At 42.3% G+C, this 144,179-nt stretch overlaps 2 protein-coding genes, 1 non-coding gene and 1 pseudogene across 8 annotated transcripts; 2 read left to right on the top strand and 2 right to left on the bottom strand.

Moving 5' to 3' along the window:
• Positions 1-14,651: 14,651 nt before the first annotated feature.
• Positions 14,652-14,753, bottom strand: LOC129483639 (U6 spliceosomal RNA). Its single transcript, XR_008658152.1, has one exon. It is a non-coding gene; the product is annotated as a U6 spliceosomal RNA (small nuclear RNA).
• A 27,787-nt stretch (positions 14,754-42,540) lies between these two features.
• Positions 42,541-115,810, bottom strand: MTHFS (methenyltetrahydrofolate synthetase). 6 transcript variants are annotated; one of them, XM_063638648.1, is made up of 4 exons: positions 95,106-95,150; positions 93,833-93,961; positions 87,549-87,810; positions 42,541-42,943 (listed from the first exon to the last, which is right to left on the bottom strand). In XM_063638648.1, exons 2-4 carry the CDS (start codon positions 93,839-93,841, stop codon positions 42,711-42,713), a joined length of 504 nt encoding a protein of 167 aa, XP_063494718.1. In that variant the 5' UTR covers positions 93,842-93,961; positions 95,106-95,150; the 3' UTR covers positions 42,541-42,710. The 6 variants fall into 6 exon arrangements, with proteins under 6 accessions (XP_063494718.1, XP_063494720.1, XP_055133482.2 ...); XM_063638650.1 differs by lacking the exons at positions 93,833-93,961; positions 95,106-95,150 and adding an exon at positions 115,710-115,810; XM_055277507.2 differs by lacking the exons at positions 93,833-93,961; positions 95,106-95,150 and adding an exon at positions 95,312-95,568.
• LOC129482169 (putative uncharacterized protein ST20-AS1) lies at positions 115,483-118,018 on the top strand. The gene has a single exon (XM_055277515.2). It carries the CDS (start codon positions 115,486-115,488, stop codon positions 116,041-116,043), a length of 558 nt encoding a protein of 185 aa, XP_055133490.1. The 5' UTR covers positions 115,483-115,485; the 3' UTR covers positions 116,044-118,018.
• Positions 118,019-135,864: 17,846 nt separating this feature from the next.
• LOC129482166 (farnesyl pyrophosphate synthase-like) lies at positions 135,865-136,975 on the top strand (annotated as a pseudogene).
• Positions 136,976-144,179: the final 7,204 nt, after the last annotated feature.

The following is a 144,179-nucleotide window of genomic DNA, read 5'->3' as shown; positions in this document are numbered from 1 at the left end:
GTTCCCCGTGATGTGTCCATGGATTCTCATCGATCGGCTCCCACTCATAAGTGAGAACATGCAGCGTTTGATTTTCTGTTCCTGTGTTAGTTTGCTGATAACAGCTTCCAGCTCTAACCATGTCCCTGCAAAGGACATGATTTTGTTCCTTTCTATGGCTGCACAGTATTCCACGGTGTATGTGGTACAGAGCAGGATTTCTAACCCACAAGAAGGGATTGAAAGAGGCTTTCTCTTTTCTGAGTTGAAGACCACAGGCCTCTCATATTGGGATTAATCTTTGGAGCTTGACTCCAAACTCCCAGACTCTCCATCTCTTCAACCTTTTTCCCCTCCTGCCCTGCCACACTCTACCCACTGCAATAAGAAAAGCTGAGCCCACACACAAAGAACCTGAGCTTTGGAAATACAGTTCATTAATGGCAGGTGTGTGGAAACCTACGCGGAGAAAGTGGAGGAGACACAGTCCCTGCTATCTTATGCAGCAAACTAGGATTTCTGATGCAAGACATGCAGTAAGGTAACGAGTGAATAGTCCTACATAGCCCCGGTTTGGAGTCAGGGAAGAACACTACATGCGTCCGACTGTACAAAGAGATTCCCACGCTCAGTTCCCTAGGCTGCTAGACATGAATTGTCTCTGTGCAGCTGCTGAGAAGATGGAAGAATAGGTGTCCTCTTTGGCCAACTGATGCTGCCATGAGTGCACAGCCCACTGGAGTCATTAAGGCCATCTAAAACTAAGTGGCCATATAAAAGTCATTAAGGCCATATGAAACTATACTCCTTGTTCACAATCCCACCAGATACAGAAAGACGGGAAGAGGAGTCTAGTCCTTTCTACTCGTTCCCAAGTCCTCTTCCACCAAGGCAGGTTATCACAGAAATATTCCAGGATCTGGAATGAGACACTTGGATTTGAGTCCCAGTTCTTCCACTCACAGACCATGTGACTTTGATTGACTTTGATTGGCCCTTTTGACCTTTTTTTTTTTCTTTGAGACGGAGTCTCGCTCTGTCGCCAAGCTGTGCAGTGGTGCGATCTTGGCTCATGGCAACCTCTGCCTCCTGGGTTCAAGTGATTCTCCTGCCTCAGCCTCCCAACCCCTGGGATTACAGGCCCCCGCCATGGCGCCCAGCTAATTTTTGTGTTTTTTAGTAGAGACAGGGTTTCACCATCTTGGCTAGTCTCAAACTTCTGACTGCATAATCCACCCACCTCAGCCTCCCAAAGTGCTAGGATTACAGGCGTGAGCCACTGTGCCCGACCTCTTTTTACTTTTCTAAGTCTTGGTCTCTCCATGTGTAAAATGGGGGTCCCCTGAACTACCAACCTCACAAGGTCTTGCTGAGAATCAAATGAGATAATGGATGGAAAACTCCTTTGAACCAAAATGTACCATGTATGTTGTGATTTTTCTACGTTCCTCACTAGTTTGAGCTAATAAGCACGTAACTGTGGCCACCAGAAAAAAAAAAAAAAGGTCACTGCAAGTAGCAGTTTTCTCTCCCGGTGAGGACAGTTCAGTAAAGGCAATATCTTACTGTAAGGTACAGGTAAAGCTGAACTCTAGATCTAAATATGAGCGTATCTGTGCCACCAACACCCTTTTACAGAAAGAACAAGGCCAACATTTTATTCTCCCTATTGCAAGGCTGTTGACTGTCCCAGACACCGAAGGGGAGACTGTGACATGGCGGCCATGAGCATTCATCTCACAGATCTCCAACTACAAGGAGAACAACTGACCAAGGACTCTGGCTGCCTTTGAAATATATTATCATGTTTGAGCCCAGGTAAACCTTCCCAAAGCCACTTCCAGCCACTGACTAAGCGCAGCAGGGCTACTAAGGTGAGCCCTCCAATGGCTAATTGTAGCTCTAGGACTCCGCAACAGCTTTGCCAAATTTTTCTTAGACTGCGTAGCAGTCTAGAAGGCTTCTACCTATCTTTTCTTTCCACAGTCCTTCACTCAGTACAGACATTCTTCATGCAAAGAAAGAGGCCTGTTCATAGTGCACACAGGGGGCCAACTTCATATGAATCACGTGGTGTGAATGGTATGGACTGAGGCCCCTTGACAACCACATGTTCTGTAGCTCTGTGTTTCTATTGCCAAAGGAGGCATTGGTCAAGAAAAGGCAAAAGGGAGAAAATAAGGAGGAAAAGACTTTTTAGTTTTAAGGAATAACTATTTTTGAAAAACAGAGCTTGACAGAAACATTAGTTGAGGAGTAATCCTAAGACAGCATTGACTGTCATAGGAAGCAGGGAGGCCCCTGTTCCTGAAAGTGCTGAGTCAGAGGATTGAGGCTATTTTGCAGGGATTTCATGATATGATATGCAGGGGGTCCTGAACTTGATCAATCTGTAAGGTCTGTGACTCTAGAAGTCATTCAATTCAATACAAACATGGGTCTGGATAATTCCAGTACTTTAGAGTTGAAATGATCCTGAGTTCCTGCCTCTAAATGACAAATGTACGTATATGAAAGTGACCAGTGGACATCAACTCTTACTTGCTTCTGTTCTAGACCTTGAAAGAAACTCCAGGTGGCCAGCTAGACCCCAGTGCCACCCTTCCCAGGATATTAGCACCCTCGGTGGGTGTGGGATCCGACACCAGCCTCCTTGATGAGAAACACTGCGCACTGGGCTGCCTCCAGAGCCCTTGACTGCTCACGCCCCACGAGTACCACCTGTACTTGAGGACAAGGCCGTCACTTGCTAGCAATCAGCAGAGGGTTGTCACAAAGCCAGGAGCAGGAATACACCAGGGCAGTACGGCGACCCCAGGTACACACAACCACAAAAGGCTGGTATCCCATCTCCACTGGGAATTGAGAAGATTCACCAGGTTCCTGGGGCTGTGCTTGAGGGGAAATGGTAGGTAAGGACGAGATCCCTGCTCACAGTGAAAACTTGTGTCCATAGGAGAAGAGTAAACTTTGTCCTGGGTGGCTTGTTCTTGGCCACCTGCCATTCTAGGAAGATTCATCCACACTCCTCCAATTTCCCACCGCTCTGCCCTCGGCCTGCTGTGGGTCAGCTCCAGCCTCCAACACTCCATGACTTTGTTCTCATCAAGATCACCAGTGACCTCCAGATTGCCAGATCCAAAGCCCACTTTTCCAGGCCTCATCATACTTGCCCTCCTGGCAGCATCCAGCAGTGTTGGCCACTCCCATCTGCCTCCTTACTGGTTTTCTCTCAAGCCTTCTTTTGTCTTTAATCCCTGCACGTCACTCCTTCAACAAATATTTATTGAGCATTTACCATGGGCTAGCTACTGACCTAGGCACTGGGAACACAGCGGTAAGAAAAAGCAGACATGATTCCAATCCTTATGGAATCTACACTCTAGCAGAAAAGTCGTATGCTCTTCAAATAACACACACACAAATGCCGAATGGCAATCAGACTCTGTGAAATAGGTAAAACACTAAATATTCCACAGAGAATTGAGCAGGTACAAGAAGAGGGAAAAAAAAGTTAGGATTTTTAGCTTTTAAAAAAATCACTACATATAGATATAGAAGGTACAATAAATTTTATGCCTGTTCATGGTAATCTATGTACTGAGATACATAGCTTTAACAACTCAAGCTCACTCACAATTCAGTCTGACTTTCACAAACTAATTTCATATCACTGTATATATAGAACAAGGCAAATATACCAATCCTTTATTGAACAACTGTGCTAAGCTTTGCATATGTTATTTAAGTAGTGCTAGATTTTATAAAAATCGGCTTTTCTAATCCTTTCAACAACCCATAGGAAAGTATAATTATCTCCATTTTACAGGTGAGAAAACTGAAATTCAGAGAGTTTACCAAGCTGGCACATGGTAGGCTCTGAAAATAGACCCAGAACTTCCTTTTGACCAAAAAAAAAAGAAATTTACAACCAAAATATCCAATCTTGCATACGCAAATGAAGCTTGCTCCATTCAAATATGTGCTCTAGAGACCACAAAATAGTTTTCCCTAGAAACAGCTTTGCGAACCTGAAGCACAATCTTCTGAATGTTCTCATTGCAGTCAAGGCTTTGTCCTCGAAGAATGGAGTTGATTTTCAATAGTCATTTGGAGCATAGGCTGGTTGTACTGGGAGGGGGAGGTCAGTGGGTCATAGAGAACACCTGTCCTCTCATCTGGCCAGCCACTCTCTGTCTGTGATGGAATGGGCTCTCCCCAGCCCAAACACAAGTACCTCTTCTGACTCCTGAGTTCAAGGTGGCCACTCATGCTACCTCATGCTTCTGTCCAGTGTGTCTGGCCCCAAAAGTGGATATATGATCCAAGTAAGGCAAATCAGAAAACCTCTGTTAGATTTAGCACATCAATGTTGGAAAAAAGGTCTCTCTTCTTTTTGGGTTGTATATCAATTTCCCATTGCTGCTATGACAAATTCCAACAAACTTCATGGCTTGAAATAACTTGAATTTATTCTATTATAGTTCCGAAGGCCAGAAATCTGAAATCAGTTTCAGCAGGCTAAATTCAAGGTGTCAGCAGGGCTGGTTCCTTCTAAAGGCTCTGGAGGAGGATCTTTTTCCTCGCTTTTTCTAGCTTCTAGAGGCTTCCCACATTCTTTGGCTTGTGGCCCGTTACTCCGTCTTCAAAGGGCATTACTCCAAGTTCTGCTTCATTGTTCCCTCTCCTTCTTCCACCTTCAACTTTCTTTTTTCTTTTTTTTTTTTTAATTGAGACAAAGTCTTGCTCTGTCACCCAGGCTGGAGTGCAATGGCATGATCTCAGCTCACTGCAACCTCTGCCTCCCAGGTTTAAGCAATTCTTCTGTCTCTGCCTCCCAAGTAGCTGGGACTACAGGTGCACACCACCACGCCCAGATATTTTCTTTTGTATTTTAGTAGAGACGGGGTTTCATTGTGTTGCCCAGGCTGGTCTTGAACTCCTGAGCTCAGGCAATCCACCCACCTCAGCCTCCCAAAGTGCTAGGATTTCAGTCGTGAGCCATCGCACACAGCCAACTTTCTTACCCACCTCTTATAAGGACGACATTGGACCCACCCCGCTGATAATCCAGGATAATATTTCCATCTCAAGATTCTTAATCACATCTGCAAAGTTTCTTTTGCCAGGTAATGGAACATAGTCACAGGTTCCAGAGATTAGGACATGGACATCTTTTGGAGGCCATTATTCTGGCTAACATAGACTGCAGGTTTTGGGGCTGCCAGTGACTATGACAGCCATGTTAAGAAGGCTTGACTGTAGGGTATGGGGTGACTAGAAAGAAAAAAAAGTAAGAGAGAGGGAGAGAGCAAGAGAGAGAGAGATGACAGCACCTTTGAACTTCTAGATTCCAGTTGTCCCTGAGAGAACGACAGAGCGGGAATTCTGGGCTGCAACATGGAGAAAGCATGGCTAAGAGATGGAGAGAGATGTGTTTATGGCCTTTAACCCAGTTTTGCCCACAGCCAACTGCACTCTCAGATATCCAGTTGCGTTTTGTCACAAGGAATTAAAAGTGAAAAACTACCACGCTTTAGTCAAGAGGGAAGTGTGACTACTAAGAATAGATACTGATTTTCTTTTAGTGAAAAGTAACTGACCCTAAAGCTGCTCCTCAAAGAAAAGTACTAGGGTGAGGAATAAAATAAGTACATAGGTTTTGGGAAAGGCAACTGGCATCTCCGGGTAACTGTAAGAAAACAGTACTCATTTGGAAAGCTATATATACTTGTAATGTTTCAAATAATTTAATATTTTATAGAACAGATACTCATTGTTTCTTCTCCTACCCTTTAATTCATCCTTAGAAAATGCATCCATGATTTACTCTCAAAGAACCACACAATAAGATCACTGTTGATTGGGTCAGGGGCTGATACCCAACCTAACCTGAACCGGTTAAATTCTCTCTAGACATTTGAAATTGGAACTCAGAGATACTAGTTATAATTAAATGGTGCTTAACCAGAGATTCAGAGAAAGCTGGCCTATACAGAAAGGAACCATGTGAATACACAGAGAAACAAAGGTGGGAGGCCAGGGAGAGAGAAAGAGAAAGCAAGCAAATATTAAAAAAATAATAATAATAACATTTGGGAAATCTGGGTGAAGTGTATCTTGGAATTCTTGGTATTATTCATGCAACTTTTCTCTAAGTCTGAAATTACATTTAATTTATTTATTTATTTATTTATTTATTTATTTATTTATTTTTTTGAGACAGAGTCTCACTCTGTTGCCCAGGCTGGAGTGCAGTGGTACAATCTCAGCTCATTGCAACCTCCACCTTTCGGTTTCAAGTGATTCTCCTGCCTCAGCCTCCTGAGTAGCTGGGATTACAGGAGCATGCCACCACGCCTAGCTAATTTTTGTATTTTTAGTATAGACAGGGTTTCACCATGTTGGCCAGGCTAGTCTTGAACTCCTGACCTCAAGTGATCTGCCTGCCTCTTGGCCTCCCAAAGTGCTGGAATTATAGGCGTGAGCCACCACACCCAGGCTAAAATTTTTAAAGTTTCAATAAATAATGTAAACAATATAAACAAGTAAAAGACATTGTTAAGAAAATTAAAAGATGGGTGCAGACTAGAAAATATTTTCAAATTCATGTATCTGTTAAAGAACTTACATCCAAAATATATAAAGAATTCATCTAAATAATAAAGAGATTAACCCCAACTTTAAAAGTGGACAATTTGAATAGTTGCTTCACCAACGAAAATAAACAAAAAAAGATGCTCAATATCTTTACTCATTAGAAACATGTAGATTAAAACCACCTTAAGATACACTTACATGCTCACTAGAAAGGCTAAAATTAAAGACTGATGATACCAAGAGTTGTCAAGGATGTGGGACAACTGAAACTGTCATACATGATGGTGGGAATGCAAAATGGTACAGCCACTTTGTAAAAGTTTCATAGTTTCTTATAAAATGAGACATGCACTTACTCTACAGCCCAGAAATTCTACTTATAGGTATTTACCCATGAGATAAGGAAACCTAAGTTCACACAAAGGCATGTACTTTATTCAGAAATGAAACCCAAATATGTATCAACTGCTGAACAGATAAACAAATTGTGGTGTACTTATAGAACAGAATACTATTCAGCAATAAAAAGGAAGAACTACTGATACATGTGAGAGCATGAACAGCTCTCAAAAGTATTATGCAAAATGAAAGAAGTCAGACACCAACAGACACTGTAGAGTCCATTTCTATGAAATCTTCACAAAGCAAAACAGTGACAGAAAGCAGATCAGTGATACCAGCGGCCCAGGTGTTGGGAGAGGACTGGCTGCAAAGGGGCTCATGGGGGTGATGAAATGTTCTCTTTCATGATTGTGGTGGTGGTTACATCTTTGTCAAAGCACATCAAATTACAGTTTTTGAATTGATACATTTTAGAGTATGAAACTGATATTTAAAGTTGACTTTTAAAAATTCTCTTCTCCCTCAAAGCGAAGACCACATCAGGCCTCCAAAATAAGGAGCTAGTCTTTTGCCAGCCTTTTGAGAGAAGGAAGGAGAAAACACCTAATTTCTCTACCAGGTCATCCTGCCTCACTTATAAAGCATCTCCCTTTACTTTAATAAGTACATTGATTTCTCTTACTTGCAACCAAAAGATCCCTAAGATATTTCTGATGGAAAGAAAATTAAGTTTCTTAACTAACTCAGGGAGTCCAAACTACCTACAAACATAATGTCATAAAATCTTCTAATGTTGTATGCAGATGGCTTTATCCCTTCTGGAATGCTAATTTTCAGCTTGCTGTCTTGCCAACATCACTCCAGGCATGTTCAGTGCAGTTCACCACCCGACTTGTACGACATCTATTCCAGGACTAAACTCATCATCCTGGCAGAATGGTCTCAATGTTCATTATTCTTAGGGATGGAACAATTTAAAGTTCAATTATCTGCAATTGCTCTGTTGAAGGAATAATCTCCATATAGATGAAGGCAGCCCAGTGCCACTCTTGCTTGGACTGTAGCATTCTCAAAGCTCTGTGTTTCCAGCAAAGAGTGAAATGACAGAGCCCCAGGTCCCATCTAACTCCCAAGGATTCCTGAGCCAGTAGCTCCTGCCTCCTAGTCCTTGGGCCCCTGTGACAGCTCCATGGAAAATATAACCTCTTTGTGATTATGAGCCCTTGTTGTACATGCTGAGAACAACAGCACTGCCAGGCAGCAAGTGTCGCACAGGGACTACCTTGGCCACAGCATAATGGCTCGTCATGGCGTTACAATTCCATCTGATGCTGGGAGTTTCATCCAAGACCAGCAGCCAAACGTTTAAGGGTTTGTATCATGACAAACATAATTACGAGACAGAGCCTATTAGTTCTACTATGTAATTTTAAATCTCAAACTGCCAAAAAAAAATACACACACACACACACAAAAAAAAAACCCTCTTCATCTTCTCATTTGAGAAGGCTGTCATTATTCCAGGGTCCCTACCTAACAGCTCACTCAATGGCTGGTTAAGTGCCGCTTCTTAGCTGACAAGACCTCATTCCATGTTGGTTCAGGTTAGATGCAGGAGGCTGGGCCAGATGACCTGAGGAAGCCCTTGGATTCCGTAAGCTCGAGTGTGGAATGCTGGATAGAACAGGCCTTCCTTGTTTGTTTTTAATAAGGAAATTGAAATTGCCACTAACAGGTTTCTGCACATGTGGGTCCAAGTGTGCACACACTGGCATTTGTGTGAATGCGTGAGTCTCCAGGGACATGTGTGTGGCCGTCCATGACCGATCATCCAAATGCTCTTCTCTAAGTGTAGATTGTCTCAGGGCATGAGGACACCCTTCACAGCCTGGGCCTCCCTGCCAGCTCTGTCTCCACACTCTTATCCACTCGGTGCCATATATGCACAGCCTTATGGGTCCTGGTGATGGAAAGGAAAGTGCCCTGGGTAGCAGGCCAGGCCTCCAGCTGATTCACTGGTCAGCGCTAGGCAAATTGATTTACCTCTCTGATGTATCCCTATTTTCCTCTCTGCAAAATAAAGACAAGAATATCTAATCCATAGGGTTCATGGGAGGATTTGATGAGCAAACATGTGCAGAAGCATGTTGTCAGCGTGCTTATTGTGTAGTCATAATAATAATGGAATAGTAGAGTATGATGCAGCAACAGTGCTTGTCTTAGTTTGCATTCTTCCACAAGTAGACTCCGTAATAAAGATTCAAGGTCAAGCAGTTTGTTTGGGGTGGGGAGTCGGAAGAAGACAGAGAAGAGAAGTCAGCCAGTAAAGGGTGTCTTGTCAAACCAGCCACCATTATGGGCGACAGGAGCTTACCCCACAAGAACACTGTGGACAGTGGTGTGGAATACACTCCTCTATGTTACCCCTGCCTGAGGGAAATGATGGAGTTGCTGTCATCTGCCCTGGCCAGGATCTGGTGGGTGGTTAGTTTCTCAGCACTTGCAGTCTGCTGTACACAAGCGCTGAGAGCTGCAGACCCTAGTATTTGGAATGTGGCCAGTTCCTGCTGAACCCAAGACCCGAGGGCCAGGAGCACGGGCTTGGCAGCAGCTGCTTCAAATTGGATCATTAACACTGCAGAGCCACGTTTCACAAGCAAGGAACTAAACACGGGGCAGACTTGGATTCCAAAACAAGAAGTGCAAAAAGGGCAATTTCAGGAGGAAGATGAGCCAAAAAGGGAGATCTTTCAGGCCTCAGGGCATTTGCGCCTCTCTTCACAAAAATAATTATTTTTCTGCTCTATGTAAACCTTGTACTAAGTGCTGCAGATACAGTGCTGACCAAGACAGAATCTGCCCTGCCCTCCTGGAGTTCCAGTGCGGATGCCTGCCTTAAACCATCACAAAAGCAAATAAGCAATTACAAATAATAATGAGATAAGTACATGTGAGTGTAAGTTGAACTGTGAATGAAGGTGAAGGGATGTCAGGGAAGACATCTCTGAGTGACATTTGAGCTCAGACCTGAAGGATGAGTAGGGGTGGTGAGGTGAAGGGGAAGGAAATTCCGAGCAGTTGGCTTAGCATGTGCAAGGGCCCGAGGCAAGAATGAGCTTGGCACTCTCCCTGCACTGGCGAAGGGAGCTGGAGCCTGGTGAAAGGGAGGCAGGGGAAATGAGGCTGGAGAAGTAGGGAGGCGTCAAACCAGACAGTCTGGAGGCATGAGAAAGACAGTGGATTTTATCCTAATGCTGAGGGGGCCAATGAAGCATTTAAAGCAAGGGAGTGACCTGATCAAACCCAAATTCGGGACAGCGCCTTTGTGGAAACAGCATCCCTGGAGCAGCTCTGATCATCAAATGCTCTCTGAGCCCAGCTTCATGTGGAGTGTTGGGGGTGACCACACTCTGGGAGTTCTGATGGGCATAGCACATGGTAGACATGCTGAATTCTGTAAGAGAGGTCCAAAGAAAAAGGCTCAGAGGAGGTGAGGAGGGGGATCCAAAGAGCCCTGCAGGGGGAAATGGCATCTGAGCCAGGCCAAGAGTGTGGGTGATGCTGGACCTGAGTGTTGGTGTGGAGAGGGTATTCCAGGCAGAGGCGCCAGAGTGAGTAAAGGTGAAGCCCACCAGGCAGTTGTCCTCTCTGCTCCCCAGGCGGTGGGGTCCAGGCAGGAGGTAGCCTGAAGGGGCACAGCTCCTCTACTCACTTGGCCACCATGTTCAGCTTCTTGGCTGCCAGTGCAGGTCCCAGTGATGGCTTAAGCACCTGGACTGGCTGCTCTGATCCCTGTGGGGGCAATATGGTCACTCAGGCTGGGTTGGAGATCCAAGATACCTGAGAGTCAGCAGGAAGCCACCAAGGGCATAGTTGGACATTGGCTGGGGAGGCTGAGTGGTGGGGTCATTTACCTTCTAAGTCAAACTCACCCTGGCCCCAGTCAAACCCAATGCAACAAGCAAAAAAACAATGACAACTAGTTTTCTGTTGGAGAATTTCAGCAAACCTCTGAGTGTGTGTGTGTGTGTGTGTGTGCGTGTGCATGTATGCACATATGTGTGTCATTGTGACTGTCCATCTGGAGGGGTTTGTGAATGTGCTCCCATGTCAACGCGCATGTAAATGACAACAGCTCATGTTCACTGAGCTTGCCACGTGCTCCATGTTCTCACCTGAATCCTTCTATTTAATCTCCACCTTATTAGAAGAGAATATTGTCGTCCCCATTTACAGATGAAGAAACTGTATGTTAGATTAGTTTCCACAGTGGGATGTGAGCTAGACTCCTATGTGCAGAATGACTTTTTGCTCCTAGAATTCTAAATCATGCAGGATTTAGACTAACTCTTAGCAGGAAAGAGATTTTCTAATTCTAACTCTTAGCAGGAAAGAGATTTTCACCTTTCCTCAAGGTCATGTGGCAGAGATAAGAACCCATTTCTTTCCTGTAAAATCCTTCAAAACATTGGCTCTGAAATAAAAGTGTAACATTTTCCAATGCAGTCTATTATCAGACAACTGCCACAAATATTAGGAAGATGCATGCAGTCCACTCCAGAGAAAGAAAAGTACTCTGGCGCTGCACAGCATTAAATGGCGCGTCTCGTGACTCCTCTGCTTTCTAATAAAGGAAGCAATGACTCTGATCTCTGAAGATACCTGTTCTAACCCCACCATGTGACTTACCTCTTTAAAAAACAAACAAATAACATTTAATTTGCTTGTAAAGAATATCGTTTTTAGGTTTCCAATGTATTAACAAATTGTAGGTAAAAGGCGTTCAAATCATCTTGGCTTTCCAATCTCTTAAATCATTTCGGCTTTATGTCCGGCATTTGACAACCCAAACTGACTTATAAAGTGCTCATGTTAATTAGCATGGAGGAATTGTGTATCTGTGTGTGTGTGTGTGTGAGAGTGTTTGTATGTGTGTCTGTGTGTGTGTGTGTGTGTGTGTGTGTGTGTGTGAAGTTGCTAGTATTCCCTTTGTGCTGACTCCAAATAAAGCCCTGAAAGGCTTTGGAAGTGTTCCCTGCCCCTTACCCTTTTCCTTTCTTTCCCGAGAATTCTTGAAGCCTTCAGAGCAGGGCCCAGCACACAGCAAGCACCAGGAAGTGTCAGCTAATGGTCTAATGACGGTGATGGTTGGCACCATCACCACCACGCCCTTTCCTCCTGTTTCTACTAGGAAACCTGCATCCCCTCAGCCTGCAATAGGAAAGAGCCTCCCATGGCCCTGCACACCCTGTATCTTATCCTAGAAGCCAGCAGAGTCCCTTCTCACCATGGCCCCCGGATCTCTCCACTTTCACCGCCTTGGCCTTCCCTGACTCCCTCAAATTTGCTTCTCCCTCAAATGATAGACCCTGCACCCTCTGTTCCCAGCCTGCACACCCTTCCTCCTCTCTTCTCCCAGTTAACTCCCGCTCATCCTTCAGATGGCTGCATCGGCATCATCTCCCCAGGAAGCCTGCTTCCATCTCCCTGACTTAGTCCACTCCCCCTATAATGACCTTCATCACACCATGTCCTGCTCCTTCAGAGTGCGTGTCACAGGGAATGTTCACACTTGTCTGGTGATGGCCTCCGCCTCTCTAGAGCATCGCTCCTGTTAGACTGAAATTCCAACAAGGCAGAGCCATGGAACCCCAGAGCCAAGCACAGCTGATCTGGAACATAATTGGCACTCAGTAACGTCAGTTGCATGATTTTACAGAAAGGGGTTTGAAGTAAGTGTCAGAAGGAAAGGACTAAAAGAAGAGTGACAGTGATGGGAGAGAGAACAAGGCCAGATGCTCACACTGGCTCTCCTTCATCCACCCTCTAGGCCTCTCCACCCCTCAGCCTGCCTCCTTCCCCAGCCGGGAGACGCAGATCGGTGCTGGGAGCTTCAGAGGCCATCTGGCTGCAGCACGGTCACTCTGCTTTGAGCTCTGAGGATGCACCTGGTACATCTCCAGCGACAAAGTGATTCCAAATAATACCCAGGCCCTGTGTCCAACCCTCCTTTCTCTGCTCCCTGCCCTGAAAGGGAGTCTTATCACATTCCAGCGCCATCTGCTTGGGCACAGCATGCCAGGCCCTGGCTGAGGGCCCCTGCTGGCAGCAAGGGTTCCTGGGCCACCATGGAACCAGCACCCACAGGAGGCAGGCAGCGTCCAGACACATGATCTGGGTCAGGGACACAGTGCCAGCCGCTGAGTCTCATGGAGGACAAGGGAGGTGAGATGGAAGTGTCTGTGGGTGGCACAATGGTAGAACAGCCAGCTCTAGGTGAATCTGCCTTAAATTCAAAACTGTCACACAGCAACAAAGGATGGTATCCTGCTGGCAAAGGTGTGCCCTGATTCCAAAGGGTCAAATTAAGGAAGGAATCCAGGCATGGCAAGGTGGGGAGTCTGGCTGAGCATCCTAAGGCCCAGCCTGGCTGGAGAAAAGTGGCCTTATAGTGGGTCCTCATGTAGCCACTGGGGACAGGCTCGCAGGTTCCACTAGCACAAGGGGACACAGGGGACATCATTCAGACAAGGAGAGTGGCCACCAACAACAAATCCAGAGTGTGCGAGTCCATGGCACTGCCCACTGCAGCAAGGTCCTTGGTGCTAGGACGAGGCTGCTGCCATCTGTGTGCTCCAGGCTCACTGGCGGCCACTCCCTGGGTGCAGGAGTTGAGCTGGAATTCGCACCTCCCAGATGTGGGTGCGAATTCCAGCTCAACCCTTACCAGTAAGCTTTACTATGTGACCTCAGGTCAGTCAATGAACTCCTCTGAGCCTCCACATTCATAAAATGGGAACTGTAAATCAGCCTCAGGGGGTAGAGAGGAAGAGTTGTTTAGTCAAAGCCTACTATGTGCCCGGTGGTGAGGAAGGCTCTGGAGATATCACTGTAAGCAACACCAGGCATGGCGCCTGCACTGGTTGGGCATACAGCCTAATGACAAAGATGGACGTTAAGCAACTCATCCTGTAAATAAACATTTCATCACAAACCACAATAAACTGTAAGAATAAAAAGCACCAAATATTGGAAAGTGTTTAACAGGAGGCCTTGACCTAGTATAGGAAGAAGAGGTGCCAGCAGTCTTCCTGGAGGAAGTGACAAGTGAGCAGAATTCTGATACAGGGAGGGGGGCACCCACTGTGTCTGAGGGCAAAGGGCCCGGGGAGCATTCTGGGAGAGCAAGGGACACATGCAGCAGCTTCTGGATGGACTGAGATGAGAGAAGGCCACAGAATGCAGCCAGCAAGGCAGAAAGCAGCAGGCAGGGGTGGGGTCCCAGAGGGCACTGCCAACCTGACAGGAGGTGGTGATGAGCATCCCAGGGCTGGCTTAGCAGCCACCAGAATGAGAGCACCCAGCATTACCCACAAAACAGCATCCTAGCTAGAGGCCAGGCCCAGCAACTGACCCTTCCCGGGATGCTTTCTAGGTTATTTAGATGTTCCTTTGCGAGCATAGAGCAGCCTTAGTTCCAAAATCTTGATCCCTTTGCCCCCAAATCAGGCCTTCGTCCCAGGAGGCCTCTCTAGTATTTCTCCCAGGAAGCCCAACACATGATTCTCAGGAAAATGGGGTCCTGGGGAGCTTGTGTTAAGATGCCAGGATTCTGAGTAAGTGTGCAGTGAAGGGAGGCTCCTGGTCCACCTGCCCACTCGAAGGGATAAGCACAATATTCATATGTAGAAATCTCTTTGTCAAAAGACCAGCAGAGATCTTTTTTTTCTTTTTTCATGGAATGCTTCACAGATTTGCATGTCATCTAGCAAAGGGGCCATGCTCATCTCTGTATCGGTCCAATTTTGGTATCTGTGCTGCTGAGCAAGCATGGGACTCTATTATTCAATCCTTAAGTTCCTCCTCCAAGACCCCTTTTTTTGAGCCACTGCCCATGAACTCCACAGCTACAGCTTCATAAAAAGGTAAATGCAACACAGCAGTTTCCCATCTCTCACCTACTCTAAACCTCTGCATCTGCAGTCTCTCCCTCTGTCTGTGTTGCCTCTTTTAGAGTGTATAATCAAGCCAAGAGAGCCTGGAAAACCCCTTCTAATCAATAATTCAACATGTTGGTCTCCTGTGACTTTCTTTCATTACAATTCTCCAGGTCAGGCATTCGTGAATTCTACAGGATAGAGTTCCCTGCTGGGACACCAAAGTAGAATTAATGTAGTTTGGGGGTAATTATGTGTTTTTTAATTATCCATCTTTTTCTTTTCCTAAACAGCCAGAAAGAATTGTTTATAAATAAAGAAAAATGTTATGCTCTCATGAGTTAGGCATTTGTAAAGAAGCAGATTCAAATGAGGGTACAAATTAGAGTAACAGGAAACATTCTGGGTATTTGCTGAGTCAAGAAAGACCGATTTAGAAAGAGGTGAAAATAGTTCAAGTACCGTTTAAAAACTGCTGACATGGCATTTCAGCTTTATAATGAGCACCACTGAGGCATCAGTGGCCTTGCTCTTTTTATTTCCCTTTTTTTTTTTTTTTTTTTGAGACAGAGTTTCCCTCTGTCCCCCAGGCTGGAGTGCAGTGGCAAGATCTCGGCTCACTGCAAGCGCCACCTCCTGGGTTCATGTCATTCTTTTGCTTCAGCCTCCCGAGTAGCAGGGACCACAGGCCCCTGCCACCACACCCAGCTAATTTTTTTTTTTTTTTGTATTTTTAGTAGAGATGGGGTTTCACCCTGTTAGCTGGGATGGTCTCAATCTCCTGACCTCGTGATCTGCCTGCCTCGGCCTCCCAAAGTGCTGGGATTACAGGCCTGAGCTACTGCTCTGGGCCTTTTTTTTTTTTTTTCTTCTTTTTTTTGAGACAGAGTCTTGCTCTGTCGCCCAGGCTGGAGTGCAGTGGTGCAATCTCGGCTCACTGCAAGCTCCGCCTCCCGGGTTCACGCCATTCTCCTGCCTCAGCCTCTCTGAGTAGCTGGGACTACAGGCGCCCACCACCACGCCCGGCTAATTTTTTGTATTTTTAGTAGAGACGGGGTTTCACCGTGGTCTCCATCTCCTGACCTCGTGATCCGCCCAGCTCGGCCTCCCAAAGTGCTGGGATTACAGGCCTGAGCCACTGCTCTGGGCCTTTTTTTTTTTTTTTAAGTTGGAATCTCATTCTGTAGCCCAGGCTGGAGTGCAGTGGTGCGATCTCCGCCTCCCAGGTTCAAGCAATTCTCCTGCTCAACCTTGCAAGTAGCTGGGACTACAGGTGTGTGTCACCACGCCCAGCTAATTTTTTTATTTTTAGTAGAAATAGGTTTTCATAATGTTGGCCAGGCTGGTCTCAAACTCCTGACCTCAGGTGATCCACCCGCCTCAGCCTCCCAAAGTGCTGGGATTACAGGCATGAGCCACCGCGATTCTCACGCTCTGCGTCCTCCTCTCCCGAACCCCCAACCCATCACTCTTTCTTCCTAGCTGCGGTAGACACTGCTGCTAGTGGCTTAGCTAATACCCATTCTCTCCTTCTCTCCATACTCTAGTCCAACAATAGGACTCTGATTTTGTTCAGCATGGCAATATGTCCAATTAAAAATACCTCTCCAGTTCCACTACAGCTAGACTAGGTGAACCCGTCCAGCCAATGAGATGCAAACAGAAGTCTACTGTGTGAGAACTTAGGAAAACAAAACTGATTCAGCTGGCATGGTCTGTGCCTTTGCCTTTCTATCTTCTTCCTGCCTGGAATGTGAAAGTGAGGGCTGGAAGAAGAGCAGCCATTTTGCAGGGATAAAACTCACACATTAAGAATGGCAAAGCAGAGAGCCAAAAGAAACCTGGACAATTGGACTTTTGGTTTATCCTTCAAGGAACTGAACCAGTCCTGGACAGGCTTCTTTAGGATTCTTGTTACATGTGAAAAACTAACTCTTGTGTGATTACACCACAGTTAGATGAGTTTCCTGTCATATGCAACCAATGCAAGCCCTAAATGACATACATTTCTATATATCAGGACACTCACAGAGCCAACTATATCATCCCAATTTGCATAAGCACCCCTCTTTTGGACCCAACAATTTTGCTGACTCTCCATTCCAGAAAGAGGCTTTAGCAAGGCCTAATATGGAACCTCGTGGAAAAGCTGTCCTCCACCCACTTAAAACAGGAAAGGACGATGGGCACTTCTGCAGGTTCCACCAACCTGCAGACAGGGAATGCAGAATTGAATGATACAGTTTTTGAAAGCAGTAACCTCAGTGGCTACAATGAAAACCGTCCAAGATAGTTCAAGCTCACCTCACACTTGCTGGAGCCCCAGTTCCTCAAATCCCTTCTGCATCAGCACAGCATCTAGATGACCCAAGCTACCTGAATTCACTTGGCCTCGTAGCTCCCCTGACACAGGTGGCCACTCCATCCTACTCGAAGTAGCTTCCTCTCTGGGCTTCTACAGGACCACTCTCTCGCTTCCCATACTGCACTGGCTTTTCCACTCTGGGCAGTTATCACTTCTCCCTCTCCTCCTCAACCTCTAATTGGTTGATTTCCACAGGACCCAGTCTGGGTGCTCTCCTTTAACTCTCTCAGTGGCCTCCTCCATGCCCTGCACAATCACTTATGTGCCGGTGACACAAACATTAACCTCTAACCCTACCTTTCTTTAGAACTCCAGCCTCTGACATCCAACTGTCTGCCTGACACCTCCACTGGGATGTCTCACAAGAATCTCAACCCAGCATGTCAAAACTTAAATTTGTATTTCATGCAAATCAAAACCTTAATAAGGTACCATTTCACACCCATTAAAACGGCTATTACTAAAAAATAAAAAATAAATGTTGACAAGGGTATAAAAAATTGCAACACTTGTGCACTGTTGCTGGGAATGTAAATGGTATAGTTGCTATGGAAACAATATGGTTTCTCAAAACCTTAAACACAGAATTCTCCTGTAGTCCAGCAATTCCACTTCTGAAAAATGAAAGCAGGGACTTGAGCCCCTATTTGTACATCAATGTTTACAGCAGCACTATTCACAATAGTCAATAAGTGGAAGCAACCCAAGTGTTCATTGAGAGATGAGTGGATAAACAAAATGTGGTATATCCACACAATGGAATATTACTCAGCCTTGAAAAGGAAGGAAATTCTGGCACATGCTATAACATGGAAGAACCCTGAAGATATAATGCTAAGTAAAGTAAGTCAATCACAAAAAGATAAATACTGTATGATTCCACTTATACAAGGTCCTAGAGTAGTCAAATTCATAGAAACAGAAAATGGCATAGTGGTTGCCTAGGGCAGGAGGGGGGTCAGAGAATGAAGAGTTACTGATTAATGGTCACATGGTTTCAGAGTGAGAAGATGGAAAAATTCTGGAGATGGGTGATGGTGATGACTGTACAATAATGTGAATGTATTTAATGTCACTGAACTGTACACTTTAAAATGATTAGGATGATAAATTTTATGTTATATATATTTTACTACAAAAAAAATCATTTCGCCCTTTTTCTGCCAATCTTCTCTAGTACATATATAGCAGAAGCACCCACCTGCCTAAAATCTGAGAGTCATCCTTGATTTCTCCTTTTTCATTTTCCTCTACAATCAAACCATCAGCAAGCACTAGCAATACTACCTTCAAAATAGATCTTCAGTATCCACCCACTTATTTTCACAACCACCACTTGACCCAAGGTGCCCTCATGTCTTACTGGGATGACTGGAAGGGCCTCTTGCCTTATCTCCTCACATCCTCTCCTGCCCTCCTACCAATCACTCTCCACCAGCAACCAAAGCAGCCACTTCTCTGCTTAACACCTTTTCATGGCTGCCCAATGTATCCAATGCATAAAATCCTAATGGTTTGGCCCTGCAGCCTTGCATAATCCATCCCGTGACTCTCTCTCCAAGTTTATGCCACATTTTCCATGGCTTACTCTTCTCCATCCAAACTGGAAAAAACCACGGCCTTTATCAAGCTGTTCCCTGCCTGGGATGCTTTTCCCACTGGTCCTGGCATAAATCTACTGTTCTTATTTTTCAGGTCTCATCTTGAAAGTCATTTTCTGAGAGGCTTTCTATGGCCCCCTAACTAAAGTAGGTCCCCTCTGTTATTTTCTATCATATCATCCATTTGTAACTCTGTGTCTGTTGATTTGTGTAATGTCTATCTCCCTTGCTAGACTGGGAACTCCGGAAAGGGAGCAACCATCTTTGTCTTGGTGACCATTGCATTCCAGCCAGTGCTGGGCATCACAGTAGGTACTTAATAAGTGTTTGCTAACTGAATAAAAATATGGAGACTGCTAAATTCTACTATTTCCATCAGGAGCCAGCAGCTTCTAACCAGGGACAAAGTGGCTCCTGTCTTTGGCTCCTATTATTCTTAGATATCTACTAACAAAAGTTACGCGTTTCATCCCAGTGACATTAAGCTCTGTGCCTAGAGGTCTCACAACTACAGAGAAGAATGCTTCCACCAGAGGACACACCAGTGGTTCCACTGACCTAGATGCTGAGTCTGCCACCCAGCCACTCTGAGCCCCTCTTGTCATTGAGTCATCAGGCAACAGGGGTCACTGCACTGGCAAGAATGATTGATCCTGACTCTCACGGGTAAAATGGGTTGGTCCTACATAATAGGGTAAGGAGGAGCATGTCTGGGATTCAGGAAATACTCTGGGGTGCCTTTTAATACTCCCTTGTTCTATGAATAAAGTTAACGTAAAACTACAATACAACCCAATTCAGGCAGGACTGCTCGTGGCCATGGCCAGTGATCAGCCCACAGGCCAAATCCAGCTTGGTAAATCCTGTTTTTGTAAATAGTTATTGTTGTAACACAGCTATTCCCAGTTGAGTAGTTGTGACAGAGACTGAATGGTCCTCAAAGCCTACATTTTAATATATGACCCTTTAAAAAAAAAGTTTTCTGATTCCTGGCCTAGACCTACAACCTGCCGTTCTTGCTGAAGGCAAAAGAAATGTTGAATGAATAATGAATAAAGGTGGTTGTAAATACCAGCTATGACCATGTGACCAGTTGCAGAAATAAGGATTATATTTGTGAGTATGTCTTTCTAATTTTGATATACATGTTCATATATATGAACCACGTATGTGTTTCCACCTCTGCCATTCCTTTATCTACACAGATGGGGTTAGTAGCAACTGCACATGTATCTCAGGATTTAAGTTACATGTATCAAAGGGAGAGTGTGAAGCAGCTAAGAGTAGACGTTACTCCAAGACAAAAAGGGGTTTTCTATCCTCTTCTGGGGAAAGGGTGAGCATGTGTTTGGCTATATGTGCATTGGTTGTGTCATGTTGTGCAGAAGCATGACTTTGCTCTTGTCTTTATTTGGAGAGTATGGTTGAAGGTGATCCATGTGAGTGTCAAGTTGACAGAAGTGGACCACAGTGAGCTTCTACTGTGACAACTTGGTTAAGATGAACTACATTTCCCAGAACTCCCTCTCCCTGTAGGTTTCCCATTAGGGAAGGGCCCAAGGGAGATCCTTATGGGAGATTTGGAGAGAAGAGAAGCAGCAGCCTTTTGCTCCCGCATGCTGCCACTGATGTCACTCACAGCCGGGCCTGCAACTGCTCCATCTTACCCTGCATCCTGCTTCAGCTTCTCCAACTCCCAGGCCAGGAACATATGCTTGGCTACAGGATGAGGGGCCCTGGCTTTTGTGGAACACCTATACCATCAAGGTCAGAGGCAAAAGAAGCAACCCGGGGCCCAGTCCATCCCATGGTCTCCAACTTGTGCTTGGGGGTTCCAGCATGCTCTCGCTCTCCTCTGCTTCACATCCATCTTCTCTACCCAACAACCTGGTATTTGGACTTCAAGCTCTAGCACAAGATGCAAAAGCCAAATTCCTCTAACAAATCCTATAACAAAACCTAATATATATTAATGCACGCAGGACCTCCTGGTGGTTCTGCTTCTCTGATTGAACCCTGATTGATACACCAAGTAGCTACTAAATGCAAGGTACACTTGAAGTGGTGGCAAAGAGGAACAGACATAAAACCATAAGCTCACATTATGATGGAAGGAAAATTGGCTCAAATTGCTCAAATAAAATGGAACAAAAGGATAAAGCCTACAATGCATAAACAATGTGTTCCAGGGGCAAGAAAGAAGCAAACACTTTAGAGATAGCCAGACCTGAATTATAATCCTGGCACCACCCACCACCAGCTGCGTGACCTTGGTAAATGTCACCTAGGAGTTGTCTGCTCCTTCCACTTTCCTCTCTCTGAAAGGGAACGTCTGGGAAATAGAGATTGTTTTTGACAGGGGGGAACACGTCAGGAAAGGTTTTATATTAAAGGCTGTCGCGTTTCACCTTGCAGGAGCGTGGTTCGGCACAGCATTTTTCCCATCTTGTGCAGAAGGAGTTAATGCATTTTGGTGGGTTAGTGTGGGAAAAGGTCATCCTGCAAATATTCAAAAGCAATTTCATGAAACAGTGGGCTCTCATCCATCTGCTGTAACAAACTGACTGGGCGCTGTGGAGCCTTAAGCACTATACATTCAGCGAAATTATGACTCCCACTGGGGATATATCATATTTTTTTCAAGGCTGAAATGAAAAGATATGCAGTGTACTGTATACACAGGCCTATTATGCTGGGGAAATATCAGAACTAGTTTTTGCTGTTTATGGAAGATCAATGATAAATCAACCTGTATAATCTGCAACTGACTCATTTGTTCTTTAATGTTCCACTGATCTTTTGGAAATGAAGGAACTTCACATAAAACATGTAGTTTGATGAACTTTAATCTTACCCATAATTGGATAATAAAATTGGGTACGTGCAGTAATTAAAAGGATTGTGATAAAAGAGTCGATCTGCAGTTTCACATTGAGCTTCTTCCATAAACCAAGGTGTTCAGTTCAGGGCATATTAGGAATCAAAAAACAGCCCCGTGGCCTACAAAGCTACATTTTTATTGTTGTTGTTAGAGGGAAAGGTATTTATGGAGAAGATAGACCATGTCAGTGAGGGCTAATATTACCACCTAGGGAGCTCTGAGATAAGGACATCAGTTTTAAAGATTAGGCTTCGACCTGCTAGTGAGTAGGAAGTAAACTGCTCGATTTTTCCTTAAGTGAGTTCATTTTTCCAGACTATCTTTAGATTGGTCCATCTATTACACATTTTCCATTGCTGTCTGTTTTACAGAAATGCAGACTTGCAATTTGCACGTAAGCCTGCATGTGCCAAATCCTTGTTTCTGGGCTCTCCAGTGGTGCCTGTCATGCCTGCTCACAGCCTTAAAAACGTCTCTCCTTTGCCCAGCTAAGCCCTGCTGGGCTGGCTCCCCACTCCTTTCTTGAGGCCTCCAAGTCCTGGTATCTGACCCCCAGGACCCTGAGCTGAACCTCCAGCAAAGCTACCACGCATAGAGCATCCCCTCAACCTGGAGCAGTTCTCTCAATCACTGTTTTCTGGCTTTTTCAACATTTCTCCTAGGCCTGTTCCAGTACCGGCCTTGATCTGCTCCCAATCTCCCCATCCTCAACTACTAACTGACCCCAAACCCAGCCTTGTGGATCATCTGCCCTCCAGACCAGCTGTAACTCAGCCACTGCACCAGGTCATTAGGCAGGCTACTCTAGTTCCTTCAAATGCTTAACCTCCAATAACCCTTAAGAAGCTTTTCTTTGTATCACAGTACATGAAAATAAGGTTAGTTTCTCCACTGGAGAGGAGCCATCAGGGGTGATAAAGGGTTCCAGAGATGAGGGTCAGAACTGCACTCTAGTCCTACCACTGGTAGCTGGAAAAAGAACCTAATTTGGAGATACCCAATTATCAAGTGATAGTAAAATAGCCAACAGCCCACAAAGTTCTGATCCACAAGGCACAGATGTGAAATCAAAGTAAAACAATGGTTAGCAAAGGGACTGGTAAAGCACTGAACAGACATGAATGCTGCTACATGGGGCCAGATCTACTTTATAGATGAGGAAACTGCCCATCAAAAGAGCCAAGGTGACCCATCCAAAGCCTCACAGAGAACAAGAGGCAAATTCAGGACTAGAATGCAGGCCAGTCTTCTTACATGCTAGGAATCTGAATTTTTGTTTTCTTCTTCTCTTTTTTAATAGTCATATTACTTAGATTTTTGTGTATGATAAAACACACAAGACAGACATGGTAACATTTTGCATCCATTGATCTTTTTTCTATGCTGGTTCCTCCCCACCAAAATGCAATTATTGTGACACACTGCTTTTATTTTATTTTTTTAAAAAAGAGCTTGGACATTCCTCCTCTTTAAATATTTGTGTATGATGTTTTTAATGACAACAGAGTGTACAACTGGCATGAATGTAACAACCCCTTATTATTGTATGGTTGTATTTCACTGGGTAGCAGCAGTCATCACTATTACAATAAAACAGCCTCGTGCTGAATATACTTGTATATAACTTTTGCAAATCACATACATTATTTCACTGGGATGAATTCCTGAAAGTAGAATGACAGGGTCAAAAGTCATAGAAAATTATAAGATTTTTGTTATATTCTGCCAATTTTCTCTCCAGAAAGACTAAAACATACACTCTCCAGCAGTATGAGTGTCCATTTCCCTGCATCATAGCCCAAATTTAACTTGTTTGATTTTTACTACTCACATGGTTTCAGCTTGCATTTCTTTGATGAAATGTGAAATTAAATATTTCTTATATTTGTGGCTATCTGTGACTCCTCTTGTGTGAATTACCTGTTTATGTCCTTTGCCCCTTTATCACTGGGCACACTTCATTGTTTTCCTACTGATTTGAGTAGCACTTACTGGGCAGCGACGGACTAGGACAATCATAGACCTCCAAAGTGGGAAGCATCCTCACATGAGCCAGAGAGAACCACAGGAACTGGTCTTGCTAGACAGCCCTGAGAAAAGGAATTGGACCATTTTGCCCTCCTGCATGAGCTCCGCTTCTGCTGACAGCTGGTCCTGGAGAAGGCTGAAGCAGTTGAGGGAGGGTCCACAACAGGACACTACTGCCTCTGTTCTGATTCTGGAACGGGGGAAAGAAGATTGGGGTGGAGATGAGGAGAAGAGAAGGGAAGGACAAGAGAAGAAAAGGAGGTGGGTGAGAGACGAAGGGGAGGGAGTTGGTGCAGGACAGTGGGGAATCCCCTGGAGAGGAGCCAGCAGGGGTGAGAAAGGGTTCCAGAGACGAGGGTCAGAACTGCGCTGTAGTCCTACCACTGGTAGCCGGAAAAGAACCTAATTTGAAGATACCCTCAAGCAGGCAAAGGAAACTTACATTAGTGGAGGGAGGAAGGGAAGGGGCAAGTGACTACTACAATTCCCAAGCCAAGTACTCTGGGCTTATACCCGATCCCCAGAATCCAAGTCCCTTTCCACAACATCCCTCTGCCTTCTGCATGAAAGCCATTGCAAATTAATGTACCTCTAAGAGGCAAATAACTTCCTCTTAGATTGAACTGCTAGCAAAAGACCAGTCATTTTTCATCTCTGATTAAAATGTCCATGGAAAAAATTAGAAATAATTCAGCAAAGAGAGCTACCACTCTCTCTTTGGAGAGAGTTACAGAATGCAAAATAAAGTCGAAGGTGGTAGTAAAGGCAGCATGCTGCCCCTCTGCATATCAGAATAACCAGGCTCTTTCCTGCCTCTATATATACAGGGTTCACTGGGTGGGTGGGGTCACTAGGGTCACCAGAATATGCAACCAGAGCAAGAAGGACTCTAAAGAGCCACTTATTCCGTGCTTCTCAAGTGTGCCTTTGTTAGAAGCACTTGCTAGCACAACAAATCAGTCTTTTTTTTCTGGAAATTCGGGTTCAGTACATCTAGGATAGGACCAGAAAAATCAACATTTTTAAACAACAGCCTAAGGTGGTTCTTATGATGTGGCAAGGAGTTGATTTTGTCCAGTGCATCTTACATTCAAATCATCTGAAGAGATTAAAAACCATTATCAGGGAATTCCATTGCTGTCTTTGATAGGCTAATATATTCAGATCAACTCTACTACCAAGAACAAATAGAAATGCCCTGTTTGAACGCATCAGAGAGCTATCAAATGTGGTGAGGTCTTAAGGCACCAAGATCTCAGAGAGAAAGCACAGAACTGAACCTGATATTTGGCACAGCTTTTTGCCTCAAAGCATTTGTTGCTTCTTAAGAAAAACTTAAAAGCTGAGAAGTTGTGCTTTGTAGAAACTGATCAGTGAAGAAGCCAAGAGGAGAAATGAAGTAGAAACTGGCATCCAGGAAGCTACAAAGCTAAGCAGAGCTTTGCTGCCCCACCATCCTGGGGAAACAAAAATAGTGCAGCCATTACCAAAAAGGAGCGGCCCTGGTATGCAACCCAAGCTTTCAGAAGGAACTCCTGAAGCCTGGGAATAAGGACTAACCCAAATAAGCCAGTATGCACAAAGACTAAAACCTGGCTTCAAATCTGCTCAATCCCAGATTGGATTATAACAATCTGCCCCTATCCTAACTTCCAAAAGCAGAAGTAAATGCTCTAAGGGGAAAATAGCATCATCCAGAGGCTCAAATTCTCTCTTTAATTTTTCATACACAAAGCCTGACATTCAATAAAAAGTTACAAAAACAAGACCAGGTATGGTGGCTCTCATGTCTGTAATCCCAGCACTTTGGGAGGCTGAGGTGGGCAGATCACGAGGTCAGGAGATCAAGACCATCCTGGATAACATGGTGAAACCCCATCTCTACTAAAAATACAAAAAAAAAAAAAAATTAGCCACGCATGGTGGCATGTGCCTGTAGGCCCAGATACTTGGGAGGCTGAGGCAGGAAAATCACTTGAACCCAGGAGGTGGAGGTTGCAGTGAGCTGAGAGATTGCGCCACTGCACTCCAACCTGGGCAACAGAGTGAGACTCCATCTCAAAAAAAAAAAAAAAAACTTTTTTAAATAAATGAATTATAAAGCATATTGGGAGATGTGAAAGGCCAGAAACCAAGAGAAAAAATAGATGTAGAAAGAAAAAGCTCTAAGGAGACTCTGATGTTGGAATGATCACACAAAGACTTTCAAAATAACTGATTAATATGCCCAAGAAAATTAATTTTAGCAAACAGTTAAAATCTATTTTAAAAAATCAAATGAAAATTCTAGAACTGAAAAATACAATAATTAAAACTAAGAACTCAATAGATGGGTTTAATAGCAAACTAGACACAGCTGATAAAACTAGACACAGAGATAGGTCAATAGAAAATATCCACACTGAAAGAATGAGAGGAAAAAATGAATGGAAAATACAGGTGGTAGTAGAGGGGTGTGTATGGGACATAATGGGACATGGCAAGTAGGTCCAACATACATGTAATTGGAGTCCCAGAGAGGAAAACAATAAACGAGTCAGAAACAATTTTTACAGAAATGATGACTGAGAATTTTCCAATACTGGCAAAAGATATCAAATCACAGATTCTAGAAGTGTTATGAACCCTAGAGGAGTTCAAAGAAAACCACATTTAGGCACATGTAGTAAAACTGCTAAAAAACAAAAACAAACAGGAAAATCTTAAAAACAACCAAAGTTAAAAAGTAAATCAATTTTTAATTTATTAGCCCATTATTTACTTTCATTATGTATTAATGGTCAATTATACCAGAATCTCTGAGAGTTAGGCCAGGGCATGGGGCAAGTGGAGAGGGCTTTTTACAAATATACATTCTAGAGCACCATTAGAGATTGTGATTGAGCCAACTTGGGGCAAGGCCCATGAATCAACGTTTTCAGCCATCAACAATGGAGTTGATTCTGATGTAGAAGTTCATAAACTACACTTCCTCAAACCTAGCTCTGTCCTTATCCCTTTATAACTAAGGAAACAGAGGCCCAGCCAGCTAAGACTGAGGTCAGCTCAAGGTTATAGTGTGAGTCAATGGCAGGGCCACAGATAGCACATTGTACAGTCACATGGCAATTCCAAGAAGCAGCTCTTCTAACCTGGTACCTACAGGCATCCTAGTCCACAGCAGGGAAGGCAGGGGCCCAAGTGCCTGTAAGGATTCTTAGCCACAGGAAAGATATCAGGAAGGGATTTAAAATACTTGCTCACCTCTACAGGACAGACATGTGGGAGGCACTTTTACAAATTTCTTTTGACTCCAAAAGTGGGCCCAACTCTATACCATTTATCCAACTTACTATACTGTATTAAATGCTTGATCCATTATCTCTTTTAACCTTTACCACAAACTTATGAGGTAGATATTATTATCATTCCTCATTTTATAGAGGCACAGAGAAGTTAAGTGACATATACGAGGTCACACAGATAAGTGGGGAAGTCAGGAAATGAACCTATTTAGAGTATACATTACTCCTCCATTCTACTGCCCAAACCTGACTCCCCTATCGCCACCCACCCACCAATTCTCACACACTTACCCTGCAGGTCAAAGGGTGGTTTCTTTAACATCTCCAGCTCTAGACTGTTTTTGGTGATGGGATAAGCCCAATGAAGCAAAAGGAGCACAGGAACTGGAACTGGACCCCTAGGTAATCACCCTAGCACTGCCACTCCACTCTGTGGATTCACCAAAGTTCCTTCCCTCCTGTAGTGGTCAATTTCTTCATTTGGAAAAGAGGGGTTTTCATTCCTATCTCATGATTGTGGTGAGATTAAATACCTTTGAAAGCCTTTAACTACTCCAAACATGAGTGCCAGAGTGTGACTGACATGGAAGGGGATAAGTGTGGGCTCCACTGTTCTTGGAAAGACCTGGGCACCGTGTCCCATGGTGGCTGGCTGCACCGTGGACGGCTCTCGAGAAGCTGGGAGGCTGTCTGCAGAGTGCTGCTGTGCTGCCGGCCCGCAGTGTGCCGCAGTGTTCATTTCCGTGACAGCCTATGCCTTCCCGAGGTAAGCTCATGCTCTGTCCACTATCTGCACAGCTGACAATTCCCACGTTATTAAATGGCTCGCCTGGCTGCACTTGTTTTATAAAATAGCATGAGCAGCCATGCAGTTATCTATGTTTTTCAATAAACGTGGAAATCTGATCATCTCAGTCTCTGAAATTTCCCTTCTGGTGGCTCATGTTGATGAGATTTTTTTTCCCACTTTTATCTAGGCTTTAATAAAAGGCTGATAGATGAAATGGTATGAAAAAAATGCTTTTACAAGTGATAATAATACAGACAGGGGTAATTCTGGGCAAAACTGTCAAGAGAATAAAATGAGGTATGGAACTCTCCCTTCTCCTTTTGTTACCTTTCATCTCTGTGGGGGTTGGGGGAGACCCTCCTTCACCCCTGCTGCAGCTGCCCTGAGCTCAGCGTCCTCGGGTGATTTTCTATGATACTTGGAAATCCTTTATAGCCCCTTTGCCCCTAGAAGAAAACTCCTATTGTGCTGCCTTCTAGCAAATAACATGTTGGAGATTTAGTAATCACGTGACAAAGATCTTTCCTTTGCAGACAGGCCTATCTCCCTGGGGTTCAAGGGGAAGGATTAGAGAGGAAGAGAGGGGAAGGTCGAGACGAAGGTCAGGGCTGAGCAATAAGAAGAGAGGAGGAAGAAGAGACAGAAGGATAAAGGAAGAGAGGAAGACGAAGATGGGTATGGAGGAGGAGAAGGGGGATGTGTAGTGGTTGGAACATCTACAGAGACTGAAAAAACAAGAAATGTAACAACTTGGTGAAGACACAAAGGCTTGTAAGGAAATCAAGAGAAAAGCCAGGTTTGGGGAAAATGTCAGAGTCCAACAGAATAGACTGGCCAGCTGGGGCTGGGTTGAGTCTTGGGGCTTCATAACCAGAGAGAATTAAGCCTAAAGGGCATGCCTAAGCTAATAGAGAACCCGTTGGGCCCAGCCCTTCCTTGGAAGGAGCTGATTACTGCAGACCTGACCTGAAGGGCTGAGCTAAAGCAGCTGCTCTTGCCCTGGCCCAGGGTGTCCTGGTGGGAGGCAAGGTGAGGCCTTTGTGGCAGCCTCTTTGGCCATGTGAGGACAGCCTGGTCTAGCAAGCGGGTGTAGGTCCTGCAGGGGAGACCAAAGCTAAGCACCACAGGAAAGGAGCCCTATTCCCAGCCTTCCTGGTACGGGCCCAGTGACTGCCCCTTCAAATCTGTCACATTCCCATAGAAGCATTGTGGACTCAGGTACATGAGGTAACTCAAGCAACCAGGCCCAAAGTGAGCTGGAAGCTTCAGGACCCCTGTGAGGGCTGGAGAAGAGAGCCAGGTGTCCTCCCCTTCCCCTGCACTCCAAATGAGGAGCAGGTAAAGGGCACTGAAAAGAACATGGGCTTTCAGATCAGAGGATACTTAGTTCCTTGGTTCAAATCCCAAGCCAGCACTTCCTTGGAAGATGGACTTGGCCTCAGCTTCCTGTTCTATAAAATGGGGACAGTGATACTTCATAGTGTTGTGAAACTAGATATGCTAATATATGTAAATATATGGAAAGTAGTTGTTCCACACTTCCACTTCCCCAGCTCCATGTGAGCACATGGAAGGACTTTGGCCAGAGCAACACACCTGTCCTTTCACTCCTCCTCCCCTCACTCCTCCTCACTCTGGGTGGTGAGTTTTATAGAAGGAGCAGAGCATGTTGGATTCAGCCTCATCTGGTTTCTTTATTTTGGATCTGACTCCCCCACAGGAAGAGTGCTCTTTCTTCAACACCACCTGTATTTTCCATTCATTTTTTCCTCTCATTCTTTCAGTGTGGATATGACATGCGCTGAGCTCCTGTCCTAATGAGAAAGCCTACGGTGTCTGGCCAGTTCTTCTTGTGATTGGTTGGAGAATCAATGTGTCTGATGCAGGAGTCTAGTACTCGGAAGCTGTATACTCAGGCTACATCCACCAATCCATTATCAATCAAGCTGATCTTCTGACCTAGCCCCATATGACCCCTGTGTCTGTCTGTCAGGTGGTTCTGAACTCAGGGGAGGAAGAGTGATATTTGGTGGCTTTCTGATACATAGAAAGTACTCATTAGTACCGTCTACATATGCATCCCCAGAGGCAGGGTCCTTCCACTAAATCTTCTCGTGACTCTCAGTCCACCTGAAGGGACACTTATCCCCCTATATAAAGTAACCCCAAATGAGCAAGAATTGGTCAGCAAGCCATAGTCTTCCATTTCAGTTGTATGATGGACCTTGGGAAAAACATCAAGAGTTTTATTTCTAACTTGCCTCTGTCCCAGAATCTTGACACCACTCTGCTCTTTGTCAATGTGTGATCTTAAATGAGCCACCACATCCTCTGCCTAGAGCTCCCATCCTCAACCCACATATTTATTTGACTTCCTCCAAAAAAAACTGCAGATACCATGGTCTGGAAGACACAGGTTGCTTCTCTTTCCTCTCCACTACCCCAGGTAGTTCTGATCACAGAGCCCTGATTCCCAACCCAAACAAGGCCAATCAGAGGCTCCCTTCCAGGGATTTAAATATTGAGCAGAGATACCCTGGTGGTACCCTAAGAGGTTTACAAGTTTCTACCACTAAGATCTCTGGGGCTCCCCTGCTTTGTGTCCTTCCTGCTGCCTATGTTTAGTTTGATTTTGCAAACTCCCCAGTATCATTCTGTTGTAGTTCAAGTTCCCCAGGAAATAGACTGAGCTGGTGATTTGTGTGCAGAAAGATTACTGGAAAGTGCTCGCAGCAACAACACCTGTGAGGGAGGAAAGGAAGCAGGATTGAGCAGAGACTAGGACCTGAAATGAAATTGTGCACTGCACACAGGCCTCAGCCAATTCTTGGGGAGCTGGAGCTAGGACGGCCCTTCAGAGGTGTCCTGCCTTGAAGCAACAGAGGCTTTGCACCTCCAAAATGACCAGGTATTGGGTGTAGGCTGCCACCAAGAAGGGGCTGTAATCTTGGGCAAGGTGGCCCTCTTTAGCCAAGGACAATTGCAGGGGAGGTTTCCGCTCAGAGCTACCTGCCGCCAACATCCTGGGAGCTGGAGGAGAGCATACCTCGTCCTAATGAGGAATCAGGAGGCATGCCACAGCATCTAGTCCTCTGTCCAATAGCTCTCTTTTTTCTTACTTTAGTCTTTGCTTGAAGCAAAGAACCATAACTGATATATACAAAGTAATCTTAGACTATAGACTCCAATATTACCTCCTGCTCTTAGAGACCCTCTTCAACATCTAAATCAAGGTTTATCTGTCCACCTCACATTACCCCCCATTCAAAAACTAGAACAAGAACAAGAACTCACATCAACAGGAATGCTGTGCGAGCTCTTAAGCAGTGTGGGGTTCTGCTTGGCAATCAATGACTGTCAGCTCTTCATTTCCAGTAACGATGTGCAGAAGGATGTTAGATGGGACTTCTCCTTTGGTCTAGAGTTTTCCACAAAGCAAGGACAATAAATGACAAGTATCCTCATATTCTAAAGAGAGGTAATGAACATGTTGTTTTAGACTGGGTCCCCAAAAAAGCAGTGCCTGGGACAAGGAATTGCATGCAGAAAGTATATTTTGGGAAATGATCCCCAAAAAACAGAAGTGGGGACTGGGAAGACGGAAACAGAAGGAAGGCCAATTTGAGGGTGAATTATCCACCTGGTTGCCACCACGGGCACAGAAGTTCGCTGCTACTAGCCTGACAATCCTCTGAGGAATGATGGAGAATACACCTCGGAATTGTCTGCCAAAGGGTTGGGAGAGAAGATAATTTATCCACTGGCTTCTAATCCACACTGGCCAAGCATTCATTACCCCTTGAGGTGTTAACTACCACACACTTCCAGGTTTGTACATGCACCAGAATGACTGAGAAGGTCCTTGCAAGGGTCTCACTCAGATGTGACATTCCAGGGTTGAAAATCATGCAGGTGAGAACTGCTGTCTGGCTTCACCTGTACGCAGCCAGTCTGCTGTACCCAATGGCTGGCGGGAAAAAAGTGGTCTGAAAGGATGTAGGTGCACGACAAGGGATGTCCAACATATACATCCATGCAGGATTTACCAACAGAGAGCCAGAATAGCTCTTTAGTCGCCGCCACCATCCTTCTCCAGGCTGTATTAGAAAACAAGAGATTAAGCAGAGTCTTTGAAGAAAGAGGACTTGTAAGTGTAAGGTGCTGTGACATTTTCCTTCCCCTCCCCACGATTCCCTGCCATCACTCCAAGCCAAGTAAAGGCTGCTTCAGAGCATGGAAGTGTTTGCCAAAAGAGGAATCTACCTCCTGGCAGAATCAGACACCCTGGTGCTACTGTTAGCTCTGGGAGGAGAGCAGCAGCAGTTCCTGGGAGAATGTGACATGTGACTTCCAGCACTTGGGGAAGTAGCAGAACTCTGACAGTTGTGGACTTTCTGGAGCAGCCCTCAAGAGTAGCATGGGAGCAGGTGACACTTCCAGTCTGGTGGGGCAAGCATGCAGCCAATTACCTATTTAGTCAAATAGTCACCTCAAGTGGAACTATTAAGACTCAAGTCATCCTGAAAGGACTTGGTCAAGAAGGCTGCCAGCTGGGCTAGGGAACTTCAGGAGTGTGCTTCTGTAGGGCAGGATCTGAGCAGAGACTGTCAGAAGTAAGCTAGAGAATGGTGCAATACACACAGTGCCAGTAGAGGTTCTCCACAAAAACCACAAAGGAACTCTAAGAAAATCAGCTGGGCATTCGGCATGCAGAAGGCACTGATGGCCAGGTTATACTAGCACTGATTCAAGTTGGCTTTGCCTTTCTCCTTGACTGTCAGAACCTTCAAAGTCAGAAGAAAGGGTGTGGAGCAAGGAAAATGAAATTCTACACCAAGACCACATCTGAGCTGGGAGAGGAGGCGGACATAGAAGAAAGAAACAAGCATAAAGCTGGATAAGAAAATAAAATTTTGATTGAAGATTGGGCTGAAGTTTTTGATCCCTGAAAATGGAACTTCTTTTTATATCTGAAATGTGACAAAAAAATGAAAAGATTTTCCCTAGATATGTTCCTGGGCAGGAAAGGCAGATCCGATCGATCTGAAAAAGAATAAGTTGATTGTACCTTCCAGGATTGGGAGTCATCCTTGAAGCCAGATGCAGGCTGTGGTCCTCACCAGATGTTAGCACTTGGAGGACCAGAAGGCATATGAGACCAGAGAACACAGCTGGGACCAGCCACACACCTGCAGAACGCCACTGGCTTGAGGGCTATACTTCCTCCACCCTATGTAGAGCATTTTTTTTTTTTTTTTTTGAGATGGGGTCTCGCTCTGATGCCCAGGCTGGAGTGCAGTGATACAATCTCGGTTCACTGCAGCCTCGACCTCCCAGGTTCAAGCAATACTCCCACCTCAGCATCCTGAGTAGCTGGGACTATAGGCACGTGCCACCATGCCCAACTAATTTTTTTAATTTGTAGAGACAAGATCTCACTATGTTGCCCAGGTTGCCTATGTAGCTTTGGTGTCAGAAGTCATCTCTGCCAGACAAAACCTGCTGCACCTATAGACAACTGGATATGATTCTCATGGCTGGCAAGAGGGTATTCCAATTTAAGCTGAGCTGCCCCATGTCTGCCTGTGATATTTGCCTATTCTCACATTAAATTTACCTCTGGACAGCAGATTTTAGATCCCCTATAGAAGTGTTCCTCTAATTTTAACATGCATAAGGCAACCTGGGGTGTTTATGTAAAATGCAAATTTCCAACTCCTGTCCCCAGAGATTCTGATTTAAGAGGTAGTCTGTAGAAAACAGTTTGAAAAATAGTGCTGTAGAAAACAGTGCTGTCCAACAGAACTTTCTGCGATGATGGAAATAGAGCACTATTCAATATGGTAGGCACTAGCCAAATGAGCCTAGGTAGCAGTTAAGATGTGGCTACCATCTTAACTGCTTGCCAAGGAAGTTTTAAATTTTATTTAATTTTAATCAATTTAAGTTTAAATTGCCCCATGTGACTAGGGCTTCCACATTGGACAGTGCACCCTAGAATCTTGTTACTCAAAGTGGGCAGCAAACAACAAGCAGCAGCAGCAGCAGCACCCAGGATTTGTGAGAAATGCAGAATTTCAGGCCCCACCCTAGACACCTCAGACCTACTGAATCAGGATCTGCATTGTATCAAGATCCCCAGGTGATCCACGTGCCAATAAAGGTGAATACTCACTTTCTAGAATATTTTGGTGGTTCACTGACTCTTCCATTCCCGAACCACCCACTATCTGTTAACACACTTTTCTAGTTATAGACTAATTATCATATTCAATTGTATAAATCTAATTCTTACCCCACATTGTTGGTACCTAGCATTATTGGTCTGAAGGGTATAAAAAGTGTGTGTGTGTGTGGGTGTGTTTGTGTGCGCGTGCGCACGCATTGAGGAGGGTGGGGAGAAATGGGGATAGGGGGAGAGGGAGAGAGAGAGAGAACGTAAGGTTGTAGCCAGGCTGGAAAGGGCCCTATCTGCAAGCTAAGGGTTTGGGCTTTATTCCTTGGGCAATAGAGAACCATCAAAAGCTGTTAAGCAGGTAGGTGGCTTGGGCAGAGTTATGTTTTATGAAGATAATCATGGAAGTATGGAGGATGGCCTGGAGGAGATGGCCACACAGATAACTAATCTCTACCGTCCTCTGGTTCTTACATTAAGTATACCAACAGGGAGTAGGACTTGCTATCTTATTTTACCCCTAGATTTGAGGAACAGCAAGTACTCAGGACTTACAGCAATGTATCCATTCTACATGGTCAACATCTACAGTATCCCAACCCAGACCTTCAGAATAATATAGTATTCTTTATCTCTAAGCTTGGGAGAAAATAACAAACACTTTTTGCATTTCAATCCTGAAGAGATTATTTCTCGGTGATAAACCAAATGTTTGCCATTTATAGTAGTGAACTCTTTGGGATCTGACTCACCATTGCAACAACAATTTGCTTTGAAAGTGTACTTTTTAAACATACTGTTTTAAGACTAAAAGGATAAATAAGACATTCATGGGACACATAATAATCAAAGCAATAAAATACAACAGGTTTTCCTTCATATATCTTTTTCATTGGCAATGATGTGGTCTGTTGTCATCATAAGCCTCAATATTAAAATGAAAAACAGGCCAGGTACGGTGGTTCACGCCTGTAATCCCAGTACTTTGGGAGGCTGAGGCGGGCAGATCACCTGAGGTCAGGAGCTCGAGACCAGCCTGACCAACATGAAGAAACCCTCTCTACTAAAAATACAAAATTAGCCTGGCATGGTGGTGCATGCCTGTAATCCCAGCTACTCAGGAAGCTGAGGCAGGAGAATCACTTGAACCCAGGAGGCAGAGGTTGTGGTGAGCTGAGATCACGCCACTGCACTCCAGCCTGGGCAAGAAGAGCGAAACTCTGTCTCAAAAATAAATAAATAAAATAAAATTAAAAAAAACAGTTGCAACTGGTGATGGGAAGAGGCAGAAAATGGGAAGGGGAAGAGTAGGGAACTTAAAAAGTATTTCTAGTTTTTAATCTAGTCTTGGAAATCCTTTGATATACTCAGAGATAGATCCTGGCAGCCAGGGGAAGTCTGCAAGGGAAAGACCCAAAAGAAAGGGATCTGTTGTTTCCTAGGTGACAGGGGTCTTAAAGGCAATCTGTTCTTAAAAGAATAACTTAAAGAAGTTATTCCACCCAAATACTGTGGGCAAAATAACAGCCCCAACCAGAGCACTCAGACAGAAGACAAAGAGGCTTGTATTGGGACACAGGGGGACCTGAAAGATGAAGAAATCCTGGGGAGGCCAGTACCAGCAAGAGGCTACACACAGACACAGTCAGCACACACAACAGAGGAGGGATTGATGGAGTTCATGACCCTGTAGCTCAAGCAGAGCTGCTAAGTGGAGTGACCATGAAGTGACCAGTGAACCTGACCCACTGGGGTTTGGGAGGAAGACATTAGAACCCCTATTAATATTTACTTTTCATCTTTAAAAGACAAGAAATTGCATTTTGCTAAAAGTTAAAATTTAGACTGACATCAGCCCCTCCCTCCACTTGCAAATCAGAAGGTCCTGTGTCAGGTACAGTATACAAGCTGTGGTGGGAGGTGGCAGGGGTGTAAGAGTTAGATAATGTGGGAGGGCTGTTTAGTTGATTTCAGCATACTGAGATGTACTGCAGTTCCTAGGTATGTGCCCAGACACAGGGGCTTACCTATTAGGTAGTTTTTACTAAACCGAGCCACTGGACAAGTAGCTTAAAAAGATTCTTGTGGCCGGGCACTTTGGGAGGCCGAGGTGGGCGGATCATGAGGTCAGGAGATCAAGACCATCCTGGCTAACATGGTGAAACCCCATCTCTACTAAAAAAAAAAAAAATACAAAAAAAATTAGCCAGGTGTGGTGGTGCACACCTGTAGTCCCAGCTACTTGGGAGGCTGAGGCAGGAGAATGGCGTGAACCCAGGAGGCAGAGCTTACAGTGAACTGAGATCACGCCACTGCACTCCAGCCTGGGTGACAGAGCGAGACTCCATCTCAAAAACAAAAACGAAGATTCTTGCAAAGAAACAGCAGACAAGGATAATTGTAATACAGGTTGAACATCCCAAATTGAAAAGCCAAAATCTGAAATGCTCCAAAATCCGAAACTTTTTGAGTGCCAACATAAGGCCCAAAGGAAATGTCCATGGGAGCATTTCAGATTTCAGACTTTCAGTTAGGGATGCTTACCCAGTAAGTATATAATGCAAATACTCCAAAATCCAAAAAAATCCAAAATCCAAAACACTTCTGGTCCCAAGATTTCAGAGAGGAGATATTCAGCCTGTAATGCAAGCAAAAATGACAACACTAGCTGATACTTCTGTTCCCAGTGCAAGCTGTTCATCAGCCAGGAAAAAACACTAAGTTTTACCAAGAAGTCAGCCAAAAAATTTATTATCACAAAGATTTTTTAAAGTAGGTATCTGTGTTCACCATGGTTAATGATGAACCTCACTCTTCAGATACACACAATGAAAAGTGTGAAGCCATCACAATTAGCAGAAGCTACAGATCCGGAAGATGAGACAAACTTCCACAATGTGTTCAGCAATACTTAACATCATGAGATACTAACTCCAATACTTGTTAAAGAATGCTCACTAAATATAGTCATAAATGTTTATAAACCTTTCAAAAGTTTTCTCACTTAATAGCAAAAGACAAAAAGTAACATACCATTTAAAAAATACTTGTTCTTCATGCCACGGAAATATGGATGAAATACTGGTGAAACAATTTAGGGGAAAAAAGCCCTGATGTATCTTTTTGTCAGGAAGTACTATTGGATGACAAGTAGAAAACACTGCTGACAATCTGAAGAAATAAGTACAGGAATGAATTTTTCATGGCGTGAGGCTGACTAGAAAGAGAGATGTTTCCAACACGTCTCCTCTTACAGTACCACTGCAGGAAGAAAGACATTAAGGTAGCGATGAAGTGGTGAGGATATATTTCTCAAAATTAATCTACCTTAAAAAAAAAAAAAAAAGTTTGTTTTATGAGCAAACTAAGTCTAATCCCTGATGGAATGGCAACTTTGACTGAAATGTTTTTTTAAAGGTGAGATGGGGCTGGGCACAGCGGCTCACGCTTGTAATCCCAGCACTCTGGAAGGCCGAGGTGGGCAGATCACTTGAGGCCAGGAGCTCAAGACCAGCCTGAGAAACATGGCAAAACCCCATCTCCACTAAAAATACAAAAATTAGCTGGGTGTGGTGGCACACTCCTGTAATCCCAGCTACTTGGGTGGCTGAGGAGGCAGGAGAATCGCTTGAACCCAGGAGGCGGAGGTTGCAGGGAGTCAAGATCGCACGACTGCACTCCAGCCTGGGCAACAGACAGAGGCTCTGTCTCTAAATATATATATAAAATATAATATATAAATATATATAATATATAAAATATGTAAATATATATATAAATATATATATATGTATATGTGAGATGGTGGATTCCACATTAAGAATTAAGCAATAGCATTACTAAATAATTCACAGGCAAGACATTCATGTGCTAACAGTATCACTGATGTGAATTTTATAAAATTAAGACCTTTAACATGTAGTAGAATATTTACAACTCTTTGGGATGCAATAGGAGGTACCCATGAACAATACTTTGATTCACTTAAATTTCTCTGATCGTCTCAAGGTAAAATACTTTTAAAAGAGCTGTAAACTGGCCAGGCGTGGTGGCTCACACCTATAATCCCAGCACTCTGGGAGGCCGAGGCAGGCAGATCACGAGGTCAGGAGTTCAAGACCAGCCTGGCCAACATAGTGAATCCCCGTCTCTACTAAAAGTACAAAAATTAGCTGGGCATGGTGGCGGGCACCTGTAGTCCCAGCTACTTGGGAGGCTGAGGCAGGAGAATCGCTTGAACCCGGGAGGTGATGGTTGCAGTGAGCCGAGATCACGCCACTGCACTCCAGCTGGGGTTGGGGGGGTGGGGGGGCGGGTGGACACAGAAAGACTCTTGTCTCAAAAAAAAAAAAAAACAAGCTGTAAACTTAAATGTGAATTTTATGTGTATTTTTTGCACAAAGAGCAAGTATTCCACATTTTCTGACCTTTCTGAGATTGTAAATGGCCACTAGTAAACTTCAAAGAAATAAATACATCTCATTTGAATTTTCAGAGTGAAAGTTATAGTTCATCACTGAGACAGAAAGGAACTACTTTCAGAGACTTATAGTATGAAGAGTGCATATAAAAATGGTTATTTGCAAATATTTTCATCATTATATGACTATGTTGCCAAAAACTATTAATAGTGTGACACCTACAAACACTTTCACATCTACACAACTAAAAAACTTGTAAGCAGAATTTTTCTAACTTGATTTAAAATCTTTGAAAGAATTTCAATAAGCTTCGAACCTATTTGTTTTTTATGTGTTTTTGTTGTTGCTGTTAGAGACGGGGTCTTGCTCTGTCACCCAGGCTGGAGTTCAGTGCCACAATCATAGCTCACTGTAACCTTGAACTCCAGCCCCTACTTATTAACAAAGTAAATGTGTAGCACCTTCTGATTAACATGCAAAAATGACAGATTCACATCAAGAAAATGGATATTTACCAGCTAGATTTAAATAAAAAAAATATCTTTGCAAAATTGGTAAATAGGATTGAAAATTTTAGTAGGTATAGTTTTCTTCCCATCTGAATCTGCTTCTCTAGAAGGTATCTTTTTCAGCTCTAACAGCCCTTAAGACCAAATATTGAAATAAACTGAAATTAGAACCAGAATTTTGAATCATTCAAAAGGTGTTAAAATAAGGTTTTCAAAAATAGTAAATGTCCAAAAAATTTCATTTAAAAAATATTGCTTTTTGAAAAAGTGCATTATAAATTATATATAACATATTCTACTTCAACATCATCTCATGCTGCTCTTGATCATATTGCTCTTTTTAAAAATGAGTATATTACACTTATATATGTATAAAATATATATAAACAAATATAAATTATATTTCATATATTCTATTTCAACATTATCTCATACTTCTTGTGTGTATATTTTATAATGTGTATGTTATTACTCAGAAAAATTTATTATTACTTTAAGCATATAAATAAACATATTTGGGGGTAGGTGCTTACAGGGATTGGAAACTACCATTAAAGGGCAGGAGGTCTACGACCATCCAGGAATAGGGAAGAAGACAACCATAAAAAGCAAACAAGAGAGCACTAAGAAGGAAAAGTAGCACAGACAATGTGACACACACACACATGGACTGCCCAACACAACGCAATGCAGTAATAGAAAACTTGTTCTGGGATAATCCAAGCCTGAGACAATGCTAAGGGGACAGAATCTCAGCAGCAAACAGCAACCAACATAAAAACAAGCAAGTGCACAGCACAGGCAGGGCAATATTCAAACTGGTTCATTCCTTCATCAAGAATTTATTGGCTCTTAGGCATTCCTGAAGAAGAATTAGGAAGGAGGCTTACCCTCATAGCCATCAAGACTTAAAACTATGAGAACTAAAGCAATGTGGGGCTGGTGCTAAGACAGAAAAACACAACAAAGGGACAACGAAGTAAGCCAGCAAACAGATTCACATATATTGGAGAACTTAATCTATAACAGACATAAAGTTAAATATTCAATAAATGTTGCTGGAATAATTTAAAAAAAAGAATTTCTTGGCTCTTTATTTTGTGTATCTGTGGTAGATACTGGAAAAAACCACGAACTTGGCAGAGAATTTGCCTTTGAGGAGATCGTAGGGCAGTGAAGAAATTAGGCATGTAAACATGACTAAAGAGCAGTGTGATCAACTGAATTTCAATGATCTCTGCAGGAAAAAAAAAAAAAATTGGGACCAGGAACTGTCTGCAGCAAGACACTCATCCCTAGACACATTTATCAATCTCCTAGTTAGTAAGACTTTGTGATTAAGTGTATAACGCTCTTGACTAGAACTTTATATAGTTTACTTTCTAATTAAATTAAGCACAGTTCTATAGTATATACAGCAAACACAGACCTATGTTGGGGCCCTGATATATTTCCAATTTCCCAATATTTGAAAGTGTTTTTGTTCAGATCTAGTTGCTATTTCTCTTCTACTCAGATGGTCCCCTCCTCTGAGACGCTCATCATTCTTGCTTCATGTTAGCCTGTACTGAACTGCTTGCCTCCTGAGTCTAAGGCCTTGTCTTCAGCCTCTGTGTATGCCCTAATCAGAGTTACAATGTTGTCACCACCTACATCATAGGGGCATTTTCTCCCTTCCGATATCCTCTGCACAAAGACTACTGTGCATTACTGATCATTAGGGAGTGCTTCTCTTTTCAGGCCAGAGACCCTGTGGCCCTCTGACTTTCCTGAATCTCAGCACCCTGCATTTTCTGGCCAGTTAACTCGGCATTCTGTCTGCACTTGAGGAGCTGGTAGAGTGGTTTTTAAATGCTCTCATTTAATAGAAGAATAACATAGACTAAGTTCAACAATGCCAAACTTTCTAGATCTGCAGCAGGTCAGGAATTTTACTGCTCTACCATTTCAGACCAACAGTCACGTCAGCTACATTAACATTCACTTTAACCTTATAGTCGAAATAATAACAATATTTTTAACCAGTACAATAATGTAACTTCATACCTTGTGAGAATTCGGTTTCCTTCCCTTTTCTCATCATACATATTATATTGTACAAATCCATATTCAGCCTGATATTTTTCAAATGTTTTTACTTTTCCACATAAAACATCAAATCTATGCTATTATCCAAAGAATAATGGATGAGTATTTTGAATGAAACACTTCCAATGTATTCAATTATTTCATTAAAAAATTATCTCTCACACACACACACTATATGTCTAGTTGTCTACTAAGCATAAGAAATATAAAGATCACTTCTCTTCTTTGGAGCTCACAGTATGGTGAAGGGGACAGATATGACAACAAATAATTTGATACGTAAGACAACATGATAAGCAGATCAACGGCCAAGGCCATTCAGACAAGGGAAGGAACACTCACTCTGCTTGGGAAAGTAGCAGAGGACTTCACAGAAGAGGTGATGCTGGGGCTGAGTCTTCAAGGGAAAACAGTCTTCTAGATGAACAAAAGAAAGAGCATTTCAGACAGAGAGAAATGCATGCTTACTATGTGCAAAGGGCAGAAGAAGCCTGCAGTGCTCAGTCAGTGTTACAGAAGGAGAATATAAGAGTTGGGAGAGAAGAGGCTAGAAAAAGTAGATGAGGACACCTCTCTTAAGGAGCTTGGTATACAACAGAAGCCATCTGTTTGCTACCCAGGAGGCTCTGAACAGCCACTGGAAGACCTTAGTCAGGGGTGCTGCATGATTAGATTCGTGTTTTCTAAGATCAGTTTGACTGCAGCTTGAGAAATAAACTGGAAGAGGCAAGATGGAAGCCAAGGGAAGCAGGTGTGACACTCTCGCCTAGTCCAGCTTAGAAATGCTAAAAGGCTGGACAAAAGGAGTGACAGGACAATTGAAAGGAGAGAATAGATTTAAGAGGCATTTCAGAGGCAAAATCAACAAGACCTGGTGACAGGATGGACATGGGGTGTGAGTAAGAAAGCCATGTCTATTAAGACTCCTGGGTTTCTGGAGATGACCAAATCCTCCCCACAACAAAATTATTGCTCCCTAGCTGTGTTGCCATCTGCCAACTTTCAACCCACAGCAAATTTCATTTCCAAAGCAGAAACCATGAGTAAACAGAAATAATTTCTAACTTATAAGATACCAGATCTTAAAACTCATTAGGGGCTGATACATGCAGTGATGGTAACCAATCAGTGGAGTGAAAATATTTAAATCATAAAAGGTTTCCCTCCACTAACCACCAAAAGCTACAAAGTGTCCAACATAAAATTCTAGAGTGGGTAAAGGAAGTCATGATGAAGTGAGATAATATTCTTAGGGAATTCTGTATCCAAAGCAAATACCAACAAATAAATTAACAGTCCCCAAGTCTCCATGAGCCTGCCAGGACCGACCAGGTCATGACAGGACATAATGAAATACAGTGTTCACTCCCAGCGAGTTTACCTTCCTCTCACACTCAGTCGGAGCACAGTTCCTCATAAATATTTAGCTTAAATTGCAAAGTAGACAGATCAACTTGTCATATTAACACCAGGAAGTTAAGCTGAAAATCACAGGCTGATAGCCTCCATTTTAATTAATATTCTACTATTCACACTTCTATTGGTTTTTAAAGATGGTTTTATATAAGGTATTTCATAATTACAATTTTAAAATGCAGTCTGTATTCACGTTAATGTACAATTTCAACTAATTTTTGACAAGGGAAAAATACACATACTTTGCTTTACTCTCATATAAAACACTGATTATTTGGTTGTAGTAATCCAGATTTAAGATGTTGACGAGTCTTCGTAAAGGACTTCATCTACCTTCATGTCGTTTTCATTCACTGGGACCTGGAGGCAAATCTGTTCTTTGAAAGCCAACGCCAGGGTGTAGGGCTTTACTTCCTGATGCTGCAAACAGCGCTTCAAATAGGCATCATAGTAGCCCTTGCCCCTCCCCAGTCGGTTGCCATGTTTGTCAAACCCAAGGCCTGGCATGAAGATGAGATCAAGTCCCCCTGCGGAAAAGAGGAACAAATTTAAGAGGATTAATTGTTTCTGAAAGATCATTTCAGGATGTGTTTTTTGTTTTGTAATGACATCTATTCTTTCTCTGATTTCTAAAAACAATGTGTGACCATTAATATCCAAAAAGCACAGAGTTGGACAAAAAAGGAAATAAAACTTACTCAGCAACTCAGTTAAGTCTCTTATTCATCCTCAACAGATCTTTTACATATATCTGTACAAAAGTGCCAGATTCCCAGGCCTCATTCATAACTAGTTAAATCAAGAGAATCTCCAGGGGGCCCTCTTTTTTCTAGCATCCTGGTGATTCTCCATACCTGTCAGGTTTGGAAATCAATGCCCCAGGATAATGACAGTTGGAGGGCAGGAGAGGGTCAAGGAGGAGCCATAAAGGACAGAGCTGTTTCTCAGGGTCAGTGAGCAGAAAGAGATTCCACTGCCAGGCATACCAAGCAGTTCAGACAGCCTACTCCCTCCTCATTTCCCCTCCCATTGAAGAGGCAAGGCCAGGCTGCCAGGCTTCCCCAGACTCATGTGAGAGCAGGCTTTGACCTACTCAGGGAAAGGTACAAGATGGGGACCCACAACTAGTCCTCTGGCTAGAACTCTCTCAAGTAACACGAAGACCAGAACTGGCTATGACATTATCAGGACAGAATGCTGGAGCTCAGGGTGGGAGGCAGGGTCCTGGAGGCTATAAAAACCCAACTGCAGTAAGGTTGTGTGGGGATTCCCATGAAGACGGCAATAAAGGTCACTAGGTGAAGGACCTCCATGAAGGAATGGTACTCCAGCCTCTGGCAAGAAACATGGGGTACCAGTGTCAGCATAAGAGCCACATTACATGTCAAACCCAGTGGTCCGCCCTGTGGCCTCCTTATACTGAGTCTTGGCCTCCTGACAGCTGTCCTAGGGGCTTCTGGGTGACCTATAGCTTAGTCGTGGACTAACCATTCATATAGCATTTGCTGGCAAGATATACCAGGGTTGGAAGCCATGAATTCTCCATAACAGCGTGTTCAGAGTAGAGAAGATCAGACTGCCAACATGGCTGGCCCCCGCTATCAGCAGATACTCTGACTACCTGCAGAACTGTGAGGTGAACTCAGCTTCTCTCTGGCTCCCAGCATATACCTGGTCACCCCTGCCTGCCAAAATCCAGCAAAGCATGCCTCAGATTACAGTAATGACCTTCCCCTGTAAACCTGCCTGTCTATTCCAATCCCAACTTGCTAAAAAGGTCCTGGTCACTGACCCTTGTCTTTCTTCCCTGTCCCTGTCCAGCTCATTTGTCCCTCTTGGGATTGACAGTGGACTGTGAATTTTGACTTTACTCCCCGTGTCCTCTTTCTGTTGCCAGAGCACCATCAGGCTTGAAGTTCAGTTCTGTCTTCTATACCTAGAACACACAATGCGCAAACGTTTCTAAGGATTCCTGCCTCTTTACAGTATGGCAAGGTGCTCTGTAAGGTCCTCTGGAGGACACACAGTCTCTTCCCTTCATGAGATGGCAGTTCAGTTAGTACAAAATATAACCGCATGTAATATCCACTCCAATGCACGGCAGCAGCCTCTGCCAAATGCCCCAAAAGCAACAGAGACAAATACTAGAGACCCCAGCAGGGTGAGAGCAAATGCTGGGTGGTCAGGGAAGAATTCACGGAAAACTCAACTCGACCTGGATTTTTAAGATGTGTCAGAGTTGGGTCTAAGTATCTTTCAGAAACCAAAAGAAGGGTAGCAAGAGCCAAGTGAGGGAGTAGGGAGTGGGGAGCAGTTTACTTGCTTGGACAGAAGGATTAAGCTGAGGAGTAGCAGAAGACATGAGTGTAGAGTTCACCAGGTACAGGCATGGAGATTTGGGGTCAAAGGCACAGAGACCCCCTAGAACACAATAGCAAAAAACCAAATAACCCAAATAAAAACTGGGCAAAAGACTTAAACAGGACGGGCACGGTGGCTCATGCTTGCAATCCCAGCACTTTGGGAGGCAGAGGTGGGTGGAGATAGAGATCATCCTGGCTAACACGGTGAAATCCCGTCTCTACTAAAAATACAAAATATTAGCCGGGCATGGTGGAGGGCACCTGTAGTCCCAGCTACTCCGGAGGCTGAGACAGGAGAATGGTATGAACCCAGGAGGTGGAGCTATTGCGCCACTGCACTCCAGCCTGGGTGACAGAGTGAGACTCCATCTCAAAAAAAAAAAAAAAAAAAAGACTTAAACAGACATTTGTCCAAACAAGACATACAAATGGCCAACAGGCATATGAAAATATACTCAACATTACTGATCATCAGGGAAATACAAATCAAAACTTCAATGAAATACCACCCCACATTCATGAGGATGTCCAATATCCAAAAAATAGAAAACCACAGATGTTGGCAAGGATGTGGAGAAATTAGAACCCTTGTACACTGCTGGTGGGGGGTGTAAAATAATGCAGCCATTAAAGAAAAGAGTATATGGGTTCCTCAACAAATTAAAAGTAGAACTACCATATGGCCCAGCAATCCCACTTCTGGGTATTTATCCAAAAGGATTGAAGTCAGGGTCTTAAAGAGATATTTGCACTCCCACATTCATTGCACCATTATTCCCAAGTGCCAAGATACGGAAACAAGTATGCATCGATGGATGAATGAACAAACCAAATGTGGTACATACATTTAATGAATATTATTCAGCCATATCAAAGAAGGAAATTCTGCAATATGCAACCCATGGATAAGCCTGGAGGATATTATGCCAAGTGAAATCAGTCAGTCACAAAAAGACAAATACTTCATGATGCCACTTACATGTGGTATCTAGAGTAGTCAAAATCTTAGAAACAGAAAGTAGAATGTTGGTTACCAGGCGCAGGAAAAAGGGGGAGACAGAGAGTTGCCATTCAGTGGATACAGAGTTTCATGCATGGAAGATGAGGAAGTTCTAGAGATCTGCTGTACAACTGTGCTTACAGTTAACAATACTTTCCCAGACACTTACAACTTTTAGGAGGGTAGATCTCACACTATATGTTATTTACCATAATAAAAAAATTAAAAAAGCAAAGAGACCAAAAGAGAAGCCAGGAGAATAGTCAGGATTCCCACCAGAGTCAATACACAAGAAAGAAAAGGCAGAATTTTGGAACATCCACATTTAGGCAGTTGGAGGAAAAGAAAGAAGAAATGAAACAGAAATAAGAAAACAACGTTCTCAAATCCCTTGAGTGAGAGTTAATCTGCTCCCTCTTTTCTTGTTACTCCCTGTACTTTGATCACAGCTCTCACTGAAGTCTACCTTGTACCACAGTTGATGGTACACGTCTCTGTCTCCCTCACCGGACAGAAAATTTCTTTTAGGGCCATAATTTTTCCAAGTCCTCTTTCATCCTTGGATTTTAATAGAATTTTAGGCCAAAGAAACCCTGAAAAATGAATATTTTGCCTACAGAATGGATCAATCCTAGCATGACATCCCCTATTTTAATAATTCCGAAGTACATAAATTTGGCTCAAAGAGGCAAAAAAATAAAATAAAATAATAAAAAATAACTTTGTATAGGCTGCTTTTTCAAAATGAGTTTTACATTTGAGAAGCAAGACGAGAATGGTTTTGGATTCCCAGGTAACTAAGGCTCGGAAAGAGCCCTTCCTAGGTGGAGGTCCTTACATCGTACATGTGGTGTTGTTATTGTAGCCCTGCCCACAGAACTGTTCCTGCTGCTCCCTTCAACCATGGGGATCACAGGTTGCTCCTGGCCTCAGGTCCTTAAGATATACTTTCTAGTCTGCTCCCACTTCTGCTACTTGTTAAATCCAAGTGTTTTCCCTGAAACACTTCGTGTATTCTTCGCTTATTTGTTGTCACCCTTGAAGCTCTTCCTGTGCCTTACCACCATCCCCACATGCATCACCCACCCCACACACACTCCTGGGGCTCCTCACACTTTGGGAACACTATGCTGGATGTTTTTCCTCCTCAAAGGTGACAACTCAGTGGGGCTTAAAAATCATGCAGAGGCTCAGGCCGGGCGCGGTGGCTCATGCTTGTAATCCCAGCACTTTGGGAGGCCGAGGCGGGCGGATCACGAGGTCAGGAGATCGAGACCACGGTGAAACCCCGTCTCTACTAAAAATACAAAAAAATTAGCCGGGCGTAGTGGCGGGCGCCTGTAGTCCCAGCTACTCGGAGAGGCTAAGGCAGGAGAATGGCGTGAACCCTGGAGGTGGAGCTTGCAGTGAGCCGAGATCGCGCCACTGCACTTCAGCCTGGGCGACAGAGTGAGACTCCGTCTCAAAAAAAAAAAAATCATGCAGAGGCTCAACAAGCTTCCCTCACACACACTGGTCCCACTAATAGAGGTAGACACGAGAGACACCTTCACACACTACAAGGTCAGAATTCAATAGGGGAGACAGAAGAAAAACCTTAGTCCGTGCACAGTTCTTCATATGCCTCTGGCATCGCCCTGTTTTCAAATCACCAAGGGCTTATTAATAGCATCCACTGACAGTGCAATGTGCAAGAGCCAACCTGCTCTGATTTTGTTTAATCCTGTGTGCACTTGCTTCACATTCTGTACTAGTGGGCACAGAGCTCTCTAGATGTCATAAGATTGTTCTGCAGAGTCATGGTTTGTTGAGTGTTTTTCTCCAGGCTTCGCTGGCTTTCCAATGTGATCTTGCATTCCAAAACTGCAAAGCTAACCTTTGGAAAACTCACCCAACCCCACACACTGCATTTATTTGCGCAAAAACATCTTCTGTCTTTTCATTTGGTGCTGGCTCTGAAACAGCAGTGCCCTCTGGAGGCAGTCTGATGTGGTGATTAAGGGCATGGGCCCTCAGGCTATTTCTTAGCTGTGTGATCACAGGCAAGCTACTGCAATCTCTGTGCTTCCATTTGTTTTCTCATCTGTAAAATGGAGCTGGTCATGAAAACTGTATTAGATAATGCAACATATCTGTTCACAACAATTATATTTATTAGGATAACTTTCTATTTTTTTAAAAAGAAATCTCAGGCAGTATTTCTTGAACCAGGTGGCAAGGAAAGGGGTATAGTTTCTCCAATATTTCAAGTATTTTTTGACCAGAGCTTTTACAATCTTACCTTAGAACTGGCTCTTACATGTTCTCTCAGCAAAGAGGTTCAGCAGAGCCAAAAAGAGAGGAAGAAAACCAGGGGAGAATGAGGTTATAGAATGCAGATTAGCACATTTTTCCTACAAAGGACCAGAGAGTAAATAATTTAGGCTTTGTAGGCCTTAGGGTCTCTGTCAGAACATAACTCTGCTGTGTAGTATGAAAGCAACCAAAGACAAATGTAAACGAATGAGTGTGGCTGTGTTCTGATAAAATGTTATTTACAAAAACAGGTGGAGGGCCAGATTTGGCCCGTGGGGCTGCAATGTGATAACCCCCATCACAGAACATAAGGAAAGAGAATTTCAGGGAGAGAGAAGTAGACACAGTGTCAAATGTGGCAGAATGGACAAGTAAGGTAAGGACATAAAAATATCTATTAGATTTGGCAACTAGGGAATCACCGGGGCAAGGATAATATAAGTGGAGAGATGGGGACAGATGCTGAGCTGCAGAATCTTCGTTGACCAGGAAAAAAGCCTAGGTAGTAGGCCCTGAAAAAAATGAAGAAGTAAGATTCTATAAATGCCTCTACTTCCTGAGACAGAAGTATTAGGCTCTGAGGATTCAGTTCACCGTCACAAAACATTCTTATTAATTCTGGCAGCGAGGCAGCCTGGGCCCCTGACACCTCCTAAGATGTCCTGAACTCAGACTCCCTGTCCTGAGCTTTTCAGAATATAATCAGTTCAGCTAGTGGACTGTCTTTACTGTAATACTGAAGAGAAGGCTGAAAATAAGTGTTAGAGCCCACGAGGTATGTGGGCACCTTCCTACCTGCACACCTTTGCTCCTGCGACACCGTTCTTCATTCCTGTAAAGGCTTTCTACTCTTTTTGTTAACTTATTTATCATAACAACCAGAATATCACAAATCTTAAACTTCCATTGAGTCCTCCCAGTCCATGCAGTTTGGTGTGACTAGCTCTTATCCTATACTGTAAGAATGCCTGTGGTCCATTAAGCAGTAGGAATCCTTCTCCCTTTCTTCTAGGAACAGAGCTTTTGTCTTTCCCCAGAGAATTTGAGCTCAGTTCTGTTTACCGTGAAAAAAAGAATGACAGTGAAGGATGTAAGGGATATAATGAGTAGTCCTCTTGCTGTATTTATTTTAGCTTCCTGACTATATCCAAAGAGTGACTTGTTCAGATTATCCCATGAGACACCTAACTCTTAACCAAAGTCCTGCTTCTAGAAGAGAAGGAGAGCACAGAAACTAACATTTGTAAAGTGCCTACAATGTGTCAGGCAAGATGCCATATCCTGGAAAGAGAAGGCTGAATAAAACCAGCTGGTCAGTACATCTACCTAGAGAGGCAGGAGGGTGGGAACTATTATCCCCATTTCACAAAAGAATAAACTGATGCTCAGAGAGGTCAAATTACTCCCTAAAGTCATTCAACTCATAAGAGACTCAACTCATAAGAGACTCAGCTCATAAGAGGTGAAGCTGAGGGCTTGCTGTTCCAGATGGATAATATACATGGCTCCTATTACCAAAAGATACAAATGAGATTAAGTAAAGATATGGTGGAAACACAACAAGGCCAAGCATCTTAGAGGTAGTACAGGAGAGGGGTTAAGTGTGTAGGATTCTAGACAGGCTGCCTGGGTCTGAATCCAGCACTACCACTTATTAGCTATGAAACATCATCAAAATTACCTTCACCTAAAATCTAGAATGGATAAGCATATTATGATGTAAAGAGTCTCTAAGCTATTAACACCAAATGTCAACTTAATCAACTGCTGCATGCCTACTCCTCAGGCCACGTGGGTGATTACAGAGAGACACAGGCACTTCCATCAAACATGCTACTAAAACATGAAGAAGCTGAAATCCTAAAATAAAATACAGAACCAATAATTCATGATAGCGCTTGAGGCAGAACTGTCAAAAATCAATACCATGTGTTTTGAACTCATTATGATTGCCTTAGAAAGAACAGACTGAAGCACAACCTCCTTGAATTCACTCTTCATATAAAACAGTACAGCACATACAAGGTAATAAACAAAACCATTTACATGACTGCAGTAATAAAATATATTCAACTTCTGATTATATATAAAAATTGGGTTTTTAAAAAACATGGTTCCCTGCAAATCTATAACATACTCAAGGAGGAGTTAACTGAGCCACCTATTATAGACTGTTAATTTTTAAAAATTACATTGTAAACATACCTTCACTCTTTCTGCTATGAATGTTCACAACCTATTTTGGCCATCTGGGAATATTCACACTGAATCAAACACACTGTAGTAAGAATCATCTATTAAAGACATGATCACCATAATTGATCACTTCTGCATTGTTACTATAAAATTCTTTCTTTTAACACAGATACTAACATTTGCACCAGAATACAGCGACTACATTTGTCACAAAAGCATTAGAAATAAGTACCAACACCATGTAAGGTTCTCCTAGTATCCCTGGGTGACACAGGTCATTCTGCTAATCAGTTAATGAGGTATTCAGAATATAAGACAATTTGTGTGCGTCTTATATTTAAAACCTAAGTGTATTATGGGTTCAAGGCTTTTGCTCAACCTTATGAACACTATGTGTTTAAATGAAGGAAGTAGGAGGTGACAGGAATTTAGACTCTCCTAAGTAAAGCTGAAAAAGCAAATAAGAAATGTGGATAATATTTAGTGACTTGGCTGCTGAAGATCTCACAGCAGCACTCTCCTCCTACCTAATCCAAAGAGCCTAGAAAAATATCAAGGACAAGAGGCCAGAAGTCAAGATAAAATGGGTTATAGAAACCAATCCTTCTACCCATAATACAGGTTCACCCCTATAAGGATATTTCAGGAAGGATACGAAAGAAGAGTGGCTACCTCTGAAACAAAGTATTAAAGAACAGGAGACTTGGATGAGAAGACCATTTTACACTTTCATAGTACTATTCTATATGGTTTACATTTTTATCATGCACATATGGAACCAAATTTTAAAAAATATCAACCTTACATTTTTTAAATATAAACATCAAGGACAAGAGCCTTGGAGGCAGTCCTGCACAGCAGTTATCAGTGCAGGCTTTTACAGAGACTGCCTGGGTTTGAATCCCATAACTACCATTACTAGCTAAGAAACATCAGTAAAGTTACTGAAATTCTCTTTGAAACCCAATTTCTTCTCCTTCCGATAAAAATAATGCTATCTATTTTAGAGGGACTAAATAAAGGAGGTAAAACTCTAGTAAGTGTTCAATAAATTCTAGCCGTATTATACTTGGGGATCTGAATAATGCCTATCCTCTTTCTGTTGACTCTGAAAGTTATTTCTTGAGTCATAATACTAACACTACAAGAGCTATCATGCAAACTTCCTATCAGCCCAAACCATGTGCAAGGGTGGGCCTAGCTCTCTACTGCCACCTCCTGTCAGCTAGAAATATGCAGGTGAGAGCGGTCCATAAGAAACTGCTCAAGCCTTAGGCAGAGCAGGAGCCGTGATGGCTCACTGAAATAAACACACAGTCTCCGAAACAGGTGTGATAGGAAAGCATTCCTCTGTTAGAAATAGCCTTTCTCTTTAAACGGCTCCTTTGAGGTGTATCTGTTTACAAACCAAGAAAAATGAAGTTGCTCTTTTATAATTTCTTTCAACACATTCAGCTGTGTGCTAGACACTGTGCTAAGCTCTTTGCAAACATGACCTAATTTAATCTTCCCAACAATTCTGTGAGGTATATATTGTTATCCCATTTTCAAATTGGAAAACCAAGATGATGTAATTTGCCCAAAGTCATACAGCTAGGAAATGCAGGCCTGGGAATGTGAATGGTAGAGTAGCTCTAGTGAAGTGTGGAAGCTCTTTGTTCTTTCCCTATGAAATTAAAGCAGACTGGGAGAGCTCTGCTTATTTGCCTTGGTGGTGGAATCAGTCAAAATGGATGCAGCGTCTGTACCAGTCAGGTCAGGGCCATGGTGGGGACAGATGGCACACTCAAACTAGGGAAACCAGAAAAGATTAATAAAGAGATGGAGATGCTTAGAGAAAGCAAGAGAGATGGTACAGTCCCTGGGGTAGCTGACTGTACCATCAACTTGGCCTGAAGGTGCAAGGGGCAGGGCTGGGGAGGGCATGGTTAAGAACCCGCAGAGCTGCGATGAGAAGGCTGCCTGACTGGAGTGTGGATGTGCACTGGGGGCGAGGGGTAACACCCTGCAGCCTCTGGTCTTCATTGCTGCCTGCTGATGTAGTCCACAGAGGCTGGTCTTCCCTGCCACTAAGCAAGTAGAAAAGATAGACAGTGGATCTAGAGGAGGCCAACCAAAATCACCTAGCAAAAGACCGAAATATGGTTATTATCAGTGGTTACTCCTGGCTTGGAGATTTGGGCTTTTTAAAAATTTATTCTTTATGTCTTATCTTTATAAGAACAAAGCTATTTTCCTTTAGAAAAAAATATTTTTATCAATACTCAGAAAAATTTCCAGTCTTCTTTTTGAAGATGTACTTCAAACATGCTATTTTCTTAAGTATGTTTTTTATATCTTAAGCCTACTACGTTGTCTAGAAAATAACTCCAAAATCATGTCAACAGATAATAGTAATTTGATTTACATTATTTTCTTAGTCAACATCATCATCACCATCACCATAAATAACTACAATTGTATATGAAAGAAGCAAGCTAGGTTGCTGCAGACTGAAAAGTGGGAATGGTGTCCCAATATTTTACCACTGGGGTTTGCAAACTGTAGCCTGCAAGTCAAATCTGGTCCACTGTATGATTTTGTAAATGAAGTTTCAATAGGACACAGCCATGCTCTGTCTTCACACTAAAACAGCAGAATTGAATCACTGCAACAGACACTGTATGGACTACAAAGCCCCAGATATTTACTATCTGGCCCTCTGCAGAAAAAGTACCCTGCCAATCCCTACTTTACAGCTTCTGCCATAAGGTTTTTAACAAAAAAAAAAATCTATACATCAGCTTATCCTATCTTAGCAGATATTGACGAAAATAAATCTTACTGGAAAAAAATATAATTTAAACTCTCTTTACTGCAGATATGTAAAAGTGCTCTGCAGAAAATAGGATCCACATCAGCAGTAGCTTAATATAAATGGCATTTCTAAATATTATATTGATTTGGCATCTGAGTTGTTGATAATCAGATGGACCTAAAAATGAAATGGAGAAGACATTAGAACTTCCTATGATTTTTCACTAACTGTAGGCAACCTCTGCTTGTCTGATTTAACTCATCTGTAAAATGGGTGGATGGAACTTTTCAATAACTTTTTTATTAACTTTCATTCTAGGTTCAGGGGTACATGTGCAGGTTTGTTATACAAGTAAACTCATGTCACACGGGTTTGGTGTACAGATTATTTCATCACCCAGGTACTAAGTATAGGTACTTTTTCTGATCCTTTCCCTTCTCCCACTCCCCATCCTCAAGGAGGCCTCAGTGTCTGCTGTTCCCCTCTTAGTTCCATGTGTTCTCATCATTCAGCTCCCACTTAATAAGTGAGAACACGCGGTATTTGGTTTTCTGTTCTTCTGTTGGTTTGCTTAGGATAATAGCCTCCAGCTCCATCCATGTTGCCACAAAGGACATAATCTCACTCTTTTTTATAACTGCATAATATTCTATAGTATATATGTACCATATTTTCTTTATTCAGTCCACTATTGATGGGCATTTAGGCTGATTCCATGTCTTTGCTATTATGAATAGTGCTGCAATGAACATATGTAAGTATGTGTCTTTATGGTTGAACGATTTATATTCCTTTGGGTATAGACTCAATACTGGGATTGCTGGGTCGAATGGTAATTCTGTCTTTAGTTCTTTATGGGATCGTCACGTTGCTTCCCACAATGGCTGAACTAATTTACACTTCCACCAGCAATGCATAAGCGTTCCCTTTTCTCCACAATCTCACCAGCATTTGTTATTTTTTGACTTTTTAACAATAGCCATTCTGACTGGTATGAGATGGTAGCTCACTGTGGTTTTGACTTGTATTTCTCTTATGATGAAAAAATTTGAGCATTTTTTCATATGCTTGTTGGCCATGTATATGTCTTCTTTCGAAAAGTATCTGTACATGTCTTTGCCTACTTTTTTAATGTGTTTGTTTTCTTCTTGTAAATTTGTTTAAGTTATTTATAGATTCAATATCTCAGATCTCTTTAGAATCAAAGCTTAGTGACTCTGAGAATTTAAGGACAATACCTTGTTTATCTGTGTGATTCAATCAAGAAATAAATTAAGCCAGTCACAAAAAAAAAAAAATTATATGATCCTAATTAAATGAAGTCTTGAAAGTAGTCAAACTCATAGAATCAGAAAGTAGAATGGTGGTTACCAGAGGCTGAAGAAAGCGGGGAAAGAAGAACTGTTTAATGGGTATAGAGTTTCAGATATGCAATATGAAAAATTCTGGAGATCTGTTGCACAGCAATGTGAATATACTTAACACTCCTGAACTGTACCTTTAAAATGGTTAAGACGGTAAATTTTGTTACGTGTTTCCTTACCACAACAAAAAAAGAAAGAAAGAAATTAGGCATTGAGGGAAGAGTCTAGAGGGCAGTCCATCCTATGCTCACATTCATGTGAGGGTGTACTCAAGAAAGAAAAGTCTAGCTCACTCTTAAAAGCAGTGAAGAACAATTTCTTCAGATACAGAAATACAAGGGTGTTTTGGAGCTATTTCTATTTTTCTCCGTTTTTAGAAGATGAGCTCTCAAAGTCACTTTTTTTTTGAGACAGAGTTTCGCTCTTGTTGCCCAGGTTGGAGTGCAGTAGCGTGATCTCGGCTCACTGCAACCTCCGCCTCCTGGGTTCAAGCCATTCTCCTGCCTCAGCCTACCAAGTAGCTGGGATTACAGGCATGTGCCACCACACCCAGCTAATTTTTGTATTTTTTTAGTAGAGACGGGGTTTCATCATGTTGGCCAGGCTGGTCTTGAACTCCTGATCCTCAGGTGATCCACTCACCTGGGCCTCCCAAAGTGCTGCGATTACAGGCATGAGCCACCGTGCCTGGCCCACTATTCTTAATTAATTATTGCACAGTATGATTTCCAAGCCTTGAGAGTTTAGTAAAATGGAAACTTCTGCCTGTCTTTCACCATTTTTTTACTGAGCTGTTAAATGAGCACTTGAAAGTCCTGCAACCTCTCTGGTTCAGTATATTTAACTAAAATAAAATTACATGGTACATTATATTTCTTCAGCTTGCTCTCTTCTTGCATGCCTAAGAGGACTCACAGCCCAGCTAATATGAGCCTTGTGCCATCTAGAACAAATTCTATTACAGCAAGTCTATGATAAAGTAAGCTATTACTTTGAAATAATAGTACCTGGATTTTATATAAAGTCCTTTTCCAGTGAGTTCCAAGTGCCTTTTCATGCAACTAGCCTTGTTATCTGCTTCAGTAAGTCCTCTTCTGGTGGGGGAGAAACTTGCTCTTAAAACCCAAAATCCAGCTGGGCACAGTGGCTCACTCCTGTAATCCCAGCACTTTCGGAGGCCGAGGCAGGCTGATCACGAGGTCAGGAGTTCGAGACCAGCCTGACCAACATGGTGAAACTCCCGTCTCTACTAAAAATACAAAAATTAGCCGGGCATGGTGGCACGTGCCTGTAATCCCAGCTACTCAGGAGGCTGAGACAGGAGAATTGCTTGAACCCAGGAAGCAGAGGTTGCAGTGAGCCAAGATCGCGCCACTGCACTCCAGCCTGGGTGACAGAGCGAGACTCCATCTCAAAAAAAAGTAAAAATAAAAATAATCCTCTCTAAAACCTAAAACAGCTTTACAGGAAAAAAGCAGAAAAAAGTTTCAATCAAAATTTAATGGATCCAAATCAATAAATAGTCATTAGTAATGACTCACTTTATGGAAGGCCCTGTCCAAGGAACTATAGATAACACGGAGATAAGTTACTATCCATGCCCTCTAGGACCTAACAACCTGGTCAGCTAAAAATGCATATAATCAGTTGTCTGTAAAGAGATAATTAAATAATGGTAATAAGGGGTAGAATAATGTAAGTTCTAAGGTAATAGGTACAAAGGAAGGAAATTGTACTCCCTTGAGAAGGGAGTTAAACACAGGAAAACCTCACTAGGGAGGTGGCCTATTGTATCAACCATGAAAGGATGAGTATTTTAGAGAGGAAAAGTCTTTTGGAAACAAGAACACCTGGGTTTTAGCCCTCTGTTTGTGACTTCAGACAAGTCATTTCCCACCTAGGCCTGTTCTCTTATCTACAAAATGAAAAACTGAGTTAGATGATCTTCAAATCCCTTCCAATTCAGATAATCCCCTATGTGCCAATTAAATAACTAAAGGATATAGAAATTGGGAGACTGAAGACAAATCTGTCTCTGTGGACTAATAATAAATTTGTAAAACACTGACATCTGCTGGAAATTAAGAAAACTACTCAATCCATCTCAGCCTTTAAAAACCTAGTCTTGAATACTTTGTTTTGAAAACATGTTATCAAAGATGCAAGTTTCTTATGAAATTAAATCTTCTAATACTCTATTTTATCAAACTTAAGAAAATTGTGAAGAAAATAACTTCAAAATTACTTCAGAAACGTCTGTTTCCATTTGGAAATTTGGGCCTATGCTCCTACGCTTTCCTATATGACAAAAATAACCAGCTTAACAACACAATGGACAAATTTCTATTTGTAAGAACAACAAATATAAACTGATCCGGAATACACTTAACAATATACTTAACAGGACCAGTGCAGTAACAACATGACTAGAAGCAAAAGCATTTACAAAGGAACACAGCAAAGTCCTCGAATAAATGGGGAGGCACACCATATTCCTGAAAAAGACTGAATATTGCACAGAAATCCATTTCCCCCAAATTAATCTACAAATTCAACACAATTCCAATCAAGCTCTCAAGGGGATTTTGGAAAAGAAACTAACACAATCCTTTTAAAGTTAATCTTAAAAAATAAATTTAGAATAGCCAGCTAAATTTTTCAAAGTAGAATAATGGGGCAGGACTCATTCTACCAGGTATTAAAATCCATTGAACAGCCATTATACATCTATATTCATCAAAATACTATGGCACTAGTGCCAAAATAGCCAGATTCCACAGATAGTTTGGAAAAGACAAAAACATCCAGATATACACCCAAACATATGTAAGAATTTTGTTCATGAAAAGGTAGGGAAAGGGTAGATTACTCATTAAATGTGTTCGGACACCTGGCTAACATTTCTTTTTTTTTTTTTTTTTTTCTGAGACGGAGTCTCGCTCTGTCGCCCAGGCTGGAGTGCAGTGGCGCAATCTCGGCTCACTGCAAGCTCCGCCTCCCAGGTTCACGCCATTCTCCTGCCTCAGCCTCTCCGAGTAGCTAGGACTACAGGCGCCTGCCACCACGCCTGGCTAATTTTTTTGTATTTTTAGTAGAGACGGGGTTTCACCGTGGTCTCGATCTCCTGACCTCGTGATCTGCCCGACTCGGCCTCCCAAAGTGCTGGGATTACAAGCGTGAGCCACCACGCCCGGCCACATTTCTTTATAAAACATATTCTCAGCCGGGCGCAATGGCTCATGCCTGTAATCCCAGCACTTTGGGAGGCCGAGGCGGGCAGATCACCTGAGGTCAGAAGTTCGAGACCAGCTTGGCCAACACGGTGAAGCCCCGTCTCTTCTAAAAATACAAAAATTAGCCAGGCATGATGGCGGGAGCCTGTAATCCCAGCTACTCGGGAGATTGAGGCAGGAAAATCACTTGAACCCGGGAGGCAGAGGTTGCAGTGAGCCAAGATTGTGCCACTGCACTCCAGGCTGGATGACAGAGAGAGACTACATGTCAAAAACAAACAAACAAAAAAAAAACCTTATATTCTCTCCCTGTATACATAGGGATTCAAATAAAAATTCAAAAAGGATTGACTTTAATATTTAAAAACACAAAATACTAAGATAAAATGATGATTTATATAAACTCAAGTGAAGTAAGACCTCCTAAAAATAAAGCCAAAGGCAAAAATCCTAAAAGATTAACAAACTTTACTAATAACATTTTAAGACATCTGTATCCTCCCCCCCAAAATACAAAAAGTTAAGAAAAAGGTTTAAAAATAAATACAAATTGGCCAGGCGCGGTAGCTCACGCCTGTAATCCTAGCATTTTGGGAGGCCGAGGTGGGCGGATCATGAGGTCAGGAGATGGAGACCATCCTGGCTAACATGGTGAAACCCCGCCTCTACTAAAAATACAAAAAATTAGCCAGGTGTGGTGTCGGGTGCCTGTAGTCTCAGCTACTCGGGAGGCTGGAGGCTGAGGCAGAAGAATGGCGTGAACCCAGGAGGTGGAGCTTGCAGTGAGCAGAGATCGCGCCACTGCACTCCAGCCTGGGTGACAGAGCAAGACTCCATCTCAAAAAAAAAAAAAAATGGATACAAATTATTTGCAGCATACATGACAGACTAATGGTTAATCTTTTAATATATAAAGAATTGTTACCAACCTGGAAGAAAATAAATGAATACCAAGAGAAAGTTAAATTCCCGGAAAGAAATGGGGCAAAGAACAGCACTTTACAAAAGATGAATCAGAAAGGTTAAAAACATTTTAGAAAGCTTAGTATATATTTTGAAATTTTCATAAGGAGTGTATTTTAACCATCACAACTTTTAAAAGAAGCAAGGAGAAATTAAAATTTAAGGATTTTTTTTATTAGTACTTCAAAACAAAACCAGAAATACTGATAAGACAAAATTAAGTTACTTCCAAGGTTGAAAATTCACACAGATGCCCACAGTGAATTTCTTCTGAGAATAATTTTTTCAATATATTAATGAGGTTTCAGGTTACAGTGTACTTTCTTGAGAGACTTATTAAAAGGGGTATGTTTCCTTCTGATAAAACCTCACGGGAAACCACTATTCAAAATTAAAGACTTAATTACAACTTCCCTTCTGAAGCCTTCTCACGCACTTTAGGCAAAGAGAACTCTCCATCTTGTGTTCCCAGAGCACTCTGGGCACATCCCAATGGGATCCTTAGCACCAGGACTGAAATCACTAGTTCATGTGGAATAGTCATCGTCGTCATCATCATCATCAAGCACTTATATGCAGTGGCACTGTCCTAAAAGCTTTATGTAAATTTCGTATTTAATCTTCAAAACAATCCAGTGAAACAGATATTATTACCCTCATTTTCAAATGATCAGAGGCTTAGGTGAAGGGGTTTACTCATGTCCACTCAGCTAGTATGCAGCAGTCAGTAACTAGACTCAACTCCACCTGAGACCAAAACCTTGATCCTAACCACTCCTTATCCATCGTCCCCCTCCATACACCTGTCTTCCCCAACAAAATGTGAACTCCTATGGCCAGACACCACTGCCCCTTATTTATCTTTTTGTTTCCAGGGCATCACATGGAGGCTGCCGCACAACTGGTAGTCATTAGTGCACGTTCATTTGTTATTTCGGCCATTCATTCACTCAGGGAGAGGTCAACATACTCTCATGTGTTGGTGATGAGTACATAAAGTGGCATAATCTGTTTTAGTAAGCGATACAGAAAAACCTATAAAAATTTAGAATTCATAGCCATTTCATGGATAGATGTTGATCCCACGGACTTACTTGCATAACTATGCAGAAAAATATCTATCAGGATGTTCTTTTTTATTTTTATTTGTAATACCTAAAAAACAGAAGCAACCCAAATAGCTATCAACAGAAGACTGGTTAAATAACTTAAGCACATCAATGCTATGTAACCATTTAAAACACTATGCTAAATTTATATGTGTTGCTATGAAAACAGTTCTATGGTTTATTAACAAGTGAAAAAGCAGGATGCAAAACAAAATGTGAACTCCGATCCTATCTGTATAAATTTTTTAAAAGGATACAAATATACATATCTAGAAGGATACACAAGTATGTTAACAGTGGTCACATCTGGGGAATAGGCTGGGAAGAAGAGGGGTGGGACTTTTTCTTTCACACCCTTCTAAACCATTCAAATTATTTACCATGTAATTAGTTAGATGGCATGTAATTACTTTTATGAATGAATGAATTGTTGCTCTACTGTTTAGCTTTTTTTTCCTTTTTGTTGTTTCTAACACCAACATAGACTAAGATGAAGTATAGTTAACTTGGGTTGGCCAAGATGGCTAACTGAATCAACCCTCTCATATCCCTGTTTGTCATTCAAAGACTATGTCCTTATCTTAAATATTTGGCAGCTTGCACATAGATATGCCTCCTTCCCACCCCCAAAAAACTAACACACCCTATAAGTAACATCAACCTTTCCCTCAAATTTTATTTGTTAAATCTTCAAAGGGTACATGAGAGAGGCAAGTCTTACCTGGGGTCAGCCAATTAAATCTTTTTATTTATGGTTTATCACTAACTGAACATACAGCTCAAAGTACAAAGTTAATTACTACTTTTGCAAGGAGAAATTGAAAATGCTGATGGGTGAGCAGCAGGACAATTCTTGTATTTCTAATGTGTTACTCTCATTGATCATATCAGCTCTCACAAAAGATTATCTTGCCTAAAGTTACCATCCCTCATTCCAGCATCCCTTTATCATTTTAGCCTGCCCTTTCTACAGCAAAAAGAGGTATAAAAAAAAAACTATCTTTACCTGTAGTCTCTTAATTCTAGCAAATGAATATCCATTTCTATATATTTGAAGATTCTGCTGTTTTCTCCTTTTAGCTAACCCCTTCCAAATTTATATTTATAGTTTCTCTCTACTTTTATAAATTATACTAGGCTACAAAATAGTTTCAAAAACATTTCACCTAGAAAACCTCATCTAGAAAGGCAAATTGATCTTGGTCCGTCTACATTTGCCATGGCCTCATCCCCTAGCCACTAAGATCCCTGTTTGTAATATCAAGGCACACCCCAAAACCGTACTCTGGCAAGTCCTGAATCAATATCTCGTATGTCCTGACCTCCAGAGCTATACATCCAACTAGCCATCTACCAGCATTTCTGGGAGGTCCCAGAGCCACCTCGAACGGGATTCACTATGTGTCCCCCAACCCCCCACATCTCCTCTCTCTTCTGCATTCTTTGCCTAGGTTAAGAGCATGACATGCAGATGGCAAAGCCAGACTGTCCATCAACAGCCTCAAGTAGCCTGGAGACTCTACATTCTGCATATGTCAGAACTTGTTCCATCCTCTCCATTTCTAAAAGTCGTCATCATTTCTCATCCATTCGAATCCATCAGATTCCCAAGGGATGGCCCACTCCCAGTTTCTTTGGCTGTCCCTTGGGACAGCCCGTCCTCCTTATTTCTGGCAGTACAACCTTTCCCAAACATAGAACTAGTCATGTCACTCCTATGATTAAAGTCTTTCAATAACTAACTCCCAGCACCTACAGAATAAAGTTCAAATCCCAGATGCGTGACATACAATACCCTTCACAACGTGGGCCTCCGGCCTCAGCTCAGGCCATGACACCAACTGAATCACAACCTGCCTTGAGCTGAATGCAGCAGAGGCTGCTGGTTGCCCATCTGGACATCATTCTCTCTTTCTCCTTGGTAACAGAAAAAGAACTTTATTCAGGAGGCCATGAATCCCACCGCAACACCACATTTCTCACCTTCCCTGGTAGTTATGTATGACCTTGTGCCTAAGTTCTGACAAATGGGACTTTCAAGGTGAAGGATGCTCTTTTTCCCCCATCACCCTCTCTTTCCTCCTGCTGACTACAATTCAGAGTTGATAGCTGAAGCTTGAGATGCCAGGCAGGACCATATGGCCTATGTGGCAGGATCTGTCCCTGATGACTGTGGGGCCTGTACAACAGCCACAGACTATAAATACAACTCCCAGACTTCTTTTCCAAGCATCTCACTGATATTTTGAAGTTTTCACTGATACTTTGGAGTTTTCTGCTACATGCAGCCAAATCTGATTCTAACTGATAAGCTGAGCATGCCCTCCTTTTACCCACCTCCACAGCACATGACGGCAGCAAGGAAAGGCACCATGTGCCATCCCACAAACAGCATGCCTTCAGGGAAAGTAGACCTGGCAGGAAGACCTGGCTCTGCCTTTTGACTGTGCCATGCCCATAAATAATGCTCTGAGACTTACTTTCTGCAACTGTGAAAATGAGATAATAATATAGTCATGATGAGTAATAAGCTTACATATGTAAGAGCACTTAGCATAAGGCTTAGCACTTAGTAGACTACTAAGGGTAGCTACTAATAATTTACCCATATCACTGTCTCTCTACAAAACGTCCTTGGGGCCAGGTACGATGGCTCACACCTGTAATCCCAGCACTCTGGGAGGCTGAGGTGGGCGAAATACCAGACGGTCAGGAATTTGAGACCAGCCTGGCCAACATGGTGAAACCCCATATCTACTAAAAATACAAAAATTAGCCGAGTGTGGTGGTACGCACCCATAGTCCCAGCTACTCAGGAGGCTGAGGCAGGAGAATCGCTTGAACCCGGGAGGTGGAGGTTGCAGTGAGCCTAGATCGCGCCACTGCACTCCAGCTTGGGCGACAAAGTGAGACTCTGTCTCAAAAAAAAAAAAAAAAAAAAGTCTTTGAGAGTAAATGTCCAGAAACTGAGCTTTCATAGACCTGTACACACTTTCTGGTGCTTCCTTCAATATAGTGTAAGAAACTTGACTCATAAGCAGGGTCCAGGCTTATGACAAGTTAGCACCCCCATGCTTGGCACAGTGTCACACACAGTAGGACTCTCAGAATATTTGTTACACAAGTGAGTGAACAAATACAACACTTTAGAACGGAAAAGAAAAAGGCAGAGTGTACATAATTGATCACTGGGCTCAGCTCCTGATTTTCATTTGCCTAATTCTGATTTCTTTTTAGCCTTAGGCAGATGGAATAGAGAATATTTTTATGGCTGGCATTTGCAGTTTTTTAAACAACAAAAACTGTTTTTTAAAAAGTCAAAAAGAAAAACACCCCAAAAAAATAAACGTTCACTCCAGGCAAACTTCCAAATATTGTGAGGTGTTTTCTCTTTGTTTCAGGGGAGAGGTTCACAATGAAACAAAATATTACAGCAACCTTTTGCAGATTCAAAAGGTTAAATTCAAAATGTTATCAATAATGTAACTCCCACTGTTTTTACAAAGAAAACCTTGATCCATAAAGATACACAATTTCTATTACAAGAAGATGAAGTGAAAATGTACCTGAACTTGTAAAACTGTCATTATTTAAATATAAGTCTTAAAATTCAAGATAAAGACCTTAGCACAAATATTTGACTTTCTACTTTCATTTCCAGTGAAATGAACAAAGGAAAACAAACTTGAGAAAAGTGTCTAATATGATTAGAAACCAGGGAAGAATGCCATATCTAAGTTGGAAACTTTGAGGTATTTCTGCAAGATATAATTTAGGAAAAAGGGAATTTGATAATGAAATACATGTTAAAGAAAAGGCTGCCTTGGGAATAGCCAGAAGGAAACCAATGTGGAACTGCAGTCAAGCCCGCAGCCAGGAGGAGCAGGTATATGTATTGTAACGATGGGTCTCTGGGCAGCAAGCTGCTAAAAAGCAAATCTTGACCCTTCTTGGGCCTCAGACACCTAGTGCAAAGCCGATTTAATGAGGGAGACCACCTCAGCGATCATCCCTGCTTACCCTCAGCAGTGTGCTAGGCAAAATGTGGGTATGGCCATGACTCCTAACAAAGGCTCCATGTTTGGATCTTCTGCCCCTGCAAATATTGGGCTATGCTGAAAACAAACAACTATGGAGAAAACAAATCCTTCATACAGTGGCAAGGCTCCCTCCAGCAGGTGCCTACAATAATCGCTTATTCCCTTCTCCCCTCAGTTTACTGCATCTTTCTCAAGCAAAACAAAATGTAGCAAATTTAAACTATTCCCTTCTTTCTTCATCTGCGCCTGAACACCAACCACACAATCTCTAACAGAGCCCCTCAGAACTACCAATAGCAGGCAAACCTAAACTTCTTTAAGGTGAGGGAAGACAGAAAACAGTCACTGCAGTTTGAAATTTCGTAAGTTTTTTTTTTTTTTTTTAAGGAGGAGGAACAGGAGCAGCTTTTTGTCTTTTTTGTCTCTGTGACCGCGATGGTGGCATTCGAGAGGCTAATGGCTAAGAACAAATCCAGCAGCAGGAATATGTCCAGTCCTCATAAATAAAAGGATCTGTGTTTTTTCTCTCAGAGGACCTGATCATGGGTCAAAAAGATAACTATTTGAGTTCAAGGGTTTCCTTTTTTCCTAAGTTTTCCCCTTGATTTTCTCTTATGTCTTCCAAATATTTACCTGTACATTATTTGGTGAAAACAGTTACTTGATGGAAGAGTTTGAATCTATATTTCCCAGAAGTAACCCAAAGGCATTTGAAAACGCAGTGAGAAAGTGTGTCCTGGATAAAGCATAATGAAAAACATCTTGTTGAGAGTTAGGATGTGGGCACAACCCCCAAATAAAAAGGGAGCTGATGTGAATGCTTCTACAATACAGTAGGATGACAGCCAAGCAGACAGTAGGTGTGCAGGATCTCTTCAGCAGGCAAGACCCTGGGACTGCCTCCTATTCAGTGTGTGTGCATACACAGAACACGAGGGCAAACACACAACCTTCCAAAACATTTTTTTCTTAAGAACTGCTAGTGATTGGCCAGGCGCGGTGGCTCTCACCTGTAATCCCAGCACTTTGGAAGACCAAGGCAGGTGGATCACCTGAGGTCAGGAGTTCCAGACCAGACTGACCAACATGATGAAACCCCGTCTCTACCAAAAACACAAAAAGTTAGCTGGGCGTGGTGGCGACAGGCACCTGTAGTCCCAGTTAGTTGGAAGGCTGAGACAGGAGAATCGCTTGAACATGAGAGGCAGAGGCTGCAGTGAGCCGAGATCGTGCCATTGCACTCCAGCCTGGATAGCCGAGTGAGACTCTGTCTCAAAAAAAAAAAAAAAAAAAAAAAAAAAAAAAAAAAAAAAAAAAAAAACACCTCCTTGTGATAAAAAAAAAAAAAAAAAAAAAATACTCTTTAGTGCCAAAAAAGCAAATCTGCAAAACCACATACACCAGCAATTTATCTTACTTCCCATTTTCCCCCACTCTCCAGCCTCCCCTAACTCACTATTCCTATGAACTATAGTTTCTACAGGATAAAAATAGCCTAATACATCTTTTAAACATTCCTGTTCAAACTGGTTCAGGTATATTGTCAGAGCTATCATCACTATCTTTCTCAACTCGATGGGAACTTGAAAGTTAGCAAATTACATAAATGAAGAACAATTCTTGGTTGACTATCACCATCAATTAACTGTTGAGGTGATTTTAGAAAGCCAAACTCTCAATGGAGTAAAATCAATACGCTCTTTCTAAAGGAAATAAGATTACGTAGCAAAAAAGAAAAAAAAAGGTGGGGGGGACGCTGACGTTTTCTTTAGGCCTCTGTATGTATATTACCACATGTCACATATGACAAATTTATCTCATTTTCACTTATTACTACGTAGATATTTTTCTTGTAATCCAGCTAAATCTTTATTCTCTTGTAGCTTGTTATAAACATCAAATTCTGAAATATTTCCAAACATTTTTAAACGTAAATGAAAAAATAGAAAAAAATGTAATGATGGTCATAAAAAAAAAAACCAACAGAAGTTTTCCAAACACATTTCTTAACAATGCCTTAGTCACCAGTAAATTACTAGAGCTAGTAAACGTGGGACATAAATTTCTAATTAATGTACTAAGATAATTTTTTAGAGAAAGTTTCTATAAGGAATCTAAAAATGACAATTTTCTAAATATAAAGATGAAGAATCAGCACTAAAAATCTAAAGTTCTTTTTTAAATCTTCAACTTGGAAGAGTATCTCCAGTCAATACAGAGACCTACAATCTACTGGGATCATAGAAGAATGCACACTGAAGCTTTGAGTGGGGTGTGTGTGTGTGAGAGAGAGAGAGAGAGCCCGAGTGAGAGAATGAGAGAGATCACACACATGTGAGAGTGAGCCCAGCAATCCAACGTTGGTATAGACCATGCTAGTATTTTTTTTATTTTGAGCGAGGTCTGAATTTTCTCTAAATATTTTGCAGTCTGTAGCACAGTGCTAGGAGACAGTAAAAGTAATAGCCAAGGTCTTGCATGCAAAATCAAGTATCTAGCTTGTTTTAAGCAGACTAAACTTAAATAGGAATTTCCAATGAATAAAGCAGATTAGGGAGAAGCAAAAATATGTAATAGCTTTTACTTTATATTAACTTTTTCTTTCCCATTTCAATGTAGCATTCAATATACAATAGTGAATTTTCTGCAACTTCGAATATAATTTCATGATGTTGAAAATGAGTCATTATTGAAAGAGCTCTGTATCAGGTTTCTGTGTGGAGCAGATTATTTCCTCATAGAAGATAATCTTCTTAGATTCAAAGTGAAATATAGCACGTACTATGAAGGGTTTGAGGAAAGGAGAGGTACTTCTTGGTGTGATGGTTAATTTTATGCATCAACTTAATTGAGCCAAGGGGTGACCAGACCAAATATTATTTCTATGTGTGTCTATGAGAGTGTTTTAGGATGAGATTAACAATTGAATGAGTGGACTCAGTAAAGTGGACAGCCCATCTTGATGGGGGGTGGCCTGAATAGAATAAAAGGCAGAAGAAGTTATTTGTCCCTTCTTTCTTGCCTAACTGCATGAGCTAGGCCATCTCATCACATTTCCTGCACAAGGACTAGAATTTACACCATAGGTTCCCCCGGTTCTCAGTCCTTCGGACTTTGAGTAAACACCACCACCTTTCCTGGGTCTCTAGCTTACAGACAGCAGACTTTGAGACTTCTAGGCCTCCACAATCACATGAGCAAATTCATTATAATAAAGCTCCTAAAAGTATAGATATAGATGTAGATATAGATGCATACATACACACACACACACACAAACACATATAAAACTTATTGGTTCTGAGAACCCTGACTATATATACACCAGGTGCATTTTTTTTAATGTAAAACTTTTCATGAAAAATGAAAAAACAGTGTTGGTAGCTTATTTGACAATACATACAGTACTTTGGGGTACTATGGCTACATCAGGTCATAAGGAATAAAAGTAAATATGTATTTATGCCACCAGCGTTTAATAAAATATACAAAAGGAACGAAAGCAGACTCTTGGCAAATGAAGTATTTTTAGTCATTACACTTACTTAAAGAGAAAACAACTCCACAAGTATCCTTACTTTGTTGTGGTATTTAATTACTATTTTAAAAGTTAAATTCTATATCTCTCACAATAAAGATGGGGAGAAGGACCAGTCTGAACAATCAGTGCAAATATTTCCCATTAAAATAGACATATTTCAGGACAAAGCTTTTAACAATGATATCTGAGAATATGCTGCATCTATAATATAAAATTAGAAAACACAGTTATGCAAAAGAATAATCTGAGATTTGTAATAATTGCTTAGAGGTTTTTGTGAGTTTTTGGTTTTTTTTTTTTTTTTGAGACAAGAGTCTTGCTCTGTTGCCCAGGTGGTAGTGCAAGCATAGCTCTCTGCAACCTGGACCTCTTGGGCTCAGGCAATCCTCTCACCTCAGCCTCCCAAGCAGCTAGGACTACAGGCGTATGCCAACACAGCCAGCTAATTTTAAATATTTTGTAGAGATAGGGTCTCATTAGGTTTCCCAGGCTAGTCTTGAATTCCTGGGATCAAATGATCCTCCAACCTCAGCCTCCAAAAGTGCTGGGATAACAGGCATGAGCCACCATGACTGGCCCACTTAAGAGATTTTTTAAAAAGATTAATAATTTTAAAAATTTAATGATGGCAAAGGAATAACAGGATAGACAGAAGAAAAACCCAAATCAATAAAATAGACAAGACAGGGAACTTCGGTTATAAATCCAAATGATTTTCAAAGTGATGGGGATAAAAAGATGAGAGAAATATATTACAGATCCAGAAGAACCAAAGTAACTATAATAGTAATTTCAAAAACAGAGGAAAGAAGGGATTATCAAAAAAGATAGTTGAAAATAGTTCCCTGGAGTTAAAAAGGACATGAAACTTTAGGATGAAAGAGATGACTAAATACCAATTAATTCACAAAATTAATGAATACTAAATTTGGAAATTTCAAAAATAATAAAAATTCCTAAAAGAAGCCAAGCAATGAAAAAACAAGTTTCTTACAAAGGAAAAAATGAGTGACATCAGACATCACCTACCATACTAACCACCACAAGACAACAGACTAGTTTTCTAGAACACAGGTCACAAACTATAGCCCTAAGACTAAATCTGGTCTGTTGCCTGTTTTTGTAAATAAAGTTGTATTGGAACACTGTCTGTTTTGGTACTGCCTATGGTTTCTCTCATATTGCAGTGGCACAGTTGAGTTGTTGTCAAAGATTCCATGGCCTGAAAAGCCTAAAATATTTACTATCTGGCACTTGACAGAAAATGACTGCCAAATCCTGGGCTAGAATTCTGGGTGGACAAAAGAAACAAAAACAAAAAACTGTGACCCTAGAATTCCATCCTATTCAAGAATTCACTGATGTGTACAAAGACAGCCTCAAAAATAAAAGCATTCTGAAAACATACCACTCATGGACCACGCTGAAAAAATTACTTAAAGGAATATTCCATCTGACCAAGAAATTAATTAAAATACATGAATCAAGAATAAAGAAGATATGCTATCACAGCAGGAACAAGGAACCATGAACCCAGGAAAATTTACAGTTCAGTTTAAATGACTCTTCTCTATAATATAGTAAGAAAATAATCAAATGTCAGTGAAAAAAATTCCTTAAAAAATATACACATCTTTAAACTACTGTTAATTTTAAACACCAGTTTATGTTGACAAAAGCTAAAAAGAAAAAGCACATTGGTCGGGCATGGTGGCTTATGCTTGTATTCCCAGCACTTTGGGAGGCCAAAGCAAGCAGATCACCTGAAGTCAGGAGTTTGAGACCAGCCTGGTCAACATGGTGAAACCCATCTCTACTAAAAATACAAAAAATTAGCTGGGTGTGGTGGCACATGACTGTAATCCCAGCTACTGGGGAGGCTGAGGCAGGAGAATTACTTGAACCTGGGAGGTGGTAGTTGCAGTGAGCCAAGATTGCTCCATTCGACTCCAGCCTAGGCAACAGAGCGAGACTCCGTCTCAAAAAAGAGAAAAGAAAAGAAAAGGCACATTTAATTTATTGTCTTTCACAGGGGTAAGGTCAATAAATACTATATTTATAATGCTAGTGAGAATTTGAGGCTAAAAATATTTTAATGTAACCAATAGTAGAAATGAATGCATAATTATGAAGTACTAGAGGGAATAAAAGACACAAAGAAAAGGAAATGACAAAAAAAATTGTCTCCCAAAAACATGATGACAAAGGAATAGAAAGAAGGCCAGACAAATGAGTTATTCCCAAAAAAGAGAACAGACTGAACAGCCCTAACTAAAAGAAGACTACCAGTTCAGTACAAATATCAAAAATTCAATCATAAGCTATTTACAGAGGGATGCCCCACAGAAAATTGATGAGGGGAGAATTCAAGACAAGGAGTTTTTTTTTTTTAGTGTTCAATTTCCACTTTATCTTCTTTCATTACCTGTTTTATAATTAATGATTCATTTGCAGTTTTGCTGAATAAAAAAATTATACAAATATTCTCAGACAAAAAAATTAATGCCAAACTTAAAGGTGATTACTAGAAAAATAGTACTTTTAAGTAGTATCAAGGAAACTCTGTATAATGTTTGAAGTGACAATTTGAAATGCTTAAAGAAAAAGAAAAGAAGAAAATTAAATGCTGACTTCAAATGCTACTAAAATTAAAATTTTTTAAATAGGCCGGGCGCAGTGGCTAACACCTGTAATCTCAGCACTTTGGGAGGCCGAGGCATGGATCACAAGGTCAGGAGATCGAGACCACCCTGGCCAACATGGTGAAACCCCGTCTCTACCGAAAAAATACAAAAATTAGCCGGGCATGGTGGTGGCCACCTGTAATCCCAGCTACTAGGAGTGCTGAGGCAGGAGAATCGCTTGAACCCAGGAGGTAGAGGTTGCAGTAAGCTAAGATCACACCACTGCACTCCAGCCTGGCGACGGAGCAACACTCCATCTCAAAAAAAAAGAAAAATGTTAAGTATAACTACTTTATTTCATTTTAATAGAAAACACGAGTCCCAAACAGAAATCCCGCAGTTCAATCAAAATAAGTCTTCAAAAATCAAAATAAGTCTTCAAACTAATGCAGCTTTTTTATGCTATACTCTTTACAGAGATCGTTAAGCACACTACAATGAAGAAATCCCATTTTCTCTGATCTAATTCTGTAACATTACCAGGTAACACTGTGGAGCCCTATGACCTTCTGGTCTTGCAGGGCTCAGGAATCATGGGTGTTTAAATACGGAAATGTCATGTGAGTGATGCAGGACAGGTGAGCCCCAAAACTGGGGCTATGCCCAGGAGGGTTTTTGGCTTTGCCGGGAAAGAATTCAGGGGTGAGCCTTTTGATTGAACAGTACTGCTCCTTGCAGAGCAGGGCTAGCTCACATGCAGTAGCCCAGAGTCAGCAAGGTAGCCCAGAGTCCTGGCAACTGTATTTAACATTCAGGTAAACCCACATTTGGCTACATGTAAATTAAGGCGCAGGTCAATGCAAATTGAGGTTATTTAGAACTTTCTAGGAAAGGATCGTAATTTCCAGGTTGTTGCTACAGAAAGGGGTAGTAACTTCCAGGTCACTGCCATGGCATTTGTAAATCATCATGGTGCTGGTGGGAGTTTCTTATGCCAATGAGCAACGAGAGCAGCCAGGGATCACTTTTGTCGCCATCTGCTGGTTTCTGCCGGTTTCTCCATTTTATCCTGTCTGGACCACATCCTGTTTTGGTCAGCAGTGTTGTGACCAAAAAGCAAGTCCTGGCCGGGCGCGGTGGCTCAAGCCTGTAATCCCAGCACTTTGGGAGGCCAAGGCGGGCGGATCACGAGGTCAGGAGATCGAGACCATCCTGGCTAACACGGTGAAACCCCGTCTCTACTAAAAATACAAAAATTAGCCGGGCGTGGTTGCAGGCGCCTGTAGTCCCAGCTACTCAGGAGGCTGAGGCAGGAGAATGGTGTGAACCCGGGAGGCGGAGCTTGCAGTGAGCCGAGATCGCGCCACTGCACTCCAGCCTGGGTGACAGCGAGACTCCGACTCAAAAAAAAAAAAAAAACAAAAAGCAAGTCCTACTGGTCTCCTACCTCATGAGAAAGGATGCCTTTTCACCATAGGGCTGTGTACTTCTGAAGGACCTTAGAGGCCCAGCCTGGCTGATCATTAGGCAGACCACAGGGCTTGCAAGTAGGATGCAGTCAACACTGCAGGGCACTCAGTAAAATCTCCAGGAAACACAGTGAGAAGAGCAAATGAGGCAGCTCAGGGCTTCAGGACCCTTCACCTTTCAGTCCCCATTCTTCTTTCTGTATCCCTATCTCAATCTCATTGTGATGCCTCCTGGTGTCAGTCTCCGACTATAGATATATGATGTAGTGGTTTAGGGCTGGGGTCTTACAGCCAAAGTGACCTGGGTCTTCTTAATCTTATTTCTGCCACTCATGAGTTGTGTGACCATAGATAAGGTACTTCATCTGAGCTTTTTTTCTGATCTATAAAATGGAGGAGCAGGACATTAACAGCACCCATGCCTCCGCAGGGTATGGAAAGAATCAAATGAAGCAATGCAAAGTAATTGCTTAGCACAGTTCCTGGCAGGTAGTAAGTACTCAAGAAATCTGGACTATTACTGTTATTATATTATGCAATCTCTCCCACATACCACACCCCTGAAAAAATCAGAAATTTCCTCTCTTGAAAATTTCCTTTCGCAATGATGGTAAGAAATCAGTGAAAATCCTTTCTGAAAAAAAAAAAAATACTGTATATTAAACAAAATCATCCAAAGCCAACTATTTCAGGGATTTGGAAGCTGACCAAAGACTAAGTAGGAACAGCAGAAGTCTCTGGTCCTCTTACCTGGTGAGGCTCCCAGGCCCCCAGCTCAGTCCTCAAGAATGGCAGTTTTACCAACATGGGGCTGGCTGGAAAAAATAGCAGCTCTGCTGCCAGAAGGGGCAGACTTAACTTGTGGTAGGGGGCTTTGTGAGCTAAACATAGCAAATACGGTAGGAAATATACAGGAAAAATTACAGCTTTACTTGCCAAGGTTGTAATCCCAGTTGGTGTAAGAGCATAATGGGAATTTAACGTGGCTATACTAAAATAAGAGGTCCATAGAAGGGCTGAGATAAACTCTTCCTATATACCTGGCTGACTAGAAACTATAGGGACACGCAGGGAAGATCCGAGAGAGCCTGGCAGAGAGTAACAGCCAAGGACAACTAGAGAAGTGCTGAAACTTGAATGCACTCTGCAACTCACAGACAGATCAATCAGTGGAGGGTGGAAACCTCATGCACTCTAGTGTTTGAAAACAACTACTGTCTAAATCACTGGCTCAGAATCACTTCTAGAAAGGGAGAGCAGAAAACTGAAAATCTGCTCCTTAATAAAACCAGCAAGAACATTGGGAAAAATGGTCAAAATCAACTTTTCAAAACTCTAGAAATTAGCCAAAGGCTTACAACAATCCAAATGTTTATTCTCTGTAAGAACAGTGAGCTTTGTGTCTTTTCAACTTGCCCCATTCCCATCCCCCTCTCCCCAGCTTCATAGTAGATTTGAAAATCAACAGCCTTACAACTAAAGTAGCTGTGACAGCCACCAACAGCCTGGCAGCCAATGGAGGGGCAGAACAGGTTTGGAGCTCAACAAAAGCTCCATCCCAGAAAACTGTCACTAATTAATTTGTCTGGCAGTTCCCCGAAAAGGTGCATTGTCAGGTCTTATCTTTACTTGATCTGACTCATAGCTCTCTCCGTGCAAAAAGCCCTATCCCTAGGACATTTATTTTAAAAATCAATGGCAATTGTTTTATATCACAGCTGTCTGGGGCAGGAATCCAGTTAGTGCTAACAAGAGGCTGACCAAAAAACTTAAAAAGAAAAACTGGGGAAGAAGATGTCCTGAGGAGCCTTTGAAAAGCTCCGACATATTCCAGGGAATCTAGAAGGCTATCTCAGGGCTGTTCCTTGCTGAGAAAAAGAATTCAGCGATATTTCTCCTACTCACTTTTGTAAGAAGAGAAATATGGCTCTGTTCTGTCCGGCTCTCAGGCAGCCAGACCTGATGGTTATCTCCCTTGTTCCCTGAACATCGCTGTTATCCTGTTCTTTTTTCAAGGTGCCCAGATTTCATATTGTTTAAACACACATGCTTTACGAACAATTTGTGCAGTTAACACAATCATCACAGGTCCTGAGGTGACATACATCCCAAGCTTACAAAGATGATGGGATTAAGAGATTAAAGACAGGCATAGTAAATCACAAGAGTATTGACTGGGGAAGTGACAAATGTCCATGAAATCTTCACAATTTACGTTCAGAGACTGCAGTAAAGACAGGTGTAAGAAACTATAAAAGTATTAATTTCGGGAACTAATAAATGTCCATGAAATCTTCACAATTTATGTTCTTCTGCCATGGCTTCAGCCGGTCCCTCCGTTCGGGGTCCCTGACTTCCCGCAACAAAAGCGACAAAAAAAAAACAAAAACATGAATCACTAGAGATCCTCAGATCCTCATAAGATTAACAGTTGAATTGCCAATGGAAACCTGGAGGCCAGAAAGCAGTGAAAATAACACATTCAAAGTGCTGAATGAAAAACACTGCCAGCCAAGAATCCTATTTCCAGCGAAACTGTCCTTCAAAAACAGAGAAGACACGATGCCAAGACAATGCAATACGGAAAGAATCATCTTTTTAAAGACAGTGCTGGGACAACCAAATATCCATATACAAAAGAGTAAGTTGGCCCCAACTTACACCATTTAACAACAATTCACTCAAAATACATCAAAGACCTAAATATAAGAGCTAAAACAATTAAACTCTTAGAAAAAAACAGAGGCATAAATCTTCATGACCTTGGATTAGGCAATGGTTTCTTAGCTATAATACCAAAAGCACAAGTAACAAAAAATTATTACATAGGACTCCATCAAAATTAAAAACTTTGCTTCAAAGGATACCACCAAGAGAGCGAAAAAACACAATGGGAGAAATATTTGCAAATCACATATCTGACAAGGAACTTATTATCCAGAATACATAAAAAATTTAGATAACATAACAGTAAAAGGGCAACTCAATTAAAATTGGGCAAAAGATTTGAATATTTGAAGAAACAATCATTGGCTCACCACTAAGCTATATAGACATAGGAGCAGCACCTAGGAAGCTAGGCCAAAATATAAATCTAAGCACACAAAAATTGAGCAGAGATATCTATAGACACATATCATAGGGAGACAGATTCTACAGGCTAAGAGCAAGCTAGTTACCAAAAAACAAACAAACAAAACACTTTAAAAAGTAAATCAGAATCCAGAGATACTACAAGATATTATCAAAAAGATTTCAGCAACAAAAAAAATATAAGACATGCAAAAAAAACAATAAAGTGACCTATAATGAAGGTAGGGAAATCAGTCAAGGAAAATGAAGTCTAAGTGGGCCAAGATGTTCAATTTAGCAAAGACTTCAAAGCAGCCATTATGAATATGAGCCAAGAATTAAAGAAAATTCTGTTCAAAAAAACTGAAGTAGGCCAGGCGCAATGGCTCATGCCTGCAATCCCAGCACTTTGGGAGGCCGAGGCGGGCGGATCACGAGGTCAGGAGATCGAGACCATCCTGGCTAACATAGTGAAACCCGGTCCCTACTAAAAATACAAAAAAAAATTAGCCGGGCATGGTGGCAGGCACCTGTAGTCCCAGCTACTCAGGAGGCTGAGGCAAATGGTGTGAACCCGGAAGGCAGAGCTTGCAGTGAGCCAAGATCACACCACTGCACTCCAGCCTAGGTGACAGTGTGAGACTCCATCACAAAAAAAAAAAAAAAAAAACAACCAAAGGAAACTAATGTTCCTAGAATTAAATGAATATATGACACCAATGACTCAACAAATAAAGAATATCAGTGAAGAAACTGAAACTTTACATAAGTATCAAACTCTACAGTTGAAAAGTACAACTACTGGCCAGGCGCAGAGACTCATGCCTATAATCCCAGCACTTTGGGAGGCCAAGGCAGGTGGATCACGAGGTCAAGAGATCGAGACCATCCTGACCAACATGGTGAAACCCCATCTCTACTAAAAATACAAAAATTAGCTGGGTGTGGTGGTGCGTGCCTGTAGTCCCAGCTACTCGGGAGGCTGAGGCAGGAGAATCACTTGAACCCGGGGACCAGAGGTTGCAGTGAGCTGAGATTGCACCATTGCACTCCAGCCTGGGCGACAACAGCAAAACTCCATTTAAAAAAAAAAAGTACAACTACTGAAATAAAAAATGCACTACATGGACTCAACAATGGGTTTGAGAAGATGGAAGAAAAAAGGCAGTGTACTTAAAGACAGATCTACAGAAATTATTCAACATGAAAAAACAAAGAAAAAAAGACTGCAGAAAAATGAACACAGCCTAAGTGACTTGTAGGACATTATCAAGAATACCAATATACTATACATGGAATAAGAGTCCTAGAAGGAGAAGAGAGACAATGTGGCAGGAAAAAAATTTTTTTTGAAAAATACTGGCTGACAACTTCCTACAGTTGATAAAAAAATTAATCTACAGACCCAAGAAGCTCAATAAATCCCATGTAGGATAAAACTAAAGAAATCTACATATGCCAGGCATGGTGGCTCATGCCTGTAATCCCAGCACTTTGGGAAGCCAAGGCGGGTGGATCACGAGGTCAGGAGATCAAGACCATCCTGGCCAACATGGTGAAACCCCATCTCTACTAAAAATACAAAAAAATTAGCCGAGCATAGCGGTGCGCACCTGTAGTCCCAGCTACTTGGGAGGCTGAGGCAGGAGAATTGCTTGAACCTGAGAGACAGAGGCTGCAGTGAGCCAAGATTGCACCACTGCACTTCAGCCTGGTGACAGAGCGAGACTCCATCTCAAAAAAAAAAAAAGAAAAGAAAAGAAATCTACATTTTTACACATCAGAATCAAACTGCTGAAAGAGAAAAATAACTTATCATAAACAGAGAAATACAAAAATACAATGAATGATTGACTTCTCATGAGAAACAATGGAGGCCACAAGGCAGAAGAATAACATTGAACATGCTGAAAGGAAAAAAATATATATGTCAACCAAGAATTTTATATTCAGCAAAACCCTTTCAAAAATAGAGGCAGAATAAGACATTCCTAGATAAACAAAAACTGAGAGAATTAATTACTGGCAGAGCTGTCTGAGAAAGACTAAAGAAAATCCTTTGGGCCAAAAGGAAATTACACTGGATGGTAACTCAAATTCACAGGAAAGAATGAAGAACACTGAAAACGGTAAGTAGGAAGGTAAACACAACAGATTGTTTTTTTTTCTCTTTTCTTCTATTCCTTTTTAAAACATAAGAGTTCTTAAAGCAATAACTGTAATACTATTTGTTGGATTTATAGTACATACAGATGTATCTTACATGTTGCGTGAATTAGGAGGACAAGAGAGACCTCGGGGTAAACCAGGAAGATCTTTTCTGATTGCACTCAGACCCAGCAGACTCAACATCCAAAAACTGGGCCCAGAACGAAGACAGCACTTGACTCTTAATGCATACTTCTAAAAGGGGATGGGCTAACTTAAGTCAAGCTTACACTGGCGCAAAGTGAAAGTAAGGATACAGAGGCAAGACAAGACAGTTAATCAAATTGTAACAGGTTCATAACTGAGGATTACACATGACCACTGCTATGCAACTCAGATGGCCATTATCTAGGTTTGCTGTAGTGCCTAGCAAGGCTTATTCCATGGCCTTCACTATGGTGCCCAGGTGGCCGTATCTCAGGCCTGCTCAGTTGGTTTATGACCGTCACTCCACTGCTTAGATAAAACAGAATACTAGAAGTCACTAGTTACAGACAACAGGAATCTATAAACTCATACTGTAAAACAAAGGGAAATTTGTTTTTCTTCTCCCTATGTGGAGGGAGTGGTGGGAGAGTCTCCAGAGCACATTCTTTTGTGCCCTGGCTTCTTAGATAGTATTATCAAGACTTTTCCTGGGTCTGGGCTGTGCTCGTTGCTGCCTCTGGAACAAGTCAGCCTAATACAGGAAAGCTTATTTCTTTTTATTTTTATTTTATTTTTCTTTCTTTAATTTCCTGCCTCAATATGACAATAATAACATAAATGGGGAAGGAAGAATGGAATTACATAAGAGCAAAGTTGCTGTATTTTACTGGAGTCAGGTGAATACTAATCTGAAACAGACTGTACTAAATAAAAGATGTAATCCCTCCAGCAACTGCAAAAACAATTTAAAACATAGCTTAAAAATCAACAGAGGAACTGAAACAGCACAACAAAAAAAATTTTGTTTTTCATTTGTATCATGCTTTTGAAATTCCACTAAATTACCAGTACTTCCCAAATTTTTCACTAAGGTAACTGCAGAGAAAGTTAAAATCCCTGGAGGGTCTGCCTGCAGGCCTGCCCACAGAGACAAAGTTTTTGCTTTAATATTTTGTGTTTTGCCTTTAAATTTTTATCCCTTTTTTTTTTTTTTTTTTGAGTCGGAGTCTCACTCTGTCCCCCAGGCTGGAGTCCAATGGTGCGATCTTGGCTCACTGCAACTTCCGCCTCCTGGGTTCAAGTAATTCTCCTACCTCAGCCTCCTGAGTAGCTGGGATTACAGGCACCCACCAGCACGCCCGGCTAATTTTTTCCTTAAAATTTGTGAATTTTATTTATCTTCTATATGCTACCTTTGTGATTGTATTTGTTGTAAAAATAATGTGTGGTTTATAATGTTTGTATGTTTGTTTTTCTGGTTTGTTTCTGCTAAAATGTTTAAGTAAAATTAATAGTTGAAGAAAATTTACCCAATAAGGCCTGTAATAGATGCATGCCTTCTTGAGAAGCAGATGCCTAAATCAGTGGCTTTCAAACATTTTAGAAACTACAGTAAGGAAAACATCATGACCCATTTTATACACAGCACATGCATATACACACACACATGCACACACATATACACACAAAACTCTGACTAAATCAAAATTTCTTTCCTAGCTCTTTCTTGTTTTTTAATTAATCATAAGACTTCTTAGAAGTGATTCTGGTTCCCTGTGTCACTACACACAAAGAACACTTAAATTTTTATAGTGGATTTGACTGCTTTAACCCAAAGTAATGACATGGGCAGTTAGGAAGATATTTTTTGTTTCTGTTCAATTTCCATCTCATGATTTGCTTCCTACTTCATCCAACAGTAAATTAGCTTATTCTGCTTTTGTTCTTTTTTTTCTTTTTAAGACAGAGTCTCGCTCTGTCACCCAGGCTGGAGTGCAGTGGCACGATCTCAGCTCACTGCAAGCTCTGTCTCCCGGGTTCACACCATTCTCCTGCCTCAGCCTCCTGAGTAGCTGGGACTACAGGCACCCACCACCACACCTGGCTAATTCTTTTTCTTTTTTTTATTTTTTAGTAAAGACGGGGTTTCACCATGTTAGGCAGGATGGTCTCGATCTCCTGACCTCGTGATCTGCCTGCCTCAGCCTCCCGAAGTGCTGGGATTACAGGTGTGAGCCACCGTGCCCAGCCTCTGCTTGTTTATTTATGGATAATAATCAATACAAATCTGGTTTTGTAGATGACAATTAGCATAAAAGATAAACATTGATGGATCATGTGCTATTATATCTGCATTTCTTTGCAGTACTATCAGTCATTCACCCAATATACAATTCTCAGCTATACTTTAAAAAGGATATTTAAGTTACTGAAGAAAGAGATGGTACCTCAGATTCATCAGGGCACTGTGCTAAGCCCAAACACACCAAAAGAAAAAATGTTTGAAGACTTTTTATATGTTTCTCTAAAGGACCATCAGGTGAAAGTTACATGAAGCCATAAGCTTAATATGGAGAGTAATTTTCTAACCTTTTATAAAGCGGGGTAAATGAAACGGGATTCCCTATTAAATAGTGGACTCCTGATCCCTGCAAGTAGTAAAGCAAAAAAAAAAAAACTTTTAAATTACATATATAGGATATAATAAAGCAAATCCAATAACAAAAGGTATGCTGAGGTGTCAAAATACAGGGAGAAAACGAAGGAAGAAGTGTTTAAATATGACTAAGAAATCTAAGAAGACTTTTGCAGGAGGCAGCATTTAAGCTGGGCATTCATTTACACACAGGTCTTTACTACCCTAGCTTGAAATTTAAGGTTCAGAGGAATAAACTAAAAAAAGAATTTATTTTTTCTAATTCCAACTTCACTCCTCTTAAAAATTCTGCCCTTCCTCTGAATTAAATGTATACAGAAATACATATAAACCTAATAGACATTTTAATGTCTCGATTAAGGTGATAAAATAAAAATTGAATTGGAAATGCAGTTTAAACACCTGAAGTTCTATATGTAGCGAGGTTTAAGTCACCTGGGTTAGTCCTTTTAAAGATCGTTAAGTGTCCAATAGTACATTCAATGAATAATTATGCTTGAGTAGAACATTTAGCAGGCTAGCCCATCTTGGCAAGAATAACAGGCCATAACCCCTAAGGAACTGTCTTTTAATCTTAATGGGCTGGGAGTTAACAAGAAGTAAATTACCATTCTCTGACATGAGGATATATTCTAAAGCCGCTGCAAAAGATAAAATAGACAATTCTGGAACAGGTCCAAGGAAGCCTATCATGGGTGCACTTATTCAAATGAAAGGCCCTGTTATAAATCAAAGCTGTAGCTGGTTCTTCCTGTGTATTTAGTTGAATACAAAATGACTGAAAAAAAAAAAAAAAAAGCTTAACTTTGAGACCAGAGTACTTTTAGATACATGTGACTCAGTCCAAGTTCTTCCTTGGGAAAATATGACAACGTTCCCATGCATACAGTTACCAAGGGTACCTGCTCCATGAATAACGGTTTTAATGCAGTATGCTGTCAAGAGAGAGAAGAAAATCTAGGTAGTAAAGCAATCTTAATGAATGAAGTGTGAAGAAAAATGGCACTTCAAAGGGCACTGGAGTGGAAACCAGAACTGGGTGACCTCGCATTATCATTAACTGCCTGTGTGTCCTTGGGGAAGTGACAACCTCCCTGGGTTGCAGTTATCCTATCTGAAAACAAAGAAGATGAAGCAAGGACAGTAAGGGTTCACTCTCCCTCCCACAGTGCCTAACTCAGGAGGCAATGTTCTCAATTGTCCAGAAAGGGAGGTCACCCAAAATGCCTACAATGGCATGTGCAATGTGCAAAGGCACATTCCAAAATTACAATTGCTTTCATTTACTTTTAGTCCTAACTTATTTCCAAAGTTCAAATACAACTAATGAGGAGGATTTTTGTTAAGCTAAAGAAACACGTGTTAAAGGTTTAGAAACACTTTCAATGAGAAGATAAGCTGTAACTCATATCAAAACACCATACCATGTAGGATCTTATAACTACTTATTTCTTGGCTTAGTAAAAATTAAACATTCTCATAGACATGCTGACAGTCACTGGTGGGACCAGTGGTGTTAAGAGTCTCCACAGAATATTATTAAAAATACCCAGACTGTCAGAAAATAAATGTCTGTTATTTAAGCTGCACTGCCCGCCCCCAACAAAAAATAAAAAACAAACCCGGAGACTGGATTGAGAATAACGTATTGACCCAGCAGCTGTTATAGCACTCGGGCTCAGGAACCAATCTAAGTATTATTCCATGTACTTAGCCTTACAGAAGAACACAGAAGAGGAGATATGGCAGGTTCAGCATCTTTACCTCATCCAGGGCCCAGCAGCTACCTCAGTACACTGCTTCTTTTGCCTCCTCACTCACACAGGGTACAGCAAGAGCCAAGGGGCACATAGGTCACCTTCACACAGAGAAGCTGCAACTCCCATTTCCTGCCCATTTTTTATACAGATCTAGTTCCACAGATCCAAGGCTTCCATGCCAACTCACAGCTCTCAATTCAGGTGTAGTAGCACACAGTAACAGGCAGGTACAGGTACATCCCACATTATCACAACTCTATGGCTTCCCCAAAACTAGTGCTGAGAGAAGATAAGTTTCAAGGTTATTCCCCCAGGCAGGCCCAGCTTAGTCTGGGACCGACGTTAACTCTTTACTCACAAATATAAAAAATGTTGGTTGGGTGCAGTGGCTCATGCCTATAATCCCAGCACTCTGGGAGGCCAAGCCAGGAGGATTGCTTGAGGCCAGGAGTTCAAGATCAGCCTGGGCAACAGAGTAGACCTGTCTCTACAAAAAATTTAAAAATTAGTCAGGCATGGTAGTGTGTACCTGTAGTCCTGGCTACTCAGGAGGCTGAGGTTGGAGAATCACTTGAGCCCAGGAGTTCAAGGTTACAGTTAGCTATGATTACACCCCTGCGCTCCAGTCTGGGCGACAGAGTGAGATCTTGTCTCTAAAAACAACGAGTTACAGCGCCTTATAAAACAACTGACTCTAGTATACTTTTTAGTGTGTCCCTGTGTACATGCATATAGTTTTTTAAATCCAGATTTTCTTTCTTAGCTATAAAGTGTTGATAAGCTATTCATTTATACAGGCATTCTTTGAATTCAAAACTGTTAGCTTCACCTCAAGAAACTTTTACTGAAAGTCTACAACATAAACCATATGACTAGGTACCAGGGATACAAATGATTTAGAAGAAGGTTTCTGCTCCGAAAGAGTCTATCAGCAAAGAAAAGGGACATACTTCAAAAAGAATTAATAAAACGTGGTAATATATGTAAAGTGCCAAGTACATAAGAATTACGGAAGAAAAGGACTAGTATATTGTGGGCAGCCAGGAAAGGTTTGGGGGAAATAATTTCTGCTTACTGTTAATAACTACCATGTATTGATCTCTGACTACATGGCGAACTGTACTAGGCACTTTGCATATATCATCTTACTTTATCCTCTCAACAACACAATTAGTCAGTACTGTAATTATCTCCAATTTTCAGATGGGGAAATTTGGACTTTGAGATGTTAAGTAATTCTGCCCAAGTGGTAAAGGCCAGATTCAAACTCAGATCAGTCTGACTCCAAAGCTAGTGATCTTAAGCACCAGACTAGAATAGACTATCCTGAAGAAACACATAATATATTCTAGACTGGAAAATGGCATAAACAAAATCACTTTCACAGCAAAGCACATAACATTACCCTATGCTTGACCACTCAACATCAGCAAAAACAACGGCAGCCACAGCAGCAACAACGGCATTTTTACTGAGCACCTACTATGTGCTAAACACTAGTCAGACATTATCTCATTTAAACTCCATAACAGATATGTAAGCTAGGTCTGAGTCCACTTACAGGTAAGAAGACTGAAACTCTAAGAAGTTAAGTGATCTTCCCAAGGTAACACAATTAGAAAGGAGCAAAACTAGAATTCAAATCCAGGTTGGTGTGTTTCTCAAATCCATATTTTGCATTACTAGGAAATACTGTCTTCCAGCAGACCACTTTGGCTGAAATAAGGAGCTGTACCAAGGAGGCACAAGAATTAAGGTAGAAAGGGAGGTAAGACCCAGAAAGTGACCTGAATGTTTGGATTTCATCCAATGTCCCTTCTTTTGGCAACAACCAGCAGGAACCACTGTTTGCTCAGGTACACAGATCTATTCAGTGTACAGAGAAGGCTTGAATAGGGTAGATGACCTGTACAGAAAGGTACTTTGGGAACATTAATATGGCCAGGAAACCAATTTAAAGTTTACTCCAGTGGAACAGATATGAAGAATGAAAATTGTAGACTAAGACTTCCCCCAAAACTGGAATTGGAAAAAGACAGGTAATAAAAACATTACAAAGAAAAATCTGGTAATAACTGGATGGTGGGAAGGAGGCAAGGATAATTCCATGTCTACAAAGGGGCTGCTAACAGAAATGAAAAACAAAAAAGAATGATAAGAATGAATTTAGACATGCTGAAAATAAGGAACAGTGAGACATCTAAATGTTCAGCAAAAGCTGAAAAAAGCTAAAAGTTCAACAAAAAGTTGAACAGGACAGCACAAAGGAGAGAGCCCTGTGACATGCCAGCACAAACCTGCTTCTGTGAGGACAACAGGCTAGTTAACTCCACAACACTGGGAACCAGGTCCATGCTGTTCCCTGCTATATCCCCATCACACCTCCCACAGAGCAGTGCTCTACACATCTTTTCTGAATAAAGTATTATGAGCCAATCCAAATTTCTCCAGCCTCCTGAGGATATCATGACTCCATAAAATATGCCTTGATGAAATCCATACCCACTATCTTTTATTATATTCTTGCAGATGCCATGCAACCCTAACAAAGAAAGAAATGAAGTCAATGTGAGCTACTCACAGTGAACCAATCATAACCCTCCCAAAAGTACTGATCATGAACAACCTAGAAGGGTTGTTCAAAGACTCTGTCCTTGATGATGCCCCACTCAATTACTTTAAAATGTTTTATTTGAGGACTAGAAAGTCTTCATTATGATCATTAAGTTATGGCTCAGGTACCTACACATAGATATTAATTCCCAAAAAGCCTCCAAGAAGATCATAAGTTAAAAATCAGCACCGAAAAAGCTATGACTGCAAAGAGCCTATTATATTCTGCAGAATTTCAGAAATGATTGACGGCATAGGTGAGTTTAGTTTTGACTCTCCAGTATCCATTCCCCCTTGTTCTGGAAACACAACAAACACTCTCACCCTACTCTCAGCTCAGTGGTTTGGGTAGGGCTGCCGAGCTGGGCATATGACCTAGTCTAAGTCAATTGGCACTTCTTTTTCTTCCTGGTCACAAAGAATGGGTCAGGGACAGGCACATAAGACCCAGGCCTAAGCCAGTCAGCCAATTCCATATCTCTGGCCATAGTGATTAATTTCAAGATGCCCATTTGGGTCAAGAAGAGTTAGGACCAGGACTTTATCGGACTGTTAGAAAACAAACTTGTTCTTTACGGCTAGCAGTAAGGATGCCATGGAACCTAGAGCTGCCATGGGCCACCATGTGGCACCAGTATATGAAACTGATATAGATGGAAGCAAAGCCAAAAGGCAGAGATAGACTGGCTCCGAATGCCACTGATCCAGCCAGCCATTCCGTGAACTTTTCAGTCTCTGGGTCAATAAAATCTCATTTTTGCTTAAGCCAGGTTGAATCAGACTATATACTTGCACTGGAAAAATTCCTGCTCTAATCTAATTGCCCAAGCAGCCCTTACCTTGAGGATAAACTTGGGAAAGAATCCAACCCTCTATTTCTTTTGCTACATATATAATACAAGAATAGCCCATGGGAAATTTTTGCTTAGGAACTTGTAATTGCAACTGAAGACACAAAAGCTCACTCTTTTCTAAGCTCTGATAATGTGAGCAAACAAGAAAGATAAACAGATAACAAAAGCTACACCAAGGACAGTCTGAGCTCTGATCAGCTTGTCCCAAACACTGTAAAGCTAGATGTATGCTTAAGCACTGAAGTTGTCACATTTTAAGTTGCTGATGCAAGTAGAAATCCACAGTACAGAGTGTGATGTTAGGAGATAACAAACAGCCAAGGCTGCCTACTCAAACATTTCTATAAACAACAGCAGCGAGCTTTGACCCCAGGCTGCAGTTTCGAGAAATTGTGGGTATAATCCTCTATCCCTTTGCAACTCAGATTGCAAGTATCTGCAAAGAAAAACGCATGGGGGAAAAAAGCCACTGTTATTACACATACAGCATGAATAAATACTAGAGGAGAAAAAAAAATGAACAACCAGTTGTGGGTTTTGGTGGACTTTTTTCTATTTAGAACCATATTCTAAATTTCTATGTTTTTAATATTCAGTATCTTTTCATTTGACACTTATATTTGACATATAATACAGGTTATGATATTCTGTTTATGTTCATTTTCTGTCTCATCAGCTACAGTGTGAGTCCCTTCAAATCAGGGCCTTATCTTTCCAGACCTAAAATAGTGTCTGACACAAAGTAGATGTGTGAAAATATCTGCTGAAAATTACTGAAATGTTAACTACTTCGCTAGTAATGAGTTTATCTTATAATGAATAATTCTGACTTCCTTGCTTAAAATTAATAAATTACCATTTATTCAATAGCTCCTATGTGACAAATGACATGCTAAAAAGCATACATAGGCCGGGCGCTGTGGCCTGTAATCCCAGCACTTTGGGAGGCCGGGGCAGGTGGATCATCTGAGGTCAGGAGTTCGAGATCAGCCTGACTAACATGGTGAAACCCCATCTCTATTAAAAATACAAAATTTGCCAGCCATGGTGGTGCATGCCTGTAATTCTAGCTACTCGGGAGACTGAGGCAGGAGAATTGCTTGAACCCAGAAGGCAGAAGTTGCAGTGAGCCGAGATCGTGCCATTGCACTCTAGCCTGGGCGACAGAGCGAAACTCTGTCTCTGAAAAAAAAAAAAAAAAAAAAAGGCATAAATGATTGACTCACTTATTTGGATTGAGATTATCCTAATCAGGAAGTGTAAATATAAGTTAAAAGGAAAAATAATGCTTCTTCCTTACTCTTTTCACCACTGTACTTGAATAGAACTAGAACAAATGCACAAAAGTTCAAAGTGACACACTTTAGCTCAACCCAAAGATGTCCTAGAAGGAGCACAGCTGTTCTAAAAGGAATGAGCTGCCTCTAGAGGAACTGGTTACTGGAGGAAATCAAGTAAAATTTCAATTAGCAGGCACATTATAGAGATGATGCAAGCACTGAAGGAGCTGTTAACAGAGTCAACTGGAATTGGGACAGTATCCTGCATTGCACCATTAAGCCTGCGAGTCTGAAGTAGCTGAATTAAGTTTGAGCAAAGACAGTAGCTATGATTTCCTGTCTTTTCTTATCTATAACCCTAGGCTGCTTTCCAAGATACTCTGTATTCCCTTATTATCTCATTGCCTTAAAATGCTTGCAATCTTTCCCCTTGAAAATATGAAAGAGTTTTAAAATGCTGACATTCATCTGGCCTATTGATGCAGGACATGAAGGAGGTAGATCTGAATGTATTTTTGGTGCCTAAACATCTAGCAAAGCCCAAGATTGGACAATACAGGGAAGGTTAAACTAGCAAAGTACATAATCCCTCTACTGTTACCAGCCCTTGACCCTCTCCCCTCCGACTCCATCATACTGACTTTATAGGCTATGGTGTTATATTGGAAGGGGCAGAAACTGAGCAAAGACTGCATAAAGTTGTGCTAGGGCTTCTTTGCAACCATTTAAGTCCTAGTCAAAAATACACATCTCTAAGATGGGTCAGGCATTATACTAAAAACTAATATCCTTGGCTTGTTTTGCTTTCAGCTCTTTACCTCTGTTTCATAATGATAAAACTTCCCAAGCAGCTGTTGGCCAGTGAACAGCATGTATTAAGACCCAGCAGTAGAGAAGGCAAAGTGGAGTTGGGAAACAGATACTCAGAGTGGCTGGAACTCAGACTATGAAGTGGGGAGTAGAAAGATGTGAAAAGAGAAAGATAGCAGGGCCAAGATTAGGAAGAACCTCGTTAAGGAGTGTTTACTTCAATCTAAGGGCAATAGTAAGTCACAGAAAGATTTTAAGGAGGGGAGAGAAGTGGCAGATTTGGGTTTTCAAAATCTTGTTTCAATTACTTTTAAATAACCAATAAAGAGGAAGGAGAGTATGCAAGACATGGAGAGAGAACAGTTAAAAGGCCTTTCCAGGAATGCAGGCAAGGGGAGATGTCAGCTTAGACTGCAGTAGTAGCAGTGGGTTTGAGAGAAATGGACAGATTCAGTAAATATTCAGTAGGTAAAATCATCAGGACTTAACAATAGACCACAGGTGCGGCATAAGAGCAAGAGGCGGGTCAAGGATGACCTGGAGATTTCTGGCATGGCCAGCTGGGTAGCTGGTGGTGCCATGTACTGAGATAAACACATGGTAGGTAGTCGAAGTTGAGAAGATATAAGTGCTCATTAGCATTAATAATAATATGCTCATTAGCAAGCAGACCATAACTGAAACCACAGGAAATAATTATTCAGGAAAAATATATAATTCAACCCACAAGGTAGGGCAACAACATGTGAGAAGTCAACAATATTATTCATTTACACTGCACAGTTTTCAAAAGGCATCACATCCTAAACCAGGTAATACAGGTGTCTTGGAACGTAGGCAAAATACAAATTAATCCCTTACAGGAAAAGCAACTCCCACTGACCCACACATAACAGGTGGATCTCAGATCTAACAACTGGTCATAATATAACAACATCCTAACACCATAATACTCACCTGTGGACAAGGCCTCCTCCCGAACATCACCCTCACCAGGCTGAGGGATATTCCAGGATGTTTTGGGAAGTAAAGAAATTTCCTCTGGTGATTCTATTCTCACCATATCCATGTGATTGCTCTGGAACTGGTACCGAGGGATGAAGCAGATTTTGCCTCGTTGGAAAATGTCCTTGATGATCTCTTCTGTCTCAATTTCATCTTGCATGCTCAGAAAGATGGAAATTCTTTTGGACTTTTGATACTCACTGTGGGCAATCACCTAAATGGGAAATTATGGCAATTATATTTTCCAAGACTATATTTAGCATCTCCTCTTAACAATTCCTCCTTTCTCTCTCAGCCTTCTCCAATTTCTTTAAATATTAAAAAGGAAAAAAAACGGGGGGGTGCCAGAGTGATAAAGTAGGTCAGACAGTGTTGCATCATGAAGCCTGACTTTTAGTTTGGGACCCAGCACTTAACTGCTCCTTTTATCCCTCCCTGGTACATCCACTCTGGTAGGTGTGAAAACTCATTAAAAGGTCACTGTGGAGACAAGCTGTCTATCTAGAGAATTCCAGGCTTGATCCCCACCTATCCATTTTAGTAGTCTTCGGTCATTTCACAGGCTTTCCCTAGAGTCTGCTTTATTTTATCTCCCAATCTTGGCTCCCACAAGCTTCTCCACTCCTTGGATCGTCAGGCTTCTCTCTCTTCCCAAATTCTACCCATTTAAAGCCCAACGCAAGCCCTAACTTTTCCTAACTTCTGCCAAACCCTTACTACATTTAGAGTTAATATATAACTTAATAATGATGTACTGTCATGAGTGGATCACTAATTGTTTCATGTACCCTAAATGTGGTATCCCTAACCAGTCCATGAACTGAGTTCTCTGAGGCAAAGAACATACCTCTACCATCCCCATCCCATTTCCTAAAATCCATCTGTTCAAATGAATATTAACATATTCACAATTATGGGGTGGGGGCAGATCCTGATGAAAGAAACCACATTCAACGGAATCATCCATCAGGCAGGAGAAGGGAAATGAGCTTTGCTCATCATAGAAATGTCAACAATCTCAGGAACTTATCCAGACTCAGAAGTTAGCCCTTCGCTCTCTTTTTTCCTTTTTTTTTTTTTTTTTTTTTTTTTGAGACAGGGTCTCCCTCTGTTGCCCAGGCTGGAGTGCAGTGGTGCAATCTGCAACCACCGCCTCAATCTGCAACCACTGCCTCTTAGGCTCAGGCAGTCCTCCTGCCTCAGCCTCCAGAGTAGCTGGGACCACAGGTGCAAACCACCATGTCCAGTTGATTTTTCGTATTTTTTGTGGAGACAGGGTTTCACCACGTTGCTCAGGCTGGTCTCAAACTCCTAAGCTCAACTGATCCACCCACCTGGACCTCCCAAAGTGCTGGGATTACAGATGTGAGCCACTGCACCTGGCCAGCTCTCTTTTTTTCCCTTCCTTTTCTGTTCTTCCCTATTCTCCAAACTAAAAAGAAAAGAATACTTTTCTTATTCTTTATAAGACTTTTTAATACTTTTGTTATTATTATATAATTGTAAGCCATAAAAGTAGCTTATAAATATGACTGGCAGAAAGGTGCAGGAACAGTAAGTCAAGTTATTATTTATAAAAAAAGGAAACACAGAAATTAAGTAGATAGAGCACATCAAACCAGTCTAAGGAAGAAAGTTAACTCTCACATTCTGAAAAGTTATGAAATTGTTTTGAGGCCTGAAATGGGCAAAGAAAGGAAATGTGAAACCTAGACCTGGGCAGGCCTGGGGCTTTTGGCATCCAACTACTATATGAGAAAGTATACTTTTTGCTCTCTTTACAGCAGAATATAGAAGATCGAGAGTTGAATAAGCAGTAACAAACATCAGTTAACACTCAGTGTGAGACTGTGCATACATATTTATCTTCCTTCCTCAAATCCCATTTATATGACGGTAAAGAAGCACAAAAAAGAAAATCCATTAGAGTACTGAGAATAAGAGAACAGAGACCTGACTAATTTCTGTAAAACAAAGAGTGGATGGGACAGTATTTTACTGACAAAACGGCAGCAGATCACAACACTCAGAGAATAAGGGTGCAGGTCAGGCAGAATCCATTCCTCCCCTGAAATCCCAAAGCAACCATAAAAGGCAGAGGAAATCCCCATTAGCTAAGACACCTTCATTCACAAATATGTACAGACAATAAAGGATCATCAAACATTTTGAAAAGTCAAAATACAAAGTAGAAGGATAGAAAAAAAATAAGAAGGGGAGAAAAAAATGGACAAACAGGACAGATAATTTTTTGAAATTCGAACTACTTTTCTCAGACAAACTCAAGAAGATAATTGCATTTCTAAAGTAACAATAGACTGCTATGGGGAGGAAGCAATCGGGGAATTATGAAATAATCAGTGGAAACTAAAATTGTGATTAGCAAAATTAAAACAACTTAGGAGAAAGCCTTGGAGTAGGGGAAAAGGCAAAAATAGGAAAAATGAAAAAAAATGTTAATAGAGAAGATCAATCTATGATTTTTATTACCTGATTAACAAGAGTTCCAAAAAGGCACAAAGGAAAATAAATAATCAAAGAAGATATACTTGGCTCATACCTGTAATCCCAGCACTTTGGGAGGCGGAGGCGGGTAGATTATCTGAGGTCAGGAGTTCGAGGCCAGCCTGACCAACATGGTAAAACCTCGTCTCTACTAAATATACAAAAATTAGCCAGGTGTGGTGGCACATGCCTGTAGTCCCAGCTACTTGAGAGGCTGAGGCAGAAGAATCGCTTGAACCCAGGAGGCAGAGGATGAGCCAAGATCGTGCCATTGCATTCAAGCCTGGGCAACAAGAACGAAACTCCATCTCAAAAAAAAAAAAAGAAAGAAAGAAAAAGAAAAACATGAGTCTCCATATTGAATGGGGGCCATGGGTGCTGAGCAGAAAAAGGAAACTAATTTTAAATTTGAAATTCAAACTATCAATCAAGTATGAAGGTAAAACATTTCCTAATGTATATTTAAAAGTTTACCACTCCCAAAGATACTTTCTCAAAAAAAATTATCTGAAGATATATTCTAATAAGATGAAGGGAAAAGAATCCAAGAAAGACAAAGATATTAGACTCAAAAAGCAGCCCTAACTCAGAAGTGGAGTAAGGAGGAACCCCAGGGCAATGGCAGTGCAATGGGCCAGAGGCAATCAGACCAGAAGAAGCAAAGAGCTGGAGTGTTTTCAAAAAGAGAGTGGATTTATTTTAACAGACGATGAAAATGATCTATTGATAAGATAAACACATACTCTTGATTTGTCAAAAAAGGAAAAATAAAGGCAATCAGAAGCTCCTGGAAAAATACAGAACTAAATTAGAAATATGCTCCAAATGGGAACAAAGTAAAAAAGAGAACGATTTTGAGCAATTATGGAGGAACAGAGAAAAGCTTTGGTACTGACACCTGAAACATTACCTTCCTAGCTACATATATCTAGTGACATAAAGTTATGTCTTTTCTTACATATTCAATCATACAACTTGATTTCTTACATATTCAATCATACAACTCAATGAATACCATCTATAGAACAAAAATACGGCTGAGCGTGGTGGCTCACACCTGTAATCCCGGCACTTTGGGAGGCCAAAGTGGGTGGATCACGAGGTCAAGAGGTCGAGACCATCCTGGCCAACATGGTGAAACCCCGTCTCTACTAAAAATACAAAAACTAGCTGGGCATAGTGGTGCGTGCCTGTAGTCCCAGCTACTTGGGAGGCTGAGCCAGGAGAATCACCTGAACCCAGGAGGCGGAGGTTGCAATGAGCCGAGATTGTGCCACTGTACTCCAGCCTGGCAACAGAGCGAGACTCCATCTAAAAAAAAAATTAAATACAAGGTATGTATTCAGTGCTTTACATATTTTTGTAAATACCGTTTACTGTAAATATGATTTACTGAAATCTCAAGTTTGGAAATCGGTCACAAATACTGCTCAGTAGACTCATTATAGTTACAGAACAAAGTTTAAATATTATAAAACCTGGCCAGGCGCGGTGGCTCATGCCTGTAATCCCAGCACTTTCGAAGGCCAAGGTGGGTGGATCATGAGGTCAGGAGTTCAACACCAGCCTGGCCAAGATGGTGAAACCCTGTCTCTACCAAAAATACAAAAATTAGCCATGCGTGGTGGCAGGCGCCTGTGATTCCAGCTACTCGGGAGGCTGAGGCACAGAACTCCTTGAACCCAGGAGGCAGAGGTTGCAGTGAGCCAACATTGTGCCACTGCACTCCAGCCTGGGTGACAGAGCAAGACTCTGTCTCAAAAAATGAAAAACTGGCTGGACGCGGTGGCTCACGCCTGTAATCCCAGTACTTTGGGAGGCCGAGGCAGGTGGATCACGAGGTCAGGAGATCGAGACCATCCTGGCTAACACAGTGAAACTCTGTCTCTATTAAAAATACAAAAAATTAGCCGGGCGTGGTGGCGGGCACCTGTAGTCCCAGCTACTTGTGAAGCTGAGACAGGAAAATGGCGTGAACCCGGGAGGCAGGGCTTGCAGTAAGCAGAGATCACGCCACTGCATTCCAGCCTGGGCAACAGAGTGAGACTCCCTCTCAAAAAAAAAGAAAAGAAAAATCACACAAAACTTGACAACATAAATATGACAATATAAATGTCAGAAACTGACAGAGGGAGTAGAAAACATAGTGAGTAAAGGGGCACTAATTTCCTCATCTTAATTAGTTAGGGAATCAAGATATGACATAAAGCTGAATTTCTTTACCATTTAAATTACTTCTCTGATAAATTTCTAAGTTATAAAAAGGTACAGTGCCAATAAGAATAAATATGCTTTTCTAAATGAAAGACATCATTTAACGTCTTTATTGAGTATTCACTATGGCAAAACACTACACAGTACAATGACGTTTCCAGCGATGATCCATTGGTTAGTCATGAAATCAATAGTGGGCTACAATTTTTAAATGAAATAGAATAGAAAATATTAAAGTTCAAGCCAGGCACGGTGGTTCACACCTGTAATCCCAGCACTTTGGGAGGCCGAGGCAGGAAAATCACAAGGTCGAGCTCGAGACCAGCCTGGCCAACATGGTGAAACCCTGTCTCTCCTAAAAATAGAAAAATTAGCTGGGCATGGTGGCACGTGCCTATAATCCCAGCTACTTGGGAGGCTGAGGCAGGAGAATCGCTTGAACGTGGTAGGCGGAGGTCGCAGTGAGCCAAGATCATGCCACCGCACTCCAGCCTGGACGACAGCAAGACTCTGTCTCGAAAAAAAAGAAAATATTAAATTTCGTTGTATGTGGTAAGAGCTGTAAAATGTTCCTTGTATATTTGTTTGTACAGAGTAAAATATATTTATTACTGAGGGTCATGGGTCTGCTTTTTAATTTTTCTCTCTCCGCCTTTAATGCCAGCTCTCAGTTGTCATTCTATTGCTGTCAGTGACTCTGTATCTATGTAACCACTATTCCCATCTATAGTTTATGAATTCTAATCTTCTACAGACAAAGACAACGTAGAAGATTAGAAACTGAATTCATCTTTATTTTCCCCATGCCCCTCCAAAATTTGTTCCAATTCCTACATTCTTTATGCCCAAGGTTCAACACCATTATACCAAGCTCTAAATTTTGGAATCATAGGTGACTCTCCTCCCCCTTCCAGTATTCTCTAACCTCTTCCAATGAGTTGCCAAGTCCTGCTGTTTCTCACTTAACAGTCTCCCATTTGCCTCCTTTCCCCTCATCTTCATTGCCCATGCTCTGGTTTGCATCTTTTTCGTCTTTCACTTGAATTGGTACAACAGTCCCCTTGCTGGTCTCTACATTTTTCTTTCTTCCTTCCTCAACCCATTATCCAAATGCTGCCAGTATACTCTTCCTAAAGGACATAACAAAAAATAGGTAAAGCTCTGAATACATTCCTTTACACACTTCTTTAACTCTCACAATCGACCTATAAGAGTGATATTATCCATTTTATAGACAAGGAACCAAAGGTTCTGAGAGATTATAAGACCTGTCCAAGGATATAGTTAAAAAACAATGGTGCCAGATTAAGCCCAGATCTGTGTAGTTCCAAAGCCCATCCTAAACTGTATCCTGTCATCTCTTGCCTAAATATCCCTACTCACGCTCCCCTATCCCATCTTTCCCTTCACCTGAAAAAATTCATCTTGTTCTCCGAAATTCATCTCAAACATTTTCCAATAGAAAGCTTTCCAATTCCCCCTCCCCAAGGCTACGTTTCCACAACATTGGTGTTTACCTTTATCATATATCTGGCTTCAGTGCAATTCTTTATTCATATCTGTTTCCTCTTCTAGGCTCTCTGCTCCTTTAGAGCAATAATCATATCTTTTTCATCTCCACAACCCAGTACATAGCCAAGTGTGCACTACATAGGTGTTCAACATATGTGAACGAATTAGCTAAATTTTAAACAACTAGATAGTAAGGACAAGAGTCTATATCCTTTACATCTACTAAAACGCCCAGCAATGCTTCCTCATAATAGCTAAAATAATTGTTTGAACGAACAAATTAACATCTGTATAGATTCCCTCATGCACACCTACACAGATGAAGAGAGGGGTGAAATGAGCATATATGCTTTACTGCTTTAACCCATAGGCACCTTGAATTTGAGTAAATAACAGATATATAGTGAAGGGTAATTAAGAAAGCCTGATAGTATAACTAATTCCAAGGAACATCAAGTCTCCAGATATCTACTGGTGTCTCTGAGGCATGATGCTGGGAAGACAGATCATCAGTTTGACTTACAACAGAATTACAAATATGTACTTATTCAGGGGACATTAAATTTTTCTTCCTCTGGTGTCTAACAAAACTGAGTCCCCAAAAACTCTTTAGAACATGCCTTCACGACAGGATATGACTGCCATTTTATTGATAAGAAAACTGACATTACATAGACTAAAAATACATAGCAGTGCAGTCGGTGAAAGTAATAAAACAGAGGTCTGCTAACCAACAAACATGGACCCTCACTTATTCCTCTCATTTCTCTCTTCTGCTTCCTACATTCTTGGGAAGCCTGGGTATGATAGCCAAGTCTTCCTTTCATTCACTCAAGAAAAAGCATTTAATGTTGACCAACTCTGAGACAGGAAAAGCCTAGGCCCTGGAGCTACTGAGACACAGCCTTAGCCCTCCATATGCTTAGTGAAGTCCAGTCAACATCTGAGTTCTGCCCTTTCGCATCTCCACACCTTTTTTGGTGTTCCCTCGTCTAAAGCACCTGCATCTTTCTCTGGCCATTTTATTAATATAACTGGAGTCTTACTCGTAGCTCATTAACTTTAGACCTCACTGAGGGAACCTGGGCACTCAGGTGTTCAGCCATCTCCTCTACCACAACTTTCTGTTCTCAGCCTGCTCTCACCACAGTACCGTCATCCCCACGGAGGAATTTTCGAGCACCAAAGGTGCCACCCATGCAAACGAACACTCCTCCCAGAGATAAATCTGTCAACCCCTGCCGTCCCCTTGCTCTTCAGCCCCACAACTTTTGTTACCGGTCCCTCTCCCGCCATAGTACCAAGAGCGTCCAGACCACGACTAGAGGGCGCGCGCGCGCCAGGAAGGGGAAACGTGCGCGCGCCGGGGGGGCGGGGGCGCCTAGCTCAGAGCCTGCACGGACCATGCGCAGATCAGCAAGCGCTGGCCGCCAGGCCTTCAGAGGGTCTGGCCGCTGTGGCTTCCGCTACGGGCGGCCTCGCACCTTCTGGGTCAGTACGCGGGACTGGCGTAGCCGCTCCTCGGCGCTCATCGCCCGCAGACGCTGCTTCAGCTCTCCCCGCAGGCTCCGCTTGGCGCTGCTCACCGCTGCCGCCGCCATCTCACGCCCAAGCCGAGTCCAATCCCGCCCTCGGCGCCCCGGGCGCCCTCGGGTTCGGTCTCCGCCCCTGGCCGCTCCCAGGTGGATCCGCGGCCTAGGGGCGGGTCGGGGCTCGGGGAAGCGCCCCCCACCCTGCTTCCGGGACGGGGGCCAGCAGCGCGCCGCGCGTTTACCTCGCCTCTGGCCCTTGAGACCCAGCCCTCGTGCGGCCCCCGTGGTCCGGCTCGCCCTCCCCGGCTACGGGAGCGGTGGCGAGGCGCCGTCGCTGCCCTGCCGCCTGACCTCCCTGAGCCTGGGCCCTCACCGGGACCGCGGAGGCGGCAGCGCCACTGGTGGGGATGGCAAAGACGGCCGGCAGTACCCACGGTGCCTCGCATCTCTTGTAATGTTCAGTAGTGAGACTTCAGGGGCCAGAGAAGAAGGGCAAGGCAGGACAAGTAGCGAAATCGTCACGAGTCGCTTAACTACAGGGATATGTCTGACAGATGCCCCGATTTCCTTCTTGTGCAAATATCAGAGTGCAGTTACACAAAGTTACTACACACCTATGCTACACACCTGTACGGCGTATTTTGTACTGAATACTGTAGGCAATTGTAAGCACCGTGAAACACAGAAAAGGTAATGTGTTGGTTGGCTACCACATCAGTAGGTATTAGGAATTTTTCAGCTCCATTATTATCTTAAGGGACCACAGTAGTTGATGGAAATGTCCTTATGTGATGAATGCATAGATGATACACAGTCGGGAACACTGCTAAAGCAGTAACTGTAGCGTAAAAGCCAAATATTGTGGGTTTCTAGTGTGAATGTATTCCAGGTAATAGTGCCCACACAGGTACTTCCTGTTATAACCATCAGTGACTGTTCATTCCTACCACTCAGCTCTGATTAAAACACAAAAATGAATTAAAACTAAAAGCAGTTGGGGGGTGGGTGAGGCACTTGCAGGAAGAGGTAAAAGAAACTGTGAAGTCTTAAACTGCTCCCAGTAGACAGGCGCCTCAGATAGCATAGACGGTTGCCTCTCAGATGTGACTTCCTAAGAAAACCAGAGCTGTCTCTGCCAAAAATACGTCCCTACTGACCGCCCCAGTGTCCTAATCCCCACCGTTAAGAATCACACCACCTAGGTAAAGCATTAAGTGCCCGGTGAGAATGCACATGGCTTGAGAGGGGAGTTCTGGCTTCTTTATGGAATCTATCAACAGCTTCCAGAGAAAGGTAATGCAAGTCCCAAGGGGATTGTGTTGTAAGAAAAAGGGAAGGCCAGGCAGGTACAGCGTATACATATTGCAATTAGATTTGCTGACCTAAAAGTTAGAACACGAGGTCTAACAAACTACATAATTTTCTAATCTGTTCATTTTTACCAAAAAAAAAAAAATTAACACTAGCTCCACGTTGAATCATTTGCCAAATTTTCTTCAGAATATCCCAGAGTATCCTGCATATCAGATTGCCATATCCATCAACCCCAAATGGCAAGTTAGAGAGAGAAGGCTGGGGAGGAGGCATCAGTGGAAACTCTTAAGCAGCCAGGGACACTGGAAACTGCAGAAAGCATGGGAAAGAAGGAAGGAAGGAGGGAAGAGAGAAGCCGACCTGAGTCTGCTTCTAGCCTGAGTCCGCTTCTCAGTCTAGTCTGCAGTCTAGACTAGTGACACATAAAAGGACTTTTGGGGTAATGGCACACCTTAAAAGTCTGCCTGGGGCAGAAAAGACACCGCCTTCCTGGTCATCATCCCATAATTAATTGTCTGTCTCCTGTGTTGAGCTTTACCCTTTGGCTGAATTTCCAGGCAGACTCCAAAAATGAAGACAAAAATGGCATATAGAGAAAAATACATACAATTTATTCATTAAATAGGGACAAAATTTCTGTAACTCTGGAAGGTCAAGTTACATCATCAAAGTTGTTTATTTAAAAGTAGAAGTATGTGTTGGCAGTCGTTTTCATCAGAGTCAGAAAAATTAGGCCGGTTTCACAATATAGAGTGTCCTTTCTGGTCAACAGTATTGCTTCAGGAAAGAGAGCATTTCACAGATCTTTCCTGTAACTTCTAGAAAAGTCATCCAGCCAGATTTAGGCTCAAGCTTCTTTACAAAGCCATTTTCCTATGAGAGAATAAATTTAACATTTTAAAAATCATTGGAGATTAAGTATGCTGGAATAAAAAGCAAAAATATTTTCATTTAAATAATGCAAATAATCTTCTATCCCTCTAAAGGAGCATTGTGTAACAGAAACACAGTGTGACCTACATCTGTAATTTTAATTTTTGGTAGCCACATTTTAAAAACTACAAAAATAGGAAAAATTAATTTTTAAGATATATTTAGTGGTAATGATTTCAATATGCAATCAATGTCAAATCACTAACGAGATATTCTTTTTTTCATAACAAACCTTCAAAATCTCATGAGTATTTAGTACTTACAGCATATATTAATTCAGACTAGCCACATTTTACTACCATAGTGGACAGCAAGCACAGCTCTAGAGGATAAAAAGTCTTTTTGTTCTCGTTCTTGTTTAATTGTCCAACATTGATTTCAATGCACTTATATTTGTAATATGAATTCTATTATATTGTAAACTGCATTGTATTGAAACTCATGAGAACTCACAGTAAATCCAAATTAAACCAATACCTTTGAAGCTATGAAAAGGTTGATGGTTTCTTTTATAATCTACTCTCTTTGTGAACGGACATAGTTTTAAAAATGTAGGATAACCCAATTAACTGGACATTTTATTTAATTTACAATCTATAATCATAGAATCCTCACTGAAAAGTACCTCTGAGATCATCTAGCCTAATGCTCTCTCTTAACAAATGAGGGAAGTGAGGCCCACAAAAAAAATCAGTTATCTAAGATTAGCCAACCCCTTGGTGCCTGGACCTGGATTAGAATGCAAACACCCTACTTCTTTCCACTCCATACATTGCCAAACAACTGCCAAAATATTCAAAAATTGTTAAAATAATTTTTTTCGAATGTTCATCTAGCAAACGTTTGTGGCTGCATCTTACAGGTTCCAGAACCTGGGGTTACAAATGCCTGCAAGTAGCTCACAGCATAGTGTAACTAATATTGAAACGTAAACCAAGCATAACCCTTTCATAGTTGGGAGAGATTCGGGAGCTCTGCAGTGCCTTGGAAGCATTTTATGAGCATCACTGGCAAAGCAGATGAATACCACCAGACGGGGGGATTTAATTTGAAAGATTGCCTAAGAAAGCCATTTTCTGCCTACATGTTAAGTGTGCATCGTGCTCTGAGACATGCTGTCATGCCTTGACAGAGGAAGGAAACTGCCCCTCTTCTTCCTCTTTCCCTCCTGCCAGTACATACTCATAGATGACACTCTAGGGAGGTATCCACTTTATTATGCCCCTTCCTAAACCCCGTATTTCGCAAGTATGATGAGACCCTCCGAAATGATTTTTATTATAACAATAATCATTGTCTATTATCATTGATCAGTTAACATGTCATACATCAACGTCTAAAGAAAGGACAGTGAACAAAGAAAATATTGATGAATTCAGCCAGATGAAGATTAAAAATTTTTTTTAACTATGAAAAACTAAAAAGAACAATACACTAGGAAAATATTTACGTATACCATGAAAGTGTTCATTCACATATGAGAGAAAATTCTCAGGCCCTTAATAGTTTAAAAAGGAGAGACCATTAAAGAGAGAAATATAGATCATTCACAAGTATATGAGAAAAACATTAATAGCAGTTAAAGAAATGTACATTTTAACAAAGTCTTACTGTTTTTTAGACCTATTAAACTGGCTTTATTTGATGCCTATTAAACCCTCAAAATTAATAATAGTGCCACCCACACTGATAAGGTTGCTATGATATTCTTCTATTGATATAATACTTTTGGAAAGAAAGTATGTTTTCCAATATGCCAGAATATTGTAATTATACACACATCTTATGAACCAGTCATTCCACTGTTAAGAAATTTATCATGAGGCAGTCTTCTAAAATATCGGAGGGTGGGGGGCACCAGAAAAGCATACACATGCTTCACTATTAAAGCATTATATCTAAAAGGGGAAAACTAGGCTGGGCGAAGTGGCTCAGAACTATAATCCCAGCACTTTGGGAGGCTGAGGTGGGGAGATCACTTGAGGTCAGGAGTTCGAGACCAGCCTGGCCAATGTGGTGAAACTCCGTCTCTACCAAAAATACAAAAATTAGCTGGGCGTGGTGGTACATGCCTGTAATCCCAGCTACTGAGGAGACTGAGGCAGGAGAATTGCTTGAACCTGGGAGGTGAAGGTTGCAGTGAGCCAAGATCAAGCCACTGCACTACAGCCTGGGTGACAGAGTGAGACTCTGTCTCAAAAAATAAATAAATAAATAAAAGGGGAAAAGTCAAAACCAAATTGTCTAACAATTGGGAATTGGTTAAGTAAATTAGGATACGGCAAATTAATGAACTATTCTGTAGACATTAGAAATTAATGCCTAATGTTAACATGGAGTATGTGAGACAGTGTTGAAAATATTTGTATGTCAACACCAAAAAACTCTTATGTACACCCTAATTATAATTGCATACAACGTCTGCATGTGGATATGTTAGGGTGATGGGAGTGACTTTTCTTCCTTTCAAAAATGTTATTTTCAAATATATTTTCTTTAATGATGCTATTTGTATCTTAAGACCATTATATAAAAATAAATATACAAATAAGGATTCAATATCTTATCAGTAATGTAGTAGTAAATAAGAATTGTTCAGGCCTTATTATTTCTGGGAATAGTGAGAGTTTGTTAAATTCAGCTACCTTGGTTTCAACAAAACCTAAACATAAAATAATATACAGTATCAGTAATCCAAAGAAGATCAAAACCTCAGAATTTTTAAAGATACAGGCAGCCAGGCACAGTGGCTCATGCCTGTAATCCTAGCACTTTGGGAGGCTGGGGTGGTAGGATTGAGCCTGGTAAGTCAAGGCTGCAGTGGGCCATGATCACACCACTGCACTCCAGCCTGGATGGCAGAGCAAGACTTTGTATGGGAAAAAAAAAAAAAAAAAAAACACAGGCAAGTATCATGCTTTCTCACTTCTCTAAAGACTATTCCTTTGTTCACTCAGGAAATATTCACTGAGCATTGGCCACATGCTGGTACCAGTTAAAGTACTGGAAACACAGTGGTCAAAAAGCATACAGGATCCGTTTCCTCACTAAGCTTACATTCTCATGGCAGACACAGACAATAAACAGATAAGCAAATAAATATGCAATAGGATGTCCAGTCATGAAAACTATTATGAAGGCAATAAAGTTGGGTAGGGAGACAGAGAGTGACAGTGGTACTTTCTTAGATGGGGTGATCAAGGAAGACTTCTCTGAGGAGAATAATTCCTTGGAAGGGATACCTGGGCGAAAAGTAAAGGGAAAGCAGGCAAACTTATGGCGGAAAATTATTCCAGGCAGAGGCAACAGCAACTGCAAAGACTGGAGGATGGAGTGTGCTTAGCTTATCTAAGGAGGCTGGAGCTATGAGAACAGGGAGGGATTCATAGAAAATGAGATTTGAGAGGCAGGTAGAGGCCAGGCCATAAAGGGCTTTGGGTAACTTCATACTCAGGATGTTGTGCTTTTGTTCCCAGGGTGAAGGGGCATTTTGGAGAGTTCTGATTAGGGCCAAGATCAGGTCTAATTCAACTTTGTAACATATCACTGTGGGTACTATGTGGAGAACAAATTATAGCAGATAAAGGATGGAACCATGGAATCTGGCAGGAGGCTACTGACAGAGTCAAGTGACTACAGCATTTCAAAGGGGCAGCCAGGGGGATTTGCTGGTGGATGGATGTGGGCTATGAGAGACAGGAGTCCAGGCTGACTCCCAAGGTTAGAGAACTAGCACTTAAGAGAGCTTGACTGAGGGGCCCCTCGGGAGAGGTGCTTTCCTCTAACTCTTGTGTCAGTATCATGCATTTCTGCCTGACTTGAGGGTCTTTTATTTTTCACTAAATGATTTTAAAATCTCAAGTAAAAATTCAAAAGAAATAGAAAAATTTTGCCCCAAAACTTATTTAATAAAAGGATACATATGAATACTTGAGATCATAGCACCTCACTGCTAGATGTTTATGTTTTGGAAACGCCTTTGCCAAACTGAATGCTTAGTCAATCATCTATATGTCTCTGTGTGCCCATTTATTTGGCCTCAAATTAACCACACTATTATTTAGGGTAAGAGGATGACAAAGAAAAGAAAGACCTCTTGGCCTAACTCTATGACCCAAGCTTTAAAATGATGGTTACTTGGAAAGCACCAACTCTGACTGTACATCCTACTTTCAGAAGGGCAAAGTATTACCTATCTAAACTTCCTGGAATTTCCCACATAACTCTCATAGTTGCATAGTATTTGACAGTTTGCAAAGCACTTTTAAAAAAAATGTTGTATAATCCTTTAACTTTCCATTAAAGGTAGGTATTATTGTTTTCATTAAATATTATATATAATAAATTATATGTCAATCATTTTCATTAAATATTATATATAATAAATTATAATACGTCATATCATATTATTATATACATTATATAAGGAATCTGAGTCTCAGAGTACCTCAGTAACTTACCCAAGGTTATACCTCTAGTGAGTAAGAAAACCAGAGTTCAAATCTCCAGTTTCAGTGTTGCTTCACTGAATCATTCCATTAGCAAATATTTGTTACCTTTTATGCAACAGGTCCTAGGCATGAGGTACACAGTGATGCATTAAATAGATATGATTTCTCCCATGTGGAGCTGAGTGCCAAGCATTCTTTCTACTCCCCCAGCATATGCAGAGGAGAATGCTTCATTGAAGGGGGAGGAAGTAAGAAGATTCACCTGGTTCCAAAGGAAGGGTGATCCCAAGGGAAGAGACACGAGTTTCATCTCATGATCATACTCATGGTTTTTAAGAACCATCCTTTCCTTATGAATGCTGGAGGCAGCCAAATGGCACTAGCTCTCCTATCAGATCTTGTGAGAGCACATCCTTTCTCAGCACTTCAAATTAGGAGAGGGGACAGGAGGAAATCATGGTAAATGTGGAAGAGGACAAAAAGAGAGATGAGAAGCCACAAACAAAAGAAGGCAGGAAGGCAGGCAGGCAGGAAAGACAAGCTGATAAAAAGGAGAAAGAGAATAAGGAAAGAGATTATGAGTCCCATTACTGATAGACCAGTCTCATTTCTTCCCATTAGGGGATCTGTTTTACATGGTAACTAGTATCTAACTGTATTTGATCATATAATTTATGGAAACTAAATACAGTCAGATTCTCTCAGTGGAAGCTAGCTAGGTAATACTACTATTACTAACAACAAAAACCCTAAACTTAAGTATTGAGTACTCATTTTTCAGGAATTGTTCCGAGTGCTTTGTTTACATTAACTGATTGAATCCTTATACAAGTCCCAGGAGATAGGTTGCAATATTTTCCTATTTTTACAGATGAGGAACCAAGGCGTAGGGAAGTTAAGAAACTTGTATAAGTCCGAGGCCTGGAGATTGAGACCATCCTGGCTAACACAGTGAAACCCCATCTCTACTAAAAATAAAAAATAATAAAAAAATAAAATAAAAATTAGCCAAGCATGGTGGCAGGCGCCTGTAGTCCCACCTACTTGGGAGGCTGAGGCAGGAGAACAGCATGAACCCAGGAGGCGGACCTTGCAGTGAGCAGAGATCGTGCCACTGCACTCCAGCCTGGGTGACAGAGCGAGACTCCAACTCAAAAAAAAAAAAAAAAAAGAAAGAAAGAAAGAAACTTGTATAAGTCACACAGGTAGTAAGCACTTGAGCCCAGAAATGAAGCCAGGTCTGTCTGCTTTCAAGTTGGTGCTCCAAATATCTATGCTGTACTCACATACTGCATTCTTAATACAAAGTTTCCATAGAGTCTCTGGGCACTTTTAAAATTTAATTAAATTATAGATTGTGGCCGGGCGCAGTGGCTTACACCTGTAATCCCAGCACTTTGGGAGGCCAAGGCAGGCAGATCACGAGGTCAGGAGATCGAGACCATCCTGGCTAACACAGTGAAACCCCGTCTCTACTAAAAATCCAAAAAATTAGCCAGGCGTGGTGTCGGGCGCCTGTAGGCCCAGCTACTCGGGAGGCTGAGGCAGGAGAATGGTGGGAACCTGGGAGGTGGAGCTTGCAGTGAGCCAAGATCACGCCACTGCACTCCAGCCTGGGCGACAGAGCGAGACTCCATCTCAAAAAAAAAAAAAAAAAAAAAATTATAGATTGTATGTTTTATGATCAGTGATTTCTTGAGAGTTTTTTCAGGCAAGTTAAAGCCAGTGCTCACATCTTGATAAAGTTGTGAGTGCCTCCTCTACTCTTACCTCTTCTTGTGGGCCACTGACTACTAGCATAAGGAAGTGATTGTGCCATTTCCCCTGAAATGAATCATTCAAGAGCATTGAGCAGATGTGTCAACATCACTATGAAAAGAAGGTAACAGTTTCCCATGCCAGTTTGTACTGACCCAAAAAAGCACTGCCTTTCCTTAAGATCAATGCCTCATCTGAGCTGGAAAAGGAGCACATAGACTGCTTTGAAATGACATCTTCAAGAGTATTTATTTCATGTCTACAACCTGAACTATTCAGGTGCTTTTTAAAAAAAAAAAAAAAAAAAGAGCTTGGAAACTTTAGAAAGGCTGAGTGTGTGCATGTGCAGACAATGTGTTATCTGTATCTACACTCGGGAGAGGTTCATGCGACCACACTCATGTTTACATCTGTACCACCCTTGAAAGATGAGGGTACTACTAGAAATTCTCAGAGACAGTTCCACAGCCTTTGCTAACAATGAGTTCCAGAAACTCACAAAATTTATTGTGGAGAAGTTAAATTTTTAAGTAATATTTATTCACTGTCTGTGTGTTCCAAGTACTAAGCTAGGCATTGGAAATACAATCCAAACCCACACAGAGCCTGCAAACTAGTAGAGTATTTCTCTGCAGGCTCATCTGTGGTCCTCTGTGCTAGAGAACGTTTGCCTTCATCTGAAATCTACACAGTGCAGCTGAAATTTCCACCAGTCCTCAAGTATAGCCTCCCACAGCCAACCAGAAGAAAACATGACAAAACATTTCACATGCTTCGCCCAGCCTGTCAGGCTCAGTTAGAAAGAACTAAGTTCCAGAAAGAAGGTGACTAAGAAAGGGGAGTAGCTGCAGTAAGCTCTATCATGCAGGAAGGCCTTAAACAAAATGAAAAAGGCATCAAGTAAAAGATCAATAAATTTGATCGCAACAAATATTTAAACAGCTATAATGACCGAAGACATTGTCAGCTTTAAAGAATAATCAGCAGGCCGGGCGCGGTGGCTCACGCCTGTAATCTCAGCACTTTGGGAGGCGGAGGCGGGTGGATCACGAGGTCAGGAGATTGAGACCATCCTGGCTAACACAGTGAAACCCCGTCTCTACTAAAAATACAAAAAATTAGCTGGGCGTGGTGGCAGGCACCTGTAGTCCCAGCTACTCGGGAGGCAGAGGCAGGAGAATGGTGTGAACCCGGGAGGCGGAGCTTGCAGTGAACTGAGATCACGCCACTGCACTCCAGCCTGGGGGACAGAGTGAGACTCCGTCTCAAAAAAATAATAATAATCTTAATAATCAGCAAACTAAAGATAACTGCCACATATATAAAAATAATTTGTATCCAGAATATTCAAAGAATTCCTACAAATCAATAAGAGACCAAATAATAGGAAAATGGGCAAAGGATGTAAACAGGTAATTCCCTGCATAAGATTTACAAATGATCAGTTAATATTTGAAAAGACGCTCAAATGGAAAAATATTTAACCTTACTGGAAATCAAGGAAACAAGAATTAAAACAAGATAAACTCTGTAGTTTTTTAGCCCAACAAATTAAGGAAATTATAACAGATTGCTACAAACTAACATTAGTCAGCTGGGGTAGGGAGACATGGATACTCTAACAAGCTGCTGATGGGAGTGTAACTTGGTGGAGCCACTTTGGAAGGCAAGGACCTAGTAAATTAAAAAATGTATGTACCCCATGACCCAGCATCTACAACCCAACATCCACCCTAGAAAACTACACACATGCATGAGGAAAAATGACATTCAATAAAGCATTGTGTGTGATAACAAACTTGAAATAACCTAAACAGCTATCAGCCACAAATGGCCAGATACTCTACAGCATTTACATACAATAGAATATACAAAGCACTCTTAATAATACTATTTTAAATATCTTTGGATAAAAAAGTTGCAGAATTACTACCATGTACTGTTTTTACATACACACATGTAAATATATGTATGCAAGAATTTTATGTATATATAAAATACATAAACATACATGTACATATATGTATGCTTATATAAAACATTTTACATAAAACATTTACAAAAAATTTTTTTACAAATAAGTATTATGTTAGCCTGGCCAACATGGTGAAACCCCATCTCTACTAAAAATAAACACCAAAAAAATTAGCCAGGCGTGGTGGCAGTCACCTGTATTCCCAGCTACTCCGGACTCTGAGGCAGGAGACTCACCTGAACCTGGGAGACAGAGGTTGCAGTGAGCCGAGATCACGCCATTGCACTCCAGCCTGGGCGACAGAATGAAACTGTCTTAAAAATAAATAAATAAATAAATAAAAAAGAAATAAATAAGAACTTATATTACCAAAGCCTTAAAACCTACATTCTTTTACAAGTTCATTTCTGCTACTAAAAACTAGTGCAACAGGAGTCACATGCAATGTGCTTTGGCTAGTACAGATAATTACTATAAGAAACAGTGTATTGTGGTAACACAAACCATTTACATTAAGACACTACTTAATTCTGCTATTTACTGCCCAAATTGTCTTTTTCAAATATCATGTCAAAATTACAAGAATTTATATAGTTGTAGACATGTTCCTAGCAGAAGGGTAGGGAGGCAGGGGTCTGGGTAAGTGGAAGGAGAAGGCAAGTAGCCCTTTTGGGCTACCAGGGCATCAGGACCAGGTTCCCTGGGCAATTTGGCACAGGGATTTGAATGCAGGGTGGCCTCAAAGATGGGACTGAGGAGCAGCAGCAACATCAGCGATCCAGAAGGTTCACAGGATGTAAGCAATACTGTTTTGGGTTCCTTATCTGATATTCCTAAAAAACAAAGTTGCTGTTGTTTTCCATGAAAACAGACTACATCGTTTATTTAGGTAGATACGATAAACATTTTAATAATTACACTTGTGCAATTTCATTTTCTAAATGTAAAGTCAGGCTGGGCGCAGTGGCTCGCGCCTGTCATCCCAGCACTTTAGGAGGCCAAGGCGGACAGATCACCTGAGGTCAGGAATTAGAGACCAGCCTGGCCAACATGGTGAAACCCCGTCTCTAGTAAAAATACAAAAATTAGCCGGATGTGGTAGCAGGCGCCTGTAATCCCAGCTACTCAGGAGGCTTAGGCAGCAGAATCACTTGAACCTGGGAGATGGAGGTTGCAGTGAGCCGAGATCAGGCCACTGCACTCCAGTCTGAGCGACAGAGCAAGACTCCATCTCTAAATAAATAAATAAATGAAAAGTTAAAAACAAGAATAAGAGGCATTCTAAACCACTTTTGGTCGTGGGTGCTACCCAATTCAAGAAATTTTTTTTTGTCCAATTAAATTGTTAAATTTAAAACAAACAAGTATAATAGATCATAAGATCATATCAGCTGTCTTGGGTTCCAATTCTATCAAAAATGCATATCTAAACTTATTGAAACCAAAACTTCTCCATCTGTGATGTATACTCTTACTGGCACTAAGTAACAAGGAAAACATCAATGGCTTTTAATGTATCAGGTTATATTATGATCCCTACATGACCACGGGGTAATGAAACTGACAAACTTTATCAGTAGGATTTTTTAAATTATAAAAGCAATTCATGTTCATTATGAGAAAACTTGGAAGTCACAAAAAGTACAAAGAACTTTAAAACAAAGTGCTTCTGTAATCCTACGAAACACAGCCATGCCAGTATTTTGGTTTATTCTGAAACTGATTTTTAAAATCAGACACTAGATCTACACAGTATTTTCTTTAATTCATCATGGGAAAGTACAGATTCAATACTGCCATTATTCAGAATCTGTGTGAAATACCTCATTTGTAACTGGCATAAGGGCCATGTAAGAAATTTAGTCTCATTAGTTTATAGCTTCACCTCATTTTAACCTAACATCACTGACAGATTGATTTCATTTAAATTAGTGTAACTGAAGTCTTACTATACTGTGGTTCTGTACAGAAACATGAAGATGAATATGGTACTGTCCACCTGCTTAGATTGCTCACAATCTAGACCACATGAACCAAAGTACAAAGTGGTTGTGTTAAATATACTCTAAGAAAGGATATATAAACAGTGATAGTGTGTCCTGAGTTGGTTCCTTCCGGTGGGTTCTTGGTCTCGCTGACTTCAACAACGAAGCCACGGACTTTTGTGGTGAATGTTACAGCTCTTAAAGTTTGCACAGACCCAAAGAGTTACCAGCAGCAAGATTATTCTGAAGAGCAAAAGTACAAGCCTTCCACAGCTGTAGAAGAAGACCCGAGCAGATTGCCTCTGCTGGCTGGGGTGGCCAGCTTTTATTCCCTTATTTGTCCCCACCCACATCCTGCTGATTGGTCCATTTTACAGAGTGCTGATTAGTCCATTTTACAGAGTGCAGATTGGTCCATTTTACAGAATGCTGATTGGTGCGTTTTTACAGAATGCTGATTGGTGCATTTACAATCCTTTAGCTAGACACAGAGCACTGATTGGTGGGTTTACAATCCTCTAGCTAGATAGAAAAGTTCTCCAAGTCCCCACTCAACACAGGAAGTCCAGCTGGCTTCACCTCTCAATAGGTTAACACTAAAGAGGAAGCAAACCAAGTTAAAAATTCAGAACTTCACAAAGGAAACAAAATCTGCATCGTGCTTGAAGAATAAGGAAAATTTTGGTAAGAGGAAGAGAAAAAAAGGGATGAATGTCAAATGCCAAAGGACATAAATGTTCATAAAGGTTCTCGGAAAAGCAAGTGAATCTAGGAAAAAGGCAAATTGGCACTGGACTGCTGAGGACTTCTAAGTATCTTGCTAATCCATTTTTATTCACCAGGCATGATAAGGACTTCTAATGGTTTTCAAAATTCAAACGTACCCTCAAGAGGAAAACAACTGGCCATTACTGAGGATATTCAAAGAAATGTGCCATAGACTTAAAAATAAAAAACCCATGATGCTTCCATTGCTAAAGATCTCTCCCACACTTAAGCTTAGCACTTTGTCTTGAAGCTATCTTATGCTCCCACACAGACCACAACAGAATTAAAAGAACACTTAGAATTCGGATAACTCAACTTTTCTACTTCTTTGTAACACCCCCTGCCACAGGAACATTTGGCAGTCTTCTGAAGGTTATTTCCAACAATTTTTTCCAGTAGTCCATATCACCCAAAAACAGCTCTATTAGAAAATCCTTCCTTCTACTAAATCAAAATTTGCCTGCTTCTAATTTACACCTATTAGTGTAATGATGAGGAGTTATATAAGTAATAATCCTTATTATAGTCCTTCAAATATTCAAAAAGTTCTCTTCCCAAGCTAAATAGGCTAAATAAAACAAGGTCAAACGTTCTTCATTAGACATGACTTTTAGGTTTGGTGTGAATCTCAATTTCACTTTATTAGCTATGCGACTTTGGGTTTAGCTTCTTTTACTGTAAAATGGGGATAACATGACACATTCTACCATATGGATGTACTGTGAAGACATAATGCTAAATAAGCCAGACACAAAAAAACAAATATTGTATGATTCTATTTATATGAGGTACCTAGAGTGGTCAAAATCATAGACACAGAAAGTAGAATGGTAGTTGCCAGGGGCTGGGGGCCATGGGAACAGGCAATTGTTCTTTAATGGGTACACAGTTTCAATCGAGGAAGATGAAAGTTCTAGAGATGGGTGGTGGTGATGACTGCACAACAATGTGAATGTACTTAATGCCACTGAACTGTACACTTAAAAATGATTAACATGGTAAATTTTGTTATGTATATTTTACAATAAAAAAGAATAGTAAGTATGACAAAATTGTACACTTTAAATGATTTAACATGTGTAAAGGAGCTGGGCATAATGGCTCACGCCTATAATCCCAACACTTTGGGAGGTTGAAGCAGGTGAATCACTTGAGCCCAGGAGTTCAAGACTAGCCTGGGCAACATAGTGAGACCTTGTCTCTACAAAACATAAAAAATAAATTAGCCAGGCGTGGTGCAACACACCTGTGGTCCTAGCTACTCAAGAGGCTGACGTAACACAATCACTCAAGCCTGGGAGGTCAAAGATGCAGTGAGCTGTGGATTCCACTACTGCACTCCAGCCTAGGTAACACAGCGAGTCTCTATCTCAATTACAAATATATATATGTGGCCAGGTGCAGTGGCTCACACACCTGTAATCCTAGCACTTTGGGAGGCCAAGGCCGGTGGGTTGACTGAGCTCAGGAGTTCGAGACCAGCCTGGGCAACACAGTGAAACCCCATCTCTACTAAAATACTAAAACTTAGCCAGGCGTGGCGGCGTGTGCCTGTAATCCCAGCTACTCAGGAGGCTGAGGCAGGAGAATCGCTTGAACTTGGGAGGTGGAGGTTGCAGTGAGCTGAGATCACACCACTGCACTCCATCCTGGGCGACAGAGCAAGACTGTCTCAAAAAACAAACAAAAAAAAAACATAAAATGCCTTACACCAAGGGTCCCCAACCGCCTGCCCATGAACCAGTACCAGTCAGGGTGAGTGGCTGGGCAAGTGAGCAAAGTTTCATCTGTATTTACAGCCAGTCCCCATTGCTTGCATTACCGTCTGAGTTCCACGTCTTCAGGTCAGGGGTGGCATTAGATTCTCATAGCAGCATGAGCCCTACTGTGAACTGTGCACACAAGGGATCTAGTTTGGGCACTCCTTATGGGACTCTAATGCCTGATGATCTGTTACAATCTCCCATCAACCCCAGAAGGGACCATCTAGTTGCAGGAAAACAAGTTCAGGGCCCTCACTGATTCTACATTGTGCTGAGTTGTATAATTACTTCATTATATATTACACTGTAATAACAGAAAAAAAGTGCACAATAAATATAATGCATTTGAATCAACCCGAAATCAACCCCCATCTGCCACCCCCAGTCCGTGGAAAAATTGTCTTCCATGAAACCAGTCCGTGGTGCCAAAAAGGTTGGAGACCACTACTTACACAACACTTGGCATATAAAACATGGGCACACAATAGTGACTGTAATAGACTGTTACCAACTATGGGGCCTTGCTTGGCTAAATTCTATTTTTTAAGAAAGTAAGAACTTGGGTCCGGGTGCGGAGGCTCATGCCTGTAATCCCAGCACTTTGGGAGGCCAACGCGGGTGAATCACCAGGTCAAGAGATCAAGACCATCCTGGCCAACATGGTGAAACTCCATCTCTACTAAAAATATAAAAAATTAGCCGGGCGTGGTGGTGGGCACCTGTAGTCCCAGCTACTCGGGAGGCTGAAGCAGGAGAATGGCATGAACCGAGGAGGCAGAGCTTGCAGTGAGCCGAGATCACACCATCTAATGGTCGCCCAGCCCCCTCCTCCGCATAGGAAGTGTCTGTCTGTGGTTAGGTCCTCCAGCTGGCTGGCACTGCAGCCTCTATAGGAGCTCCTGGAGGTGGAAGCTCGTTGGCATTAAGCCTGAGCTTTGAGGGCCCCAGCCTGGGTTCCTTTACGCAGTTGAAGCAAGATTTTTTTTTTAATAAGGTTTTTGGATAATATTTCTTTTTGGTTTAGCAATATTCATTTTTCTTTTGAATTTTTTTAGCACCTATTTTTTAACCTTTTAATGTAGGCAAAAATCCATATTCTTATGCCTCCTTATAATTCTTTTACTAAAAGTATATTTTACTTTCTTTATATACTTTGCACATCAACTGTTTCTTTAATAGTTTTACATTCAGGATGCCTGAATACTTTTAAATTATACAATATTTCTTGCATAAATTCCCTTTTACAACATTTTTTTCAACTTTCACAATCTTTGACATGCCTCAACTTTTTGACTACCTTTTACACTATTTCTCTCCCCAGTCTTACCTTCTGTATCTTTCTTTGATCTGTCTCTTTCAGTCTTTCACTTATTCTCTCCCTCTCTCTCTCATTTGGGCTCTCTCTTTTTCTGTCATCCTGTTTCCTCTTTCTCTTACACTTAGTCTTCTGGGCTGGGTGGGATCCACGTGGCCACAGTCCGGGCCACCGCTGGCCTAGAGGCTAGGCAAATAGATGCCTGCCCCAAGTTGCATGAGTCATGCCCCTTCGCCTCCTTTGCTCTCCTCCCGGCACTGGTCCCTGCCCTCTTCTTCCACACAGAGCCAGGCTGGGGAGAGGCACCCACCCTCTGGCACGCCTGGCTGCCTGGCTGCGTGGCGCGGGCTCCTGGCCCCGGTGCGCTCAGTCTCCCACTCGGCTCCAACTTGCAGGCATCCATGGCCAGCCGGCCTCCGAGGGTGGCGGGACACACCCGAGCGGCGCAGAAGGTGCGGGGCTCAGGGGCCGGCAGCCTGGGTGGCTCTGGCTGCGCAGCCGGGAGGAGAGTGTCCCAGCCACCGCCGCTCTGCCAGGTGCCAGCAATCCGCAACAATGTGGAGCCATGCTCGCTGCTCTCGCTTTGACTTCCTTTCCTAGTTTCTCTTTCCTCTCTGCTGGTCTTTCCCTTGCCTCTTTCTTCCTCCAAGAAGAGGGGAAAGGGAAGTTTTGAACATTTTTTCTATGACCAGAAGTTTCTGTGAGGTTCAATCTCCCTCAATGGGGATTTTTCACCTCTTTTTAAACTCCAAAACACCTGGACTAAGGAATACTTCACAACCCCTGCCCTGAGGCTTTTCTTTCCTTAGTCCTAAGGAATGCTTTACCTTGGTATGTCCCAACCAAAGAATGCTTCACCGCCCTATGGCTTCTTTTTCCTTAGTCCTGACCACCAAGGAAGTATTTTAGTGGCTCCCCTGGCATTTCCTTCCTTGGTCTGTGCAGAGTTGCCTGGTCCACGTGGTACGTGAGGATCTTTTACTCCAGGTCACCAGCTGGTTTCTTTCCACGTTGGTGAGAGTCCGATTTATTCATCACACCTGGTGGGTCTCGATTCCTTACCCTGAGGCTGCAGCAACAAGGCAGTGGGTGCCTTCCTCATGAAAGAGGACCAGAGACCCACCCCCCTGCCCCCAGAGGAGAATGGCTCCCTGTATAGGCCACCGCCATTGTTATAAGTAAAATGTTTATTTACAAACAGAATGCTTGCTCCTAGGTACTGCAAGGAAAAACCAGCATTTAGACAAAAAGCTTTTTCAGCAAGGCAATTTTACTTTCTGCAGAAAGGGTGCTCCTCACAGATGAAACAATGGTGACAGCACACCCGAACAAAGGAGGGAAGCAGTTTTTATCCCTTATGCAGCTTGTGTCCTGTCTCCATTGGCTGGAGCTGGACCTCACAATTTAAATTAAACCTGACTGGCTAATAACTTAAAACTTTCCTATACAGGGAAAGGCAATAGAGAACAAAAGAAAAGAGGAAGTTGCTTGTGAAAGGACTTAGAAAAGTAATAACATTTCCAAATAAGGAAGGGGCATAGGCTGCGAGCTGGAACATGCCTGTGAGCATGTCCAGCACAAATATCTTCGTTAAAGTACAAGGACATAGAATATACTTATTCTCTTAAATCTAACAGCTGCATAGGATAGGGCTTAACAGTTATTAGCACAGAGGAGAGGAGGCTTGAAGGAAGTTAGTCTTTAAAACAAACTATTATTTCTAACACTTATGATTTATTCTTTAACAAGAAAGGAAATTTCGAAAAGGAAACTTTACTTTCTACAGGCTGATGAGTGCAGCTAATCTTCATTATTATGAGCATCACTATTATCATCACTTGCAAGAGTCATGTGACAATATTTAGATGATTCTGGGTTCTTTTAAAGTGCATACATACTCCGGATTCCTTTGGGAGGATGCAATTTCACATTTATATGAAAAACTGTCACTACCACAGTCAGCTCTAATAATATTTGATATCACCTGGTAATAAAGGTTTGTCAGCTGGGTGCAGTGGCTCATGCAGCACTTTGGGAGGCCAAGGCAGGCAGATCACGAGGTCTGGAGTTCGAGACCAGCCTGGCCAGTATGGTGAAACCCCATCTCTACTAAAAATACAAAAATTAGCCGGGCATAGGGGTGGGCACCTGTAGTCCCAGCTACTTGGGAGGCTGGGGCAGAAGAATTGCTTGAACCCGGGAGGTGGAGGTTGCAGTGAGCTGAGATCATGCCACTGCACTCCAGCCAGGGCAACAGAGCGAGACTCCATCTCAAAAAAAAAAAAAAGTAAATAAAAAATAAAGGTTTGTCACCATATACTCAAGAGTACTTCTGTTATTCAAATCTTCCTAACTGGGAGTTACAAATATCTCTGACTCTGCTCTTGTAGCTGTCAGAGCATAAAATGCCCTTCCCACTCTTTCCTCACTTCCAGACTCCAAAGCCTCCTCCTCAAAGTTTGGCCCATCTACTTTGGACTACCGTTTTCTTCCCAGTTACTGCGCACTGACAGTACTTTTGTTCTATCTCTCTTTCAGCAATTCACCATACACTTTCTAGTTTATTTATCTGCACAAAACTTAGTTCTCAACAAGACTATAACCGCCTTATGAACAGGGATCAACAACTGAAAATCTTTAGAGTCTCCTATAACATCATGTAAGAGCTTACTAAATGTTTGATTTAAATAACTAGGCTTAAGAGTAATAATAGGCCAGGTGTGGTGGCTCACACCTGTAATACCAGCACTTTGGGAGGCCGAGGCGGGAGGATCACGAGGTCAGAACGAGGCCATCCTGGCTAATACGGTGAAACCCCGTCTCTTCTAAAAATACGAAAACAAAAAATTAGCTGGGCATGGTGGTGGGCACCTAGTTCCCAGCTACTCTCGAGATTGAGGCAGGAGAATGGTGTGAACTCAGGAGGCAGCGCTTGCAGTGAGCCGAGATCTCGCCACTACAATCCAGTCTGGGCGACACAGCAAGAGACTCCATCTCAAAAAAATAATAATAATAATAATAAATAGCAGCTAGTTTTGGAGAGTTTACTATATGCCACATCCAGTGCTAAATGCATACATGGATTATCTTACTAAATCTTCACACCTTTATAGAGGTAAGTGCTATTATTATTTTCTCCATCATAGAGGAAGAAAGTGAAGCTCAGAATAACTTGCTCAAGGTCATACAGCTAGTAAGTAGCAAACCCAGGGCCTGAATCCAGCAAAGCTCTTAACTACCTCAGAACACTGCACAGTTCCAGCCCTGCAATACTGTAGACTATGAATGATTTCCATTTCACTAAGTTAGAAGTTTGAATTTCAACAGAGCAGAGACATTTTAGCTAAAAGGTAAAATTTTAAAAAGGATGAATTAAATTTCCCACAGACATCTTTATAATAAAACTAGGGGAAAAGCTTCCCATGTCCTATTTATGAAAGTGATATTAAGATGTAGGTCACAATTTCATCAAGAAGTGGCTTATGACAATACAGCTTTGGTTTAGATATTAAAATAGGACTCTTTCTCTGCCCCTAGGAAGACGTGGAAATGAAGGATAGATGTGATAACTGTCAATTCAGAGCTCTGCAAAATGCCACACTCAATTCTTGTTTTAAAAAATCAGAGCCGGGGCTCTTGTTCCACCCTTGATTCTTCACACAAAACAGCACCATCCTCTGACCTCTTCACACAGAGCAAGCTTTACCCCACTACCCAAAGAGGAGTGCTGATCCACATGGTCTCCCCATCCCCGCTAGAAATTGATCCCAAACACCAACCGCTGCATAGACGTAGGCGACTTTGGTCTGCACCCCCCGAACTTGGCGATACTTCATCAAGCCAAACCCCTCCCCAACATCCAAAATGCCCAGACCAGCATCCGAAAGCCGGTCTCTTATACAAAGCAGAATCCCCGCCTATAAAGCAGTTTCCCACCTCCGACTCCTCCCCACGGCGAACAGCCCTTCTGGATCCAACCAACCTACAGACCCCAATAGGGCCCAGCACCCAGAGGGTCCACAATCCAGAGAAGGAGCTACAAGCCCCGTACTCGCAAGCCTCGAACCCCCAACTCCAACTGACCTCACCTCTGCCAGAGCAAGAAGACCAGGAGTACCCGCCGAGAGCGGACTTGGCTGGCTACACAAAGCCAGGCACCCGACCAGAGGGACCCTCGGGGATGTCCTCCGCCCCCGGGGAGTCCCCGCCCAGCCCCGCCCGGCGCCCCGCGCTCACCAGCTCTCCCCACCCCCCCAGCCTGACACGCTCCAGGTCGTCCAGCAAGCCGCCCTCCCCCGCCGCCAGCAAGGAGGTGGCGTCCCGCAACTCCTCGTTATTCGCCCGCCTCGGGTCCATCCGGCCCCGCCGCCCGACTTTGCGCTGAGGCCCAAGGGGAAGCCCCGAGGGGACCCCGCGCCGTAGGAGGGAGTGGAGGCGCCGGCGAACCGCCCAGCACAGCGCAAGCAGCTCCTCAGCTGTTAGTGCTGCTTCCCCAGCTCCTTCACCGGCTCCTGCAGCTGCCGCACCTCCTGGTCCGCGTTAACGTTGGAGTTAACGTCCTCCATCCCGGCCCCACTGCCTCCGCCGCCCGCCGCCCTCTAGCTCTCGCAGCAACAAGGAAAGAGCCGGAGGAAAGAGGCGTCCACGCCGCTCACTCCAGCCGAGGCGCCCGCATATAGCAGGGCCAGGCCCCGTCGCCAGGGTCCCCCTAGCGCGGGTTCCGAAGCGCTGCTGGCCCCAGCTGAACCGCCTCCTCGGCGCGGGTCCGGGATTCGAGGAGGCAGCGCCAATATCCGACCTCTGCCGCCATCTTCCCTCCGTCCCTCCGCCCCCCCGAGGGTCGGCCCTGTAGGTGACCTCAGAGTGTCGGGGGTGGGCGTGGCCCCGGCGGGCGCTAAGAGGACCTCTCGCAGAGAGGACCACCAAGCTCCCGACAGGGCGGGGCCGGGTGTGTGAGGGGCGGGGATTGGGCCAGAAGGGGCGTGTCTGGACTGCAGGCGGAAGTGGAACGCGGCCGGACCTGCGACGGAAAGCCCCTGCAGGCCCGGAGGCGAGCAGAAGGCATTCTGCTAGCCGGGCTGAGGTGGTGAAGACGGTCCTCGGGCGTGTGGGGTGTTCTCCACCCCCTTACACGGCGTGTGGGACCCACGGGCCATTCCCGCCCGGCTCCGGGCCGGATCTCGAGTGGGCGCTCAGCGGGGTCTGGGGAGAGACAGTTTACTTTGTTCAGCAAATATTTAACCGATGCCTACTTTTAATGGGAGATTGTCTCCGCTGGCGAGAGCCTCAGAGACCGCCTGTGTTCTTTTCTTCCCCTGAAAGTAAGAAACCCGAATTTCAGACAAGAGAGGTCTAAGGTCAAAATAATAATCATAATTTCCTACTGGCCATATACTATGCTAAGCCCTTTTTTATTTTATTATTATTATTTTTTTTTTTGTCGCCCAAGCTGGAGTACAATGGCGCGATCTTGGCTCACTGCAACCTCCGCCTCCCGGTTTAAAGCGACTCTCCTGCCTCAGCCTCCCGAGTAACTGGGATTACAGGTGGGCGCTACCACGCCCCACTAATTTTTGTATTTTAGTGGAGACCGGGTTTCGCCGTTTTGGCCAGGCTGGTCTCCAACTCCTGACCTCAGGGTGATCCGCCCACCTCAGCCACTCAAAAGTGCTGGATTACAGGCGTCAGCCACCGCGCGCCCGGTCGTCCTAATCACTTTGAAAGGCATTATCTCATCGGTTAAAACAGTTTTCCTAACTTAAATTGTTTACAGCACCCTGGCGCAGAGCAGGGAATGGAAAACCGCTGCTTGCCTTTCTCCTCTTACTGACTCACATTCTGCTCTTTGGATCATTTTCTTCGGAAAAAGTTTTCCAAAGTGTGTCTTGACTTTAAGTTGTGTATTAAAAGTACTTGAACACGCTGACAGATTCTGAAGAATGCAGAAAATTGTATGAGTGTGAAAATCTGCCTTTATGATGTGTACTAGTGGCAGCAAATCCAAACAAAACTTAAGTGCTTTGTTTTGATCACATTCACTGGGCTTCAGATGTCAATTGTGCACTGCGTTGGCTTGTGTTTGCAGCTTTTCTTCGGTGACCTCCTCCACTCTTAATAACAGTGATCCAGCTCTATTACGCCTGGGTGTGGACTCATGCCACGACTGATTTGCTTCTACCCTTTAGCTTTTCTAGTGCCTTAGTTTCCGTGCCTAGAATATCCTGCCTGCCATAGCTGATTCCTTTTCTTAAAACCCGTATTTGCTCATTCATTCAGGAAACCTCTTCCTGAAAATTCCACAAAAATTAATTATTCTTTGTGTTCTAGCATTACCCGATCCATAGTTTTCAATAGGTGTTTGCACTTTTTAAAAAATTGCATTACTTTCTAATAATTATTTTGTTTGTTTTTGTCTGTTTACTTGATTTAAAGACACCATTTTTGTTTACCATGTCTAGTACACTGACACAGTGGACACTCAATACTTGGTTTGTTGAAAGTTAAGTAGAATGTAAGTTCTTACAGGCCAAAGACCAGGTAGATGTTTATTCATAGCAAAAAAACGTATTGTGTTAAAAGTTTGCTGGCTAACTGCAAGTCGAGTATTTTCCTAGCTATACAGACCTAGTCAAAGAATGTATTTGTTTGCCAACATAATTGTCAAGTAATATATATGATCGTATAATGCACATCTAAATATCATGCTGTTTCTGACCAGTCTGAACATGTTGCCAGAGGGTTGAAAATCATGACTACTGGCCAGGCGCAGTGGCTCACGCCTGTCTGTAATCCCAGCACTTTGGGAGGCCAAAGTGGGCAGATCACGAGGTCAGTAGATAGAAACCATCCTAGCCAACATGGTGAAACCCCGTCTCTACTAAAAACACAAAAATTAGCCAGGCGTGGTGGCGCGCACCTGTAGTCCCAGCTACTCGGGAGACTGAGGCAGGAGAATCTCTTGAACCCAGGAGACAGAGGTTGTAGTGAGCCAAGATTGTGGCACCGCACTCCAGCCTGGGGACGGAGTGAGACTCCATCTCAAAAAAAAAAAAAAAAAGACTACTTCACATATAGAAGTTTTCACTTGCATTTAATGCTTTGTGAAATAGATTCCAACTAGTCAGTGTCTGTAGGGAGAACCCTTCCAATATACTCCTTGCAAAGAATAGTTCACTGGACATATGAAGTTAGCACTAATGTTTGGGACAAGGAGAGCTTGTTGTAGTGTGGAACAATGAATTAAGAATCAGAAAGCCTGATGTCGGGTTTTAGCTGTAGCATAAATGTGCTTGACCCTGATCACTGGTCTCTTAATCTCTGGTCCTTAATTTAGAATATGTGAGTTGGAGGATCTCCAATATCTCTTCCAGGACCAAAAAGTAAAGGATTCTGATGAGTCCTCATGGGTGCAAAACATAAGAGTAAATATACTTAAATATATAGAGAAGTTAATAGCAGATAGATATACTTGGATTTTTTAATTCAGTTGCCTTACTCAATATCTTACCTTTTTCACTCAATAAATATTGAGCATCTACTATGTGGCAGGCACCAATCTAGGTCTTTGGATGTTTAATAGGCCGTGTAAGTACAAGACAACTTTCGTGGTTTTTTTGTGTGTCTTTTTTTTTTGAGACAGAGTCTCACTCTATTGCCAGGCTGGAGTGCAGTGGCGCGATCTCGGCTTACTGCAACCTCCAACTCCCAGGTTCAAGCGATTCTCCTGCCTCAGCCTCCCAACTAGCTGGGATTACAGGCACGCACCATCACACCCAGCTAATTTTTGTATTTTTAGTAGAGATGGGGTTCACCATGTTGGCCAGGATGGTCTCAATCTCCTGACCTCGTGATCCGCCCACCTCAACCTCCCAAAGTGCTGGGATTACAGGCGTGAGCCACCATGCCTGATGACAACTTTCAACTCATACCCACACACACACACACACACACACACCCCTCAAGTCTGCTTGTCCTGTAGTCTTCACCATTCCAGTAAATGGCAGCTCTTTTCTTCTAGATGCTCAGACCAAAAACTTAGGATAGTCCCTACTCATCATGCCTCACTTTCTTTCACCCACCAAATCCCTTTTTTTTTTTTTTTTTGAGATGAAGTCTTGCTCTGTCGCCAGGCTGGAGTGCAGTGGCCCAATCTCGGCTCACTGCAACCTCTGACTCCAGGGTTCAGGTAATTCTCCTGCCTCAGCCTCCCTAGTAGGTGGGACTACAGGTGCACACCTCCATGCCCAGCTAATTTTTGTATTTTTAGGAGAGATGGGGTTTCACCATGTTGGCCAGGATGGTCTCAATCTCCTGACCTCATGATCCGCCCGCCTCAGCCTCCCAAAGTGCTGGGATTACAGGCATGAGCCACTGCGCCTGGCCTACCAAATCCATTCTTTAAGCAAGTCATGCTGGCTCTGCATTCAGAATATGTCTGATTACTTCCCAGTACCTCCACTGCTGCGACTCTAATTCAAGTCGCCATCTTCTTTTGTCTAGATTACAGTGGTACTGTTTTAATGAGCTATTCCACTTTGCTACTTATAGTCTCTTGTGTACACGGCAACCAGATGATCCTTTGTGTAAGTCACATCAGGTTACTCTCCTGCTCAGAATCCTCCAGTTGCTTCCCAACGAATTTCAGAGTCTTTTCCCTGGCCTATAAGGCTCTGGATACTTGGCAACTTCCGCAAGCATCTCATTAAACTACCCTTCCCCTTCTCACTGTATCGCACTGCCCTTCCCGATGTTCTTCAAACAAGCCAAGTGCGTTTCTACTTTAGGAACTTTGCACTTGCTTTAAGTCTATTTAGCATCTGTTCTTCCTCCACATTGTCATGTGACTGACTCCCTCACTTCATTCCGGTCTCTGCTCAAATATCACCTAAATTCACTATCCTCATTATGATGATTCTCCATAAAATAGCATCCCTATCCCCCATCCTCTTAATCCTGTTTCATTTTTCCTCAGACACATCTATCTTTCCTTCCTTCCTTCCTTCCTTCTTTCCTTCCTTCCTCTTTCCTGCCTGTCTCTCCCCAATAGAATGTGAACTTCATGAGAACGGAGTTCAGTTACATCCCCAGTGCCTACAACAGTGTCTAGTATGTGCTAAGTGCTCAATAAATGTTTTTCGAATGTGTGAGTGAATGGATTTAGGTTAAGTGAAGACTCCTAAAAGAGAATTTCAGATAATATGGTTATATCTCAAGTCCTTGAAGGGGAAATTTGCAATTATTTTGAATGGCTGACTTTTTTTTTATTTTGAATCAGAGTTTCGCTCTTATCGCCCAGGCTGCAGTGCAATGGCACAATCTTGGCTCACTGCAACCTCCACCTCCTGGGTTCAAGCGATTCTCCTGCCTCAGCCTCCATAATAACTGAGATTACAGGTGCCCACCACCACACCTGAGTAATTTTTGTATTTTTAATAGAGACAGAGTTTCACCATGTTGGCCAGGCTAGTCTCAAACTCCTGACCTCAGGTGATCTGCCTGCCTCGGATTCCCAAAGTGCTGGGATTACAGGCGTGAGCCACTGTGCCCAGCCAAATGGTTGACTTTTTTTTTTTTTTTTTTTTTTTGAGATGGAGTCTTGCTCGCTCTGTCGCCCAGGCTGGAGTGCAGTGGTGCAGTCTCAGCTCACTGCAATCTCCACCTCCCGGGTTCAAGTGATTCTCCTGCCTCAGCCTCCCAAGCAGCTGGGATTACAGGTGCCTGCCACCATGCCCAGCTAATTTTTGTATTTTTAGTAGAGACAGGGTTTCACCATCTCAGTCAGGCTGGTCTTGAACTCCTGACCTCGTGATCCACCCACCTCAGCCTCCCAAAGGGCTGGGATTACAGGCGTGAGCCACCACACCCAGCCGGTTGACTTTTACAATTATATTTTCCCCTTCCAAAAGAGCAACATGTCATACTATATATGTCGTCCTTAAAACTAGGTCACTCTCCACCTCCTGAGAGCCAACAGCCCTTAGGAGTTGCTAAGGAGAGAGTATGAGGACAAGAATATTTCCTTTCTATCCTTAACCTTGCCAGGATCTTCCTCTTTCAGGTGAACTATGATACCCTGTCCTCTCTGGTGACTCAGAAGTGTTAGAGCATTTTTTTTAAGTGACTGTAAATGTGACTGTTTTATAGATACAAGAACTGTTATATAGATACAGAGCTAGTAGGTGTCTGAAGTATGCATCGCAGTTAGCCCAACTAGCTTTTCAGGTGGTGTCTTTTATGATAACCTTGCTTTCTTAGTGGAAGAGGGACTTTCTTCTTTTCTAAGCAGGTGTGGCCATTTTCATAACTTGCTCCTACATGCATGCGTGTTAGTTCTTAGGAAAATTCCTGACAAAGTGGATAATATTATAAGCCACTAAAAGCATTTAGAATGAAAAACTATTACTCAATGGCTTAAAGATATTTAGCCATTCTAAAATCCTAAATCAAAGTGTGTGTGTCTGTCTGTCTGAGCACATTCTAAAAAGTAATTTAGAAATTACCAGACACAGAAATATTTACATTTCCTTAGAAAATGCTCACATCCTTTGACAAAACCTTTGCTGTCCAATCCATCCATTTTTTTAAATAACAGATCATTTCACTAGACAGTCTGTTCATTTAATCTTCATGGGTACACATGATCAGGTATTTTCTATTTATCCTCTTTCATCTACTCCTTACCAGCATCCTTCCTCCAGATGTGCCTGCTTCTGGTCTATCAAAGGGCCTCTTCTTCACTGTCTTGGCACAATGCAATTTTACAAAGGAATCCCAGGAACCTTAAAGGTTAGGTATATAAGAATTGAATTGAGGCTTGGTGGCAAAAAGAAGGGGGACTCTTTTAGGGGGATTCTGTCTAGACGTTGGTCCCCTACCACACTGTTCGGGGCATATATTATATAGATGTAGGGGTGGGTAAGTCTGTGATCAGAGCAGAGGGTGAACAGGTTCTTGAACTGTTAGGAAGCTGCTGTCTTACCCAAAGTGAAACAATACCTTGTCTTTCACCGTTTTTCTGGCAGGAGATGAGAAAATAAGATTCTTAAATAACATCTACTGTTTCTTTTTTTTTTCTTTAGTATATCGGTAGGACAGTGAAGTTGAAAAAGTGGAATATGAACCACTTCTGAATGTCTTTGATGTTCTAGAGAAACTACTATTCAAAGATGGAAGAAAACATACTAGGAATAATCCAAATCTCCAAGTCAATAAGATAAGTCTTAATAATCTGCCCTAGGATTTAAAATATATTATTCTAAGTATTGACTTGGAGATGCAATGGAGAGAGTAGATTATAAGTAGAAACATGTATCAAGCAAAAATAAATTAAACTGCCATTAAGATACTTATATAATTAGCCTTCTAGGAAGTTGTAGAGAATTCCATTTCTGAGTCTTTGGGTACCCCTGGAGTATTACACAGACTGAAGGACATAATCAACTATTCAATTTGACCAAGTATGTCTACAGAGTTCCTTTCTATCCATCATCCTTCTTGTGTAGACAAAGTTATATGTGCCCTGGAAGTTTAATTCTGTAAATATCCAGGTCTCCAAATTGGCCCAGTAATAATAGTAACTAACAGCTATTGACCACTTTTATAACACGTAACAATTCATTTAAAACTCACAATAGTCTTTAGAGGTAGCTGCTGTTACCATCATCGTCTCCATTTTACAAATGAAGAAACTGAAACACAGAGAGGTTAGTTTCCAGTCCCATAGCCAGGAGGTAGTGGAGCTGAATTTGAACCCAGCTGGTCTGGCTTCAGAATTGTGCTCACAATCTTCTTTGGCCCATGAACATGATGAGTTCTCCATTGTTTTACTTAAGAAAGTATTAATACCTAGTTAGCCACCCTCTGGGGTAGGGATTGAGGAACAATGTTGAGAACTTAAGGGTCATTGCCTTTGTGATACCCAACAACTCAATCTTCTTCCTCTAAGAGCAAGTTTGCCAGTTTTGGTGTCTCAGCACCTCTGGAACCCAGCTCTGAAGGAATCAGTTCCTTAGAGAGGAAGGTAGTTCCTGGATCTCTCGCTCAAAAGTTGGCTGTGTATTTGGGCAGTACTCCAGGTACTGGAGAGATAGGTAGGAATGCCGGGAGACCCATCAGTCAGCAGTTTGTTAAAGTGAAGTTTCAGTGTCCAGGCACAGTGGCTCATGCCTGTAATCCCAGAATTCTGGGAGGCCGAGGTGGGCAGATAATTTGAGGTCAGGAGTTCGAGACCAGCCTGACCAATATGTTGAAACCCCGTCTCTACTAAAAATACAAAAAAAATGAGCTGGGCGTGGTGGTGCGTGCCTGTAGTCCCAGTTATTTGGGAAGCTGAGGCAGGAAAATTGCTTGAACCCAGAAGGTGGAGGTTGTAGTGAGCCTAGATTCCGCTACTGCATTCCAGCCTGGGCGACAGAGTGAGACTCCGTGTCAAAATAAAAATAAAAATAAAGCTTCAGCATCTGAGCTTCTCATTGCAGAGGTTAGTGAACTAGCCCACCCTGTAGGAGTTTTTGGGGGCGGAAGTTAGCGGAAGGAGTCTTTTACCCAGGGTAGTAGTACCACCACAATCAAAGCAAGAAGATTTGAGAGTCAGAATTTACTGGCAACAGTCCTGGGCCTATACACCAGAGAAGAAAAATTTGAACGGGTCCCGAAATAAGATTAGAAGCAGATCTGAAAAGCCAAAGTAAAGAGCCAGGGAAACAAATGAAAGCCAGGAGCACTGGGTTCAATGCTAGATGAGAGGGTGATTCTTTGTGAATGCCAAAAGGAAGTGGTTGCAGGCAGTTGCAACCTTTGTTTCCATGCCCTTTGTAGCAGGGCATTTGGAAGAAACAGTTGCATTTAAGGGTTAGGGATTCTGTGCCTTGGCAGGGTTGTGAGTTTCCAGCATTGAGACAAATTGGTAACCAGATCTGCTCGACTAGAGCCCAATCTACAAAGCTCCCTAATGCAGAAGAGTCCACCACTGTGTAAACAGATTCTATCTTCCCATAGTTCCTAGAAACCAGATAGCCATCATCGCACATCTTCACCCTATTCTAGAGAAATGAGGGCAAGGTGTTGGGCAGGGCAGGTTAGAGACGAATAGTCCGGTATGGCACAGGTGGCTCCCTGTTATCAGTGGATATGGTTTACCTCACATGGGGCACCTACAAATGAAGTAGTGGCCAACAGAGCTGCTTTGTCTGTGGGCATGTTTGTCTACCTGCATTATTAGAGGACTTGTTTCCTCTTGCCTACCACAACAATCCTCCCAAATTGTTTGAGCTTTTTCTACTGCCTATTTTTGCAGCCGATGTCAGTTGATCAAGAGGTGTGGCCTGGTATTTAGTCCACCTTGAGTCACATGCAGGTATCAGTTAGCAACTCTGCTTACTGAGTACTTGAATATTGGGCTCAAATCATGTTATAGTATCATTTGTAGACAATTCATGAGCAAACCACCAAAATTCTGCTGTTCAATAACAGCAGGGCAGATCATGGTGTTAAATGTTTTTATCCCGGCAGGGAGAAGGTATATGTATACTGTAGGACAGCTGGAGTGTGTGTATTGCTTTCAAAGGTGGGATTGCAGGCTACATGAGAGGCAATGAATTTCCCCAACCTCTCCAACAGCCAAGATAAAAGACAGGCCTTTCTATCTCTTCACCTTTGATGCATTCAGAGCTACATCATCATGTTGCACGAGGTCCCCTTTAAGAGTAGGTGTAGCCTGGGCCAGCCATGGTGGCTCACGCCTGTAATCCCAACACTTTGGAAGGCTGTGGTGGGTGGATCACTTGAGGTCAGGAGTTCGAGACCAGCCTGGCCAACATAGTGAAACCCCATCTCTACTAAAAAATACAAAAATTAGCTGGGCATGGTGGCAGGTGCCTGTAATCCCAGCTACTAGGGAGGCTGAGGCAGGAGAATTGCTTGAACCCAGAGGTTGCAGTGAGCCGAGATCGTGCTATTGCACTTCAGCCTGGGCGATAGAGCGAGACCCTGTCTCAAAAATAATAATAATGCTGCAAAAATAACATTCTCACTCACCAGTCTCACTCAGTTGTTGGAGAAATTACTTAATTTTCAAAATTGTGGGGTAAGATGTGTAAGACCTATGCACAAAGCTATTGATTATGGTATTATTGCAATAGGAAAAGACTGAGAGCAACCCAAAATTATCAATGTGGGACTAGTTTTAAAAAACTATGATACATCCACGTGATGGAGGACCATGCATCAATGAAAAGGAAAGAGATGAAGATCATGTAGCTCCAGGATAACTGGTTCAGAATGGTGCTTATAGTATGTACCTTTAGTACAGGAAGCAGGAAGGGATATGAAAATATATACATATATACTTATGTTTGTAAGAAGCTATGATGAGAAGATAAACCCAAAATAAATAAAAATGGTAAACAAATGGAGAAGGAGGGCATAGAGTGAAGGGCACAGAAATAGTCCTATGGAGAAAAATAGGGAGGGGGGCGGGGCAGGATTGCAATGTTATTATTTATTTATTTATTTTGAGACGAGGTCTTGTTCTGTCACCCAGGCTGGAGTACAGTGTTGTGATCTTGGCTCACTGCAATCTCTGCCTTCTGGGCTCTGAAGGGGGCCAGCCCCTCCACACCTGTGGGTATTTCTCGTCAGGTGGGACGAGAGACTGAGAAAAGAAATAAGACACAGAGACAAAGTACAGAGAAAGAACAGTGGGCCCAGGGAACTGGCGCTCAGCATACGGAGGACCCGCACTGGCGCCCGTCTCTGAGTTCTCTCAGTATTTATGGATCATTATTTTTACTATCTTAGCGAGGGGAGTGTAGCAGGGCAACAAGTGGGGAGAAGGTCGGCAGGGAAACATGTGAGCAAAGGAATCTGTATCATGAATAAGTTCAAGGAAAGGTACTGTGCCCAGATGTGCACGTAGGCTAGATTTATGTTTCTCTTTACCCAAACATCTCAGTGTAGCAAAGAGTAACAGAGCAGTATTGCTGCCAGCATATCTCGCCTCCAGCCACAGGGTGGTTTTCTCCTATCTCAGAATAAAACAAATGGGAATGATCGACTTTACACTAAGACATTCCATTCCCAGGGACGAGCAGGAGACAGAAGGCTTCCTCTTATCTCAACTGCAAAGAGGCCTCCGTCTTTCACTCCTCCCCCTCAGCACAGACCCCTTACGGGTGTCGGGCTGGGGGATGGTAAGGTCTTTCCCTTCCCACGAGGCCATATCTCAGGCTGTCTCAGTGGGGGGAAGCCTTGGACGATACCCAGGCTTTCTTGGGCAGAGGTCCCTGCGGCTTTCCGCAGTGCATCATGTCCCTGGTTAATAGAGAATGGAGAATGGCGATGACTCTTACCAAGCATACTGCCTGCAAACATACTGTTAACAAGGCACATCCTGCACAGCCCTAAATTCATTAAACTTCAATTCATTACAGCACATGTTTCTGTGAGCGCAGGGTTGGGGCTAAAGTTACAGGTTAACAGCATCTCAAAGCAGAAACAATTTTTCTTAGTACAGATCAAAATGGAGTTTTTTTGTCTTCCTTTTCCACATAAACACAGTAACAATCTGATCTCTCTTTCTTTTCCCCACGGGGCTCAAGCAATCCTTCCACCACAGCCTCCCGAGTAGCTGGGACCACAGATGCTTGCCACCAAGCCTGGCAAATTTTTAAATTTTTTGTAGAGATGGGGTTTCACCATGCTGCCCAGGCTAGTCTCAAACTCCTGGCCTCAAGTGATCCACCCACCTTGGCCTCCCAAAATGCTGGGGTTATAGGCCTGAGCCACCACGCCCAGCCAAGGCTGCTTTTTAAAACAGCTTTCTTGACACATATACTATAACATTCACCTTTTTTGTTTTTTTTTTTGTTTTTTTTTGAGACAGAATCTCACTCTGTTGCCCAGGCCAGAGTGCAGTGGGGTGATCTCAGCTCACTGCAACCTGCACCTCCTGGGTTCAAGCGATTCTCCTGCCTCAGCCTCCCAGATAGCTGAGACTACAGGCGTCCTCCACCACGCCTGGCTAATTTTTGTATTTTCAGTAGAGATGGTGTTTCACCATATCGGCCAGGCTGGTCTCAAACTCCTGACCTTGTGATCTGCCCCCGTCGGCCTCCCAAAGGGCTGGAATTGTAGGCGTGAGCCACCACACCCAGCCAATATTCACCCTTTTAAGTATACAATGCAGTTTGTTTGAGTAATTATACAAAGTTCTGCAATCATCACAACCACTGAGTTGTAGAATATTTCCATCACCCCCCAAGTCCTTCGTGATCATCTGCAGTTACTCCTTGTTCCTTTCCCAGCCCCAGCCAACCACTAATCTACTCTTTACTGCTACAGATTTGCCTTTTCTAGACATTTCATACAAATAGAATCATACAATATGTGGCCTTTTGTGTCTGGCTCTTTTTGCTGGTCATAATGATTTTGGATTTCACTGAAGTGGTAGCAAATTATCAGCATCTCATTTCCTCTTTGATTGCTGGATTGTATTCCATTGTGTGGATATACCACATTGTGTTTATCCCTTCTCCTGTTGGTGGCCATTCGGCTTCAGTCCATGTTTTGGCTATTACGGAGAATGCTGCTGGCCAGGCACAGTGGCTCATGCCTGTAATCCCACTTTGGAAGGCTGAGGTGGGTGGACCACCTGAGGTCAGGAGTTCGAGACCAGCCTGGCCAACATGGAGAAACCCTGTTTCTACTAAAAATACAAAACTTAGCCTGGCATAGTGGCACATGGCTGTAATCCCAGCTGCTCAGGAGATTGAGGCAGGAGAATCACTTGAACCCGCGAGGCAGAGGTTGCACTGAGCCAACATCACGCCACTGCACTCCAGCCTGAGCGAGACTCTTTCCAAAAAAAAAAAAAAAAATGCTACAAAAATAACATTCTCATTCACCAGTCTCACCCAGTTGTTGGAGAAATTACTTAATTTTTTTAAAATTGTGAGGTAAGATGGTATAATTTGTAGTTTTTCCTGGTATTTCCAATTCCTCAGAAATTTGGTTACACTGTATTTATAGTTTTATGAATAAATTTCATTCATTTGATTTAAATTTTATCATGAAATAGTTCAGTCATACACAAAGGCATAAGAAGTATAACAACAAACAATCATGTACCCACTACAGCTCAAGAAATATCCCTTCCTCCAGGAGATAACCACTATCATAAATTTGTGTTTATCACTCTCACTCATTTATCTGTATGTACTTTTACCAACATATACACATTCTTATACAAATACAGTATTGTTTTGCATGATTTTAGATGGAATATGCACTGCATAAATATAATCCTGCTATGTATTCCTCTTAATACTTTAGTACTAACATTGTAATTTTCACAATAACCATAAGATGTGGAAAATATTATCCCTACTTTACAGATAAGAAAATGAAGGCCAATCAAGGTTGGAGACTTGCCAAGGTCTTACTGTTCGGAAAGAACAGAAGCAGGTTTGAACCAAGTGAGCCTGACACCAGAACATCTGCATGACTATGCCACACTGTTTCAAATGCTGTTACACTATCAGTATTCTTATGCCATCTTCTTTCTCCCTCAGCATTATGTTTTCAAGATTCACCATGTTGATACATGTAGCCCTAGTTCATTATTTTCACTACTGTATGGTATACTGTTCAATAAATAGACCACAGGTAATTTGTTTATTCTTCTATTAACAGAAGACATAACCAACAATGTGGCAAGTACATACTTGTACATGTCTCCTTGTGCATATGTGCAAGAATTTCACTAGGGTATACACCTACAGGTACAATTTCTGGGTTACATGGTATGTGCATCTTCAAATTAACAAGATATTCCCAAGTATTCTCCAAAATGGATATCATTTTACTTTCAGGAAATAAGTTTGTAAGAAATTCTGCTGTCCACAGCTACCATGTATAAAAAAAAAAAGATACTACAATAAAGGAGAAGAAAACATCAAGAAAAATGACAAAAAATAGGAGCTAAAATAGAACAGCAAAGTAACCCAAGTCTGCCATTTATAAATTCTTCCTCTTAAGTGCATACAACAGAGGTGAAACACAGCATTTCTTTTTTTTTCTTTTTTTTTTTTTTTTTTTTCTTGAGACAGAGTCTCACTCTGTTGCCCAGGCTGGAGTGCAGTGGCACCATCTCGGCTCACTGCAAGCTCCGCCTCCCGGGTTCAAGCTATTCTCCTGCCTCAGCCTCCCGAGTTGCGGGGACTACAGGCGCCCACCACCACGCCTGGCTAATTTTTGTATTTTTAGTAGAGACGGTTTCACTATGTTGGCCAGGATGGTCTCAAACTCCTGACCTCGTGATCTGCCCACCTCGGCCTCCCAAAGTTCTGGGATTACAGGCGTGAGCCACCGCACCCGGCCAAAACACAGCATTTCTCTACTCTCAATTTTCCTTGCCTTCTAAGCAATATTCAACTCTCAGACCTTCTCTGAAGAGTGTGGACGTGAGAGTTCACTACAAATATTAAAATTTCTGAATTTGACATGAATCACGTTAAGGTGGCTTTCCCTCACAATTCAGCATTTCATTTGATCCCTCTCCTCCTCAAGCATTGCCATCAGTTTCTGCCCTACCAGCTTGAAATTTGCTATTTAATTTCATTCACAGTGATGGAATATGAGAGAGCTGAAATGCTCTGTTTCATATGGAGATGTAGATACAATATAGAGACATAGCTATAGACCTCAAGTAAGTTTTCTCAGCAAAGACCTATGATAAAAAGTTGTAAGAAAACAACAAATTTGGCATGATATTTTAGTTTGATAATTTAGATGCATCCAACTAGTAACAAATCTAACTGCATTTTAAAACAAAAATATAGCCCTAGTTCATGATTTTCACTACTGTATGTACACTGTTCAATAAATAAACCATAGGTAATTTGTTCATTCTATTCAAGTGAAGGATGATGACAGCCTGAACTAGAGAATGTGATAGGTATGGAGAGGTGGTGACAGAGAGGAGGCAGAATGACAGGATTTGTCAATCAGATGTGAAGGGTGAGAAGAAAAGAGAGAGGGAGGAAGGATGTTCCAAAGTGTCCAGACTGTGCAATTTAATTTCCTTCACCTCCCTGTCAAATGATAAGTTTGAATGCCAGCAGCACCAAAGCATCTCATGATTGAAGAGCTTTTGTTTCCCTAGATGCATGATAAGGCAAGGCTAAAAGCCCCCAAGAAAATCAGAATGGCAAAATAGCCCCATCACATACTCATGTAGAAGGAGAGAACTCAGAAATGAATATTCTCTCTCAAGTGATGGCCTGATCTCCTTTTTCCATTTACCGCCTGATCTCCCTTTTCCATTTACCTCCTCCTTTTCATTATATTGCTTCTTACCCTGTCTTAAGGTGCAATGTTTTGGGGTAAAAAGGGCACTCACTCTCATACGACAGTCAATGAAGGTGTAAATTACAGCAAGCTCTTTGGTTTTCGTTGTTGTTGTTTTTGAGACAGAGTCTCACTCTGTCACCCAGGCTAGAATGCAGTGGCACCATCTTGACTCACTGCAACCTCCGCCTCCCATGTTCAAGTGATTCTCCTGCCTCAGCCTCCTGAGTAGTTAGGACTACCGGTGCCTGCCACGATGCCCGGCTAATTATTTGTATTTTTAGTAGAGACAGGGTTTCACCACTTTGGCCAGGCTGGTCTTGAACTCCTGACCTCAAACTGTCCGCCTTCCTCGGCCTCCCAAAGTGCTGGGATTACAGGCATGAGCCACGCACCTGGTCTACAGCAAGCTTTTTGAAAAGCTTAACTATATTCGTAGATTTAGGCCAGACAATTCTAGATCTGGTTATTTAACCTAAGAAAGTAATTATCTGGAAAAAATATTTATGTACATAAATGTTTATTTTGGAAATATTTATAATAGTAAAAAACTAAAAACAATCTCCATGTAAAAAATTCTTACCTTGTGAAATTAGATACATCTCTGTTTTCAGTAATGTTTTAAAAGAATTTTTAAATGAAAGAATGGTTATATTATAATGTTAAGAAAAAAATGGCCAGGCGAGGTGGCTCACGCCTGTAATCCCAACACTTTGGGAGGCCAAGGCAGGTGGATCATGAGGTCAGGAGATCGAGACCATCCTGGCTAACACGGTGAAACCCCATCTCTACTAAAATACAAAAAATTAGCTGAGCATGGTGGCACGCACCTGTAGTCCCAGCTACTCAGGAGGTTGAGGCAGGAGAATCGCTTGAACCCAGGAGGCAGAGGTTGCAGTGAGCCGAGATCACGCCACTGCACACAAGCCTGGGTGACAGAACGAGACTCCATCTCAAAAAAACAAAACAAAACAAAACAAAAAGAAAAGAACAAGGCTGAGGTGGAGGATCACTTGAGGCCAGGAGTTCGAGACCAGCCTGGGCAACATAGCGAGCTTCTGTCGCTACAAAAAATATTCAAAATGTTATCGAGGCATGGTGGCTCATACCTATAGTACCAGCTACTCAGGAGGCTGAGGCAGGAGGACCCCCTGAGCCCAGAAGTTCAAAGAGGTTATAGTGAGCTATGATCACACCACTGCACTCCAGCCTTGGTGACACAGCGAGACTCTGTCTCAAGAAAGAAAGAAAGAAAGAAAGAAAGAAAGAAAGAAAGAAAGAAAGAAAGAAAGAAAGAGAGAGAGAGAGAGAGAGAGAGAGAGGGAGGGAGGGAGGGAGGGAGGGAGGGAGGGAGGGAGGAAGAGAAAAAACAGTATAAAAGTAAATATGTATTATAATGTCAAGTTTATTTTGGCCGGGCGTGGTGGCTCACGCTTGTAATCCCAGCACTTTGGGAGGCTGAGGCGGGCAGATCACGAGGTCAGGAGATCGAGACCACAGTGAAACCCTGTCTCTACAAAAAAATACAAAAAATTAGCTGGGTGTGGTGGCGGGCACCTGTAGTCCCAGCTACTTGGAGAGGCTGAGGCAGGAGAATGGCGTGAACCCGGGAGGCGGAGCTTGCAGTGAGCCGAGATTGCGCCACTGCACTCCAGCCTGGGCGACAGAGCGAGACTCCGTCTCAAAAAACAAACAAAAAAAAAGTTTATTTTATAAAAGCATAGTAAAAACTGGAAAAAAAATATATCACAGGATTGTGACATAGGTGATTTTTGTTTTCTTCATTTTATTTTTCTCAAATTTCTATAATGTAATTTCTTATATAATGAGAAGAAAGGGTGCTTTTTTCCAACCCTACCCCACATCCACCTGTTAGATCAATTCCAAGGTGTTAAAGCAAGATCGTAGACAAAGCAAAATAGTTAAAAGACAAGTACAGTTCGGCTGGGTGCAGTGGCTCACGCTTGTAATCCCAGCACTTTGGGAGGCCGAGGCAGGTGGATCACGAGGTCAGGAGTTTGAGACCAGCCTGACCAACATGGTGAAACCCCGTCTCTACTAAAAATACAAAAATTAGCTGGGCATGGTGGCGTGCACTTGTAACCCTAGCTACTCAGGAGGCTGAGGCAGGAGAATTGCTTGAACCCAGGAGGCAGAGGTTGCAGTGAGCCGAGATCGCACCACTGCACTCTAGCGTGGGTGACAGAGTGAGATTTGTCTCAAAAAAAAAAAAAGAGAAGTACAGTTCAACTGGACTCCTGGGTAGATTACTAGAAAGAGTACAGCATCAACCTGAGCTACCCATAGAAGCTCAGCAATTTGTTAGCAGCTGATTAATAATGAATTTAAGCCAGAATAGGAGAGAAGAGCTGACATTTGGGCTTTACCCATTAGAGGTTAGGACTGAAAGCTACAGGATAAGGAGCCAGCCAGTGAGGCTGAACTAATGGCCTCTTACCTTTTACCACTCCCTCCATCCTTGAATTAGAACAGCTCTGTCACCAGGGCATCATTCTCTCCACCTTGTGGGCTAGGACCAAGGCTTAATTTCTCACATTCAATTTTTGGACCCTTTGAATAATTACTAGGAAGATAATAAGCATGGCTGAGGAAATATACTCATCTTTATCTATGATTAATAAGGCCCTTAATAATTTGTAATAAGTCAAAAAAATTAGAGGGAGAAGGAGAACTAAAACACTAGTTGTCAGTGCTGAGACAACAGAAAGTCCGCATGCAAAAGAAGGTAGTTGGACCCCTGCCTAACATCATATTCAAAATATAACTCAAAAAAGATCAAAGTCCTGAATGTAAGAGCTAAAACAATAAACACTTAGAAGAAAAATAGGCATAAATTCTTCATCACTTACATCATCAAGTTCATAAGTGGTTTCTTAGTTATGGCCCCAAAAACCCAAGCAACAAGAAAAAATAGGTAAATTGGACTTCATCAAACTTAAATATTTGTGCATCAAAGGACACCATCGAGAAAGTGAAAAGACGACCTATAGAATAGGAGAAAATATTTGCAAATTATGTATCTGATAAGGCATTTGTATCCAGAATGTATAAAGAACTCTTACAACTCAGCAGTAAAAAGACAGATAATCCAATTTAAAAATAGGCAAAGGACTTGAATAGACATTTCTTCAGACAAGATATATAAATAGCCTTTAAGCACATGGAAGGATGTTCAACATCATTAGTCATTAGAGAAATGCACTTCAAAACGACAAATAGATACCACTTCACACCCACTAGCATGGTTGTAATTAAAAAAAAAAGGAAATAACAAGTATTAGCAAGGATGTGGAGAAATTGAAACTCATACCCATGGGAATGTAAAATGATGCAGACACTTTGGAAAACAGTTTTGCAGTTCTTCAAAAAGTTAAATACAGAGTTGTCATATGGCACAGTAATTTCACTCCTACATATATACTTCAGAAAACATGTTGACATGAAACTTGTTTATGAGTGTTCACAGCAGCACTATTCACAATAATGAAACAGTGGAAATTTCAAGATTCTACCAACTGATGAATGTCTAAACAAAATGTAGAATTTTCATACCTTGGAATATTAGTCATAAAAAGGAATGAAGTACTGGTATATACTGTGACACAGATGGACTTTGAAAATGGTATACTGCCTAGCTCATGCCTGTAATCCCAACACTTTCAGAGACTGAGGTGGGGGGATCATTTGAGCCCTTGAGTTTGAGACCAGCCTAGGCAACATAGTGAAACCTCATCTCTACAAATAATAATTTTTTAAATATTAGCCAAGCATGGTGGCACGCACTTACTGTCCCAGTTACTCGAGAAGCTGAGGTAGGAGAATTGCTTGAGCCCAAGCAGTCTGCAGTGAGCCATGATTAAGCCACTGCACTCCAGCATGGGCGACAGAGCAAGACCCTGTCTTAAAAAAAAAAAAAAAAAGGTATACTAAGTGAAAGAAATCAGACGCAAAAGGCCACGTATTGTATGATCCCGTTTATATGAAATGTCCAGAGCAGGCAAACCCATAGAAACAGAAGGTAGATTGGTGGTTGCCTGGGGCAACTGGTAGAACTGGGGTACAGGATTTCTTTTTGAGTTGATGAAAATGTTCCAAAGTTAGAGTGTGGTGATACTTGCACAACTCTTGACTATACTAAAAACTACTGTATTGAACATTGTAAAAGGGAGTTTAATGTTATGTGAATTATATCTTCCTAGAATAAAAGAAAGAGATAAAATAAAATATACATTGTAGGGGGAATGCAGTAAACATAAACCAAAAACAAACTTTGGGTACCTACAGGGAAAGGGTGAGGGCTGGGTGGAAAGAATGGGAGGATGGGAATGGAGTAGCAGTGATGAGGAGAGAGTAGCATTTCTCTGATTGTGGCTTTGTATATAGTTCTGACTCAGAACCATGGTAATGTTTCACATACACACATACATCCAGTCAACCAGGGTGTGGAGGCAAGCCAAAATAGAATGCAAGCAGAAAAAAAAAACTGTGTTATAAACAACTAACATCACCACCACAAAGTGGGTGGAGAAGAAAATACTTAAGAAATTTAGGAAACTTTTATTTTGACTGTGTCATAAAACTAAAGACAAAAACAACTTCATACAAATATTGTCCTCTGGTTAGTACATTTGTTTTTCACTGGGGTATAAATTAGCAATTGTGAATCTACCTTATCTGTATCTGTATATCATTGAACAAATAAGTAAAGTTGTTGTGACCAGTGACAATCAGGATTCTCCCTGTTGGAAAAACAAGTTACAAATAAGAAAAGGGGGAAGGCTAGAATGACCCCTGTTGTTTTGGATTAGAATCAGAGGTGTCAATCCGAGGTATGAACACATGGTTTTTAGTGTACACACACAGATAGATATGGCAGGAACCTACATCCAGGAACAGAGCCCTTTGCTCCTCCCTCAGAATGAATGGAGACCAGAAATCAGATGTTTATGCCCAAGAAAAGCAGGATTTCTTTCAGCACTTCTCCCAGATCGTTGGGGTGCTGACTGAGAATGAGATGGGGCACTCAGAGACAGGAGATGCTATTGCCCGGCTCAAGGAGGTCCTGAAGTACAATGCCATTGGAGGCAAGTATCACCGGGGTTTGACGGTGCTAGTAGTGTTCCAGGAGCTGGTGGAGCCAAGGAAACAGGATGCTGATGGTCTCCAGAGGGCCCTGACTGTGGGCTGGTGTGTGGAACTGCTGCAAGCTTTCTTCCTGGTGACAGAAGACATCATGGATTCATCCCTCACCCGCTGGGGACAGATCTGCTGTTATCAGAAGACGGGTATGGGGTAGGATGCCATCAATTATGCTATCCTTCTGCAAGCATGTATCTACTACCTGCTGAAGCTCTACTGCCGAGAGCAGCCCTATTACCTGAACCTGATCAAGCTCTTCCTACAGATTTCCTATCAGCCTGAGATTGGGCAGACCCTGGACCTCACCACAGCCCCCTAGGACAATGTGGATTTTGGCAGATTCACTGAAAAGAGGTACAAATCTATTGTCAAGTACAAATCTATTGTCAAGCTTTCTACTCTTTCTACCTTCCTGTAGCTGCGGCCATGTACATGGTAGGAATTGATGGCGAGAAGGAGCACACCAATGCTTAGAAGATCCTACTGGAGATGGGAGAGTTTTTTCAAATTCAGGATGATTACCTTGACCTCTCTGGGGACCCCACTGTGACCGGCAAAGTTGGCACTGACATTCAGGACAACAAATGCAGCTGGCTGGTGGTTCAGTGTCCACAATGGTCCACTCTGGAACAGTATCAGATCGTGAAGGAAAATTACAGACAGAAGAAGGCCAAGAAGGTAGTCTGGGTGAAGGCACTATATAAGGAGCTGGATCTGCCGGCCGTGTTCTCGCAGTGCGAGGAAGACGGTTACAGCCACATTATGGGTCTCACTGAACAGTACGCAGCGCCCCTGCTCCCAGCCATCTTTCTGGGGCTTGCGCACAAAATCTACAAGCAGAAAAAGTGACCTAGAGACTGCAAGGACTGGGGAGAGGAGGCACTCAATAAATAAACTATTGTGTAAAAAAAAAAAAAAAATATATATATATATATATAGAAATCTCTTTATTTACATTTTTTTCTATATTTTATTAACTAGCTCTGTTTGTGAGAGGACCTGGAAGCAATAACACACCAGTAGCAATGAAATCTAACATCAAGACCTTGGTTTCTTAATATCATTTTCCAATTTAAAAAAAAAAAAAGAGCTTCTTGGAGAAATGGCTGATTCCAGAGTTGGGGCAGTGAAAATCAGAGCCGAGACTGGAGCATCTTGTGGTGTCACAAAGCAAGGACACGCTCTGAAAGGAAGAGAGCATGACAAAAGGGAGCCAGGAGCTGAATCGGGGTTCCCAATGGCTAATGCTTGGGCAATCTGAGCAACAAAATAATGATAATCTTACATCATAACCCATAAAATAAATATCCATAGTGCACACTGATATGAATAAATAACTAGGAGAGAAGAGATATGCTTCCTTATCACATAATTCCAGTTAATAAATGTGGAAGGAATAATGGAAATGGAAAATCACTATTAAGCAAACATTGCAGTTATAACTGTTGCAGATGAAAACTGTTGATGGATGCTAAGCTTAGTGGGTGGAAGAATGATGAGAAATATCATAATCGCAAAAACATCATAATCTCAAAAATATATCCCCAAAGAAACTTAATAGTGGAGAAACCTAGCAGACACCACCTTAACTGAGTAGTCAATGTTAGCATTACCAATAAGATGACATATGTTCCCCCCCAGTATGATGCACTGGAAAGGACACAGCTTTCTGTTGTATTCCTGCCAGAAATGTATAACCTCAATCTAATCATGAGAAACCATCAAACCCAAATTGAGGGACATTCTATAAAATGCCAGACTAGTAATCCTCAGAAGTCCCAAAGTCATGAAAGACAAAGACTGAGGAATTGCCACAGCTTTAAGGAGATATGACAACTAAATTGCATGATCTGTTTTAGATTTTGGACCAGAAAAGGACATTAGTGAGAAAACTGGGGAATACCAGTAAGACTTGTCAATTGGTTAATCATACTGTATCAATGTCAATTTCCTTGTTTGGCTAGTCATACTATAACTATATAAGATGTTAATGTTGGTGGCAGCTAGATGAAGTGTACTATTTTTGCAACTTTTCTGTAAAACTAAAATTACTGCAAAATAAAAGTTCAAAAAAAAATTTTAACTGTTAAATAAACTTTGTGAAAGCATGTGATAGGAGAGGCCATCATGTGAAAAACATGGAAATTTTAGTTGACCCTATGTGTTAAGTCAAAAAACATGTAGCTGGGCACAGTGGCTCATGCCAGTAATCCCAAAACTTTTGCAGGCTGAGAGGGGAGGTTCACTTCAGCTCAAGAGTTCCCGACTGGTCTGGACAACAAAGCAAGATCACCATATCTACAAAAAACATTTAACATTAGCCAATTGTGGTGGCGTACACCTGTGATCCCAGCTACTTGGGAGGCTGAGGCAGGAGGACCACTTGAACCCAGGAGGTCGAGGCTGCAGTGAGCACCACTGCACTCCAGTCTGAGTGACAGGCGTTTTATTCACTAGAACTCCTCGTAGGAAAGTACCATGTGTATCACTTCTTTTTTTAAGAAGTACTTCTGGAAGACACTTGGGGTAGGGAGCTGGAAGCCAAAATGATAAAAAAAACTTGGTCCCTCAACTGCTGTACATAAGATGACTACAGGACTTAAAGTTGCTTCCCAAAGGGAAGAGTGGGGGGAAATCACTCAAATATAAAGAAAAGATTGTGGGGATAAGAAGGCTAGTTTCTCCTGTACTGGAGGGAGAGGAGAGAAGGGGAAAGTCCCTGGAAACAACACAGCCAGGAAGAGAAACTTTGAAGAATGAAAATGTTTTAAGGCGAATTTTTTTCAGTTATATTTTATGTGGCCTCTCACCTCTCTCCATGACAAAATATTCAGTGGTCCTTATTGCACAGTCGTGTGAGTGGATTCTTGTGGGTAAACATAAGGCTGATTAGTATGGGACAAAATTTAAAAACTGAAGGATGAGGCCGGGCACAGTGGCTCACACCTGTAATCCCAGCACCTTGGGAGGCCGAGGCAGGCAGATCACGAGGTCAGGAGATCGAGACCATCCTGGCTAACATGGTGAAACCCCGTCTCTACTAAAAACACAAAAAATTAGCCAGGCGTGGTGGCAGGCACCTGTAGTCCCAGCTACTTGGGAGGCTGAGGCAGGAGAATGGCGTGAACCCGGGAGGCGGAGCTTGCAGTGAGCCGAGATCGCACCACTGCACTCCAGCCTGGGTGATAGAGCGAGACTCCGTTTCAAAAAAAAAAAAAAACAAACAAAACTGGAGGATGAGAGGAGAATGGGCATCTGGACTACAATAAGGCCAGTGATAATAGGTACCATTTTTGAGTTTACTAAATGCCAGGTGCCATGTTAAATTTCTTATGTAATTTCTATGTTCCTCAAAATGAACCACAAAGTACATATTATTACAGTATTTTTATAGAAGAGGAAACAGGTTTGGAAATCCTAAGTGTCTTGCCCTAGCTCACGTAGGTACCACATAAAGGTTATCAGATTCTAACCCGGGATCTCCAAAACTGACACTAAAATGCACCTCCTCCTCTGTCACAGCACTGTTTTATTAGCTCTGTAGCTCTGTAGCTCTGTTCTTGTTCATCCTGTGGAGTATGAGACCAGCCCATGTTCTGTAGTCACCTGTATCTTCACTGCTCAGCACCAGGCCTGGTGTGGAACGGATGCTCGGCAGATAGTTGCTGAGTCAGTGAGGGAAGGCTGTGTCATGCGACAACGAGGTGGGAAGAGCAACTCATTAAGCTTATAAAATCCCCAGCTGCTGTTGGAAGTCCAGGTCAAGAGAAGAAACCCCATTGTACTCTTTGCTGATGGAGCTATAGCTGAAGTGCTGCACCACACTTTAAGGGTGGCATGGCAAGCTAGTTTTCAGAAGGGGCTGACTCCCTCAGCTCGTGGTGGTAGGTAGTCATTGTAGAAATTTAAAAGAAAAGCCACAGCGTCACCAGGGAAAACCCAATAACCAACTGCCATGCGGTCTCACTGGTTGTGTTTGGGGAGTACTACCACTAATCAATGTATAAACCAAGTGCCAATTTGCAGGAAGAAATAAAATTATCATGCAAACGATAATATAGCCAGCCTGCACAGAGCATTCTCTCCATTTAGATAGATCAGGAGGTTGCTGGTGACCCCTCCTTCCCCCATTCCACCATCACCCCCACCCCCATTTCAAGGAAATGACTTTTCAGCTGAAATCACAAGGCTAAGTATGCATTCTTTAGGTGAGAGAGTGAGAACAGGGAAGAGAGAAAAACTGGAAAATTTTTCATGAAGAAACAACTGTATATACAAAGGTTCTAAAGGGAAACATGGCATGATATTTTAGAGGAATTGAAAGGCGGCCACAATGGCTAATCAACCAAGAGCCAAGAGGAGAGAAGCACGAGATGAAGCTGAAGAACCTGGTGCAGATGATGTGAGCTTATATTTTGTTTTTTTTTAGTTTTTTGTTTGTTTGTTTGTTTGTTTTGTTTTGAGACAGAGTCTCGCTCTGTCACCCAGGCTAGAGTGCAATGGCATGATCTCAGCTCACTGTAACCTTTGCCTTCCGGGTTCAGGCAATTCTTCTGCCTCAGCCTCCCAAATAGCTGGGATTACAGGTTACTGCCACTATGCCCGACTAATCTTTTGTATTGTTAGTACTGACGGGGTTTTGCCATGTTGGCCAGACTGGTCTCGAACTCCTGACCTCAGGTGATCTGCCCGCCTCGGCCTCCCAAAGTGCTGCAATTACAGGCATGAGCCACCGCACCCGGCCAGTGTCTGTTTGTGTTTGTTTTGTTTTGAGATGGAGTCTCACTCTGTCATCCAGGCTGGAGTGCAGTGGCACAATCTTGGCTCACTGCAACCTCTGCCTCCTGGGTTCAAGCAATTCTCCTGCCTCAGCCTCCCAAGTAGCTGGGACTACAGGTGCCTGCCACCACGCCCTGCTAATTTTTGGTATTTTTTTTTTAGTAGAGACAAGCTTCCACCCTGTTAGCCAGGATGGTCTCTATCTCCTGACCTCGTGATCTGCCTGCCCCTGCCTCCCAAAGTGCTGGGATTACCGGTGTGAGCCACTGTGCCCAGCCATCTGTTTGTTTTTTAATGAACATTTTGGAATAATTTGAAATTCACCTAAAAGTTGCAAAGATAATGCTAACAGTTCCCACATATCCTTTGTCCAGTTCCCCCAATGTTAAGATCTTACATTACCATGGCACATTTGACAAAACTAAGACACACTGATATATTACTATTAAATAGACTCCAAACTTTTTTTACTGGTTTTTCCAGTGATATCAGTGATATTTATCTTCTGTTCTAGGATCCAATCCAGGGTACCACACTGTGTCTCTATAGGCTCCTCTTTTTTTTAGTTGGAGTCTCACTCTGTCGCCTGGGATGGAGTGCAATGGCACTATCTGGGCTCAATGCAACCTCCGCCTCCCAGGTTCAAGCAATTCTCCTGCCTCAGCCTCCCTAGTAGTTGGGATTACAGGCATGTGCCACCATGCTGGCTAATTTTTGTATTTTTAATAGAGACAGGGTTTCACCATTTTGGTCAGGCTAGTCTTGAATTCCTGACCTTGTGATCTGCCCACCTCGGCCTCCCCAAGTGCCGGGATTACAGGTGTAAGCCACCATGCCCGGCCTATAGGCTCCTCTTAAATGTGAAAATTTCCTCAGACTTTTTGTTTTTGATGACCTTGACAGTTTTGAGAAATACTAGTTGGGTATTTTGTAGAATGTCCCCAAATTTATGTTTGATGTTTTCCTGGGATCATGGGTTTTGGGGAAACAATACCACAAAGATTAAATGCCTTTTCATCACATGATATCAAGGTGTGCTATCAACACAACTTATCACCTTAACCTTGATCACCTGGCCCAGATAATTTTTGTATTTTTAGTAGAGATGGCGTTTCACCATGTTGCCCAGGATGGTCTCAATCTCCTGACCTCGTGATCCTCCTGCCCTGGCCTCCCAAAGTGCTGGAATTAATTGAATGATTTTTAAGCAGTATTGTGACATCAGATGTCCTTTTTAAGATTAATACGCTGGCTGTATCAAATGTACCAAATGGAGACAGGAGTAGATATGGATACATGAGTAAAAAGGTTGTGGCCGGGGCCGGTCGCAGTGGCTCACGCCTGTAATCCCAGCACTTTGCGAGGCCGAGGCGGGTGGATCACAAGGTCAGGAGATCCAGACCATCCTGGCTAACATGGTGAAACCCCGTCTGTAATAAAAATACAAAAAAAAATTAGCTGGGCGTGGTGGCAGCTGCCTGTAGTCCCAGCAACTTGGGAGGCTGAGGCAGGAGAATGGCCGAACCCGGGAGGCGGAGCTTGCGGTGAGCCGAGATCGTACCACTGCACTCCAGCCGGGGTGACAGAGCGAGACTCTGTCTCAAAAGAAAAAAAAAAAAGGTTGTGCCTGGGCGAGGTGGCTCACACTCCAGCACTTTGGGAGGCCGAGGCAGGCGGATCACCTGAAGTCAGGAATTCGAGACCAGCCTGACCAATATAGAGAAACCCCATCTCTACTAAAAATACAAAATTAGCCAGACATGGTGGCACACGCCTGTAATCCCAGCTACTTGGAGGCTGAGGCAGGAGAATCGCTTGAACCCAGGAGGCAGAGGTTGCAGTGAGCCGAGATCATGCCATTGCACTCCAGCCTGGGCACCAAGAGCAAAACTCTGTCTCAAAAAAAAAAAAGCCGGGTGTGTGGGGGATTGGGGAGGAAGGGGCCGGGCGCGGTAGCTCACACCTATAATCCCAGTGCTTTGGGAGGCCGAGGCAGGTGGATCACGAGGTCAGCAGATCAAGACCAGCTTGACCAACATGGTGAAACCCCGTCTCTACTAAAAATACAAAAAAAATTAGCCAGGCGTGGTAGCGCGCGTCTGTAGTCCCAGCTACTCGGGAGGTTGAGGCAGAATTGCTTGAACCCGGGAAGCGGAGGCTACAGTGAGCTGAGATCGCGCCACTGCACTCCAGCCTGAGCGACAGAGCGGGACTCCACTTCAAAAAAAAAAAAAAGGGTTCTATCAGTGGTTGGCATAAAAGTTAAGAATGAGAAAGGTGGGTAGATTAAGAGATATTTAACAAGTAAAATTGGCAAGAATTGTCCATTTTTAGCTGAATAAAAGGAATGGAAGAAGGTTTGAGAATGACTGCCAGGAACCAAGTTTCTGGTTGAGAAGCTGATTGGATATCAACAAGGGTGAAAGCAAAAGGACACTGAAGAGGCAGGCAGAGCAGCCTGAGGACTCGCTAATGGAGGCGACCCCAGCGCTATGGAGGAAGAATGCTGTGGGTCAGGTGCCCCTCCGGAATTCCGCAGGTGGAGGGGCACCTGACCCACAGCATCCGTTTTCTTTTTTTTTTTTTTTTTTTGAGACAGAGTCTCGCTCTGTCTCCCAGGCTGGAGCGCAGTGGCGCGATCTCGGCTCACTGCAAGCTCCACCTCCCAGGTTCACGCCATTCTCCTGCCTCAGCCTCTCCGAGTAGCTGGGACTACAGGCGCCCGCCATCACGCCCGGCTAATTTTTTGTATTTTTAGTAGAGACGGGGTTTCACCGTGGTCTCGATCTCCTGACCTCGTGATCCGCCCGCCTCGGCTTCCCAAAGTGCTGGGATTACAAGCATGAGCCACCGCGCCCGGCCGCATTTTCTGTGTATTCATATCTACTCTGATGATTCTGCACCCTGGAAAGAACCCTTTAAAAATAAAACACCCTTGTCCAGTTAGGTAAATTTGATTCCCTTGAGGGAAAAGTCTTCTTCATTTGCTCAAAAATCCTTGAGAGTAACAACAATGTAGTATTCATACTCTGCATTTCCATCAAGGATTGTACTTTCAAAGCACCAGCACTTGTACATGCCACCGTAAGTGTGAAGTTCATTACGGTTCTGAGTCCCCAGAGGGCTCTGTCGACATTTCACCAATTTTGTTTAAGCCTCAGTAGCCATGCTACCAAGGCAGAGATCAAGATCCTTAAAAAAGACTCAGTAACATAAGAGGTTTCAGATATTGGGAAGAGAGAGTGTGGTTGACACTGTAGGGAAGCTTCTTGAGC

The sequence above is a fragment of the Symphalangus syndactylus genome, chromosome 5, assembly GCF_028878055.3.
Source record: "Symphalangus syndactylus isolate Jambi chromosome 5, NHGRI_mSymSyn1-v2.1_pri, whole genome shotgun sequence".
In the NCBI taxonomy this organism is placed as follows: domain Eukaryota; kingdom Metazoa; phylum Chordata; class Mammalia; order Primates; family Hylobatidae; genus Symphalangus; species Symphalangus syndactylus.
This window is presented reverse-complemented; position numbering and strand designations above follow the sequence as displayed.

Excerpts from the sequence above, each read along its gene's own strand:
- MTHFS (XM_055277507.2), bottom strand. The coding sequence starts at position 95,428 with ATGGCGGCGGCAGCGGTGAGCAGCGCCAAGCGGAGCCTGCGGGGAGAG. Across the intron at positions 87,811-95,311 it reads CCCGCGTACTGACCCAGAAG|GTGATTGCCCACAGTGAGTA; the intron begins GTGCGAGGCCGC and ends TTTCCCATTTAG. Across the intron at positions 42,944-87,548 it reads GGAGGAGGCCTTGTCCACAG|GGGGACTTGATCTCATCTTC; the intron begins GTGAGTATTATG and ends TCTTTTCCGCAG.
- LOC129482169 (XM_055277515.2), top strand. The coding sequence starts at position 115,486 with ATGCCCAGACCAGCATCCGAAAGCCGGTCTCTTATACAAAGCAGAATC.